A 144,179-nucleotide genomic window follows, 5' to 3' on the forward strand; every position below is an offset into this window, starting at 1 on the left:
ACATTGGAGTATCTAGGTGACATTAGGGTTTCGGTTGATGTGTGTCTTAAGGTGTTATTTTAGTACGAACTCTAGGGCTGTTTGTGACACTTATAGGAATAGCCCAATAGATCGATTAGAAAGAATAACTTTCAGGTGGTTTCGTACCCTACAATAATCTCTTCGTTTGTTCTCCGCTATTAGTAACTTTGGAGTGACTCTTTGTTGCATGTTGAGGGATTGTTATATGATTCAATTATGTTATCATTGTTGAGAGAATTTGCACTAGTGAAAGTATGAGCCCAAGGCCTTATTTGCAAGCATTGCAATACCGTTTTCGCTCACTTTTACCACTTGTTACCTCGGGGCTGAGGGTATGTACCAGTGGCGATGTGTTTTTATATTGCATTTGTATCACTATCTCTTTGCCGAACTAGTGCACCTATATAATTTACCATTATATTGGTGTTTTGGGGACACAAGAGATTCTTTGTTATTTGGTTGCAGGGTTGTTTGAGAGAGACCATCTTCATCCTACGCCTCCCACGGATTGATAAAACTTAGGTCATCCACTTGAGGGAAAATTGATACTGTCCTACAAACCTCTACATTTGAAGGCCCAACAACGTCTACAAAAAGAAGGTTGCGTAGTAGACATCAAGCTCTTTTCTGGCGCCGTTGCTTGGGAGTCTAGGTAAGCGGCACTCACATCCTGTCAACGAATCTCTTTTCTGGCGCCGTTGCCGGAGAGATTAGTGCTTGAAGGTATATCTTTAGATCTTACAATTGAATATTTTAGTTTCTTGTGTTATCACTAGTTTAGTTTAGATGCATTAGGCAACGGCTTGACAACGTTTTCCGTGACAACTCATCATAATTAGCATGTCGGCCGCGTGCAGTTAAGCTTTCATCCATGGTCTGGCTATAGGTCCAATTGGACATGGATGTACTGAGCATAGTCGAGCTTTCTTTGCACCAGTGTTCTGCGGATCCAGCATGCGCAAACGTGTGCTGTATATACTTTCTTATGGATAGCATGTACTTCTTTTTGGGAAGCATATACTTCTTTGAATCGTACAATATACACTTAATGCCGAAGTTTTGAAGTACAAACTCCATAAAAAAACACGTACGTACATGCTCTTAATGTATGTAAATGACGCCTCTAAAAAAATGCCTCATTTTTAGATGCTTGGCACATACTACCACTTAAATAAGAAAGAAGTATACGCGAAGAAAAAGCAGTACATACTACCTATAAGAAATCAGTACATACATACCCTTCATTAAAGATGTAGATACTAATTTGGATGCTTAGGATATATACCATCCAAAAATCAGTATATATTACTTAAAATAGGCAGTATTATATACCGCACATACTACATTAGAAAATAAGTTTATATACTAGTTTGAATATTTGGATGAGTAACTAAAGTAGTGGTGTATACAGGACGAAAAGCAGTATATATATACACTAAAACGTATTATGTCCTAAATAAACAATATCTACAAATGAAAAAAATCTGCATGTGCATACATACTACTAAAATAATTCAGAAGTATATACCACAATTTTGACACCAAGTAGCTGGTTGAAAAAAGACCCAAATGGTATTTACATATACTCATTCCAACATGCTTCCCTTAGTTTCAGTATACATAACTTCTTGCCGTATACTTTTGATGAAGTATACAACTACAGGACGGCGAAACATATACTATTGCTTGGTAAGGGAACATCGTATGGAAGATAAACCTCTGTGCTATACCTTTAAAAGTAGTATATCTCATTTTTTTTATTTTTGTTTTGCATCGAGTAGTATACCTAATTTGAAAAAAGAACCATATACTCCTTTCCAACAATCAGTTATCAGCATATACTGATGAATATTGCATGCATCATACGAATGATACTCCAGTATAAACATATGGTAGTATATACTCGGAAAATAGTAGTATATACCCCATTAAAAAATCAGTATATGTACGTACTCCTTTGAAACAATCAGCATGCAAACGTTTTTACATAACCCACGTCCAGATACCATTAATTTAAACTCCAATTATATGGTTTAATCTAATCTATAGTTAGCTCCGCATGCATGGGGGAGTTCCAGCGGGCTGGTTGTTAGATCTGTTCGGCTACCATTTAAGAAATCGGATATAATGAATGGATAACTCAGTTTTCCAATCTACTGCTAATGGTGGGAGTAATTCTTAAAAAAAAACTAATGGTGGGAGTACATACACCCGGGAGTATAAAAGAGAAGTCCTATATATAAGGTGCTCAAATTCTCTTTTATGTTTCTACCAAGCGAGGCAATATCGTAATATGGACTGAGCATAGAGCATGGATGCATTGTGAGAACAAGAGAACAATTATTTCACAATAAAAAATAAAAAAATCAATGGACAATTAACACCAAGGATTCAAGGACAAACCGTTGTAAACATCTCATAGACTCCTGAATTTTCTAAATACTTAAACATAAGATGGGAGGAAGCCTCCATGAAAATAGTACATTAGAAGGCAAACTATAATTCGTCTAACTATGGATGATTGTGATTTTATCCATTTATTATTTTCCTCGAATCCATCTATGACAATTCATTTTAAAAGAGGGTTTCGAAGGCAATAATATAATATAAACAATTAATGTACATTTTATTGAAAATATGACTAAATGTTAATCTTCATACACTAGTCATGCTAGATGCTAAATTTATATGGTAAGGAGCGTATTACCTTAATATTGAGCAACATCATTATATGAGTCCTTCAAGTGTAATAGCAAAAAAATGTGAAAATAGTACATTAACAGAATAAATTATAAAAATAAAAATAAAAAATGCGATTAATTTTGTTAAACCCAATAACTAAATATACATAATAGTGATGTACATTGACAGAATAAGTTATAAATAAGTATAAAATGTGTTTCATTTTATTAAATTTAGTAAGTAAATATATTATTTTAAAAAATACACTGATGGAATAAATAATGCTAAATTTAATAAAAGAAAATGTTTTTATTTTCTTCAAGACTTAACAAGTGAATTGTTGTGGGTGACAATTTATTTGTCTGTTAAGACGAAGTAGTATGAGCTTGGGTATTTGACCATTATTTTCATATACAATCAATCGTCACCATCACAAAAAATATAATACTAAGCTCAGCCCACACCGGCCTGCCCAATCATCTGCCGAGTCTGGCCTATATAAGGCGTCGCTGCCTACCTTGACCATTTTCAGTTCAAGATACGGAAGCAAACACACACGACAGGAGATTATTCTATTTCCCATTTTAATAAAATACATCAGGGCAATAGATGTGCTTGACAACTATAGAAAATCAAACATGTGTGTAATCTAAAAAAGATCGAACCCAAACTATTAAAGAACTATTCTATCATCAGAGACTATTAACACCTAATGTATATCATTCAATATGGCCGACTTAAATATCTGTAGCACTGATTTAACATGTATCCATCAAAGAAGGATCCCAACAAGTATGCAAAAGATGTTCTCGATCCCGATCGGAAAATCTCGGACCCTCCCATGTCGCTCCCGTGGGCGTTGGGGAGGGCGCTCCTGCCACCATCGCCAGCACACTCCTCTCCCTCACTCCTCCCTCGCCGTCGCCAGAGGACGCAGCCGAGCCTGGCCGGCGGCGCCGGCGGTGGGGCGTTTCGCCTTCTCGCACAGGGCCTCCGGCACAGGGCGGCGCGACTGAGCCGAGACACCACGATGGCGAGGGTCGTGATGGTGTGGTTGTGGATTCCTAGGGCGGCAGCGCTCGGGACCGGCGATGCACAACGGGTTTCAAGCTGGCGGATCGTGTATGTGAGGGGATTGCGGCTGATCAGGGTCCGCCCCGATCTGGCATCCGTCTTCTGCCAGCGACGTAGGCTGTGGGCAGCATGGGCATGTGTCCTCCATCTTGGCGGCTTTGGCATCGGCGGCGGTGTGGTGGCGGTCCTAGTGCTGTTATCCCATCACGACGAAGATATGCATGATCGGTCCTCCTCGATCTGGCTGTCGATGTGTTCTGGAACTACTGCCGGAGATCCTGCCCAAGGGTATCTGGATCGGATAGAATCCGGGTGTGGGCGTCCATATTAGCCTACGTGGCTCCGGGCGCGGCGCGAAACTCTGTTGGTTGTTGGCACCATGGGACATGTCGGTATCTGGATTTTCATGGCGGTAACGGCGGTGGAGAAATTCATGGTGGCTACGATCAGATGATCAGTAAGGTGGAGAGGGTCTTGGAGACGATGGAGTCAGCCAGGTGGTTGATAACTTTCAAAAGTAGCAGTGGCAAGTAGCTAGGGGCGGCAACACTGGAGGATTTCATTTGTGATGGTGCTCCTCGGGTGCCGAGTCGTGACTTTCAGGGTCAAAACCTAAGGTTTGAACTTCATTGGTTGTGCCTGGCAATTGTCTTGCTGAAGGTATGGTTTTGAGACCTCGGACTTCTCCAGGGTGAAGACCTAAGGTCATGGATTGGGCGATAACGGTGCTTGTGCATTGTTTTCTTCTTGAAGACGTTGCTTTTGGAGACCTTTTAATGTTTTCCGGGTGTTGTCTTTGGTGGTGATTTGTGTGCTACTGCTGAGAGGACTTGATCACTGTGGCAATGCCTTTGTTTTTTTTTCGGGCTGTGTGTATCCTAGATGTCTTTGAGACATCGTGTCGGTGCAGAGACAGGGTGTAATTGGTATCTTCGCGGTATTAATATATTCCTTTTTCAAAAGAAAAAAACGATGTTCTTAAGGACAGATGGATGCCAGTACCAACTAAATACTTTTTTTCGAGATTGTTGTTGTGAGAAACTGTGAAAATTCACAAACTAGGATTTCAATATACTGATGCAGGACCTTGTGCTAAGAAAATACAGTTTCTAACTTCAAATTAATATTGCAAAGTCAAATGTCATGCATACACATAAGGTTACATGTGGACGAACATAGAGCAGTCCTAGCAGTCCTTTTTCATGAAATTCAGTTTGCCAAGCTCTTGCACGCCCATACAAGCTTCATTTACAAAGCAGAGTACAAATACAGTGGCAGGGGAAAAAACAAACAGAGAATATACGCAGCGGGTAGAAAACAGACCATGCTATGGTGATTCTGGGCGCCGCAGGAGACAATTCCTGGACTGGCAGCTGTTGGAGTTACAGTAATAGGATCTCATCAATTCCATCGTGAGAACGAAACTGATAGGATTGTCGTCTTGGCAAGGAATGGGAAACCAACATACCAGCGAGTAGGTTCATCCGTAGAAAAGTGCATTTGTTAAAAATTGCATGAACAATTTTTTACATTTCATGGTCACTTTATATAAATAACATTGACTTTTTTAAATGCTTGAATAATTTTGTAAACACGTGAACATTTTTTTGAATGGAAAGAACATTTTTTTAAATGAATATTTTTTAAGACATGAGGAGTATCTAACAAATGCATGCATTGTTTATTAAATGTATGAAGTGTTTGTATGAGAGCATTTTTTGAAAAGACGCATGAATAGTTTCTAACAAAATGAATGTTTTTTTAATTAGGCCATCAACAACTTTCAAAGACATGATGAACATTTTTTTAAATTTGATACATATTTCAATACACTATATGGACCATTTTTATGTAATATGTAAAATAAAAATATTCGTGAGATATATATTTTAGAATAATTCTAATAAATATGAAAAGGAAAAGTGAAAACACAACAAAAACAAAGCTGTAGTGTTTCTTTGACTACAACAAAACGGTATGATTTTTGGACATGTACAAAACCGTACGTGCTTTTTTTAGCGACCTTTTTTTTTTTTGAGGGATGAACATGAATTTATTCATCAGAAACCACAGTTTGTGAGATATATAAAGGATCATGGGGTTGAATGAAGACTTTCATAGACAATCTTGCTGTTGACACTCGCAGCCCTTGCTGTAATTTCCGTGATGATGGATCCATAAGCGCCCCTGCCATTTTGGTTTATATCATCTACCACTTGTTTAACATCCGATGCGATAATTTTTTTGAAATGGTCACCGGGGGGGGGGGGGGGGGGGGGGGGGAGGCTCCCCACCTGAATATATTTCAAAAGGCCATAATGCCATGAGATTGATCCAGTTTATAAGGAAAACCGGATCGAAAACCTGAACAAGTTGACCCCGTTTATGAGGAAAACCGAGTCGAAAACCGTACAAGAGAAGGTAAAACAAGAAGAGAAACAAAAAGAGAGGACGCCCCAGACAAGGCGCGCCTAGCTAGCAGACCAAGGACAACAACACGAGAGGCACAAGTAGCACACGTAGATGAGGGGAGTCGTCAAGGGATCACAATATCAAGACTTTGCAAGCAGCCTAACGCACCGCACCGGTGTGCGTACCGAACACCACGGCGCAACAGAGGAGCATCCACACTCAACGAGTGACAAGCACGAACCTTGACTGGGAGCTCCGCCATGAAAATTCAGGAACGATTAGCAAGTTGGGGAGGCATCTTGCGACATCATTGAGCAAAAAATGAACCGAGATAACACCAAGAGCACGAAGCTCGCCGCACCACAACGGCAGCCATGGGATGTCTTGAGCATGCATAGCAACAGGGACGACACCGAAGAACACCACCATAAACAAGCACATACCACCATCGGCCCATTCGGCCGCACCACCACCACCACCATCCCGCAGCAAGCACCACCGCACGTCACCCAAGCAGACCCCAAGATGATGCCTTCAAGAAGGGTCGCGATGCCAGCTGTGCCGCCATCATCCGCACCAGGAGTACCTGGGCTAGGGGTTTCCCCCGGGATCTCATCTTCCATCTTCATCTGACCAAGCAAGGTGAGCCTTGAACGTTGGCCGTCTGGTCGCCACCCAACAACACCCCGCAAAGGGAAGAGGTGCCGTACAGGAACGAGGTGGTCCAGAGAGGATCACACCCCGCTAACCTGGCTTCGGATGGGAGAATCGGAACCACTCCAAGGAGTGGCCGAGCCAAGATGACGCCACCGTCGACCCCAGCCAGCCGCAAGACCACCATCAACAACCCCGCAGTGAGCAGCCACCAGACGAATCCACCGAGTCGACGCCTTCAAGAAGGAATGCGACGCGAAACGCGCCGCCATCGACCGTTCTGGGCGGACCAAGAACAAGGGCTTCCCCTGGTGCCTCGAAGGTGAAGTCACCATGGCAGCGATGCCTCCAAGGAGGTAAGCGGCACCCGTGGGAGTCACCATCGCTGGCTCCGGCCGGAGCATAGGCTTTCGCCGAAGTGAGCCGACCACCTTCGAGAGGCACTGGTAGACCGTGAATTGCTGCTCCCTGCACCACCACATAACAAGGGCCACTGCAGCCCGCCGCCGCACGTGACCAGATCCGGGCCACCGCAGACCAGACCCGACGGATCCAGCCTGCCCACGCCGCCCTCCTCCGCCAGAATCGTGCCAAGCCGTAGCCGGCAGGCACGTCTATCACCTGTGCGCGCCAGCAGACAGCAGCACCAGCAGACACGCCGCAGGGGAGGTGGAGGGCGAGCACCACCATGCGCGCCTCGCAGAGGCCACCCTCACCGGCAAGATCCAATCTGGCGCGGAGCAGCCCACCCCGACGCCCGCAGCAGGGAGACGGCACCGAAACGAAGGAGGCCACCGGGAGGGAGCTCCGAGCGCATCCTCACCACCGTCCCCAACCACCACCCGCAGAACCGCCGCGCGCCGGAGTCACGCACGCCGGCCGCCGCCACACGGAGCTCCCCCAGCTTGTGAGCGCGTCCCACGGGGAACGAGTGCCCGCCGCCGCCAGATCCGCGCGGGCTTCGCCCGGCGGTGGCTATTGGCGGCGGCGGGGGGAGGGAGTACAATGGGGAGGGTAGGTTTAGCTGGGGGAGGGGGCGCCGCCGCCCGAGCCGTCCTGGGGAGGGAGGACGATGCGGGGAGGGGGGGGGGGGGGGGGGTTATTCTTCCAGTGCAAACGCTTCTCGGCAAGCAATAGCCTCCAGAGTAGGTGCATCATGTACTCCTGAAATCACCAAAGAAGGGCTGCCCAGGCCCAGGTATGCTCCATGGTCATCGCGGCAAACTGCCGCGGCTGCACCTCTTATGTGGTACATTGAGACACCTGCATCCACGTGAACTTTTGCATAGCCCGCCGGCGGAGCCTTGGGCCGTGCGTTACCAATTGGAGCTTGCAGATTCTGCCCTCTCAGTTGCCTAGCTGGTTGCTGATCCTTGATAATTTCCAGCTCCGTCATGTACCTATTAAATATTAATGAAACGCATGAGTTGCTTGAGGGATCTGAAATTCGCCTTCATTTATAGCCTTCCGCGGCGCAGTCCATGTCGCCCACAATGTGATTGCTAGCTTCAGAAAAGCATCATGCGATAAGGCCTGAATCATCGAGAAGAGCCATGGTCTTGCTGCTGTTTCTGATGACGCGCGTAGCTGGTCCGCAAGTTCGCCATCCACTAGAGCCCAAATACAGCGAGACGCAGTGCAATCCAAGAGGGAATGCCTCCGCGAGTCCGGGCTACCGCAGAGTCCACATGAGCTGGTCGTTGACATGTTTCGATGTTCCCTAACATCTTCGGTTGGCAATGAGTATCTCGCAAGTCTCCAGAGAAACATCCGAATTTTTTTTAGCGACTGACAATCGTGTTAGCGGTTACAGGGTGTAATGGGCCGGCCCACCCGGCGCGATAGAGCCGAGCATCCCGTCAGAATCGCTGGAAGCGAGATAGATGCCCTCGGCAGGCGGCAGCGGCGGGGAGTTCGCCGGCGTCCAGTTCCGGCTCATCGGCTTCGACCCCTACGCCGAGGATCAGGTGAACCCGTACTCCCTTCCCTTCCCCCACTGCCAGGACTCCAAACCAAGTCGATACCAGAGCGGGTGGGCTGGGCTGCGATCGGGGGTTAGGATTTGCGACGGCAGCAATCGATTTAGCGCATGTCACTAGGCTGCCGTGCGGAGGCCGCCGAGAAGCCGATCACCTGGTTGGCTCTAGCGGCGCCGTTGCGTACGTGAGTGGCAGCTGTACAACATGGCCATACAGCAGAAATGGTGAATTTGCAATGTAGGGGTACTACTAATATGACCATGTGCTTGCATGGTACTAGTGCACAAGTTAATTTTTCCATCGGGGAAATTGAAATCGCAAAGTTAATACTCCTACCATCTATGCGTAGCCACATAGGATGTTGCATGTGGAAGAAGATAGATCAGTCATATAGCAGGCAGACACGGACGGATGAAATTCAGTTTGCCAACATGCACACCAGCTTTGCATAACCAGTTTCTCCCATAGGATCGTAAAGTTAATATCACCTATTCATACCCACATAGGATGTGATATGTCGAAGATGGAGTAGCTTTTCACCCTCAATGTCCCGTATAAAACTTCCCTTGCAGAGCAGAGTACAGATACAGAGGCAATCCCCGCAACATAAAAGACAAAAGATAGAGTGCTAGAAACAGAGCAAGCTTGTATTCTCATCAGGTTGATTCTATACTACAGGACTGCTCTGCTCCACACTGCCGAAGTCTGAGTAGAAGTGCAGCTTGTTACTACCCTCCATTATACTGAAGCCCCAAGATCAATGCATTCCTCTTCCATTCACAGTGGAGAACTGCCGTGACCCCTCTCAGCTTTACCTTACACCATATCAGAGGCCACAAGCCAGCAGAGAACTTGGAGAGCTGAACGTGATGGCCAATTGCAGCATGACAATATATGCAGCTTTATTGTTGGCAGCTTCTTGTGGGGTGTAGTCCATTGCATTTTCCACGACTTCTCCCCAGCTGAAATGCAATTACAGAGCATGCATTAGCTTTATTTCCTAGGGAATTTTATTATGTGTTCACAAGTTCAAAACAACAAGACAAGTTGCAAGTATATACGAAAAAATGTAACATGATAACTATAAATAAATAACTGACCAGTTATCTGCACGAACACATAGCGGTTCACGTTTCAGAGGCACTCTGACTGTCAAGGCACCGCGAACTAGCTCTCTCCTGGGTTGGAAATGGGATTCAAGCTTCAGATTCACTCGAGATCATTCCTTGGCGGCAGAAGACCACGCCAAAGTTTACAACAAAGTGGATCTTTGTTCACTCCAGGTCGTGGAGCTCTCTGCAACAAAGTGGATTATTAGAAATAAATGCTTAGCGGAAAATCGAATCAGAAGACCACGCCAAAGTTTACAGTGTAAGATAGTACTTACATGTCCAGCAGATAGGTGGAAACGGACGACCGTATCATCACCAGCAACAAGTGCGAACGAGCAACATCTCCTGTTATAAAGAGACAAACATCGTCAGAAACCAAAACTGAATCAACTAATCAAAGCTTCTAGTTAAGGTGCCTGGCGACCTGAGCATAAGGAAGTACATGCCAGCCTGCAGCAAGGGTCAATCGAGGTGAGCAAAGAACCGGATGGAGAAGAGATCGATATTCAAATACAACTAGACACTTGTCCTCAGCGCAGATCATCTTTGCTGTTATAGTAGGCAAGAAAGCAGAAGAGAAGAGAAATGGATTGTAAGAGTATATCAGTTGATAGCTACATGCAGGTGCATATAATGAGCCGAGTAAACATCAGACCAGTTTAAGGATCCATCTTGCATTTGTACGCAGTGGGCTGATTGGGGAATGCAGGTTGCGTTTCTCCATGATTCATGAGTTGATAATGCCATCTTCTAGACCAGGTTGAGAAAGAGGCACATATAAAACAGAGTAGAAGTGGTGACGGCGAGATTCCACGAGAGCACATCAAGTTCCTGTCAAAAATACTTGATAAGCCAAAAAATACTATTTACCAGCATTGTGGATTGAAAGGAACAAGAGGGATGTTTGATCTGTACCGGGAGCTGTAGGGCGGCTTCAATGGAGCTGAAGAAAGAAATGAGCAGCATCAGGGCATGGACCGGTCATCAAGCATCGTCGTCCTTGTCGTCAGAATTGCAGGAGCAGAAATCATCTTCGACTTCTTGTCTGTCACAACAACAGAAGAGCATGAGTATGAGCATGTTAAGTTGTGTTAAGTCTATACAGGATTCCTTTTCACAAAAAAAAAAGTCTATACAGGATATCATTAGTTCAGTTGATAATTAGCTAGTGCTGCTGAATGAAACAACAATTAATCTGATCTGTCGCTCCCTGTCATCATGACCTCCACCTCAGTGTACATGTAAATGTATGTGTTCACAAGCTATAATACATTGTTAGCAACTGTAAATACTCCCTCCGTTCCTAAATATAAATCTTTGTAGAGATTGCACTATAAACCACATACGGATGTATATAGATATGTATTTTAAGTGTAGATTCATTCATTTTGCACCGTATGTAGTCCATCTAGTGGAACCTCTACAAAAACTTATATTTAGGAACGGAGGGAGTACACAACATGTAACAACACAACATCACGAACTCTCTCCTGGGCTGGCTCAGCAAGGCACCTCGCAGCTTACAGTACAAAAAGAATTACTTGTAAAAAACTATTTTCAGGGGTGCAAATAAAATGGAGTCAAAACAGCATGTAAGAAACTATTCCCTCCGTTTCTAAATATAAGACTTTTTAGAAATTTCAATATGGACTATATTCGGATGTATATAGATGTATTTTGGAGTGTAAATTCACTCATTTTGCTCTGTATGTAGTCCGCATTGGAATCTCTAAAAGGGCTTATATTTAGGAATGGAGGGAGTACTTTTGGAGAGAGACAAATGTCGTCAGATACCCAAACGGAACTATCAATGGATCAGAAGGAAGGAAATTCTACCTGTAGGTACCAGTCAAGACGTCGACCTGTGCAGAGATTCAGCAAGAAAGAACGGAGCAGCATCGACCAATCATCAAGCGTCATCGTCGTCGTCGGAATTGCAGGACCAGAAATCATCTTCCACCAAAGCAGAGCCTTGGACCTCCCTTATTTCAGGGTCTTGGCTGCTACACCACCACCAACAACAACAACAAAGGGACGTCATCAGTTCAGTTCATACCTTCCGTGGTCACGACCTGTCGCTCCCCGCCGTCACGACCACCACCTGCTACTACTAGTGAACGAAATAGAAAATGGGTACTAACCTGTCGCTCCCCGTCGTCACGACCACCACCTGCGAGGAGGAGCTCTCCCCCGCTGCTACTTGCTCTGGATGGAGAGGTGATGATTCCTCCCCCTTCGGTGCTTCATCCACATGTACTCCAATAGTGGATCCATGGACAATGCCACCCAGGTCATGCTGGCTCCGTTCCCTTTGCAGTCGCAGCAGGGGATGGTTGGGGTGTGCGTCCACTTCACGTTGCAACATACCAAGCCTGGCCACTTTAACATCCCATTTAAGCCAAATCTCCTTTAGACTTGCAAGGTGCTCGATCCCATTAATCCCTGATTTCAGCCAGCAGTATCCTATTTCTATCTTTCCCAGGTGGGGCGAGGTGCCCTCCTCGAATACCAACTCTCTCATTTGCTCGACATCCCAAATTTGAAGTTTTATGAGATTTGGGAATGCTCCCGTTTTGAACACTAACTTCTCCCGGATATAAGAGCCCCTTTCAAGACGAAGGTGCATGAGGTTGGGAAGTGGCCCTAGTATTTCCATGATCTTTCCTTCTTCCTTTATTACGCTGCCCCTAAAGTAAAACTTGACCAAATGCATCAGACTGCCAACCCAGGCAGGAATCTCTGCTATGCATCCATACAACTTCAGACTCCTCAGCAGGGGAGGAGGAGTGGAAACAGCATGCAACCACTCGAGTGAACCAACCACTTCAATGGAGCGGAGGCAAGTGAGCTTCTGAATGGCTTCACAGAGTACCTTGCATTTCTGCTTGGTGGCCCCTTTTGTTACCACACTCAGTTTTCTCAGCTGCACAAGCTCACCTAGCTCTTTAATTGTTTTACGACTAGTTCGGTTGATGTCCACGGCCTCTAGTATTTGCAACTCTTTTAGGTTGCTGATTCCTTTTGGCACCTTCACACCTACTGAATTTGAGCAACAGCTAGACCAGGCCATATGTAGCTCGGCAACTGCCTTGGCTTGGACACTAGGATCAAACAAAGGGGAAAATATAATGGGCACACAAGCTGTGTCTAGCAAGCATTCTTTAGGTTTATCTATGTCAAAGAATTCGTAGTAGCTTTTTCTAGTACAACGGAGACTATGGAGAGTCTTGATTTTACAAATCTCAGTTGGTAATTCTGTAATATAACTGCCTCTTATGTTCAAAGTACGCAAACCTTGTAATTTTCCGATGGATCTAGGAAGTTTATAGATGTGTGAATATCCATGACGATTAGAAACATTCACATACTTCAAGTGGCACAACGATCCTATGTTGCAGATATCCTTTTGTTTGACTCGATACTGTGCATTCTCTAGATCCAAGGCTCGGAGCATTCTCATATCAGGTGAACAGACTGAAGGTGATGGCCCCAATGGTCTCTCAGCAAACATAGTAAGCGACCGGACGTGGCTCCAATCCATGTCTATCTTTTGGCACATGCTACCATGGTATGCTACATGCCGGAAGGTCTCCTCTACAACACTAGTTACATTATCTCCCACCACATATATGAAGTTTTCATCTCTAGAAATTGAGATCATGACATCCCGCACAATATCATGAACTCGGCAGCTCTTAACAACTCCTTCTATGTTCACCTTTGATGATTGAAGAAGGCTTCGGTTTATTAACTCACTAAAGTAACCTTTTGCGACATCCTCAATGTCCACCCCAGTCCTAGCTCTAATAAGCCCCTCAGCAATCCATCTTTCTATTAGACGCCTCGTCTGGATTTCTAAATCCTCGGGAAAGATGCTTAGGTACAAGAAACATGACTTAAGATGAGATGGCAAGTGGTTGTAACTCAAAGTAACCATCCTCTTCATTGCTTCGAGGCTTGGGTTACTCTCAAGCTCAAAGGGGAGTTGCTTATATATGTGCTCCCACTCTACTTTCTTTTTAGTGGAAAGGATCCCTCCAATTGCGAGTATAGCGAGTGGTAAACAACCACACTTTTTAACTAGTTTTTCAACTATGTTCTTGAAGTTCTCATCTTTGTCCATGTCTTCATCTATTTTCCCACTCTTTTTTAGAAGTAATTTTTTGGCATCGACCGACTCTAATGGTTTAAGGTGGTAGATGAGGGATTCAGGAGTACATTCCTTTGCTAGACCAACATCTCGTGTTGTTACTATTATCCGACTGCCTTTCTTGTTACTACTAGGAAGAATAATATCTTTGATCCACCCCCATGAACCTATGGTCCACAAGTCATCAAGAACAAGAAAGTACCTCTTATCCTTAAGCCTTTGAATGAGATATTCGGCGAGGTCCTCTACTTGCACCACTTTTCCTTCAAGTTTTCTCAATAATTCCTTCAGTGACTCGCCGCCCAGAAGCTGCCTGATCATATCCTTGAGCATCTCTATCCTAGAAAATGACTGCGAGAGTGTGATCCAAGCACAACAAGAAAAATTCTTCACAATATCTTCCTTACTTTCATATGCTTTTCTTGCAAGAGTAGTCTTGCCTAAACCACCCATGCCAACCACCCATATAGCTTGGGCACAACCATCTTTATTGTTGAGGTCCATCAGCTTAATCAAATCCTCCTTAGGCTTTTTAAAGCCCACAAGTTCCGCTTCATCAATGTTGTTTGCCGAGTGATTACGTACATCTTCTATGTAAGAAACCTCCTCATCATTGTTGCTAGAGGCCTTGGTCTTGATTAAGTTGTAGCGTGAGTTCCTACTACTCACTTCTTCAACTCTTGATTTCAAGTTGCGGATTTGGATAGCAATCCTACGACGATCTTTGAGCTTCATCAGCCGTTTTGTTAGGCTTTGGCTCCTCACATGAACCATAAATTCATCAAGACAATCTTCTATATTGTAGGACATGTCCATTACTTGCTCTGCCCACACCTTCAGTAGCATGTCTCTGTTCTTTGATGCTTCAACAGCCGCCAAGAATGCTTGCATTGTCTTCAACTCGTCCTTGATGAACCTGCCAAAAAACTTGAGAGTCAAAACAAACGTAGAACAGTCATTGGTGCTATTCTATGGCTGGTCATTTGTGCGCGACAATGATGAGGAAATTTGCCACATCCGTGAAAAATGAGATCTGAAACATGCGTGTGACAAAACCTATATATTTCCTAGATTTTGTATTACTAAGTGATCTGTGACTTAACCAATTAAAAGAGTCAGCATGTAAATGGATGCATGCGTACATACCAGATATCCTTCTGCACACCCATCACCAAGCTCAGCTCGGCGCCCGCGGCAGAAGCGGCCTTGCTGATGGCGCCCCCCAGCATGGACCTCGCCATGCTTACCACCGTCTCGGCCATCTCCGGCTCTGGCTGGATCCTCGCAGAAGACTTCTTCCTTTTCTTTGTGAAAGACGGTCACAAAGTTGAGCTTACAGCCTCACACTAGGTGGATGTTGAGGACAAAGGACTACTGCGGCAAGAAATGCAAGGTTGCATTGCTGTTTTCGTTGTACCAAACAGGCAAACCACAGTGCTGCTATAGGGAAAGGGGATCGTTGAGTTTGGTCCTAATAGTACTGTAGACCAAACGATAACGTGCATGCGTGTCTTAGCTAGCGCCTCAAGACTCGGCAACTAAAGCGGATCTGATGACATGCTTTAGGCCGGTTCCCCAATAATTGAGATGGTTAATTAGTCGGGGAATGGTCTTAACAACACACGACTAAACTTGAATAAACTTTGACAGCTACGCATCTTCATATAAAAAAGAGTTAATTGCATCTAAGGTACACAAACTTGCATAGTGGGTACAAATTCATACAACAACTTGAAAAATGACACAAATTCATCACACAACTTGTGTTCTAGCTAGTAACATCCAGATACATTTCGGGCCTGCACTCATTTACTATCAACACGTGGGTCCCACCTTTCAGATAGGTGGAGAACTTAATCGTAGCTGTAAAAACAGCTATAACCGGAATCGAACACAAGATCTCACATCGCTCAAGGACGTAACCACTGAAGCACATGCGACTTCTAGTTTTAATTAGACATATTATGTTTATATATCTGAGCGATCGGGTGAAATAAATTGAAACAAAAAATGCAGCTTCTTGTTTAAGTTAGACATATAATATTTATATATCCTTTAGCGGGATAATTAAATTGAAACCAAAAATATTGCGGATGATTTTTTTGGGGGGGATTGGGAGAAATTAATTGAAACAAAAAATGCAGCTTCTAGTTTAAGTTAGACATATAATATTTGTATATCCTTTAGTGGGGTAAATACATTGAAACAAGAAAAATATTGCATATGATTTTTTTTGAGGGATTGGGAGAAATAAATTGAAACATAAAATGCTGCAATGGGCAATCGCACCCCATACCTCACCTCGCACAAGAAGCGTAGGCCTTTTGGCTCCCGGGAGCATTTGCTCCCGAATAAACAGTACTAGTAACTCTTATCAAAAAGAAGTAAAATGTCAAAAAATTCTGATTTTTTTGTGGATGTTCGTGCTAGTGTCGCAAGCATGCTTGAGAATTTTCATGAGGAAACGGAGCAGTAGTGTTTCGCGGATGAAAAAAAAACTCTTGGTGACATTTTGGGGAAACATTTGGTGTTCAATTTGTTTTATTTTTTGCACATGCGAAAATGTTTAACCTTTTTGCCTAAAACTTTGCAGGTACCATTTGGATGTGGCTATGAGTACATAAAAAGTTTGTTAGGATTTTTTTAAATTTCAAAATCCATTTTCGCGTGTAGGAGCACGTGCTCCCTGAAGCCAAATTGGATTTCCGATGGTACATCAGGTTAAAGTTTGACGTTTAAATTTTCTATATACAACAGCAAGAGAAATAAATTGGAACAAGAAAGTTATCTGCGCAGAATTTCAAACTGTACAGCTTGTACGTCCTGTCTAACCTGAATGACCGAGCCAACTTACACACTAGATGGCAATTGTTGAACAAAGGAGAGACACAAATTATTTAACATATCAACTGTTCAATATGCTCGGTTAGCTCTCGTGTGTGGAGAGGCAATGTAGTGCGTGTGCTCGGTTTCGAACTCCCTTGCATCTCACATTTTACTCCATCCTTATTTCTTTCCATCTCAATAAGTATCCATCTCCATGTAATAAACTGCAAGCATCTGTCGGGTTGGTTATCCCCGCGGGGCACCTCAGCCAGCTCGTGAGTTCGAAACCAAGAGCCGCAGAATCCTTTCTCCCTCACTGAAATGTGGGACCCACACAATGAAGGGGCCTTCTGCCACGGTGGTGAGCCACTAGGCAGACTTAATGGCGCATTTGACGGCAAGAACGAAAATGTATCTAACTGTACCTAAAATACAAGTTGTGTGATGAATTTGTATCATTTTTCAAGTTGCTGTATGAATTTGTACCCCTCATGCAAGTTCGTGTACCATACATGTAATTAACTCTATAAAAAATATCGGCGTTGCTTGCAGCTAGGTGGCGCCTCGTTGACATCAAATTAATACACATAAACTATGTCATTTTGTGGTCCAATTATGGGTGACCATTGCCAGCAAGCAATAGCTAGCGACGATTATCAAAACTAACTTCAATTTCTATGGAGAGACCACCAACTGGCCGGCCGGGTCTTGTTTACAATAAAGTGAGCGTATACGGAGGAAAGAGAAGAGAAGCTGGCTTAAAATTCAACCCATCTATCTTTTGTTTGCTAAAAAATAAGCACCAGTTAGAACTCAACCCATCTAGAACTGAGAGGAGAACAGTAATGGCGGCTCCCATCCACCATGTTCTTGGTAACGGTCCACGATCGAGCTGCTCCGTGAGCTTAGACGTTAGCACATCTAAGCACATCCTTCCTATAGATAAACTTATAAGCATCTTACTCGTAACAATTAGTTCGAAACAAGCATTCATCCAGCTTTATACATAAAGCAACACCCAAAAAAGTACAGGGCCGGACGATACAAGATGGTGAGGTAGCCCTCTTACAAAGCCAATCCTGAGATATCTGGCACACATAAAACGCACACGAGTACCCTACCAACATCGAGCACCGGAAGACCTAACCACACCCACGCTACGACCTTGCACACCTAAGCTCCACGACAACGCCCCCAAGAGTGAAAACGGCGCCAAGCGGCATCGTTGCCGAGTCCACACCGGACAAAGGCCTTCACCCGGAGCCGTGACACGGAGAGAAGAACCACCACAACGTCTTCAAGAAGAGCGCGGAACCCATGAGTATCGCCGTCATCGGTGCCAAGGCATGAAGCTTCGCTCAGCAACCACTAGTAGAAAAAGGGTCAAATGTGAAGCACATTAATGCCGGTTTAATTTTGAGCTGGCACTAATGTGTCCATTAGTGCCGGTTCCAACGGCTAGGCGGGCGGAGATCATTAGTACTGGTTCGTGAGCAACCTTTTATACCGGTTCGTGTCACAAACCGGTACTAATGATGCTGCGTCAGGCTGTGGCCCCATGGGCACCTTTAGTACCGGTCCGTGCCATGAACCGGTACTATAGTTTCTTAGTAAGCTGTTTTTTAGTCCCACCTCGCGAAGAGAGAGGCACTAGGACCGGTTTATAAGCCCTGAGTGCAGAGACGATGAAGGAGAGGCGCAATGCTCATCTGCACGTTGCTTAGCTTTAAGCCTTGAGGAATAGTGTAGACTGCACGGAGCTATGTGCAGTGCAGTTTGCACTATTCCGAAAGGCTTGAAGCTAATTAACGAGTATTGTGCCTTTTTTTATCTTTAATAACTTATTACAACTCCGGACTTCTTGTGTTACCGCAAAAACTGGACGCACTTCGTGTACAAACTGGACAATCTCTTTCGAAGTATCAGGGTTTCTGACGAGAACTCATCTGTTACATGGGCACTTCATTTTTTTAAACTTATTACAACTCCAGACTTTTTTGCGTTCCGTAAACACCATTCAAAATGACGTCATCAATTTCCAACACGTTCTGACATCATTTGTTGTTTTTCAGTCATTTGAACTCCAGCCTATTTTTGCATTCAGTATGCATCATTCAAAGCGACGTCATCAATTTCCAACACGTTCTGACATCATTTGCTGTTTTTCAGTCATTTACCGATTTGTTTAGAGAGCTAAATGACGGTGAAATTGAAAATCACTATAAAATGAACTCTGAAAATGTTGGAACTTGGCATGGTATCATCATTTTGCCCGCATAGCATGTGCAAAAGAGTAGAGAGGGTCACGGCGAAAACTGGACGCGCCTCGTGTACAAACTGGACAATCTCTTTCGGATTATCAGGGTTTCGAACGAGAACTCATCTGTTACACGGGCACTTCAATGTTTTTTAAACTTATTTGAACTCCAGCCTATTTTTGCGTTCAGTATGCATCATTCAAAACGACGTCATCAATTTCCAACACGTTCTGACATCATTTGCTGTTTTTCAGTCATTTACCGATTTGTTTAGAGAGCTAAATGACGGTGAAATTGAAAATCACTACAAAACGACCTCTGAAAATGTTGGAACTTGGCATGGTATCATCATTTCGCCCGCATAGCATGTGCAAAAGAGTAGAGAGGGTCACGGCGAAAACTGGACGCACCTCGTGTACAAACTGGACAATCTCTTTCGGAGTATCAGGGTTTCGGACGAGAACTCATCTGTTACACGGGCACTTCAATGTTTTTTAAACTTATTTGAAATCCGGCCTATTTTTGCGTTCAGTATGCATCATTCAAAGCGACGTCATCAATTTCCAACACGTTCTGACATCATTTGCTGTTTTTCAGTCATTTACCGATTTGTTTAGGGAGCTAAATGACGGTGAAATTGAAAATCACTACAAAATGAACTCTGAAAATGTTGGAACTTGGCATGGTATCATCATTTCGCCCGCATAGCATGTGCAAAAGAGTAGAGAGGGTCACGGCGAAAACTGGACGCACCTCGTGTACAAACTGGACAATCTCTTTCGGATTATCTGGGTTTCGGACGAGAACTCATCTGTTACACGAGCACTTCAATGTTTTTTAAACTTATTTGAACTCCAGCCGATTTTTGCGTTCAGTATGTATCATTCAAAGCGACGTCATCAATTTCCAACACGTTCTGATCATTTGCTGTTTTTCAGTCATTTACTGATTTGTTTAGAGAGCTAAATAACGGTGAAATTGAAAAATCACAACAAAATGAACACTGAAAATGTTGGAACTTGGCATGGTATCATCATTTCGCCCGCATAGCATGTGCAAAAGAGTAGAGAGGGTCCCGGCGAAAACTGGACGCACCTCGGGTACAAACTGGACAATCGCTTTTGGAGTATCAGGGTTTCGGACGAGAACTCATCTGTTACACGGGCACTTCAATGTTTTTTAAACTTATTTGAACTCCGGCATATTTTTGCGTTCAGTATGCATCATTCAAAGCGACGTCATTAATTTCCAACACGTTCTGACATCATTTGCTGTTTTTCAGTCATTTACCGATTTGTTTAGGGAGCTAAATGACGGTGAAATTGAAAATCACTACAAAATGAACTCTGAAAATGTTGGAACTTGGCATGGTATCATCATTTCGCCCGCATAGCATGTGCAAAAGAGTAGAGAGGGTCAGGGCAAAAACTGGACGCACCTCGTGTACAAACTGGACAGTCTCTTTCGGAGTATCAGGGTTTCGGACGAGAACTCATCTGTTACACGGGCACTTCAATGTTTTTTAAACTTATTTGAAATCCGGCCTATTTTTGCGTTCAGTATGCATCATTCAAAGCGACGTCATCAATTTCCAACACGTTCTGACATCATTTGCTGTTTTTCAGTCATTTACCGATTTGTTTAGGGAGCTAAATGACGGTGAAATTGAAAATCACTACAAAATGAACTCTGAAAATGTTGGAACTTGGCATGGTATCATCATTTCGCCCGCATAGCATGTGCAAAAGAGTAGAGAGGGTCACGGCGAAAACTGGACGCACCTCGTGTACAAACTGGACAATCTCTTTCGGATTATCTGGGTTTCGGACGAGAACTCATCTGTTACACGAGCACTTCAATGTTTTTTAAACTTATTTGAACTCCAGCCGATTTTTGCGTTCAGTATGTATCATTCAAAGCGACGTCATCAATTTCCAACACGTTCTGATCATTTGCTGTTTTTCAGTCATTTACTGATTTGTTTAGAGAGCTAAATAACGGTGAAATTGAAAAATCACAACAAAATGAACACTGAAAATGTTGGAACTTGGCATGGTATCATCATTTCGCCCGCATAGCATGTGCAAAAGAGTAGAGAGGGTCCCGGCGAAAACTGGACGCACCTCGGGTACAAACTGGACAATCGCTTTTGGAGTATCAGGGTTTCGGACGAGAACTCATCTGTTACACGGGCACTTCAATGTTTTTTAAACTTATTTGAACTCCGGCATATTTTTGCGTTCAGTATGCATCATTCAAAGCGACGTCATTAATTTCCAACACGTTCTGACATCATTTGCTGTTTTTCAGTCATTTACCGATTTGTTTAGGGAGCTAAATGACGGTGAAATTGAAAATCACTACAAAATGAACTCTGAAAATGTTGGAACTTGGCATGGTATCATCATTTCGCCCGCATAGCATGTGCAAAAGAGTAGAGAGGGTCAGGGCAAAAACTGGACGCACCTCGTGTACAAACTGGACAGTCTCTTTCGGAGTATCAGGGTTTCGAACGAGAACTCATCTGTTAAACGGGCACTTCAATGTTTTTTAAACTTATTTGAACTCCAGCCTATTTTTGCGTTCAGTATGCATCATTAAAAGCGACGTCATCAATTTCCAACACGTTCTGATATCATTTGCTGTTTTTCAGTCATTTACCGATTTGTTTAGAGAGCTAAATGACGGTGAAATTGAAAATCACTACAAAATGAACTCTGAAAATGTTGGAACTTGGCATGGTATCATCATTTCGCCCGCATAGCATGTGCAAAAGAGTAGAGAGGGTCACGGCGAAAACTGGACGCACCTCGTGTACAAACTGGACAATCTCTTTCGTATTATCAGGGTTTCGGACGAGAACTCATCTGTTACACGAGCACTTCAATGTTTTTTAAACTTATTTGAACTCCAGCCGATTTTTGCGTTCAGTATGCATCATTCAAAGCGACGTCATCAATTTCCAACACGTTCTGATCATTTGCTGTTTTTCAGTCATTTACCGATTTGTTTAGAGAGCTAAATAACGGTGAAATTGAAAAATCACAACAAAATAAACTCTGAAAATGTTGGAACTTGGCATGGTATCATCATTTCGCCCGCATAGCATGTGCAAAAGAGTAGAGAGGGTCCCGGCGAAAACTGGACGCACCTCGTGTACAAACTGGACAATCTCTTTTGGAGTATCAGGGTTTCGGACGAGAACTCATCTGTTACACGGGCACTTCAATGTTTTTTAAACTTATTTGAACTCCGGCATATTTTTGCGTTCAGTATGCATCATTCAAGGTGACGTCATCAATTTCCAACACGTTCTGACATCATTTGCTGTTTTTCAGTCATTTACCGATTTACTTAGAGAGCTAAATGACGGTGAAATTGAAAATCGCTACAAAATGAACTCTGAAAATGTTGGAACTTGGCATGGTATCATCATTTCACCCGCATAGCATGTGCAAAAGAGTAGAGAGGATCAGGGCGAAAACTGGACGCACCTCGTGTACAAACTGGACAGTCTCTTTCGGAGTATCAGGGTTTCGGACGAGAACTCATCTGTTACACGGGCACTTCAATGTTTTTTAAACTTATTTGAACTCCAGCCTATTTTTGCGTTCAGTATGCATCATTAAAAGCGACGTCATCAATTTCCAACACGTTCTGATATCATTTGCTGTTTTTCAGTCATTTACCGATTTGTTTAGAGAGCTAAATGACGGTGAAATTGAAAATCACTACAAAATGAACTCTGAAAATGTTGGAACTTGGCATGGTATCATCATTTCGCCCGCATAGCATGTGTAGAAGAGTAGAGAGGGTCACGGCGAAAACTGGACGCACCTCGTGTACAAACTGGACAATCTCTTTCGGAGTATCAGGGTTTCGAACGAGAACTCATCTGTTAGACGGGCACTTCAATGTTTTTTAAAATTATTTGAACTCCAGCCTATTTTTGCGTTCAGTATGCATCATTCAAAGCGACGTCATCAATTTTCAACACGTTCTGACATCATTTGCTGTTTTTCAGTCATTTACCGGTTTGTTTAGGGAGCTAAATAACAGTGAAATTGAATATCACTACAAAATGAACTCTGAAAATGTTGGAACTTGGCATGGTATCATCATTTCGCCCGCATAGCATGTGCAAAAGAGTAGAGAAGGACGGCGAAAACTGGACGCACCTCGTGTACAAACTGGACAATCTCTTTCGGAGTATCAGGGTTTCGAACGAGAACTCATCTGTTACACGGGCACTTCAATGTTTTTTAAACTTATTTGAACTCCAGCCTATTTTTCCGTTCAGTATGCATCATTCAAAGCGACGTCATCAATTTCCAACACGTTCTGACATCATTTGCTGTTTTTCAGTCATTTACCGATTTACTTAGAGAGCTAAATGACGGTGAAATTGAAAATCACTACAAATGAACTATGAAAATGTTGGAACTTGGCATGGTATCATCATTTCGCCCGCATAGCATGTGCAGAAGAGTAGAGAGGGTCACGGCGAAAACTGGACGCACCTCGTGTACAAACTGGACAGTCTCTTTCGGAGTATCAGGGTTTCGGACGAGAACTCATCTGTTACACGGGCACTTCAATGTTTTTTAAACTTATTTGAACTCCGGCCTATTTTTGCGTTCAGTATGCATCATTCAAAGCGACGTCATCAATTTCCAACACGTTCTGACATCATTTGCTGTTTTTCAGTCATTTACCGATTTGTTTAGGGGGCTAAATGACGGTGAAATTGAAAATCACTACAAAATGAACTCTGAAAATGTTGGAACTTGGCATGGTATCATCATTTCGCCCGCATAGCATGTGTAGAAGAGTAGAGAGGGTCACGGCGAAAACTGGACGCACCTCGTGTACAAACTGGACAATATCTTTCGGAGTATCAGGGTTTCGAACGAGAACTCATCTGTTACACGGGCACTTCAATGTTTTTTAAAATTATTTGAACTCCAGCCTATTTTTGCGTTCAGTATGCATCATTCAAAGCGACGTCATCAATTTTCAACACGTTCTAACATCATTTGCTGTTTTTCAGTGATTTACCGGTTTGTTTAGGGAGCTAAATAACGGTGAAATTGAATATCACTACAAAATGAACTCTGAAAATGTTGGAACTTGACATGGTATCATCCTTTCGCCCGCATAGCATGTGCAAAAGAGTAGAGAAGGACGGCGAAAACTGGACGCACCTCGTGTACAAACTGGACAATCTCTTTCGGAGTATCAGGGTTTCGGACGAGAACTCATCTGTTACACGGGCACTTCAATGTTTTTTAAACTTATTTGAACTCCAGCCTATTTTTCCGTTCAGTATGCATCATTCAAAGCGACGTCATCAATTTCCAACACGTTCTGACACCATTTGCTGTTTTTCAGTCATTTACCGATTTACTTAGAGAGCTAAATGACGGTGAAATTGAAAATCACTACAAAATGAACTATGAAAATGTTGGAACTTGGCATGGTATCATCATTTCGCCCGCATAGCATATGCAGAAGAGTAGAGAGGGTCACGGCGAAAACTGGACGCACCTCGTGTACAAACTGGACATTCTCTTTCGGAGTATCAGGGTTTCGGACGAGAACTCATCTGTTACACGAGCACTTCAATGTTTTTTAAACTTATTTGAACTCCAGCCGATTTTTGCGTTCAGTATGCATCATTCAAAGCGACGTCATCAATTTCCAACACGTTCTGATCATTTGCTGTTTTTCAGTCATTTACCGATTTGTTTAGAGAGCTAAATAACGGTGAAATTGAAAAATCACAACAAAATAAACTCTGAAAATGTTGGAACTTGGCATGGTATCATCATTTCGCCCGCATAGCATGTGCAAAAGAGTAGAGAGGGTCCCGGCGAAAACTGGACGCACCTCGTGTACAAACTGGACAATCTCTTTTGGAGTATCAGGGTTTCGGACGAGAACTCATCTGTTACACGGGCACTTCAATGTTTTTTAAACTTATTTGAACTCCGGCATATTTTTGCGTTCAGTATGCATCATTCAAGGTGACGTCATCAATTTCCAACACGTTCTGACATCATTTGCTGTTTTTCAGTCATTTACCGATTTACTTAGAGAGCTAAATGACGGTGAAATTGAAAATCGCTACAAAATGAACTCTGAAAATGTTGGAACTTGGCATGGTATCATCATTTCGCCCGCATAGCATGTGCAAAAGAGTAGAGAGGATCAGGGCGAAAACTGGACGCACCTCGTGTACAAACTGGACAGTCTCTTTCGGAGTATCAGGGTTTCGGACGAGAACTCATCTGTTACACGGGCACTTCAATGTTTTTTAAACTTATTTGAACTCCAGCCTATTTTTGCGTTCAGTATGCATCATTAAAAGCGACGTCATCAATTTCCAACACGTTCTGATATCATTTGCTGTTTTTCAGTCATTTACCGATTTGTTTAGAGAGCTAAATGACGGTGAAATTGAAAATCACTACAAAATGAACTCTGAAAATGTTGGAACTTGGCATGGTATCATCATTTCGCCCGCATAGCATGTGTAGAAGAGTAGAGAGGGTCACGGCGAAAACTGGACGCACCTCGTGTACAAACTGGACAATCTCTTTCGGAGTATCAGGGTTTCGAACGAGAACTCATCTGTTAGACGGGCACTTCAATGTTTTTTAAAATTATTTGAACTCCAGCCTATTTTTGCGTTCAGTATGCATCATTCAAAGCGACGTCATCAATTTTCAACACGTTCTGACATCATTTGCTGTTTTTCAGTCATTTACCGGTTTGTTTAGGGAGCTAAATAACAGTGAAATTGAAAATCACTACAAAATGAACTCTGAAAATGTTGGAACTTGGCATGGTATCATCATTTCGCCCGCATAGCATGTGCAAAAGAGTAGAGAGGGTCACGGCGAAAACTGGACGCACCTCGTGTACAAACTGGACAATCTCTTTCGGATTATCAGGGTTTCGGACGAGAACTCATCTGTTACACGAGCACTTCAATGTTTTTTAAACTTATTTGAACTCCAGCCGATTTTTGCGTTCAGTATGCATCATTCAAAGCGACGTCATCAATTTCCAACACGTTCTGATCATTTGTTGTTTTTCAGTCATTTACCGATTTGTTTAGAGAGCTAAATAACGGTGAAATTGAAAAATCACAACAAAATGAACTCTGAAAATGTTGGAACTTGGCATGGTATCATCATTTCGCCCGCATAGCATGTGCAAAAGAGTAGAGAGGGTCCAGGCGAAAACTGGACGCACCTCGGGTACAAACTGGACAATCTCTTTTGGAGTATCAGGGTTTCGGACGAGAACTCATCTGTTACACGGGCACTTCAATGTTTTTTAAACTTATTTGAACTCCGGCATATTTTTGTGTTCAGTATGCATCATTCAAAGCGACGTCATCAATTTCCAACACGTTCTGACATCATTTGCTGTTTTTCAGTCATTTACCGATTTGTTTAGGGAGCTAAATGACGCTGAAATTGAAAATCACTACAAAATGAACTCTGAAAATGTTGGAACTTGGCATGGTATCATCATTTCTCCCGCATAGCATGTGCAAAAGAGTAGAGAGGGTCAGGGCGAAAACTGGACGCACCTCGTGTACAAACTGGACAGTCTCTTTCGGAGTATCAGGGTTTCGGACGAGAACTCATCTGTTACACGGGCACTTCAATGTTTTTTAAACTTATTTGAACTCCAGCCTATTTTTGCGTTCAGTATGCATCATTAAAAGCGACGTCATCAATTTCCAACACGTTCTGATATCATTTGCTGTTTTTCAGTCATTTACCGATTTGTTTAGAGAGCTAAATGACGGTGAAATTGAAAATCACTACAAAATGAACTCTGAAAATGTTGGAACTTGGCATGGTATCATCATTTCGCCCGCATAGCATGTGTAGAAGAGTAGAGAGGGTCACGGCGAAAACTGGACGCACCTCGTGTACAAACTGGACAATCTCTTTCAAAGTATCAGGGTTTCGAACGAGAACTCATCTGTTACACGGGCACTTCAATGTTTTTTAAAATTATTTGAACTCCAGCCTATTTTTGCGTTCAGTATGCATCATTCAAAGCGACGTCATCAATTTTCAACACGTTCTGACATCATTTGCTGTTTTTCAGTCATTTACCGGTTTGTTTAGGGAGCTAAATAACGGCAAAATTGAATATCACTACAAAATGAACTCTGAAAATGTTGGAACTTGGCATGGTATCATCATTTCGCCTGCATAGCATGTGCAAAAGAGTAGAGAAGGACGGCGAAAACTGGACGCACCTCGTGTACAAACTGGACAATCTCTTTCGGAGTATCAGGGTTTCGAACGAGAACTCATCTGTTACACGGGCACTTCAATGTTTTTTAAACTTATTTGAACTCTAGCCTATTTTTCCGTTCAGTATGCATCATTCAAAGCAACGTCATCAATTTCCAACACGTTCTGACATCATTTGCTGTTTTTCAGTCATTTACCGATTTACTTAGAGAGCTAAATGACGGTGAAATTGAAAATCACTACAAAATGAACTATGAAAATGTTGGAACTTGGCATGGTATCATCATTTCGCCCGCATAGCATGTGCAGAAGAGTAGAGAGGGTCACGGCGAAAACTGGACGCACCTCGTGTACAAACTGGACATCCTCTTTCGGAGTATCAGGGTTTTGGACGAGAACTCATCTGTTACACGGGCACTTCAATGTTTTTTAAAATTATTTGAACTCCAGCCTATTTTTGCGTTCAGTATGCATCATTCAAGGCGACGTCATCAATTTCTAACATGTTCTGACCATTTGCTGTTTTTCAGTCATTTGCCGATTTGTTTAGAGAGCTAAATGACGGTGAAATTGAAGAATCACAACAAAATGAACTCTGAAAATGTTGGAACTTGGCATGGTATCATCATTTCGCCCGCATAGCATGTGCAAAAGAGTAGAGAGGGTCACGACGCAAACTGGACGCACCTCGTGTACAAACTGGACAATCTCTTTCGGAGTATCAGGGTTTCGGACGAGAACTCATCTGTTACACGGGCACTTCAATGTTTTTTAAACTTATTTGAACAACGGCCTATTTTTGCGTTCAGTATGCATCATTCAAAGCGACGTCATCAATTTCCAACACGTTCTGACATCATTTGCTGTTTTTCAGTCATTTACCGATTTGTTTAGGGAGCTAAATGACGGTGAAATTGAAAATCACTACAAAATGAACTCTGAAAATGTTGGAACTTGGCATGGTATCATCATTTCGCCCGCATAGCATGTGCAAAAGAGTAGAGAAGGACGGCGAAAACTGGACGCACCTCGGGTACAAACTGGACAATCTCTTTCGAAGTATCAGGGTTTCTGACGAGAACTCATCTGTTACATGGGCACTTCATTTTTTTAAACTTATTACAACTCCAGACTTTTTTGCGTTCCGTAAACACCATTCAAAATGACGTCATCAATTTCCAACACGTTCTGACATCATTTGCTGTTTTTCAGTCATTTGAACTCCAGCCTATTTTTGCATTCAGTATGCATCATTCAAAGCAACGTCATCAATTTCCAACACGTTCTGACATCATTTGCTGTTTTTCAGTCATTTACCGATTTGTTTTGAGAGCTAAATGACGGTGAAATTGAAAATCACTATAAAATGAACTCTGAAAATGTTGGAACTTGGCATGGTATCATCATTTTGCCCGCATAGCATGTGCAAAAGAGTAGAGAGGGTCACGGCGAAAACTGGACGCGCCTCGTGTACAAACTGGACAATCTCTTTCGGATTATCAGGGTTTCGAACGAGAACTCATCTGTTACACGGGCACTTCAATGTTTTTTAAACTTATTTGAACTCCAGCCTATTTTTGCGTTCAATATGCATCATTCAAAACGACGTCATCAATTTCCAACACGTTCTCACATCATTTGCTGTTTTTCAGTCATTTACCGATTTGTTTAGAGAGCTAAATGACGGTGAAATTGAAAATCACTACAAAATGAACTCTGAAAATGTTGGAACTTGGCATGGTATCATCATTTCGCCCGCATAGCATGTGCAAAAGAGTAGAGAGGGTCACGGCGAAAACTGGACGCACCTCGTGTACAAACTGGACAATCTCTTTCGGAGTATCAGGGTTTCGGACGAGAACTCATCTGTTACACGGGCACTTCAATGTTTTTTAAACTTATTTGAACTCCAGCCTGTTTTTGCGTTCAGTATGCATCATTCAAAGCGACGTCATCAATTTCCAACACGTTCTGACATCATTTGCTGTTTTCAGTCATTTACCGATTTGTTTAGAGATCTAAATGACGGTGAAATTGAAAATCAGTATAAAACGACCTCTGAAAATGTTGGAACTTGGCATGGTATCATCATTTGGCCCGCATAGCATGTGCAAAAGAGTAGAGAGGGTCACGGCGAAAACTGGACGCACCTCGTGTACAAACTGGACAATCTCTTTCGGAGTATCAGGGTTTCGGACGAGAACTCATCTGTTACACGGGCACTTCAATGTTTTTTAAACTTATTTGAACTCCGGCCTATTTTTGCGTTCAGTATGCATCATTCAAAGCGACGTCATCAATTTCCAACACGTTCTGACATCATTTGCTATTTTTCAGTCATTTACCGATTTGTTTAGGGAGCTAAATGACGGTGAAATTGAAAATCACTACAAAATGAACTCTGAAAATGTTGGAACTTGGCATGGTATCATCATTTCGCCCGCATAGCATGTGCAAAAGAGTAGAGAGGGTCACGGCGAAAACTGGACGCACCTCGTGTACAAACTGGACAATCTCTTTCGGATTATCAGGGTTTCGGACGAGAACTCATCTGTTACACGAGCACTTCAATGTTTTTTAAACTTATTCGAACTCCAGCCGATTTTTGCGTTCAGTATGTATCATTCAAAGCGACGTCATCAATTTCCAACACGTTCTGATCATTTGCTGTTTTTCAGTCATTTACTGATTTGTTTAGAGAGCTAAATAACGGTGAAATTGAAAAATCACAACAAAATGAACACTGAAAATGTTGGAACTTGGCATGGTATCATCATTTCGCCCGCATAGCATGTGCAAAAGAGTAGAGAGGGTCCCGGCGAAAACTGGACGCACCTCGGGTACAAACTGGACAATCTCTTTTGGAGTATCAGGGTTTCGGACGAGAACTCATCTGTTACACGGGCACTTCAATGTTTTTTAAATTTATTTGAACTCCGGCATATTTTTGCGTTCAGTATGCATCATTCAAAGCGACGTCATTAATTTCCAACACGTTCTGACATCATTTGCTGTTTTTCAGTCATTTACCGATTTGTTTAGGGAGCTAAATGACGGTGAAATTGAAAATCACTACAAAATGAACTCTGAAAATGTTGGAACTTGGCATGGTATCATCATTTCGCCCGCATAGCATGTGCAAAAGAGTAGAGAGGGTCAGGGCAAAAACTGGACGCACCTCGTGTACAAACTGGACAGTCTCTTTCGGAGTATCAGGGTTTCGGACGAGAACTCATCTGTTAAACGGGCACTTCAATGTTTTTTAAACTTATTTGAACTCCAGCCTATTTTTGCGTTCAGTATGCATCATTAAAAGCGACGTCATCAATTTCCAACACGTTCTGATATCATTTGCTGTTTTTCAGTCATTTACCGATTTGTTTAGAGAGCTAAATGACGGTTAAATTGAAAATCACTACAAAATGAACTCTGAAAATGTTGGAACTTGGCATGGTATCATCATTTCGCCCGCATAGCATGTGCAAAAGAGTAGAGAGGGTCAGGGCAAAAACTGGACGCACCTCGTGTACAAACTGGACAATCTCTTTCGGATTATCAGGGTTTCGGACGAGAACTCATCTGTTACACGAGCACTTCAATGTTTTTTAAACTTATTTGAACTCCAGCCGATTTTTGCGTTCATTATGCATCATTCAAAGCGACGTCATCAATTTCCAACACGTTCTGATCATTTGCTGTTTTTCAGTCATTTACCGATTTGTTTAGAGAGCTAAATAACGGTGAAATTGAAAAATCACAACAAAATAAACTCTGAAAATGTTGGAACTTGGCATGGTATCATCATTTCGCCCGCATAGCATGTGCAAAAGAGTAGAGAGGGTCCCGGCGAAAACTGGACGCACCTCGTGTACAAACTGGACAATCTCTTTTGGAGTATCAGGGTTTCGGACGAGAACTCATCTGTTACACGGGCACTTCAATGTTTTTTAAACTTATTTGAACTCCGGCATATTTTTGCGTTCAGTATGCATCATTCAAGGCGACGTCATCAATTTCCAACACGTTCTGACATCATTTGCTGTTTTTCAGTCATTTACCGATTTACTTAGAGAGCTAAATGACGGTGAAATTGAAAATCGCTACAAAATGAACTCTGAAAATGTTGGAACTTGGCATGGTATCATCATTTCGCCCGCATAGCATGTGCAAAAGAGTAGAGAGGATCAGGGCGAAAACTGGACGCACCTCGTGTACAAACTGGACAGTCTCTTTCGGAGTATCAGGGTTTCGGACGAGAACTCATCTGTTACACGGGCACTTCAATGTTTTTTAAACTTATTTGAACTCCAGCCTATTTTTGCGTTCAGTATGCATCATTAAAAGCGACGTCATCAATTTCCAACACGTTCTGATATCATTTGCTGTTTTTCAGTCATTTACCGATTTGTTTAGAGAGCTAAATGACAGTGAAATTGAAAATCACTACAAAATGAACTCTGAAAATGTTGGAACTTGGCATGGTATCATCATTTCGCCCGCATAGCATGTGTAGAAGAGTAGAGAGGGTCACGGCGAAAACTGGACGCACCTCGTGTACAAACTGGACAATCTCTTTCGGAGTATCAGGGTTTCGAACGAGAACTCATCTGTTAGACGGGCACTTCAATGTTTTTTAAAATTATTTGAACTCCAGCCTATTTTTGCGTTCAGTATGCATCATTCAAAGCGACGTCATCAATTTTCAACACGTTCTGACATCATTTGCTGTTTTTCAGTCATTTACCGGTTTGTTTAGGGAGCTAAATAACGGTGAAATTGAATATCACTACAAAATGAACTTCTAAAATGTTGGAACTTGGCATGGTATCATCATTTCGCCCGCATAGCATGTGCAAAAGAGTAGAGAAGGACGGCGAAAACTGGACGCACCTCGTGTACAAACTGGACAATCTCTTTCGGAGTATCAGGGTTTCGAACGAGAACTCATCTGTTACACGGGCACTTCAATGTTTTTTAAACTTATTTGAACTCCAGCCTATTTTTCCGTTCAGTATGCATCATTCAAAGCGACGTCATCAATTTCCAACACGTTCTGACATCATTTGCTGTTTTTCAGTCATTTACCGATTTACTTAGAGAGCTAAATGACGGTGAAATTGAAAATCACTACAAATGAACTATGAAAATGTTGGAACTTGGCATGGTATCATCATTTCGCACGCATAGCATGTGCAGAAGAGTAGAGAGGGTCACGGCGAAAACTGGACGCACCTCGTGTACAAACTGGACACTCTCTTTCGGAGTATCAGGGTTTCGGACGAGAACTCATCTGTTACACGGGCACTTCAATGTTTTTTAAACTTATTTGAACTCCGGCCTATTTTTGCGTTCAGTATGCATCATTCAAAGCGACGTCATCAATTTCCAACACGTTCTGACATCATTTGCTGTTTTTCAGTCATTTACCGATTTGTTTAGGGAGCTAAATGACGGTGAAATTGAAAATCACTACAAAATGAACTCTGAAAACGTTGGAACTTGGCATGGTATCATCATTTCGCCCGCATAGCATGTGTAGAAGAGTAGAGAGGGTCACGGCGAAAACTAGACGCACCTCGTGTACAAACTGGACAATCTCTTTCGGAGTATCAGGGTTTCGAACGAGAACTCATCTGTTACACGGGCACTTCAATGTTTTTTAAAATTATTTGAACTCCAGCCTATTTTTGCGTTCAGTATGCATCATTCAAAGCGACGTCGTCAATTTTCAACACGTTCTGACATCATTTGCTGTTTTTCAGTCATTTACCGGCTTGTTTAGGGAGCTAAATAACGGTGAAATTGAATATCACTACAAAATGAACTCTGAAAATGTTGGAACTTGGCATGGTATCATCATTTCCCCCGCATAGCATGTGCAAAAGAGTAGAGAAGGACGGCGAAAACTGGACGCACCTCGTGTACAAACTGGACAATCTCTTTCGGAGTATCAGGGTTTCGGACGAGAACTCATCTGTTACACGGGCACTTCAATGTTTTTTAAACTTATTTGAACTCCAGCCTATTTTTCCGTTCAGTATGCATCATTCAAAGCGACGTCATCAATTTCCAACACGTTCTGACATCATTTGCTGTTTTTCAGTCATTTACCGATTTACTTAGAGAGCTAAATGACGGTGTAATTGAAAATCACTACAAAATGAACTATGAAAATGTTGGAACTTGGCATGGTATCATCATTTCGCCCGCATAGCATATGCAGAAGAGTAGAGAGGGTCACGGCGAAAACTGGACGCACCTCGTGTACAAACTGGACATTCTCTTTCGGAGTATCAGGGTTTCGGACGAGAACTCATCTGTTACACGGGCACTTCAATGTTTTTTAAATTATTTGAATTCCAGCCTATTTTTGCATTCAGTATGCATCATTCAAAGCGACGTCATCAATTTCTAACATGTTCTGACCATTTGCTGTTTTTCAGTCATTTGCCGATTTGTTTAGAGAGCTAAATGACGGTGAAATTGAAAAATCACAACAAAATGAACTCTGGAAATGTTGGAACTTGGCATGGTATCATCATTTCGCCCGCATAGCATGTGCAAAAGAGTAGAGAGGGTCACGGCGAAAACTGGACGCACCTCGTGTACAAACTGGACAATCTCTTTCATAGTATCAGGGTTTCGGACGAGAACTCATGTGTTACACGGGCACTTCAATGTTTTTTAAACTTATTTAAACTCCAGCATATTTTTGTGTTCAGTATGCATCATTCAAAGCGACGTCATCAATTCCAACACGTTCTGACATCATTTGCTGTTTTTCAGTCATTTACCGATTTGTTTAGAGAGCTAAATGACGGTGAAATTGAAAATCACTACAAAATGAACTCTGAAAATGTTGGAACTTGGCATGGTATCATCATTTCGCTCGCATAGCATGTGCAAAAGAGTAGAGAGGGTCACGGCGAAAACTGGACGCACCTCATGTACAAACTGGACAATCTCTTTCGGAGTATCAGGGTTTCGGACGAGAACTCATCTGTTACACGGGCACTTCAATGTTTTTTAAATTTATTTGAACTCCAGCCTATTTTTGCCTTCAGTATGCATCATTCAAAGCGGCGTCATCAATTTCCAACACGTTGTGACATCATTTGCTGTTTTTCAGTCATTTACCGATTTACTTAGAGAGCTAAATGACGGTGAAATTGAAAATCACTACAAAATGAACTATGAAAATGTTGGAACTTGGAATGGTATCATCTTTTCGCCCGCATAGCATGTGCAGAAGAGTAGAGAGGGTCACGGCGAAAACTGGACGCACCTCGTGTACAAACTGGACAATCTCTTTCGGAGTATCAGGGTTTCGGACGAGAACTCATCTGTTACACGGGCACTTCAATGTTTTTTAAACTTATTTGAACTCCGGACTATTTTTGCGTTCAGTATGCATCATTCAAAGCGACGTCATCAATTTCCAACACGTTCTGACATCATTTGCTGTTTTTCAGTCATTTACCGATTTGTTTAGGGAGCTAAATGACGGTGAAATTGAAAATCACTACAAAATGAACTCTGAAAATGTTGGAACTTGGCATGGTATCATCATTTCGCCCGCATAGCATGTGCAAAAGAGTAGACAGGGTCACGGCGAAAACTGGACGCACCTCATGTACAAACTGGACAATCTCTTTCGGATTATCAGGGTTTCGGACGAGAACTCATCTGTTACACGAGCACTTCAATGTTTTTTAAACTTATTTGAACTCCAGCCGATTTTTGCGTTCGGTATGCATCATTCAAAGCGACGTCATCAATTTCCAACACGTTCTGATCATTTGCTGTTTTTCAGTCATTTACCGATTTGTTTAGAGAGCTAAATAACGGTGAAATTGAAAAATCACAACAAAATCAACTCTGAAAATGTTGGAACTTGGCATGGTATCATCATTTCGCCCGCATAGCATGTGCAAAAGAGTAGAGAGGGTCCCGGCGAAAACTGGACGCACCTCGGGTACAAACTGGACAATCTCTTTTGGAGTATCAGGGTTTCGGACGAGAACTCATCTGTTACACGGGCACTTCAATGTTTTTTAAACTTATTTGAACTCCGGCATATTTTTGTGTTCAGTATGCATCATTCAAAGCGACGTCATCAATTTCCAACACGTTCTGACATCATTTGCTGTTTTTCAGTCATTTACCGATTTGTTTAGGGAGCTAAATGACGGTGAAATTGAAAATCACTACAAAATGAACTCTGAAAATGTTGGAACTTGGCATGGTATCATCATTTCGCCCGCATAGCATGTGCAAAAGAGTAGAGAGGGTCAGGGCGAAAACTGGACGCACCTCGTGTACAAACTGGACAGTCTCTTTCGGAGTATCAGGGTTTCGGACGAGAACTCATCTGTTACACGGGCACTTCAATGTTTTTTAAACTTATTTGAACTCCAGCCTATTTTTGCGTTCAGTATGCATCATTAAAAGCGACGTCATCAATTTCCAACACGTTCTGATATCATTTGCTGTTTTTCAGTCATTTACCGATTTGTTTAGAGAGCTAAATGACGGTGAAATTGAAAATCACTACAAAATGAACTCTGAAAATGTTGGAACTTGGCATGGTATCATCATTTCGTCCGCATAGCATGTGTAGAAGAGTAGAGAGGGTCACGGCGAAAACTGGACGCACCTCGTGTACAAACTGGACAATCTCTTTCGGAGTATCAGGGTTTCGAACGAGAACTCATCTGTTACATGGGCACTTCAATGTTTTTTAAAATTATTTGAACTCCAGCCTATTTTTGCGTTCAGTATGCATCATTCAAAGCGACGTCATCAATTTTCAACACGTTCTGACATCATTTGCTGTTTTTCAGTCATTTACCGGTTTGTTTAGGGAGCTAAATAACGGTGAAATTGAATATCACTACAAAATGAACTCTGAAAATGTTGGAACTTGGCATGGTATCATCATTTCGCCCGCATAGCATGTGCAAAAGAGTAGAGAAGGACGGCGAAAACTGGACGCACCTCGTATACAAACTGGACAATATCTTTCGGAGTATCAGGGTTTCGAACGAGAACTCATCTGTTACACGGGCACTTCAATGTTTTTTAAACTTATTTGAACTCCAGCCTATTTTTCCGTTCAGTATGCATCATTCAAAGCGACGTCATCAATTTCCAACACGTTCTGACATCATTTGCTGTTTTTCAGTCATTTACCGATTTACTTAGAGAGCTAAATGACGGTGAAATTGAAAATCACTACAAAATGAACTATGAAAATGTTGGAACTTGGCATGGTATCATCATTTCGCCCGCATATCATGTGCAGAAGAGTAGAGAGGGTCACGGCGAAAACTGGACGCACCTCGTGTACAAACTGGACATTCTCTTTCGGAGTATCAGGGTTTCGGACGAGAACTCATCTGTTACACGGGCACTTCAATGTTTTTTAAAATTATTTGAACTCCAGCCTATTTTTGCGTTCAGTATGCATCATTCAAAGCGACGTCATCAATTTCTAACATGTTCTGACCATTTACTGTTTTTCAGTCATTTGCCGATTTGTTTAGAGAGCTAAATGACGGTGAAATTGAAAATCACTACAAAATGAACTCTGAAAATGTTGGAACTTGGCATGGTATCATCATTTCGCCCGCATAGCATGTGTAGAAGAGTAGAGAGGGTCACGGCGAAAACTGGACGCACCTCGTGTACAAACTGGACAATCTCTTTCGGAGTATCAGGGTTTCGAACGAGAACTCATCTGTTACATGGGCACTTCAATGTTTTTTAAAATTATTTGAACTCCAGCCTATTTTTGCGTTCAGTATGCATCATTCAAAGCGACGTCATCAATTTTCAACACGTTCTGACATCATTTGCTGTTTTTCAGTCATTTACCGGTTTGTTTAGGGAGCTAAATAACGGTGAAATTGAATATCACTACAAAATGAACTCTGAAAATGTTGGAACTTGGCATGGTATCATCATTTCGCCCGCATAGCATGTGCAAAAGAGTAGAGAAGGACGGCGAAAACTGGACGCACCTCGTGTACAAACTGGACAATATCTTTCGGAGTATCAGGGTTTCGAACGAGAACTCATCTGTTACACGGGCACTTCAATGTTTTTTAAACTTATTTGAACTCCAGCCTATTTTTCCGTTCAGTATGCATCATTCAAAGCGACGTCATCAATTTCCAACACGTTCTGACATCATTTGCTGTTTTTCAGTCATTTACCGATTTACTTAGAGAGCTAAATGACGGTGAAATTGAAAATCACTACAAAATGAACTATGAAAATGTTGGAACTTGGCATGGTATCATCATTTCGCCCGCATATCATGTGCAGAAGAGTAGAGAGGGTCACGGCGAAAACTGGACGCACCTCGTGTACAAACTGGACATTCTCTTTCGGAGTATCAGGGTTTCGGACGAGAACTCATCTGTTACACGGGCACTTCAATGTTTTTTAAAATTATTTGAACTCCAGCCTATTTTTGCGTTCAGTATGCATCATTCAAAGCGACGTCATCAATTTCTAACATGTTCTGACCATTTGCTGTTTTTCAGTCATTTGCCGATTTGTTTAGAGAGCTAAATGACGGTGAAATTGAAGAATCACAACAAAATGAACTCTGAAAATGTTGGAACTTGGCATGGTATCATCATTTCGCCCGCATAGCATGTGCAAAAGAGTAGAGAGGGTCACGGCGCAAACTGGACGCACCTCGTGTACAAACTGGACAATCTCTTTCGGAGTATCAGGGTTTCGAACGAGAACTCATGTGTTACACGGGCACTTCAATGTTTTTTAAACTTATTTGAACTCCAACCTATTTTTCCGTTCAGTATGCATCATTCAAAGCGACGTCATCAATTTCCAACACGTTCTGACATCATTTGTTGTTTTTCAGTCATTTACCGATTTATTTAGAGAGCTAAATGACGGTGAAATTGAAAATCACTACAAAATGAACTCTGAAAATGTTGGAACTTGGCATGGTATCATCATTTCGCTCGCATAGCATGTGCAAAAGAGTAGAGAGGGTCACAGCGAAAACTGGATGCACCTCATGTACAAACTGGACAATCTCTTTCGGAGTATGAGGGTTTCGGACGAGAACTCATCTGTTACACGGGCACTTCAATGTTTTTTAAATTTATTTGAACTCCAGCCTATTTTTGCCTTCAGTATGCATCATTCAAAGCGGCGTCATCAATTTCCAACACGTTCTGACATCATTTGCTGTTTTTCAGTCATTTACCGATTTGTTTATGGATCTAAATGACGGTGAAATTGAAAATCACTACAAAATGAACTCTGAAAATGTTGGAACTTGGCATGGTATCATCATTTCGCCCGCATAGCATGTGTAGAAGAGTAGAGAGGGTCACGGCGAAAACTGGACGCACCTCGTGTACAAACTGGACAATCTCTTTCGGAGTATCAGGGTTTCGGACGAGAACTTATCTGTTACACGGGCACTTCAATGTTTTTTAAAATTATTTGAACTCCAGCCTATTTTTGCGTTCAGTATGCATCATTCAAAGCAACGTCATCAATTTCCAACACGTTCTGACATCATTTGCTGTTTTCAGTCATTTACCGGTTTGTTTAGGGAGCTAAATGACGGTGAAATTGAATATCACTACAAAATGAACTCTGAAAATGTTGGAACTTGGCATGGTATCATCATTTCGCCCGCATAGCATGTGCAAAAGAGTAGAGAAGGTCACGGTGAAAACTGGACGCACCTCGTGTACAAACTGGACAATCTCTTTCGGAGTATCAGGGTTTCGAACGAGAACTCATCTGTTACACGGGCACTTCAATATTTTTTAAACTTATTTGAACTCCAACCTATTTTTCCGTTCAGTATGCATCATTCAAAGCGACGTCATCAATTTCCAACATGTTCTGACATCATTTGCTGTTTTTCAGTCATTTACCGATTTATTTAGAGAGCTAAATGACGGTAAAATTGAAAATCACTACAAAATGAACTATGAAAATGTTGGAACTTGGCATGGTATCATCATTTCGCCCGCATAGCATATGCAGAAGAGTAGAGAGGGTCACGGCGAAAACTGGACGCACCTCGTGTACAAACTGGACAATCTCTTTCGGAGTATCAGGGTTTCGGACGAGAACTCATCTGTTACACGGGCACTTCAATGTTTTTTAAAATTATTTTGAACTCCAGCCTATTTTTGCGTTCAGTATGCATCATTCAAAGCGACGTCATCAATTTCCAACATGTTCTGACCATTTGCTGTTTTTCAGTCATTTGCCGATTTGTTTAGAGAGCTAAATGACGGTGAACTTGAAAAATCACAACAAAATGAACTCTGAAAATGTTGGAACTTGGCATGGTATCATCATTTCGCCCGCATAGCATGTGCAAAAGAGTAGAGAGGGTCACGGCGAAAACTGGACGCACCTCGTGTACAAACTGGACAATCTCTTTCACAGTATCAGGGTTTCGGACGAGAACTCATGTGTTACACGGGCACTTCAATGTTTTTAAACTTATTTGAACTCCCGCATATTTTTGTGTCAGTATGCATCATTCAAAGCGACGTCATCAATTTCCAACACGTTCTGATATCATTTGCTGTTTTTCAGTCATTTACCGATTTGTTTAGGGATCTAAATGATGGTGAAATTGAAAATCACTACAAAATGAACTCTGAAAATGTTGGAACTTGGCATGGTATCATCATTTCGCCCGCATAGCAGGTTCAAAAGAGTAGAGAGGGTCACGGCGAAAACTGGACGCACCTCGTGTACAAACTGGACAATATCTTTCGGAGTATCAGGGTTTCGGACGAGAACTCATCTGTTACACGGGCACTTCAATGTTTTTAAACTTATTTGAACTCCCGCATATTTTTGTGTTCAGTATGCATCATTCAAAGCGACGTCATCAATTTCCAACACGTTCTGATATCATTTGTTGTTTTTCAGTCATTTACCGATTTGTTTAGGGATCTAAATGATGGTGAAATTGAAAATCACTACAAATGAACTCTGAAAATGTTGGAACTTGGCATGGTATCATCATTTCGCCCGCATAGCAGGTTCAAAAGAGTAGAGAGGGTCACGGCGAAAACTGGACGCACCTCGTGTACAAACTGGACAATATCTTTCGGAGTATCAGGGTTTCGGACGAGAACTCATCTGTTACACGGGCACTTCAATGTTTTTTAAACTTATTTGAACTCCAGCCTATTTTTGCGTCCAGTATGCATCATTCAAAGCGGCGTCATCAATTTCCAACACGTTCTGACATCATTTGATGTTTTTCAGTCATTTACCGATTTGTTTAGAGAGCTATATGACAGTGAAATTGAAAATCACTACAAAATGAATAGCAGAAAAAAAATAATGCAGAAAAGAAAAAACTATATAATTTTTTTATATTCACAAAGAAACTAAATGCAGCAAATAAATTACTCGGAAATAAATAGAAGAAAATTATATAAAAAATTGTTGGGGCGCTGCCCGCTGGGCCTGCCAACCCTAGGGTTTGCAAATACAGGCCTAGAAGGGCTAGAAGGCTCAACGGGCAGCGCGTCAAAGTTAGGCGCAGAAGCCTGCTATAGAGAGGAGTTCGAGACAGCAGCCGCGCCGGGGCTTTTAAACTGGTGCGGGCGCCCCTCGGCTAGCGAGGTGGGACTAAACTTGTCCGCACCGCTCCTGCGCCAGCGCACACCTTTAGTACCGGGTCGTGGCTCCAACCGGTACTAAAGGGGGGCCTTTAGTACCGGTTGGAGCCACGAACTGGTACTAAAGGGGCAGTTTCCCGCCCCTTGGCCTGGCGAAAATTGGCCTTTAGTACCGGTTGGTGGCTCCATCCGGTACTAAAGGCCGCTCCTATATATATGACACTTACGAAAAATTCAGTTTCATCGACCACCACTTCTTCTCCAACTACTTCGCGCGACATCGCCGCCGCCCTCGCCGCCCCCGCCGCCCGTCGTCGCCGTCACCGCCGTCGCCCTCACCGCCCGTCGTCGCCGTCACCGCCGTCGCCCTCACCGCCCGTCGTCGCCGTCACCGCCGTCGCCCCCGCCACCCGTCGCCGCCGCCCCGTACCATGTCGCCGTCTCGATCGCGCCGTCGCCCCCGGCCTGCCGCTCGTCGTCGCGCTGTCCCCGTCGCATCGCCGTCTCGCGCCGCCGCCCGTATGCCGCAGCCCCCCACTCGTACACACACACACATACACACACATACACACACACACAGACACACACACATTGTTTTTACTTATTTTCTGTTTTCTGTTGTTTAGATTAATGTTAGATAAATTACGTAGATAAGAATGTTAGAATGTTAATGTTAGATGAATTATATGGAAAAGATGTTAAATATTAATGTCAATTTTAGATGAATTAGCTAGATATTAATTAGGTATATATATATATGAGATTTGAACTAGTTGAATTAATACAACTAGTTATTTTAGTATGAAAATTAATAAAACAAGTTTATTTTTAGTAAGAAAATTTAGGTATATGAGATTATTTAAACTAGTTGAATTAATATAACTAGTTTATTTTTAGTAAATGCTTAGTTTAACTAGTTGAATTAGTAGAACTAGTTTATTTTTAGTAAGAAAATTTAGGTATATGAGATTTGATGATCTAATTAAAATATTACTATATATATAGCTACTTTATATATTTTAGTAAGAAAATTAATAGAACTAGTTTATTTTTAGTAAATTCTTAGTTGAATTAGTTGAATTAATAGAACTAGTTTATTTTTAGTAAGAAAATTTAGATATCTGAGATTTGATGATCTAATTAAAATATTACTATATAGAACTAGCTACTTTATTTTAGTAAGAAAATTAATAGAACACGTTTATTTTTATTAAATGCTTAGTTGAATTAGTCGAATTAATAGAACTAGTTGAACTAATAGAAGTAGTTGAATTAGTTGAATTAATAGAACTAGTAAGTGTTTAATGTTTCACCTATATGAACATAGGAAATGTCGTCTGACGACGAAAAAGATTTCATTAAGTGTGAATTCTGTGAAGACCAGCGCGGCCTGTGCGACAGAAATTTCCTTGTTGATGATAGGCGCTTTAGCATCAAGCTGGATGAGACATTCGAAGTGGATACAGTAAGTCACAATGACAAGTCTTTTTTCGTAATTAAGCATGACTTATATATGCTTCATTTGCTTCAACTTATAATTTTAAATTTTCACTATTCTACTAGCGTATCACCTGCCATGCAAGAATTTTTGTCTTGGATAAGATAGGTTTCAGTGCTATGGAAACTATGGAGGTAAAGAGAGTTTACCTGAAGACCGAGCATGCTGGTTATACTTTCAACGTCAAATTATACAATGCAGACACGTACACCTATTTTGAATGCAAAACTTGGCAAGCACTATGCAAGGCTTTTGCATTTGAGGCTGATATGGTTATCACCTTTGATATTCGTCCGGAGGATGATATTGAAGGTAATAGGGACATCTGGGTCGATGTGTAGACGCCTCCAGTTCTCCCATTATGTGAGTTTCTCAACCATATTTATGTCTTTGATATTGTTTATTGAAAAATAGTTGACAACTAATTTCTATTGACAGCTTATTTCCATTCAAGCAAACATGTCTGGCGCTTGGTAGACAGGACCTACTACTGTCCTGGAGCTGAACTAAACTGCGAGGAGATAAGTCATTATGTTTCATGGCTTGAGGATCCTGATGCTGTTAAGAGAAATCATTTTCCTGAATTTGAAAATCTTAGTACTCAAAACGTGCGACCAATAGTGATCGTATTGAACTACGGTCACATGTATTTAGAAAAGATGATAAGATTTTTACTATTAGTCCTCAGTGCAACTTTTGCATACATTATTTTTCAAGCTAAACTTTCATTGCTAAGTATATTAATTACTATACGATGTTCTTCAACAGGGACTCCCGATGACAGTTGTGCCTCAGTGGATCGAGACTAAAGGTCGCATGTCAAGTGTTAGCTTACGGCCAAGATATCCTACAGTGCACATGAGTGCATTCAGGATTTCTGAAAGCGATGAATGCTTAATAGTGAAAGATTGGAGCAAAATTGTTAACGATCGCAGAGAAGTACTAGGGGGCAGCAATCAGAAGCGCAGCCCACGATTAGGAGACAGGTTCATCTGCATGCTCCAATATGATGAATCAGGAGAGCTATACATGTTCTATGCTATTTTACCTGAGAGAGAGCAGCAGGAGTGATTTAGCTAGTTATCATGCTCTTAGTACTTGTTGTCCTCTCATGCGTGTCCGTGTTCTTCGTCCTGAACTTAATCTCAAAGAGTGATTTGCTTTTGTGGTGTTATGAACGCTTATAATATCATGACCATGTTGAACTCGATGATATCTTTGCTAGCTAGTATATACTGTTGTTGGTGATGATATGATGCAAGAGTTTTTATATTAATATGATGATGATGATGATGATGATGATGATGATGATGAGTTATTATATCATTTATGAAAGAAACCGCATATTAGTTTCAACTGGATGGATCCTAGCTAAGTGATCAAGTATATGCCATATCCATATTACTTAGATCACTTTGATCAAGTATATGCCATATCCATATTACTTAGATCACTAAGTGATCAAGTAATATGGATATGGCATATACTTGATCACTTAGCTAGGATCCACATGCATCCAGTCGAAACTAATCTGTGGTACTTTCACCTAATGAATTAACAACTCATTATAATGTAAAACAATCACTAAATTAAATTGAAAACACAAAACTAAAGGAAAAATTAAAATTAAAACCAAAACACACCCAAACATTTAGTACCGGTTGGTGTTACCAACCGGTACTAATGTCCTACACGCACCCGGGCCTGGCTCGTGCCACGTGGTGGCACGTTAGCTCCGGTTCGTGCCAAACCGGTACTAAAGGGGGGGCCTTTAGTCTCCACTCCATAGTGCCGGTTGCAGAACCGGCACTAAAGGCCCTTACGAATCGGTGATAAAGGCCGGTTCTGCACTAGTGAACTCGCCCGTGCCACCATGAGGCCGCCCAGAGGAACGCGACGATGTCCAATCCCATGATCTGGATCAGGGTGCCGCCCCGCCAAGAGGGAAGACACGCCCGAACTACCCACCGCAACACCTCCCGATGCCCACACAACCCGGCAGGAGCGCCACCACCACTGCAATGATGCCGAACCATGAGGACTGCCATCTGGGGGCGCTGCCCTGGCATCCCTGTCGCGAGATACTGTACGCTGGTCACATCACAATGCACCTCAACCATGGTAGGAAAAGCGATGGGACCCCATCAACTCCTAGGCCGGCATCAGTCCCTGAGTCTGGGTAAGCGCCTCCACCGTAGGAGGCACCCACACTTGCGTCCCCAGCCAATGCCCAGTGAACTGGGGGGACACGACTACGAGACTTCCGACGGTCGTTGGCGAGCCAGCCTCGAGGCCTTAGCCAGACGAGCTCACACGACGCCATGCCTGTGGTCATTGGCGCCGATCCGCACACCAATGCAATGCTAACAAGAGTTGACGGCAGATCCGGGCGGATCCCATGCCGCCGTCGTGACTTGCCCCGTACAGGCCCAACCCCCCGAGGAAAGCCCCGTGCAGCTGCCGCACTGCCACGTGACGACGCCGCTGCCACCCCAATCGCCCACCATCGCGCCATCGAGCCCCGCACGAACTCAGCGGCTCCGTCGGACAGTAGTCCCGCGCCAGCCAAGCATCGAGCGGAGAGGAAGGAGCTGCCACGCCGCCGCCTACGCATTGGGGAGTTTAATCGCTAAGCCCTTTTATGTACTTAACACCTCATCAAAGCACCTATGCACTAGGAGGTTCCAAAAAAATAAAGGCGATATGTGTCAGCATCTACGAAATACTAGTACTATGAAACGGCGGACACTCATTAATTTCAAAACTATATTACGCTGAGTTTTGAAATAGCTATTTCATAAGTAGATTTGACTTTGAAATAGCTATTTGATAAGAAAAAATATATTGCGCATTGGAGAGTTGGCTACAGTGTGCGCCCCTGTCCTTCTAGTACCCATCATTTTATAATAGCGACGAAAAGGGGCGTTCGTCGGTACAATATTAGGGATTGTTCCCATGAATATCCACTCTAGTTGAGCTCTGATAGGAGATAAATGGCACGTCTAGCTACATCTTGTGTATAGGTCTATGACAGTCAAGTTAACTGGTGAGCCAGATTCTTCCCATTCCGTTTTTTTTTTCTTCATATAACCTTATTAACACAGGGCATGTATTTCACTAGAATCCCGAAAACAAAGTTCTGCTTAAAACAAAGTGTTGCTTAAGATTATTTTTTAAAATGTGCTTTATGCATAGAGGGGTTATTCGCACAAATAATAACTTGCCAAAACGAAGGTGGCATGCGAACAAACGATGTTGTTAATATGATTGGGATGAAATAAGTCTTCATATTTTTATCTCATGCCGGTTTTCCACTTCCCTATGGCATATGATTAATTTCACTTTTAACTTGCCTTCACCTATTAAAAAGGGCAGCCCGATGCACGTAGCTCCCGCTTGCGCAGGATGCCTTCACCTATCAGTATATCAAATTTGTTTGGAAACTGGTTAGGTGGGGTTAATACTAAAGTTAAGGCACATATCTAGATGGGAGTTCGTGCTTTGCTTTTGGCTTTATGGAATTGCGAGAGTGACTATTTTTTTCTAACACAGTAAAAAAAATATTGCATGTCATTTTCGAGCTACATCATGAATCTGTATGTGGTCTTTACTTTAGCTTGCAAAGATACGTGTGCTTATGGATACTAGGTGAAACCTGTGAGAGAGAGTCGCATGGGTTACTTGCAACTATTTGTATGACGGTTCAATAATAGGTTACTCGTGTAGTCATATTCCTATTATCAGTTTCTCACCGGTTGGGACTTCCTTGCTTTTACCTTCTTTTAAATATGAAAAAAATATGTAGTGAATCTTGATACTCATCATTTAGTATGAATAAAAAGAAGGTAAAAGATGGTGAGCGAGTATGAACATGCTACCTGTGGATGTATGCATCGTAATGATACAGAGGCCGGGGGTCATCCTCCTTCCTTAAAAATAAAATAAAATTGAAACTATTTTTGAAGAAACATCGTTAGAGGACGGAGAGCTCCCGCATTGCATTAAAAAGAAGAGAATTGATCCAGTTAATAAGGAAAACCGGACCCAAAGATCGTACATGGCACGGTTAATCAAGTAAAACCGGCGAAGACCACACACACCAGACTAGCACTCCACGGACGTCGTCCGAGCCGGATACAAGAGTGCCTAGGCCCAAGACCATCGACAACCCAACATACCCAACCAAATCAACCTCTGCAACCTCAAGAACACGCCTGCAACCAGATGTGCACTCGCGCCTAACCTTCAGAAAAATCATATCACACATTAACCTCCACCAAGCACCAATTGCCTGGATCGCCGTCGATGTGAGCGGTTTCTTGTACATCCGCAAGTAAGAGTTCATCTTCTCTTGCACATTCTCCTCGGTGACATTCTTAGATGTCGTTCCCTTCGGTAGCTCCCCAAAAGCCTCCGCCAACCTATATTCAGCATGCTTGGCAGTCGGGATGTTGCAGCTTTTGTTCTTCTTATCCAAACGTCCACTACGCTTCTTGGAACAAGTAGACGCCCCTTCAATCTGCACATGAATCGGTGCTCGAGCAAGGACGATGGTGCTGTGCAACCGAAACTACTTAGGAACTCATCCAGCAAGGTGGTTGAAGCAGTTACTAAAAGATGTCCCGTGGGCGTTAATTATTTCATAATAGGCATTAGTTTTATCATTTGTAGCTCAATTATTGCTATTGCCAGCAAGCTATAGCTAACATCATGATCATTACAGTCGACCTGAATTTTGAAAGGAAGACTCGATCCATGGAGACACCAGCAGGCCGGCCGGGTCTTGTTTACGTTTTTTACCAACCCACCCCATCTTAATCAGCAATGACTAAGTGAGTTCTCTGCTCAAGTCTTTCTGTTTTATACAGCCAACTGTAACAATTGGTATTATAACCATCATAAATAAAAGGGTAACATCATAAATAAAAGGGTAACTGTACATGATGCATTGCTCAATCCAAACCCCAATAATTGTAGCACTCAATATATTAATACATGATTTAGGTATACAAGTGGTGGGTAAGGCCTGATAGGCCGCTTGTTCCTCACTTGATCTTATCTGACTCGCCCGCTAACAAAACTCTGTAAAGAGTGGTTAAGACTTGGATCTATCTGTTTGGGGCTTGGCATCTTCGTTCTTGTCTTACTGACCTTGGATCCATTTCAACCCATGGATGAAATGGCAAGACTTCACAACACTGACGAAATATACAAGTTCCTTCTTATGTCTCTGTGTTAGCATAGCATTCTCAACTCTGAAATCATGATTTACCAAGTGTGTACCTGAATATCTGGGCTCCCCATCACCTTAATGACAGCCGTTGTCTCTTTGCCAACAGCATCTTCTTAGAAATCCACTTTAACCACTCTGCAAGTTTGCATCGCTGAAGAAGCGTCTCAGAAAGCCAAAGGTACAGCGGAGGAGAACGTGAATTCGTTTGCAGCAACTTTAAATTTGTGCAAGGTCCAAAACTGAATATAGTATGCACTTTTAATTATTAACTGGTCGATCGGTTGCATTAAAAGAAACACGAGATGCGTCGGCATCTAGCTACTGGGAACATATCTGGTGCACCAAGGGAATTGGTGCTACCGGTGCACCGGACCCTGTTGCACATTAAAAAATGTTTAAAAAATCCTGAAAAAAATGAGTTTATACAACATTAATGTATGTTGTCACAAAAATTTGAATCAAAATTGAAAACAATGCTCAAGATACAAAAAAGATAAATTTGACATCAACGTGCTAATGGGCCAAAACTGAAGACCAACTTGTGTTATGTACTATTCAGTGTGCAACGGACGACCGGTGCACCGGTAGCACAAATAGTCCCGGTGCACCAGATACATTCCCTCTAGCTACTAGTACGAAATAGTACGAAACGGCTGGCACAGTGCTGTTTTCGATGTTATCATCCTCTAGGTTTCAATTAGCTATTTTTCCTGATACTTGGCTCCGTCTCGACCGATGAATGAAAGGGCAAGCCTTCAGAGGATGACCAAATATACAAGGTTCTTTCTTTGTGTACGTTTCGGGAGAAGTGATACGTAACTTCCTGATTTTCACCGTCTGATTTTTTTTTCTTTTGCGAAAGATGCTAGTACAAATCAGTCCGTGTTGCAAGTTACTTAGTCCACAGGGCATGAGGTTGCCCTTCGATCACCACTATGTATGAAAGTGAAATGGCTCAGCTGCAATAGCAGATCTGGTCATCTCGAGCACGATGCCAGCATGGTCGCTGGCCTTTCTGGCATGTCAAACACGCTGGCCATTGGGCGTTGCCAGTGACTTTTGTCCCACCTCGGATATAGGAGGGAGCTAGGACCACCTTATAAGGAAGACTGCCACGCCCCCTTCAGGCTAGCCTTTTGGGATGTGATGGGCTCTTTGCTTGTAGTGGTGTGTCTGATGCGCATCGAAAACGTCTGAACATATGCCGGAGGTTGGGAGCTGGGTCTGGGACGCTAACAATTGGTATCAGAGCTGGGCCCCATCCTCCTAAACGGTTAGGATCAAAGAGTGCCGCACCCCCTTCAGGCTAGTCTTTTGGGATGTGATAGGCTCTTTGCTTGTAGTGATGTGTCCGATGCACACCAAAAACGTCCGACCATATGCCGGAGGTTGGGAGATGGGCCTGGGACGCTAACATGGCAACATTGAGATTGATGAAAGATTGGCTGCATTCCCTAGTTAGTCAACTTGCAGCTCGTGGTTCACCTTAATTCATGTGATCACTCCCTTGCAGGTCGCAACAGATACTAGAACTATAAATTAAGATTCTATTTGCTAGAAAAAAATAGTAAATTCATAGCTCTCGGCCATACAAATTGCTAGCTACTCCTTCTGTAAAGAAATATAAAAGTGTTTAGATCACTAGATCTAAACGCTCTTATATTTCTTTACGGAAGGAGTACCATCCACCATGTTCTTGGTAAAGATCCGACACTAACTGCCACGATCCAGCTGCTCCGTGTAACTGTACGTACAACTGCCCCATGACTTAGACGTTGGCACATCTAAGCACCCTTTCATCTAGAAAAACTTATAAGCATCACTCTTTTTTTTGCGAAAAAACTTATAAGCATCTTATACTTTAACAAATATCAAGTGGGCAACCAGACGACTTCTCAACAAGCAATAGATGTCCCAGGGGCATTAATTAATTCCCAATACACATTAATTTTATCATTTGGCAGGTCAATTATTGCCATTGCCAGCAAGCTATAGCTAACATCCTCATGATTATTAAAGGGTGGCTGAATTTGTAAAGGAAGACTCGATCAATACAGCCCGGCCGGGTCTTGTTTAGCAAATGACTAAGTGTGTTCTCTGCTCAAGTCTTTATATTTAATAAAGTCAACTGCTACCATTGGTATTACTTAGTTAATTAACCATTACAAAAAAGGGTGATGGTACATCCATTGCTCAAACCAAACCCCCAATTAACTTGATCATACATGATTTGGATGTACACAGTGGTGGGTAAGGTCAGAAGGTGTCTGATAGGCCGCCTGTTCGCCGCTTGATCTTTTTTTTTTTTTTTGAGGGATTGGCCGCTTGATCTTATCTGACTTACCCGTTAACAAAATGCAGCAAAGAGTGGTTAAGACCTGGATCTATCTTTTTAGCGCTTGACAATTTTATTCTTGTGCTGCTCTGAAGCTGGAATTAATAAGTTTGTAACCATACTTAGACCTTGGATCCATAGCGACCGATGGGTGTAAGGGCAAGACTTCACAACACTCTGACCAAATATAAAAGTGCTTTCTTATGTGTCTGTGTGACACTGTAAACTCTGAAAGTCTGAATTACCTAGAACATCGGGGTTGAGCCGTTTTCTCTTTCCCTAGAACATCTTTCTTATAAATCAACTTTATTCACTCTGTAAGTTTGCATGACCAAAGCTACAGCAGAGGAGAACGTTTAGGCTGCATCTACTTTAAATTCTTGTTTTAGGGGAATCAACTTTAAATTTGTGCAAATCCAAAACTGAACAGTATTGCTTCTTTTCTTGTACTGGGGCAACTTGGGTCTACAGTATGGGCCCAGTTATCGTGGTGGCCTCTTCGGTAGGCTAGCCCATATCAACATGTACAAGGCCCGGTCGACGAGCGCCGCCGCTTTCGCCGACGAACAGACTGGCCGGAGCCACGGGTGCCTACCGGTAGACAGGGCGTGCATCCATAGCCGACAGACGCCAAGCACTCCGCCGCCGGCCGCACCAGCGGGTTCCGGCATGAGGTCTGCACTCTGAATCCAAGCACACAGCAGCTGCCCATGCCTTTAATTTAAACTGAACAATCTAATGTTCATGTTCATGTTCGATCGGTTTGCTCACGTTCTTTTTTTGCGGCTGCCCTGCCACTGATTTCTAAGGAATCAAACTGTATGTCTGTTCAGAAGAATTCTAGAGCATATTGATAGACACAGTAATCACACGTGATGTTGAACACAGTAATTACACATATAAATATTTTTATGGTTAGTATACAGAGAATTGGGATTTTGAGGACAAATTATGGATGGAAAATACTGCTCCTCCCAAAATAAAACTAGGAAAGTTTCAGCTACTGCCACGAGGTCTTTTACTGACTAACTGTAATTTGCAATGTGAAACCAATGAAAATGACATAGTTAATGACATATAGCTGGTGCATTATTTCTTCGACATATTTTTGCACAACATGGATAACAACATATACAACCCTCATTCTTTGTACACGAACAAGCAAAAATATAGTGGCAGCAACAAATGGATAATAGTAAATTATCTCTAAAAAACAGAGGGAGTACTAGTAAACGAAGAGAATGTGTATTCAGAAAAAATCTGCATGTCTCCCGATCAGGTTGATCCATCCTATGCATTCCCTAAGAACCGGTTGTCATCAGGGCCAGCAGTTGCCATTTGTAAACTCCTTCTGAGATCTCAAAATGGCGGCGTACCATGCTTCATGGCCTCGGTTATATTGACTATTGAGCCCCCAAAGAGCAATGCACTCTGACATTCGCAGCGTAGGAATATCAGAGGCTGTATCCCTGCTTCACTTTGCGGCATATAGAGGCCACCACCAGTGGACTCGGTAAGTTGGCGTGATTGCGGCATAACAACATCTTACATCTCCATCTTAGTTTGGTAGCAGCATCCGGTGTGGTGTAGTCCATTGCGTCTTCCACGTCTTCTCCCCAGCTGAAATGCGTAGACAGAACATGCATGAGTTTAATTCAGCATAAGATGTTCTAGGTACACACATAACATGTTTGACTCATCAAGTTCAGGATGATCACCCACGCTTCAGAGGTGCTTGGACTGTCAAGCCATCACGAACTAGCTCTCTCCTGGATCAGAAAAGGATCTAATGAATTCCAACTTCACTCGGCATTATCTTTTTCCTTGGCGGTACAGGATGTACTTCAGGAGGACACCCTCGTCTAGCAGAACTGCTCCATTGCCTCCTAGGTATCAACATTTCTGACATTTTCAAATGCTACCATGCTGACACTGAGCACTGAAGCGGGTGTTTTCCTTTTTAACAAACTAACAGCATGCTCTTTTTTCAGAAAATGTATTATGAAGAGCATGTCACATGATAACTACCAAAAAAAAAAGGAGTTGGTTCTTGTTGAACTTACCAAATATCAGGATAATCAGTTCATGGTTTGCGGTTCAGAGGTTGTTGGACTCTGAGACACCAAAAACACTCTCATGGATCAGAAAAAAGAATCAATGGCTTCCAACTTCAGTCGACATTTGTGTGTCCACTTCAGTCATCAGGTGGACACGCTCCTGTGCTCAAATCTCCTGTTAGAAAGAAACCCAAACTGAGTCGTCGAGTCAAAGTGTACGGAGTAGCACTGCCTGAAATCAGATAAAAGGAAAAAAAAGAAAATTCTAGCTATCCGTACCAGCGGAACATGGAACTCGATCAACACCAGGATCAGTAGAGCGGCAGCATGAATCGATCATCAGGCATCGTCATTGTCTTCGTCAGAATTGCAGGAGGAGAATTCGTCGCCTTCGCCATTGCCGTCCCCTCCGGCGCGGTCTTGGCTGCTACAGCAACAACAAAGGGATAGCATATGAGTATGTTCGGTTGTGCAAAATGTATATAGGGCATCTAGTGTAGTCGATAACTAGGTAGTGCTGACCTGTGGCTTCGGGTCGTCACGGCCACCACCTGTGAGGAGCTCTCTCTCGTCGGCACTGCTGCAGGGCCGGGATGGAGAGATGATTCCTCACCGTCAGTTGCTTCCTCCACTTGCAGCGCAGACGCAGTAGTGGATCCTTGGACGTTGACGCCACCTAGGTCGTGCTCGCTTCGGTCCCACAACAGTCGCAGGGCAGGAGCAAGGCGGTTGGGGTGCGCGTCCAGCTCAATTTGCAGCGCACCAAGCCTCGCCACTTCGCCACCAGGACCAAGTGAAATCTCCATCAGACTTGGAAGCTGCTTGACACCAGTAATCCCGGATTTCAACGAGCAGGCACTGATTTTTATCTTTTCCAACTGGGGAGACGTGCCCACCTCGAACTTCAACTCTCTCAGTTCCTCCACGCCAGCAATAACCAATTTCCTCAGCATTGGGAATGTTCTCGCTTTGAAGGTTAGTCTCTCCCCAACATAAGACCCCCAATCAAGACGAAGGAGCATGAGCTTGGGCAGTGCGCCTAGTAGTTCCATGCTTTTATCTCCATCGGTCAGACTGCTTGACGTCAAGTAAATCTTCACCAAGTGTACCAGACCACCAAACCAGTCAGGCAACTCCCCGAGTTCTCCCGACAAATTCAGAGTCTTCAGGAGAGGAGGGGGGGAGGAAACAGAACTCAACCACTTAAGGTCGCTTCTCCGATAGCTTGCAACCATGCAAAGAGAGAGCAGGGAAGAGAGCTTCTGAAGGGATGTCCAAAGTGTTTTGCTCTTTTGCTTGCTTGCCCCTAGTGTCACACTTAACTTTCTGAGCTTTATAAGCTCCCCAAGCTCTTCAACTGCTTTCCTACTGGTTCTTTCAATGTCCACAACCTTTAGTATCTCTAACTCCTTTAGGTTGCTGATCCCTCTGGGCACCCTCACACCTTCAGAATCGGGCAAACCACCAGTCCAGAACCAGCATGGCAGACACACAATATCCAGATAACAAGGTGAGGGTATGCAACAGTTCCTAGAACACCAGCTTCCTGCTTTGCTACATCGGAGGCTACGAAGGCTCTGTAGTTTAGTGATATCAGTTGGTAATGATGTCACATAACCACCTGTTATGTCCAAACTCAGCAAGCCATGTAGTTTTCCTATGGATCTTGGGAGCTTCTGAATATCCGAACCAGCATAAGAAGACCCAACATTGACATACTTCAAATGAAGTAACGACCCTATAGTGTTGATATCTTTTTGTGTAATTTCAAAGCTGGCATCATACAAATCCAAGACTCTAAGCATCCTAAAGTCCGGCGAACAAACTGAAGGTGCTGGCTTTATGGGTCTCTCACCAAACACAGTCAATGACCGGACATGGCTCCAATCCAAGCCTTTATTTGGGCACCAACTGCCTTCATATGCTACATGGCGGAAGTTATCTCCTGCTACGCCGGTTGCCTTATCCCAAGTTGAGCATACAAAATTTTCATCTCTACAAATTGACAGCATGACATCACGAATGATGTCATGAACTCGACAGCTCTTCACAGTTCCTTCTATGTTCACTTTTACTGATTGAATCAGGCTTCGGTTGATTAGTTCATCAAAGTAACTATTCCCAACCTCCTCAGCACGCGATTTACCCGTGGTGATAATAAACCCCTCGGCTATCCATCTTTCTACCAGACGCCTCCTTTTGATTTTGAAATCCTCGGGAAATATGCTTAAATACAGAAAACATGACTTAAGATGAGAAGGCAAGTGGTTGTAACTCAGTGTAACCATCCTCTTCATCGGTTCAAGGTTTTCGTTGCTGTCTAGCTCTAAGGGGATTTGGTCATAAATCATTTGCCACTGGTCTATCGCTTTGGTGGCAAGCATGCCTCCTACTGTAAGAATAGCAAGGGGTAACCCTCCAGACTTTTTCACTATCTTAGTGACTATTTTCCTCATGCTCTCATCATTTGTCATGTCTTCCTCACTTTTCCTAGTCTTCCTTAATAGCAAATTTATGGCATCATTTGTTTCTAGGGGTTGATGTTGGTATATAAGTGGTATAGAAGAAGGTTCCAAACTACACTTCTTAGCTAAGCCAACATCTCGTGTTGTCACCATTATCCGGCTGCCTTTGTTGTTACTACTAGGAAAAACAATAGTTCTGATCCAGTTCCAATCATTCATGTGCCACAAATCATCAAGAACAACAAAGTACCTCTTCTCAAGTAGCTCTTTTCTGAGGTAGCTGGCGAGATACTCTTCTCGCACCACCTTCACATCAAGTTGCCTCTTGAGTGCTTCATCGCCAAAAAGTTCTCTGATCAAAAGTTTGAGAAGCTCCATCCTGACAAATGACTGCGAGACAGTGATCCAAGCACAACACGAAAAGTTTTTCATACTCTCATAAACCTTCCTTGCAATAGTAGTCTTACCCAGACCACCCATGCCAACCACGCATACTACCTGAGCAGGGTTGTTGTTGGCATTAACATCTATAAGCCTTATTAATTTTTGTTTGGGATTGGATATCCCAACAAGTGCAGCTTCATCAATGTTGCTCGCTGACTGGTTGCGAATATCTTCCATGCAAGAATCCCTCTCAGCAATGGCTCTAGTGATCTGGTTCTTTTGAATCAGGTTGTAGCGTGTGTTCCTGCTGCTCACTTCTTCAACTCTTGATTTGAGATCTCGGATTTGCATGGCGATTCGGTGGCGATCTTTGAGCTTCATCAGCTTCCGCAACCTGCTTGGGCTCGCCACATGCACCATGAATTCACCAAGGCAATCTTCAATATTGTAGGACAGGTCTCTTACTTGCTTCGCCCACACCTTAAGTAGCACGTCTTTCTCCTTCATTGCTTCAGCAGCCACCAAAAATGCTTGCATTGTTTCTAGTTCATCTTTGATGAACCTACCGAATGAAAAAAGCACAAGACACTTAGTACACTTCCGCAGATTTCCAAATTATATCTGCAGCTCCATGCGTGCAGGTTCCAAGCCCACCCTGAATACTTGGTGCCATAATATAAGTCAGAGCTGAATATATAAAACAGTTTTTTTCTCTTTCATGAGAATTAAGATATCCAACCGGTGTCAACCCAACAAAAGGGACTTAAAGTCTTAACAGAAAAAGGGGTATTGGATGCCAGTTCCATGATAGAATGCAGAAGGCTAGATGTGGGAAGTTCATCATGACTCGAACAAAAGACGTGCATATGAACATACCAGATATCCTTGCGCACACCCATGACGAGGCTCATCTTGTTGGTGGCAGCAGAGGCGGCCTTGCCAATGGCGCTGACCAGCAAGGACTCGGCCATGCTCAGCGCCGTGTCCGTGATCACGTCCGGCATGTTTGGATATGACCCTCTCACGAACAGTACTGTTTGCTGGGCCTGGTGGTGTTGACGAGTAGAGGAGCTAAGAAAAGTGAGCTCCGAATGCTAGCTGCGGTGCTGCTTTTATAGGGTAAGCCCGGGGAATTTGATAGAGCAGTGTACACGAGAAGCTGCTTGCAATGTGCACACACGTGAAGTCCATCGGCTAACATGCCAAGGGGCTGGCAATTCGGAGCTTAATTTAATTGATCAGCCTTACTCCGATAAGTACGTGTATACAACTCCTGCCGCATGTTTAGTAGTCATGTGCAAGCAACGAATGTTTGTCGATGTGAGCACAATAGATGTATAATTAATTTATTACACAGCTTATGGTTACCAATGTGTATTACCGTGTTTTGGCTTTGCCTAGTTGTTAATTTGCAGCTCTGGTTGTTCTCCATAATCTTGTTGCAAAGCACCTCACGGATCGCAAAACCATAGGACTGCAGAGATGAAAGCTTAGAGGCAGCAATGAGCTTTGCGCATGCCATGCGATTTTGGTACATCCAGGAAGGAGAAGACTCCTACACTACTAAAAATCTTAATGTAATTTTGAATTTCTTTAGAGACGTATTTGTAAGGTTTTTTGCTACTTAATAGTATATGACATTTGGCCTTTATGCAAAAAAATGTTTTGCAAGAAAATGGAAAATGAGAGGGCCGTAAAGCTTACGTAGGGGGAACATGCAGCTAGTGTACAAAGTAAAACCAACTTTTAGGCTAAACCGTGCTAGTTAGTTAAAGAGATGTACACTCATAATGGGGCCATGATCCTTTGAAGCAGGCTGAAGCGAAGCAAAGTGATCAGTTAAATACTGTATAAATAAAGGTGATCAGCTAAATACTGTAAAAATAAAGGTGATCAGCTAAAAGCGGAGCTACTATTTAGTATAATACCCATGATCGGGCAGCTGGTGCACAAAGAAAGAAAAAACGTATGATCGGCTAAAAACCTAATATGTCACTTTATAAAGTGCACGCACATACTGAACCTGCTTTCTGCTACTCCCTCCGTTTCAAATTACTCGTCGTGGTTTTAGTTCGTAAATTTAAACTAAAACCACGACGAGTAATTTGGAACAGAGGGAGTAGTTGTTTTCCCTTTCCCTTTTCTTTTCTTACTGGTAGAGCATGCATGATCCATTCCCTTTGGATAAAATAGCGTCCCACTAACGCTGTGATATATGCCGTTTCTAATCAAAGTGACACATTAGGTTTAACTAATCCACGGGTGATTAAAGTCGCGTGCTTTTTGAGTAAACTTTGGAGGATAAAGTAAAGATGCTTTGGTGCAAAGGCAAAAGGAGGATTGAAAGAGTGAGTCATCATCCATGCACGCATGCACGCACGTTTTATACGCAAGTCGGTGGCATTATGAAATGCCTTTTTTTTTTCTTCAGAATTTGGTTTGAAATGCCTAGATTCTCTATTCAGACACCTGGCCTGGGCCGCCAAAATTTCGGGGCTCGCCAGTCTCGACCGGGTTGTTTCTTGGTATAAACTCTACCAGGCTTTTCTTATTTGCCGCAGCGGCACAGTATTGAGTGTGGTGCCTGTTTTTTGAATGAAAAGTCTTCATGGCTAGCTTTATTTATTAGGAGACAAAGTTACATTGAAAATACATTTTTGAGCCCGTGCTCAGATGCTTTCGTTATCTAACCCGCCCCTTCACCTTGAGATCTGGCATCCATGGGGTATTTCCTGTGATATATGCGCTCCGAATTGCAGTAATTCATGTCTGGCTCTTTGCAGTTAATGTGAGTAGGTACCATCTTGTCTCTTCCGGTTCAGAAGCACACTGGAGGGCTCAGCCAAGTTCATGGGCCTACAAGTCCATGCGATCCCATGTCCTTGCTAATAAAAAAATCTGCTCCTAATCCTCACATTTTCAGCTGCCCAAAACCGTTCTTTCCTCTGAATCCCCGATCCTTTTTTATGCCGCTCCCAAGTTCCTGGAGATTGTCTACATTTGCTTCCTCTTCGCCATCCCCCGATTCAACCAGAACTGCTTCTCTGCCTCATCCCCTCCTCTTTACCTTACCGTTTGAGTTAATCAGATCGCACCCTCTCCTGTTTTCAGGCAGGATTGTGAGATTTCTTTGTTAGATTGAGCACCCAACAACATGAACACCATCAAATTGTGGCCGCTCCTTGAGTTGTTGTTAACCAATTCGCTGCACAAATCCACGCTGTGCCATCATCCCATACCCTACACAGTCATTGCCCCGGTCAGGAACTAACGTCATCGCACACGTCTCATTTGAATTACTATGCCAAGCTCATTAAATAATTGCTATAATTAAAAATAAATTCTAGTGTCCCACTCAGACGTGTTAGTGGTTTAACTTTAGTCTCACATTGCTAGTGGAGGAGTTATTAAACCCATTAACGGTCGCGGTAAGGGCGAACGCTCAATGGTGCCACGTCGTATCGAAGAGAGCGCGTGGGTTGGGCAGAACCGCAGCTCTTGTTTTGAGTGGGCCACGTGTTGAGCGCTTACTGGGGAAATAATAAGTAGGAAAAAATAGAGGCAGCAGAAGCTTAACGGGCAGGGAGAAGGGCGCTCGGCACTCAGATTCCTTTTCCTCTTCCTCAAGCCCACACGCAACCTTGCGACATCTTCTCTCTCCCCTGTGCTCTCCGCCGCAGCCGCCGCTCTGCCTCACCCCATCTCCTTCCCTTGGCCGGCGCTCCACCCATCCGCTCTCCCCATTTTTATGCGAAACCCGTGATGGCGACGGCCGATTGATGTGGGATTTGTCCGTAGCGACGGGGGCCTCAAGCAGGGATACGAGGAGGAAGGAAGATGGTCGTAGATCCATGAGGAGCACGAGGCGGGGATCCAGAATAGATCCCGGAATCAGCATCATGGCCGCGGAGACGAAGGTCTTCTTCGACTGCAGGCCGACCGCAGCCACGACGTTCCCCTTTGCCTCGGCGAGGTGGGCCAAGCTGGCGCATATGGCAAAGAGCGGCTGCGGCACCGGTGCAGCTGCGGCGGTTGGTGGTGGATGGCCACGAAATCGACTGGTGGCGCCGCCGTTGAAAGCTTCCATGCTCTGCAGCCAGACGGCGAGTCTTCCTCCTCCTCCTGCTGCGTCACAGATTAGTTCAATATACTGCGAGTGAGCGAGTCTTTCTTTTTAGAGAGATGATTATTGGATTTTGTTTAGGTATAATTTCAACAAGTGAACCTGGAATTGTTTGTGTTTGCAACAAATACTTATTTTTTCCGTTGGCTGAAATTATGCCCCTCTGTGATCATGTGAGATATTTGCTACTAGAAGTTTAGTAGAACCCTTCATTTTATTTAAACATGGCAAGACAAATTGTTTAGTTATCTTAAAGTTGCCCCCAAGATGATTATTCAATGCATGCTGGAAAAAGCTTTATCGTGATCTATCAAGAATTATGAACTCATTTGGCTTTTGTTCATGTTTTTTCAGATACTTGGTCAGCCTCATGTCTAATTCCATCAGATGTATCAACTGAATTGAGCACTTCACTAAATATATTGGTGGCCCATGAGGCAGCCATTTTATCTAAAGATACATGTCACTTGTTGTTTGGATGGAGTACATGCTACAATGTCTTCACTTTAGGATCACTCTGTGAGTTCCTAAAGTCACATACTTCCATTATTTTGCCCATGTCAAACTACTCTTTTGGTTAGCCTGATGGATAAAACGTGGTGGGTAATACTTGTGGCAGCAATTATTATGTTCCCATGAAATTAACCCTTTTATTCTTTGTTAGTTATCATCTAGAATACTTGTTCCATATATCTGTTCTGCTGGCTGAAATTGATCATGCTAGATAACTGCCTTTCCTGCATCACAAGTTCTATCCTTCTGATAGATTGTCGAAATATTTCATCGATTTGCATCAAATCCTATTGATCCACCCCGAAACGCATGATCTAAAGCTTATTACTCTATGGGTATCATTTTTTATCAGAATCTACATCTATCTTGCTTCAAATTGACTTCCTTTATGATAATTTGTTCATGCCTGATAGATTAACATTCTTTCTTCTCAGTTGATCTGATAAAAAAGACCCACCTTGTAAGATTGCCTTTATCAGAATTCTATTGATCCACCTTGTAAGACTGGCCCTTCTATGTTAATGTAAACCTATTAGTATCAATAGAACTACTAGGCTGGCTCTGTTTTATGAATGGACACTCTTCCTAATGCAGTTATATTGTCGTGCCTTATATTTTTTACCACCAACATGCAACTGTCGTGCATATGCGTTTGTCTTCTTGCTAAACTAAGCCTAACATGTTAACAAATACATCAGCTTGATTACTACGCACAATCCCGCCTTAAAAGGCACCACAACGATGCGGACGACCGTCAGTTTAAACTGAGATATGTCATATCTGGCCTTTATTTCATGACGTATTCATGTTCTTTCAGCAGAGCTGTTTTCTTAGTTCAGTCTCTGTGAGGTTTATACTTCTGCCATTCTGTAGATTTATGCCTTTTTTAATGCGTGCATCCATAGCCACCATATGCTAATTTGCTTGTATGGAAGCTGTTCTATTTTCCTATGGAACTCGGATGTTGGTCTTTCTTTGAAAATAAATGCATCTTCCATTTTGGATCATTATCAAAGAAGCCACACATCAGAAATACTCTGAAGAAGCAGCAGCAGCATCCAGTAGGCAGTATCTCAGTTCGTTTGTGGTGGATGGATGGAGGGAGGGAGGTAAGGTGAGATGAACTTGGTAGGCTACTGCGTTTGGTTTGTTTGAGTAGAAACATTCTTGACCACTGACTCATAGCTGACTTGTGATTATCTGGCAAGGAGATCTCTCTGACAATTCCAAGATGGAGTTGAAGAAGCAATCGATTGTGATGTTCTTTGTTGTATGCTATACTCGGTACTGCCAGTACTTATCTTGCATCACATTAATTCAGCTCATTGAGTTTTAATCTTTATGTCATTATATGTATTCTCTTTGTGCAAGCAGGTGTCAAAGGATAATTGCAAGACTACCATGACATGATTTGCACTGTAAGATTGATGGACCGCCTATTTTGAGCAAAGTTGGAATTTTTTTAGAGGGATGCCTTTCCATGATTTTATCACTTTGATGTCATGAGCACAACTCCAGCCATGGTACTTTCCTTGTGGACAAAACTTTGCTCAACTAATGTTCGTAACCATTTTATTTAATGATACGGTATGTGGCAATTGCATATAGAAAGGGGGCTTATTCGTTCATGGAACTTGGGGAGATACGATCTTTGATATATGAGCGTCTTAAATTTTTTTCATCTTCTTGTGCTGTACCATTTGAAACTACATTCTTGCATAAAGTCCTTACCATTTAATGGACTTGTGCAGAATCTTGTGTGCCGAAAGAACCTCATCATTGATAAGAGCATTCACAGAGCATATGTCCGGGCAATCAGATCAGCGCCCCATTTCATTTATATTAGAAGTCAGTATTTTCTTGGTTCTTCGCCGGCGCCTCCACCTCCCGCCGAGGGCGCCGGGCTGTCTGAGGCCCGTACGACCAGCTGGAGGTGGCCCGCAAGATCACCGCTGTGGCCGTGGCCGCGCGCACCTCCCGCCTGTAGCACGAGGCCGCGCGCCTCCACCAGAAGCTGGTCGACAAGGACCTCCTCGCCGCCGAGCACGCCGACAGGGCCGACGCGCTTGGCTAGGCCCTCCGCGACGACGACACCCGCCTCCGCGTCATCCTCGAAGACAAAGTACGTGACCTCGGTCGCCTCGCCGCTTTGGTTTTGCTGGTTGCTAGCTGGTGCTGAGATTTTGTGGTTGATCTTCTTCTTGTCGTGTAGGCTAAGCTGGTGAAGGAGAGGGACTCGCTCGTCCAGACGTCCAGGAAGCTAGCTGGCCAGGGACCTCGCCAAGGTGACAACTGACGATCCTCTCATTGGTTATCTGCGATCACACGGCTGTTGTCCTCGCGTTTACTACTAACTTTTCTGCGATCACACTTGCAGCTGGATCCTATGTGATAGTCCTAATTTTACATTTTAGACTAGACCCCATTTGAAATATAGGAACTTCACCAAATCATTCTTTGAAATCTGTATTGTATTTCTGTTGTTTTTGCTCCAGGCATATTTTGTTACCGAGTTATTTTGGTGTTCTTATGCTCTATCTTGTATTTTTTTTTTCAAGTTTTGTTGTAAGCTATGTGACCATACATACAATCGAAACTCATAATTTACTGCAACATGGCCGGTGATGGATGGCATGTCCATTAGCATCGTCGTAACTGTGTTCGTAGTTTAACAATTGTGCTCCTCTGGACCACACATGCACGTTCACAGCTACATCAGCTAGACTGGTAGGCACTGGAACGTATAGGAGGCGCGCCCAGCCACTAGTACCAAGATATAAGGCTTACTCCTTTTGAATTTAAACCGAAGAGTATTGGTCAAATAGGCTGTGCATGCCTATGTTTTCAAAAGAATGCACATGGGGCCTAGCGGTACCGAAATGCTACAGGCTTGTCGAACACGCTACTTCCCGAAGGTAACCATGTGTGCCTTACACAATGGGTTAACTATCATATGTTTTGATGCTAAATTTTTATAAATTCAATTTTTGTTTGGAAAATTTAGAAGAAAAAAATATGGAATTCCCAAGATTTTTTCGAGACCGGATTCTCCGGCCCCTACAGGAAAAAAGCCAGAATAAAAAAACATTGGGGGGAGAGAGTCACAATCAAGTCATAATAATAAGGATGTCGATGCATCGTTCGCCACACCAACCTTTTCTTTAACATAGTACAGACGAAGCGCTTATACATACGCGCATACACTACCCCTATGAACGCGCGCGCACACACCCTACCCCTATGAGTACCTTCGAGAGACTGAGCCAGCATATCATCTTGAGATTTATGAAGTCATCGTAGACGTCTCGACGTCGACGGGAACGTCTCCTCCCACTGAAAGCGCATTGCCGGAAATCCTGAAATAAATTCAGGACTCAATAATGCGAGCACCGGGACTCGAACCCTGGTGGGCTGGGGATACCACTGCCCTCTAACCATCCAACCACAGGTTGGTTTCGCCGCCACACCAACCTTGACGGCATGCCAACCATTGAGTATTGTTGCCCTGTTGTATCTTTCCTCTGTTGAAATTTGCTCATATATCCAACACATCTACCACCTCCAAACACAGCCACCTACATGTAGCCATTCCAATTAATAAAATTTCTTTCTGCACTGAGTGATGCAGAGGCCTGGGGTAATCCACTTTTTCGAAGAAAAAAATGTAATCTTTACACAAATATATATCACATAACATGTTCCAGGCCCCATCAACGACACCAACACTCCTAAACCACTCTTTACTCCGTGAATGGAGGCCAACTCTTTGTTACTACTTGCAGTTCTTAAGAAAGATGAATGGCAAATCTGCATAGGAGGCACATGGTAAAGCAGGGAAAGTATGTACAATGAGTTAAATATAATATATTTTGTCACTAATTTTTTTAATTTCAATTTTCATTTGAAATTTTTTGACGAAAAGAATCGGAATTCCAGAGATTTATTGGAAACCGAATTTACCGTCGTGTACCAGAAAGACCCGGAATCAAGAAAAAAAACATTGGAGGACAAGGTCACAATCAATTCCTGTCTCGATGCATCGTGCGCCATACGAACCTTACCGAATGCGAACCATGGAGTACTGTTGCCCTATTGAATTTTTCCTAGGTTCAAATTTGCTCAGATATCCAACACATGTACCACCTCCAAACACAGCCTCATACATATAATCCTTCCACAAATCTCACAAGACGTGTTCCAGGACCAATTGGTGACACCAACACCCCTATACCACTCTTAATTCTGTGAGTAGATGGCTGGCTTAGGTGAGCTCTCTGTTACTACTTGCAGTTCGTAAGAAATATGAATGACAAATCTGCATAGCCAGCACATGGTAAAGCAGGGAAAATAGGTACGGTGGTCGTGACTACTTGATCGTATGTTAGCTGAATTATTGGCTCATATCCATCTTATCCAAACCGACCAAATGAAAGCCTGTGTTATAATCCTACAAAAATGTCGCCCCAACACCAACGTGTTCCATGCTGTGAATGCGACCCTGCCAATTACAACAAGCCCCTCTTTTGTCACTTAATTTCTTTAAAGCTCACGGTCATGGTCATAGAAGCATGTGTCCATCGATGGATGCACAGGCCGGGGATTTCCCTTTTTCTCAGAAAAAAGAACTCACGGTCTCACACACTGTACTGTAGGATTGATGTAGTTTTCCCCTTCCTATTTAACAAGCTAGCGACACCACACTCTTTGCATAGCACTGCACCTCAGGAAGCACCAAGAAGTAGAAATGGCAATGGCTACGAACATGTTCCTGCTCGCCGCCATGGCTCTTCTTGTTGCTTCGAGCGACGGAAGAGAGATTAACATCCGCATGCCAACGTCAGTTGCTACAGCCACTGCCATGGACGAGACCATGGCACCGACGAACCATGCGCTGCGGTCGCTGCTGGGTAGTATGCATGTACATTTATTTGGCTCCCCCAGACAAAAATACATATATGATGGATTAGTTATCCGAGTCTAGATTCCATGAAAGTGCCTTAGCCCTATCACTGATTTCATTACTTTCCATTTCTCCCTTTTTCTCACAATTACTTTTGCACACTTCAAATTTCATAACCACACTCTTGCAATATTTCACTTCTACAACCGCTTTTACTTTGGACCATGTTCTAAACTCTCTGTTCGACCGATGCTCTTACTTTCAAAACGCTACAGCTCAACTCTATGCACTTGTAGGACATTAAGGATATGTCACTTAGGCGGTGGCATCTTGAGGTAAAGTTTTCAAACTATGTGTTTCCCAAATCCGTAGAACTTGATTTTTGTCGCTTCACCTTTTTGTACATGGATAGACCTCATATCGACGGATCCAGCTTAGTGGAGTTGGGCTGTTCGGAATGATGCCGTGAGTAGCGCGCGCGCGCGCCCACACACACACACACACCTACTCCACCGCCAGTCTCTTCATGCGTCGCGTGCGTGTCGTGTTTGATGAACAACCCTAGCCGGTCTTATACCCACACCAATTGTTGGCCCTACATTTTTCACATCTAGGGAGGCGCATACACCACTCGCACTTGACTGCTCACTGCTTTTCCTAGTCCACAATCATTGACTAATTCAACCTTGTGGCTCCAAGTCCAATGACCACAATGGCTTGATTCTAAAATGAGGTAAGACAAATGGTTGATCATCAGCAATTTAACCATCTGGTTATTACTATTTGTCTTTTGAGCTCTATGATTTTTAACAAATATACATTCTAGACTCTAAGCCTTCTGCAATTGAATAGAAATGATTGCAATGGCTTGATTGGAAAATGTGGAAAGTCAAAGGGATGAACTGCAATGTCCTGTTAAGACAGAGTGCTAAAGTGATAATGACATGGAATCGTACATGAATATGGTTAGTCAGAAGGACAAAAACGGAAAAATCCCAAAGGGATAAGATTTCTTGTCCTGTATTTTGTGCGGTACCAAATCAATTTGTTAACTTTGATTGATTTGGAGGCATAAGCTAGACTAACAAAAGAGCCTGTGCATTGCAACCGGGAGAAAGAGATGCCACATGCTCGTAACCCAAATAATCATGAGTAAAGAAACCAATAGGTCCATGTTATTTATTTCAACATGACATCCCATCTTGTTGCCATTTGTCTGTCGTCGCATTCTTGCATACGATGATCATAGTGCTTACATAACCGCAACACGCTTGCATGTGGTCAATCTTAAGCCGATCCCGTGGCATAAGATGAGGTTTTTGTCTTGCTACATTAATTTTGTCACCAATTTGTGTGTGCGCTATTTATCCAGGTTGCACCTAAATAGCATTTTAAAATTGGTTAAAAGGTAAAAATAACATCATATTCGGATTCTACACATTTTTCTAATCAAATTTCATATAAAACATGTTAAAATTGGAGTTATGGTTTAAAAGATATGGATGTTAAAAGAATGGTTGTACGTAGACTGTGGGTTAATTAGCATAAAAGACATGGTGTTTTCTAAGAAAATGCATAAAAAGATTCAATTTGTCACTTAAAAGGGAACTGCGGGTTGATTACTAGAATGTGTCTGCGCCTGTGTGTTGGGGGCGGGGGGAGGTTACGTAAAATCTGAAAAAGGTTTGGCCACTTAAACTAGGACTGCGGGTTGAATTTAAATAATACAGGGACTTTTCTGCAAAAATGCCGATGACGTATGACCAGAAGCGATCGCCGCTTGCCGCTTTATTATTAGATACAGAGCTGGATGACATAAATTTAAGAAAATATTTCTTGGTATTAATTCTGTTTTTAATACAAGTTAGAAAAGATATATGGATAATGATGACCTAAAATTACGTAGTGATCTAGAGACTGAGTGGGACAAAAGCACAATGAATTGGTAATATTGGGAAGTCGATGCATCATGCGCCACACCAACCATATCGAAATATGTGCTTAGCTGGGTAGCTAGCTAGCTAGATGTTAAACTGACACTTGTGATAGAAAACATCAAAACAAATCTAAGAAAATCAATGTAGAAATATAGGAAAATTATATGAGGAAAAATGATCACTGATCATGAAATTGTCTTTCCGGTGCCGAGCTCAAATGAGTTTGGGTGAACAGTAAAATCAAAAAAACATTAAAAAAACCTGATTTTTTCCGTGACAAACATTGACAAAAGTTTTAAGAGCTCCCAAAATTTCGTCAAGTAATCACATTCCTGGAAGGCGTGGCAAAAAAATAAAAATAAAATCAGTGCTCCAAAATGGTTTTGAAAGTAGCATTTTCATAGTATCGATTTTATTTTGCCACGGCTTTCAGGAATGTGATTCCTTGATGAATTGTTTTATTTATTTTCGATTTTACTGTTCACCCGAGCTCATTTGAGCTCGGGAGCAGAAACTCCGCGTCCCACTGATCACGGCATATGTAGTACGTCGATTACTTGAGTACCGGCTGGGAACTCTACATCAAGACTGAATGACACATCTCTTTTTTTAGAGAAAAGGCATCGGCCATGCCCGAGAAAAGGCTCTGACCTGTCCCGAATCTGAATTGACAAAGTCATCAACCGGCTAGGATTACAGTGAAGCAAGGTACAAAATAAAGAAACAAGAAACGGCAAAGATACAGAGAGTTGTAGCAGCTTACAACCTAGCAGTGATACATGCAAACACAAGAAAGAAAAAGGTACAAAAGGAGCCTAGCCTAAATCCGCAAGGAAGCCCCAACACCACTCTAGTATGACAGGACCAGATCCACACCATAACTACAAGGCAAAAGAAGGGGGCCTGTGGTACTCAAAAGGGACAGGCCTACCAGAAACCAACCTAGTGAACTCCCAAGACACCAAATCCTGGAGCTCGGGAGCGGGAGCAGCAATCCCGCCGGCCAGTCAGAGAGCAACGGCCGACATGAACCCATATGTGAGGCGGGTAGGAACCGGGCGGCCAAGCGGGAGTAGAAACCCGGGCGTCTCCGGAGCACGACAAGGACGACGACCAACATGGCCGACGCCACAACAACCGGATCCAGGAGTCGCGCGCCTCTACCGGGTGAGGTTGACGGGAAGGAGGGTCGTCAACAGGAGCTGAGGACAAGGGGTGCGACCTAGACAAGGGAGAATGCAAGGACGCCCCGCCGTCGCCGCCAACCACCCAGGCAAAGGCCGCGGCGGCCGCCGGCGAGGGCGGGCGAAGAAGGGAGGAGGTGGGCATGGTCTAAGCCGGATCTAGGAGTTCGGCCCCAGAGTTGCCCAGTAGCGGATGACGCGGGTTGGGGGGGGGCATCGCACACATCTCATTTGAATTATTGTGTCAAGCTCATTAAGTAATTACAATAATTCAAAATAAATTATAGTAGCCCACTCACATGTGTCAAGTGGTTTAACTCTAGTCTAACATTGCTATTGGAGGAGGAGTTATACCAAAATACAAAATCTTGGTCTTTTTAACTTAAACCATATAATAATGGTCAAATAGGCTGCACATGCATATGTTTTCACAAGCATACACTTGGCCTAGAGGTACCAAAATGCTACCGGCCGCTCGCTAATTCCTGATGGTAAGAGCATCTGCAACCACAGTTGGCGTATCTAAGCCCCTTTGCACGTTCGACGTGCCCGCTGGAAGTGACCGCACAGTTCACTTATATCTATGTCCACAATCGTAGTATCCAAATGCCCGCACCCAAATCCATATAATGCATGGAGCAACGTAACACGTAGATCAACATCACAAATGAGTTCACGGGACAAAAAATATAGATAGATTGAGGCATAGATTGTTCATGCACAGACTCAATCACAAAGTTTACTGGATTAAACTAGATACTAATTAAAAAAGACATTGTAGAGGACGGGACCACCACTTCTTGGTCGTGCCCTTTCCCTAGCGGTTGGCGGCACAGCCGTCCATCTCCTTCATGCACGCGTCCGTGGAGGGAGGATCATCGTCGTCGTTCGTGGTGGTGCGTCTCTCCCATGCCGAGCAGATGTAGTCGGAGAGGCGGCGGATGGTGCGAGCCTGCTCATAGGCATGGAGGCCGCCTTGGCCATGCCTTGTTTTTCTCCCTTGCAAGGCACTCCAAAGATTTGAGCCCGAGCCGGAGCGCCTTCATATTTTTGTACTAGAACCGTTTGGCGTCCGTCTTCGTCATGGTCAGCGACCGGCGCACGATCGCGCAGAGGAATGCCTCTTCCAAGCCGAGAGTGATGGAGTCGGCGCGTTGGCTGGAAGTGTCGGGCTCCGCCACAGCCACGGCATGTTTCCCCTCATGGTTGGCAACCTTGGCCTCTGACTCCGTCAAGCACATCCACGGGAGCCGCCGGCAAGAGCACCCAACACTACCCAGGCGGTACTGGCGCCGGAGGGGAAGGGGAGGGGGCGCCCTCCTGCATATCTGGAGCGGTGCCGATTTGTACAGGCGACCATGGGATAGGACAGGTGAGATAGCCCTTACTGCGTCGGCAGGACTCGAAGGAGCTGGCAGCAGACGTGATGGAGCTTGACCTCCCGCTGGTGTCTAACCATGACTGCTAGATGGCAATGCGGAGCGCCACACTCTTCGTCGTCCGACGCATCACTGCCAGAGCTGGAGTCCTCCTTCACTAGGCCATCCCAGTCCATCAGATCGGTCTCACTGCCGGAGTCGTGGCCGGCCATGGCGGAAGGGGGACCGAGAGACTAGGAGAGGAGGGGGAGGAGACGCAAAAATTCTCGGCGCCGAGAGAAAGACGAGATTCAGTAAGTAATTCAGTGAGTGCTTTCTTTAGCGAAGTGGTCGAGAGGACTTAGTGTGGAGTGGGGTTTGACACTTTGATTAGTGTTCCTTAGCCGGATAGAGTTTTTGTGGGGAATGGTGGTGAGGGCAGCGTGTGCCATAGCAGGCCGATCCGACGTGGCGGCGACCCGGGCGCGTCCGGCCCTCCCCATATCAGCCCTACATATGGGCTGGATATGGGGGTTGCCGGAGCGTTTGTGCTGGTTGTGGGGAACACGGTTGGGTGCGGTTTTCTCATCCAGGCAGTGACCGGGCAACCAGCCCGTGCATTTGGGGTGGGTATGGGTGTTTTCGGTTGTAGATGCTCTAGCCGCGTGTGTTGTACACAACGGGTTTAATGTCATATATTTTGACATTAATTTTTTAAATTCAACATTTGATTGGAAAATTCAAAAGAAAATCCGGAATTCCTGAGATTTTTTGGAAGCCAGGTTTTCCGCCCCCTGCTGGAAAAAGCCAAAAACAACGAAAAATATTGGGGCGGGGGGGGGGGGGGGGGGGTGGACAGAGACACAATCAAGTCATAATAATGAGGATGTTGATGCATCGTGCGCCACTCCAACCGTGATGGGAATGGGGGGAGGGGGAGGTTGCAGATGCTCTAACCATGCATGTTGTACACAATGGGTTAAATATCATATATTTTGACGCATTGTTTTAAAATAAAAAATTTGTTTGGAAAATTCAGAAGAAAAAATTCCGGAGTTCCTGTGATTTTTTGGAAACCGCCCCCTGCCGGAAAAGGCAGACAAAAGAAAAAACCTTTTTTTTGGGGGGGGGGGGGGGGGGGAGGGCGCATAGTCGCAATCAAGTCATAATATTCAGGATGTCGATGCATCGTGCGCCACTCCAACCGTGACGTGTAGGGGGGTGGTAGGTTATAGATGCTCTAACCATGCATGTTGTACACAATGGGTTAAATATCATATATTTTGATGTAATTCTTTATTCAAAATTCATTTGGAAAATCCGGAATTCATGAGATTTTTTTGGAACCCAGGTTTTCCAGCCCCTACCTCAAAAAAAGATGAAAACAAAAAAATCATTGGAGGGGGGGGGGGGGGGGGGGGGGAGGGACAAAGTCACAATCAATTCATGGAGCACCACTCCAACCGTGACCACATGCCAACCTTTGAGTATTGTTACCATGTTGAATGTTTCGTAGGTTAAAAAATTTCTCATATATCCAACACATCTAGCACCTCCCAACACAGCCACATACATATAATCCTACCACGAATATCACATCACATAATGTGTCCCCGGCCCCATCAAAATTGACATCAACACACCCTATACCACTCTTAATTTTGTGAATGGATGGGTGGCTTAGTCGAGCTCTCTGTTACAACTTGCTGTTCATAAGAAATATGAATGGCAAATTTGCGTTACCAGCACACGGTGAAGCACGGAAACTATGTACAATGGGTTAAATATAATATATTTTCACGCTAAATTTTTTTAAACTCAAAATTCTTCTGGATAACTCAGATGTAAAAATCTGTAATTCTCCGAGATTTTTTGGAAACTGGATTTTCCGCCCGTACCGGAAAAAGCCGGAATAAAAAAATTGGGGGACAGTAGGATATTGATGCATCATGCACCAGTCCAACCATGACCGCATGCCAACCATTGAGTATTGTTGCCATGTTGAATCTTTCCTATGTTAAAATTTGCTCATATATATTCAACACATCTACCACCTCCAAGCACAGCCACATACATGTAATCCTACCACAAATATCACATCACATAACGTGTTCCAGGCCCCATCAACAATGACATCAACAACCCCTATACCACTCTTAATTCTGTGAATGGATGGTGATCAGCTCTCTGTTTACTACTTGCAGTTCATAAGAAATATGAATTGAAAATTTATAAAGCGAGGACACGGTGAAGCACAGAAAATATGTACAATGGGTTAAATATAATATATTTTGATGCTAAATTTTTTTAAATTCAAAATTCGTTTTGATAACTCAGACGTAAAAAAATCTGAAATTCTCCGAGATTTTTGCAAACGGGATTTTCTGCCCCTTAGAAATAACCATTGGGGGGACAGAGTCACAATCAATTCATAATAATTAGGATGGCGATGTATCGTGCGTCACACCAACCTGACCGCAAGCCAACCATTGAGTATCGTTGCCCTGTTGAATCTTTTCTAGGTTGAAATTTGCTCACATATCCAACACATCTACCACCTCCAAACATAGCCACATACATGTAATCCTTCAACAAATATCACATAACGTGTTCTAGGCCCCATCAATGACACCAACCGACCAATCAAAAGCGTTTGTTGAATGATTGGATCGTATCCATCAATGACACAAACCACATACTTGACCGTATGTTAATATTGGCTCATATACATCTTATCCCATGTTCCCAACAGACCAATCGAAATTGTGTGTTGTAATCCTACGAAAAAATGTCTCCTCAACACCAACGTGTTCCATGCTATGAATGCGACCGCGCCAGCGACACCAACCACCTCTTTTGTCACTTAATTTCTTTCAAGATCACGGTCATTGTCATTGATGGCTATGTACATCGATAGATGCGGAGGCCGGGGTTTTTTTCCTCCTGAAAAAAAAAAACTCAGCGTCACACACACTGTACTGTAGGACTGATGTAGCTTTAAACTTCCTATATAACAAGCTAGACACTCCACACACTCTGCATAGCACTGCACCTCAGGAAGCACCAACAAGTACAAATGGCAATGGCTACGAAGATGCTGCTCCTGCTCGCCGCCGTGGCTCTTCTTGTGGCCTCCAGCGGCGCATGGGAGATTAACATCCACATGCCGACGTCAGTTGCCACAGTCACCGCCATGGAAGAGGCCATGGCGCCGATCATCCATGCGCTGCGGCCCATGCTGGGCTCGGGCGGGCAGCTGGGGAGCCGCGCCGGCGTGGCATGTGACAGTTGGCGGCTGGGTGTGGAGGCGCACAACGTGCGTGACTGGAAGACGGTCCCTGCCAGCTGCGAGGGCTACGTCGGGCACTACATGCTTGGCGGTCACTACCGCCGCGATTCCAAGCTCGTCATCGACCAGGCCATCTCCTACGTCGACAGCCTCAAGCTCGCCGGCAACGGCAAGGAGGTGTGGGTCTTCGACGTCGACGAGACCACGCTCTCCAACCTCCCCTACTACGCCACTCACGGCTTCGGGTACGTGCAGTATACACATATATTATATACTCCCTCCGTCCGAAAATACTTGTCAGAGAAATGCATAAAAATGAATGTATCTAGAACTAAAATACATCTAGATACATGCATTCCTCCGACGAGTATTTCCGGACGGAGGGAGTAGATGCGTACATACGTGCACATTATACTTGCGTTATTGCAGGTGGATTTGAGCAGAGACTTGCATTAATCTTGTCGTTCAGATGAAGTAGAAATCTGACTAGAACTTGTTAAAACCATCAACTCACTGGGTAGCTAGAAACCACCGGTAAAACCTTAACTGGCACATAACATCTTCCAATGAATACAACTGAAAAAAAAAACAAATGAGACCAGAAGTGGATATAAAAACTTAATTATTGGACGTGTTTTTTTTGTGAAATAATTATTGGACGTGTTGGATATTGTTGCTGGTCACGGGTCACCTCCAATCATAGTCATGGAGACGGCCAGAAGGACCATATACATGCATGCCCTGTGAGTGACGAGCTAAACAAGAGGACTGCACGGAGATAGTGATGTGATAGCTACTTTATCAATGGATTTATTTCGTAATCGTCCTTATGAAAACATTTGTGACATGCATGGTTGACAGGGCTACGCCATATAACTGGACGAGCTTCCAAGAGTACGCGCGGCAGGCGAGCGCACCTGCCCTGCCCGAGACGAAGCGGCTGTTCGACAAGTTGCTCTCGGTCGGCATCAAGCCTGTGATCCTCACCGGCCGGAGAGAGGTCCAGAGGACCGCCACCGTCACAAACCTCCGTCGGCAGGGGTTCTCTGGGTGGATGACGGTGCTGCTGAAGCCAGCGGAGTTCAAGGGCTCCGGGGTGACCTTCAAGTCCGGTGAGAGACAGAAGCTGTTGGACGCCGGGTATGTCATTGTTGGCAACATCGGTGACCAGTGGAGCGACATCCTCGGCACGCCAGAGGGCGCCCGCACCTTTAAGCTGCCCGACCCCATGTACTACATCGGCTAGGGCTAGGCCGCCTCCGGATCTGACGTGTCGTCCTCGATTGCTTGAATAAGTTACATGCAATGCATGCTTCGCCAATAATCCCTCCCTTGTCGCTGCTTGCTTCATTTCCATATATATAGTTGATCACTTGTTGTATTAATAAGATGTATTATGAAGAAGTTGCATCTATCTATGTATCTATCTTCGATTATATCGGCAATTCAGAGATGAGCCTAGGCTCATCTACTCTCATTGAATAGTAAATTCCAGAAAAATCATAAAAAAATATAAAAAACTGAAATTCTTAGGGCATTCAAGTGCAAATTTTGGTGGCCATATGAGATATGAGGAGCTCATGGCAGAAGAACAAAATTGGGTCTGCATAATGCTTTCTTTCAAATTTTCTTTTATAGTCAATTTTTTTGTTTTTATTGCCACGGTCTCCTCGGATGTCATTTGACCACGAAAATTTGCATGCACCTAGCACCTGAGCATCTTAGAGGCATTAAAATTATATTTGTTTGATTTTTCACTATTTTTCTAATTTACTATTCAAGGGCAGGTGTAGATGAGCCTGCTTCTATACTAATTATATACTTCCTACGAACTCTCACGTTAATCCAGTGTTGACATATATTTTCCACCTCTCCATTAGTTTGTTGAGGGAGTCCTGGATTAAGGGGTCCTCGGGCGTCCGGCCTATGTGACGTGGGCCGGACTAATGGGCCATGAAGATACAAGATAGAAGACTTCCTCCCGTGTCCGGATGGGACTCTCCTTTGCGTGGATGGCAAACTTGGCGTTCGGATATGAAGATTGCTTCCTTTGCAAACCGACTCTGTACAACCCTAGGCCCCTCCGGTGTCTATATAAACCGGAGGGTTTAGTCCGTAGAGTCATATATAATCATACAGGCTAGACATCTAGGGTTTAGCTATTACGATCTCGTGGTAGATCAACTCTTGTAATCCTCATATTCATCAAGATCAATCAAGCAGGAAGTAGGGTATTACCTCCATCAAGAGGGTCCGAACCTGGGTAAACATCGTGTCCCCCGTCTCCTGTTACCATCGACCTTAGACGCACAGTTCGGGACCCCCTACCCGAGATCCGCCGGTTTTGACACCGACATTGGTGCTTTCATTGAGAGTTCCGCTGTGTCGTCACCAGAAGGTTCAATGGCTCCGTCAATCATCTACAACGATGCTGCCCTGAGGGAGATCTTTCTCCCCGGCCAGATCTTTGTATTCGGCGGCTTCGCACTGCGGGCCAACTCGCTTGGCCGTGTAGAGCAGATCGACAGCTACGCCCCAGGTCACCAGATTAGTTTTGGAAATCTGGATTATGTCGCTGACATCCGAGGAGACTTGATCTTCCAAGGGTTCGCGACCCCAACCCCCGCTCTGGCCCTAGATTCGGAGCGCATCACCGGGCCCGAAGATGGGATTCTTGAGCCCGCCGGACTATCTGCGGCCACTAAACCCAGTACGGGAGAGCCGGAGGAAGTAGTGTCGCTGGCAACCATCATGCGGCCGGACTCTTCTCCGGACACTGGCTCCAAACCCTCGGAGTCAGCATCGTGTGAGCTCGGCCAAGGAGTCTCCTTCCCGCCGTACTCCACGGACACTCTTCTCCCTGACCAAACCTCGCCTTTAAGCGAGGCTCTGGACTTGATGCGATCCCTCATCATTACAGAGGAGCAACGTCCGAACTACGCCCAGCCCGGACTAGGGGCTGAGAGCCGGGAATTTCACGTCCCACCCACCACCCACTTCATAACCACTGTCGAGGACTTAACTGACATGCTCGATTACGGCTCCGAAGACATCGACGGTATGGACGACGATGCCGGAGAAGAGCAGGCCTAGAACCCGCCGTTTACCGGACGCTGGACGGCCACCTCTTCATATGACGTGTACATGGTGCATACACCCAAAGAGGATAGCGGCGATAACGAGAAAAACCCAGTTGAGGATATACCTCCTGAGACACAACCAAAACACCGACGTCAGCGGCACCGGTCTAAATCACGTCGTGGAAAAGACAACAGTACCGGCACGCGAGACAACGATACCCCGGACGACGTCGAAGACCAAGAAAACCCCATTGAGCCAGCCTCCGAAAAGGACGATCAGGAAGATGGGCAACTTAGCCCTGATGAACATGCCTTAAACGAAGACTCGGAGGATAGTAATTATCTTCCACTCTCCGAGGAGGAGGCGAGCCTCAGCGACGAAGACTTTATCGTGCCTGAGGAACCCCTCGAGCAGGAGCGCTTTAAGCGCCGGCTAATAGCCACTGCAAGGAGCCTGAAAAAGAAGCAGCAGCTGCTGCAAGCTGATCAAGATCTACTCAATGACAGGTGGACTAATGTCCTGGCAGCCGAGGAATATGGCCTCGAGCGCCCAACCAAAAGTTACCCGAGTCGTAAACTGCTACCTCAATTCGACGACGAGGCACCTAAGCCCGTACCATTAGCACGTAACGCGGTTGACCGACCACCACGTGGCCGGGAAAAAACGGCAACTCAAGCCGAACACTAGCCCATTTTACCTCGCCGTAAAGGTCGAGACACAACAGCTCGGGGATATACATATGACCTGCGGTAGGACTTGGAAAATAGAGCAGGTCAAACCAGATCAATCTACGGATCGCGGGGACGTACCCCGGCGCGCGACGACGGCCATTTAGCCGGACGTGACAAGCATAACCACGTTCGGGCCGAAAACCGCAGATGGTCTCCATCCGAGCTACGTCGCGACTTGGCCCAATATAGAGGCGCTGCACACCCCCTCTGTTTCACTGATGAAGTAATGGAGCATGAATTCCCAGAAGGGTTTAAACCCGTGAATATCGAATCATATGATGGAACAACAGATCCCGCGGTATGGATTGAGGATTTTCTTCTCCATATTCATATGGCCCGCGGTGATGATCTTCATGCCATCAAATACCTCCCGCTAAAACTCAAGGGACCGGCTCGGCACTGGTTAAACAGCCTGCCTGAAAACTCTATTGGCAGCTGGGAGGACTTGCAAGACGCCTTCCGCACAACTTCCAAGGCACATATGTCCGACCTCCGGATGCCGATGACTTAAGTCACATAGTTCAACAACCCGGAGAGTCAGCCAGGAAATTCTGGACTAGGTTCCTAACTAAAAAGAACCAGATCGTCGACTGCCCGGATGCTGAAGCCCTAGCGGCCTTTAAGCATAGCATCCGCGACGAATACCTCGGCCGACACCTCGGACAAGAAAAGCCGAAGTCCATGGCCGCCTCATGGCACTTATGAACCGCTTTTGCACAAGCGAAGATAGCTTGCTAGGCCGTAGCAATAATAATGCAAGCGAACCTGGCACCTCGGAAGCCAAAAATAGCAACGGCAAGCCCCGACGCAACAGGCACAAGCGTCAAAACAACGGTGACAATACCGATGACACGGCGGTCAACGCCGGATTCAGTGGCTCCAAGTCCGGTCAGCGGAAGAAGCCATTTAAAAGAAACAATCCGGGCTCATCCAGCTTGGACCGAATTCTCGATCGACCATGCCAAATCCACGACACCCCCGATAAACCAGCCAATCATACCAACAGAAGCTATTGGGTCTTTAAACAGGCCGGTAAGTTAAATGCCGATAACAAGGAGAGGGGGTCGCCAAGTGAGGATGACGACGAGGAGCACCGTCCACCGAACACAGGAGGACAGTAGAAATTTCCTCCCCAAGTCAAAACGGTGAACATGATATACGCTACTCATATCCCCAAAAGGGAGCGCAAACGCGCGCTCAGGGACGTCTATGCGATAGAGCCAGTCGCCCCAAAATTCACCCGATGGTCGTCCTGCCCGATCACTTTCGATCGCGGGGACCATCCAACCAGTATCCGTCACGGTAGTTCTGCAGCACTGGTCCTTGACCCAATTATTGACGGATTCCACCTCACACGAGTCCTTATGGATGGTGGCAGCAGCCTTAACCTGCTTTATCAGGACACAGTCCGGAAGATGGGCATCGACCCATCAAGGATCAAGCCCACAAAAACTACCTTTAAAGGAGTAATACCAAGTGTAGAGGCCCGCTGCACGGGCTCAATCACATGGAAGTCGTCTTCGGATCCCCGAATAACTTCCGAATCGAAGACTTAATCTTCGATATCGTCCCCTTCCGCAGTGGCTATCACGCACTGCTCGAATGAACTGCATTTGCTCGATTCAATGCGGTGCCACACTATGCTTATCTCAAACTCAAGATGCCCGGACCACGCGGTGTCATAACAGTCAATGGAAACACGGAGCGCTCCCTCCGTATCGAGGAGCACACCGCGGCCCTGGCAGCGGAAGTACAGAGCGGCCTTATCAAGCAGAATATTAATTCAGCGGCCAAGCTTCCGGACACTGCCAAACGAGTCCGGACTACTCCGCATCATGACAGTCCAGCCCATCAGGAGTTCCACTAGCAATTCGGCCTCCATCTCAGTCCCGACCAAATAGCGGTGTTCGTACCGCGCGTACATACCTACGCCCTCAAAATACCATGGGCAAAGGCGGAGGCATAACTCGATTGTGGTCCACAATACGGCTCGACCTTACCTGGGCACACACACTTTCCCTTTTCTTTTTTATCCTTTTTAGGTTTCTTTTCCACAGGCCCTTCACGATGGCCTGATCAGCGATCCTTTCGAAGGATGGCTATACCAAGGCGGCAAGAAGCGCAAACGTGTCGTGGAATATCTAGGTGGTCTTCTTGACGATCACTCTACCTGTCTTCAGGACCCGCACGCAGCTCCTCCTTGGTCTCGGCATGTTAAATAGCCCTGATGCTTATTGCACTATTTATACAAATACGCTTTGACGTATTAATCAAATTATAATGGAAACTGTTTGCGGCCCAATTTATGTGGCACTGTCTTACTACTTCATTTCATTTTGCTATTCTTATCGATTGCAATCGTACACTTTGGTACGACTTAATTCGCCAGGGGCTTCATTGAGCTCCACACGATGGCAACAAGTCCGAACACTTTCTACAAGTATAGTTCGGTGCCCCGAATATAGCCTTATATGCATCGGCTCTGAATCATGTCTTTGGTCAATAGTTGGGTTGCCCGGCTCCTGTGCTTGCTACATTACGTTCCGTACTATCGGCTAGGGTAGTAAAGGGAGAACTACTGCGATTGTGTTTCTGGTTCATCCGGATAAACTCCTCAGTAGAGAAAGCCGAAAACTGACTGTCATGATGCGGCGAGAGCTGGTCAGCTATTCGGAGGCTAAAAATCTCTTGCAATTTTTCCCGCATTATACGACGGATCGGCCTCCACCCGATCAGGCGTCTACAACACCCTAGTCCGAATTAACAAATACTAACTAGGGGCTGCGCCTACATTTCTATTGTCAAATTCCTATGGCTAAGTGAGGGTGATAAAGCCACATAGTCCGATTGCCTGGTTCATCACGCTAAACACCTCCTTAAAGGACCAAATTCTTGGATCAAGAGTGTTTAGGTTCCAACCCGAACACCCCGTACTACCTACGTGGGGGCTGAAGCCGACGACTGGCCAACTCTCAGACTTAATAAAACGGCCGCACAGGAGGTAAAATTTTAAACAAACAACAAGCATTATATTACATATCGGCCTTGTTTCATAATACAGGACGGGATAATACAAATGTATTCATTCAAAGATAATGTCTTTCGCACACTGGCCCTCCACAATACGGGATCCCTCTAGAACATCATCAAAATACCGCTCGGGCGTGCAGTGCCCCTTGCTACCTCTTGAGCATGCGTTGGTTTTCCCTTGAAGAGGAAAGGGTGATGCAGCAAAGTAGCGTAAGTATTTCCCTCAGTTTTTGAGAACCAAGGTATCAATCCAGTAGGAGGCTACACGCAAATCCCTCGTACCTGCACAAATAAATAAGAACCTTGCAACCAATGCGATAAAGGGGTTGTCAATCCCTTCACGGCCACTTGCGAAAGTGAGATTTGATAGAGATAATAAGATAAATTTTTTTGGTATTCTGTTGTATAGATTGGAAAGTAAAGATTGCAAAATAAAATAGATCGGAAACTTATATGATGGAAAATAGACCCGGGGCCCACGAGGGTGGGGGCACGCCTCCCTACCTCGTGGCCGCCTTGTTGCTTCCTTGACGTCCACTCCAAGTCTCCTAGATTGCATTTGTTCCAAAAATAACTCTCCCGAAGGTTTCATTCCGTTTGGACTCCGTTTGATATTCCTTTTCTGCGAAACACTGAAATAGGCAAAAAACAGCAATTTGCACTAGGCCTCCGGTTAGTAGGTTAGTCCCAAAAATAATATAAAAGTGTATAATAAAGCCCATTAAACATCCAAAACAGATAATATAATAGCATGGAACAAAATTATAGATACGTTGGAGACGTATCAAGCATCCTCAAGCTTAATTCCTGCTCGTCCTCGAGTAGGTAAATGATAAAAACAAAAATTTTGATGTGGAATGCTACCTAGCATATTTCTCAATGTAATTTCCTTTATTGTGGCATGAATATTCATATCCGAAAGATTCAAGATAAAAGTTTAATATTGACATAAAAATAGTAATACTTCAAGCATACTAACTAAGCAATCATGTCTTCTCAAAATAACATGGCCAAAGAAAGTTATCCCTACAAAATCATATAGTCTGGCTATGCTCTATCTTCATCACACAAAGTATTAAAATCATGCACAGCCCCGGTTTCAGCCAAGCAATTGCTTCATACTTTAGTATTCTCAAACTTATTCAACTTTCACGCAATACATGAGCGTGAGCCATGGACATAGCACTATAGGTGGAATAGAATGGTGGTTGCGGAGAAGACAAAAAGGAGAAGATAGTCTTCACATCAACTAGGCGTATCAACGGGCTACGAAGATGCCCATCAATAGATATCAATGTGAGTGAGTAGGGATTGCCATGCAACGGATGCACTAGAGCTATAAGTGTATGAAAGCTCAAAAGGAAACTAAGTGGGTGTGCATCCAACTTGCTTGCTCCCGAAGACCTAGGGCACTTTGAGGAAGCCCATCATTGGAATATACAAGCCAAGTTCTATAATGAAAAATTCCCACCGGTATATGAAAGTGACAAAATAAGAGACTCTCTATCATGAAAATCATGGTGCTACTTTGAAGCACAAGTGTGGTAAAAGGATAGTAACATTGTCCCTTCTCTCTTTTTCTCTCATTTTTTTTTGTTTGGGCCTTTTCTCTCTTCTTTTTATGGCCTATTTTTTCCTTTTTCTTCTTTTTCGTCCAGAGTCTCATCCCGACTTGTGGGAAAATCATAGTCTCCATCATCCTTTCCTCACTTGGGACAATGCTCTAATAATGATGATCATCACACTTCTATTTACTTACAACTCAAGAATTACAACTCGATACTTAAAACAAATTATGACTCTATGTGTATGCCTCCGGCGGTGTACTGGGATATGCAATGAATCAAGAGTGACATGTATGAAAGAATTATGAATGGTGGCCTTGCCACAAATACGATTTCAACTACATGATCATGAAAAGCAATATGACAATGATGGAGCGTGTCATAATAAACGGAATGGTGGAAAGTTGCATGGCAATATATCTCGGAATGGCTATGGAAATGCCATAATAGGTAGGTATGGTGGCTGTTTTGAGGAAGTTATATGGTGGGTGTATGATACCCGCGAAAGGTGCGCGGTATTAGAGAGGCTAGCAATGGTGGAAGGGTGAGAGGCGTATAATCGATGGGCTCAACATTAGTCATAAAGAACTCACATACTTATTGCAAAAATCTACAAGTCATCAAAACAAAGTACTACACTCAAGCTCCTAGGGGAAGGGTTGGTAGGAGTTAACCATCGCGCGATCCCGACCTCCACACATAAGGAAGACAATCAATAAATAAATCATGCTCCAACTTCATCACATAACGGTTCACCATACGTGCATGCTACAGGAATCACAAACTTCAACACAAGTATTTCTCAAATTCACAACTACTCAACTAGCATGTCTCTAATATCACCATCTTCATATCTCAAAACAATCATAAAGCATCAAACTTCTCATAGTATTCAATGCACTTTTTAATGATAGTTTTTATTATACCTATCTTGGATGCTCATCCCTTTAGGACTAAAATTTTAACCGAAGCAAATTACCATGCTGTTCTAAAAGACTCTCAAAATAATATAAGTGAAGCATGAGAGATCAATAATTTCTATAAAATGAAACCACCACCGTGCTCTAAAAGATATAAGTGAAGCACTAGAGCAAAATTATCTAGCTCAAAAGATATAAGTGAAGCACATAGAGTATTCTAATAAATTCCGGTTCATGTGTGTCTCTCCCAAAAGGTGTGTACAGCAAGGATGATTGTGGTAAACTAAAAAGCAAAGACTCAAATCATACAAGACGCTCCAAACAAAACACATATCATGTGGTGAATAAAAATATAGCATCAAGTAAAGTTACCGATAGACGAAGACGAAAGAGGGGATGCCTTCCGGGGCATCCCCAAGCTTAGGCTTTTGGTTGTCCTCGAATTTTACCTTGGGGTGCCTTGGGCATCCCCAATCTTAGGCTCTTTCCACTCCTTATTCGATAATCCATCAAATCTTTACCCCAAACTTGAAAACTTCACAACACAAAACTCAACAGAAAATCTCATGAGCTCCGTTAGCGAAATAAAACAAACCACCACTTTAAGGTACTGTAATGAAATCATTCCTTATTTATATTCGTGTTAACCTACTGTATTCCAACTTCTCTATGGTTCATACCCCCCGATACTAGCCACAGACTCATCAAAATAAGCAAACAACACATGAAAAACAGAATCTGTCAAAAAACATAACAGTCTGCAGCAATCTGTATCGAACGCAAACTTCTAGAACTTAAAAAATTCTAATCAATTAGGAAGTCCTAGATAGTTTGTTCACTAATCTTCTCCAAAAAGAATCAACTGAAAAGCACGTTTCTGTGATTTATGAAAATTAATCTCGTGCGCGCAAAAGTTTCTGTTTTTCAGCAAGATCAAATTAACTATCACCTTAGGTTATCCTAAAGGTTTTACTTGGCACAGACACTAATTAAAACACAAAACCACATCTAACCATAGGCTAGATGAATTATTTATTACTAAACAGGAACAAAAAGCAAGGAACAAAAATAAAATTGGGTTGCCTCCCAACAAGCGCTATCGTTTAACGCCCCTAGCTAGGCATTGAGATTTCGATGATGCTCACATGAAAGACAAGAATTGACGCGCAAAGAGAGCATTATGAAACACGTGACAAACACATCTAAGTCTCACATACTTCCTATGCATAGGCATCTTATAGGCAAACAAATTATCATAGCAAGCAAAAACTAGCATATGCAAGGAAGCGGAAAGAAACAATAGCAATCTCAACATAACGAGAGGCAATTTATTATCATGAAAATTTCTACAACCATATTTTTCTCTCTCATAATAATTACATGTGGGATCATAAGCAAATTCAACAAAATAGCTATCACATAAAATATTTTCAACACGATCCACATGCATGCAAAGTTGACACTCTTCCAAAATAGTGGGATTACCATTAACTAAAGTCATGACCTCTCCAAACCCACTTTTATCAAGAATTTCATAAGATTGAACCTTATTTGAATATGTGGGATCTAAAGTTGAAACTCTTCCAAACCCACTTTCAATATTATTGCAAACACTATTATCAATCTCATATCCATCATGGGGCTTAAATAAATTTTCAAGATCATAAGAAGAATCACCCCAATCATGATCATTGCAACAAGTAGTGGACATAGAAAAACTAGCATCCCCAAGCTTAGGGTTTTGCATATCATTAACACAATCGACATTAATAGGATTTATGATAACATCATTGCAATCATGCTTTTTATTCAAAGATCTATTGTGAATCACTTCATAAAGCACTTCATCATAATTTTCAGATTCACGGATTTCAAGCAAAACCTCATAAAGATAGTCTAGTGCACTCAAGAAACTAGCAATAGGTTCATCGTAATTGGATCTCTTAAAAAGATTAGCAAGCGGATGAGGATCCATAAAATTTTAGCAAGCTAAGATGCTAGCAAAAAGAAGGCACATGGTAACACAAGATCGAACGGAAAGAGGGCGAAGAAAACGGCAACGGTGAAGTGGGGGAGAGGAAAACGAGGGGCAAATGGCAAATAATCTAATGCGAGGGATAAGAGTTTGTGATGGGTACTTGGTATGTCTTGACTTGTGCGTAGACTCCCCGGCAACGGCGCCAGAAATCGGCGAGTTGACGGGAGATCAAATCTTGACTTGACTTGGCGTAAGCCTCCCCGGCAACGGCACCAGAAATCCTTCTTGCAAACTCTTGAGCATGCGTTAGTTTTCCCTTGAAGAGGAAAGGGTGATGCAGCAAAGTAGCGTAAGTATTTCCCTCAGTTTTGAGAACCAAGGTATCAATCCAGTAGGAGGCTACACGCAAATCCCTCGTACGTACCTGCACAAACAAATAAGAACCTTGCAACCAACGCGATAAAGGGGTTGTCAATACCTTCACGGCCACTTGCAAAAGTGAGATCTGGTAGAGATAATAAGATAAATATTTTTGGTATTTTTGTTGTATAGATTGGAAAGTAAAGATTGCAAAATAAAATAGATCGGAAACTTATATGATGGAAAATAGACCCGGGGGCCAAAGGTTTCACTAGTGGCTTCTCTCAAGATAGCATAAATATTATGGTAGGTGAACAAATTACTGTCGAGCAATTGATAGAAAAGTGCATAGTTATGAGAATATCTAGGCATGATCATGCATATAGGCATCACGTCCGCGACAAGTAGACCGAAACGATTCTGCATCTACTACTTTTACTCCACACATCGACCGCTATCCAGCATGCATCTAGAGTATTAAGTTCATAAGAACAGAGTAACGCATTAGGCAAGATGACATGATGTAGAGGGATAAACTCAAGCTATATGATATAAACCCCATCCTTTTATCCTCGATGGCAACAATACAATACGTGCCTTGCTGCCCCTACTGTCACTGGGAAAGGACACCGCAAGATTGAACCCAAAGCTAAGCACTTCTCCCATTGCAAGAAAGATCAATCTAGTAGGCCAAACCAAACTGATAATTCGAAGAGACTTGCAAATATAACAAATCATACATAAAAGAATTCAGAGGAGATTCAAATATTGTTCATAGATAATCTTGATCATAAACCCACAATTCATCGGATCTCCACAAACACACCACAAAAAGAATTACATCAAATAGATCTCCAATTAGATCAAGGGGAACTTTGTATTGAGAATCAATGAGAGAGAAGAAGCCATCTAGCTAAAAACTATGGACCCGAAGGTCTGAGGTAAACTATTCACACATCATCGGAGAGGCTATGGTGTTGATGTAGAAGCCCTCTGTGATCGATTCCCCCTCTGGCGGAGCGCCGGAAAAGGCTCCAAGATGGGATCTCACGGGTACAGAAGGTTGTGGCGGTGGAAATAGCGTTTCGTGGTGCTCTCGGATGTTTTCGGGGTATATGAGTATATATAGGCGAAAGAAGTCGGTTGGGGGAGCCACGAGGGGCCCACGAGGGTGGGGGCGCTCCTACTCCCCTGGGCGCGCCTCCCTACCTCGTGGCCGCCTCATTGCTTCCTTGACGTCCACTCCAAGTCTACTGGATTGGTTTGTTCCAAAAATAACTCTCCCGAAGGTTTCATTCCGTTTGGACTCCGTTTGATATTCCTTTTCTGTGAAACACTGAAATAGGCAAAAAACAACAATTTGCACTGGGCCCCCGGTTAGTAGGTTAGTCCCAAAAATAATATAAAAGTGTATAATAAAGCCCATTAAACTTCCAAAACAGATAATATAATAGCATGGAACAATCAAAAATTATAGATACGTTGGAGACGTATCACTCCATGCCCGCGGGCGGTCCCTCGGTCGCGAGCTTGACGGCGTTCATCTTCGCCCACTGCACCTTGACACGGGCGAAGGCCATCCGCGCACCTTCGATGCAGACCGACAGCTTGATGGCATCAAGTCAAGGGCAGGCATTGACCAGCCATTTCATGAGCCCGAAGCAGTTGCTGGGTATGGCTTCAGCAGGCCATAGATGGATTATCACATCCTTCATGGCCAATTCGGCCACCCCATGCAGTTCGGTCAGCTGTTTCAGCTGATCGCTAAAGGGCACCGGATGCTCTGGCGCAAGGTATTGCGACCAGAACATCTTTTCCGTTGAGCTCCCCTCTTCGTCTCGGAAGAACTCCGCAGCATCAGCAGCACTGCGCGGCAGATCCGCAAACGCTCCTGGAGAACTCCCAATCCGGGTCAGTAAGAGGTACCTTTTCTTCACAAATTTGCTCTGCATAATAAAGGCCTTACCCGCCATGATTTTCCTGGCCTCCTGGATCTCCTGGAGGGCACCCTGGGCTTCAACCCGGGCTTCTTGTGCGCTTTGACGGGCCTTAGCAAGTTCGGACTCTTGGTCCGTAATCTTGCGCTCCAAGGACTCGCAATTCTTTACGGCGTCCTGGAGCTCCTGCTGGACCTCCCTGACCCTGGCCTCGTGTTTTTCGTGGGCGGCTTGTTCCTCTGCCGCTCTCTTCTGGGCCTCGGCCAGCGCGTTCTAGAGGGACTCCACCTCAGTCGCAGCTCCTACAAAATATCATGATAACATGATCAACACGAACAATTTATATCTTTCTAGATCTGAATAGGCCATGGCATACCTTGCTTGTCCTCTAGTTGTTTTTTCACAAGGCCGAGCTCTTCCTCGGCCCGCTCCAGACTCTGCTTCAGTTTGGAGACTTCGGCAGAATGGGAGGTCGCAGCCAGCATCGACGCCTGCTTATTCACATGGACATGTATGGTTAGTCTCCTTCAAAATTTATTTGATCCTCTGTCCGGCTTTTCTTTTCGAACAGCGGACAGAGTCTCAGGGGCTACTATCTACACTATGGCATTCTATTTGTATAATTATGTCACATACCTCAAAGCCTGTTAGAAGGCTGGCGCAGGCTTTGGTCAGTCCGCTCTTGGCAGACTGCACCCTCTCAATCACCGTACCCATAAGGATACGGTGTTCCTTGATGTCTACTACGCAACCTTCTCCTTGTAGACGTTGTTGGGCCTCCAAGTGCAGAGTTTTGTAGGACAGTAGCAAATTTACCTCAAGTGGATGACCTAAGGTTTATCAATCCATGGGAGGTGTAGGATGAAGATGGTCTCTCTCAATCAACCCTGCAACGAAATAACAAAGAGTCTCTTGTGTCCCCAACACACCCAATACAATGGTAGATTGTATAGGTGCACTAGTTCGGCGAAGAGATGGTGATACAAGTGCAATATGGATGGTAGATATAGGTTTTTGTAATTTAAAATATAAAAACAGCAAGGTAACAAGTGGTAAAAGTGAGCGTAAACGGTATTGCAATGCTAGGAAACAAGGCCTAGGGTTCATACTTTCACTAGTGCAAGTTCTCTCAACAATAATAACATAATTGGGTCATATAACTATCCCTTAACATGCAACAAAGAGTCACTCCAAAGTCACTAATACGGAGAACAAACAAAGATATTATTGTAGGGTATGAAACCACCTAAAAGTTATTCTTTCTGATCGATCTATTCAACAGTCCGTAGTAAAATAACACGAAGCTATTCTTTCCGTTCAATCTATCCTAGAGTTCGTACTAGAATAACACCTTAAGACACAAATCAACCAAAACCCTAATGTCACCTAGATACTCCAATGTCACCTCAAGTATCCGTGGGTATGATTATACGATATGCATCACACAATCTCAGATTCATCTATTCAACCAACACAAAGAACTTCAAAGAGTGCCCCAAAGTTTCTACCGTAGAGTCAAGACAAAAACGTGTGCCAACCCCTATGCATAAGTTCACAAGGTCACTGAACCCGCAAGTTGATCACCAAAACATACATCAAGTAGATGACGTGAATATCCCATTGTCACCACAGATAAGCACATGCAAGATATACATCAAGTGTTCTCAAATCCTTAAAGACTCAATCCGATAAGATAACTTCAAAGGGAAAACTCAATCCATTACAAGAGAGTCGAGGGGGAGAAACATCATAAGATCCAACTATAATGGCAAAGCTCGCGGTACATCAAGATCGTGCCAAATCAAGAACACGAGAGAGAGAGAGGGAGAGAGAGATCAAACACATAGCTACTGGTACATACCCTCGGCCCCGAGTGTCAACTACTCCCTCCTCGTCATGGAGAGCGCCGGGATGATAAGATGGCCACCGGTGAGGGATCCCCCCCTCCGGCAGGGTGCCAGAACAGGGTCCCGATTGGTTTTTCGTGGCTCTGGAGGTTTTCGGCGGCGGAACTCCCGATCTAGGTTATTTTATGGAGGTTTCAGTATTTATAGGAATTTTTGGCGTCGGGAACAAGTCAGGGAGGTGCCCGAGTCGTCCACGAGATAGGGCGCCGCGCCCCGGGGGGGGGGGGGGGGCGCCCCCCACCCTCGTGGACGGCCCGGGACTCTTCTGGCCCAACTCTTTTACTCCGGGGTCTTCTTTTGGTCCATAAAAAATCGTCAAAAAATGGCACGTTCATTGGACTCCGTTTGGTATTCCTTTTCTGCAAAACTCAAAAACAGGGAAAAAACAGAAACTGGCACTGGGCTCTATGTTAATAGGTTAGTCCCAAAAATCATATGAAATAGCATATGAATGCATATAAAACATCCTAGATGTATAATATAATAGCATGGAACAATCAAAAATTATAGATACGTTGGAGACGTATCAAGCATCCCCAAGCTTAATTCCTGCTCGTCCGCGAGTAGGTAAATGATAAAAACAGAATTTTTGATATGGAATGCTACCTAACATATTTATCAATGTAATCTTCTTTATTGTGGCATGAATGTTCAGATCCGAAAGATTCAAGACAAAAGTTTAATATTGACATAAGAATAAGAATACTTCAAGCATACTAACAAAGCAATTATGTCTTCTCAAAATAACATAGCCAAAGAAAGTTCATCCCTACAAAATCATATAGTTTGGTTATGCTCCAACTTCATCACACAACATACTCAAATCATGCACAACCCCAGTTCCAGCCAAGCAATTGTTTCATACTTTATTTTTTTCAAACTTTTTCAACTTTCACGCAATACATGAGCGTGAGCCATGGACATAGCACTATGGGTGGAATAGAATATAATGATGAGGGTTGTGTGGAGAAGAGAAAAAAAGGAGAAAGTCTCACATTGACGCGGCTAATCAACGGGCTAGGGAGATGCCCATCAATTGATGTCAATGCAAGGAGTAGGGATTGCAATGCAACGGATGCACTAGAGCTATAAATGTCTGAAAGCTCAACAAAAGAAACTAAGTGGGTGTGCATCCAACTTGCTTGCTCACGAAGACCTAGGGCATTTTGAGGAAGCCCATCATTGGAATATACAATCCAAGTTCTATAATGAAAAATTCCCACTAGTATATGAAAGTGATAACATAGGAGACTCTCTATCATAAAGATCATGGTGCTACTTTGAAGCACAAGTGTGGTAAAAGGATAGTAACATTGTCCCTTCTCTCTTTTTCTCTCATTTTTTATTCTTTTTTTTATTTGGGCCTTTCTTTCCTTTTTTTATGGCCTCTTTTCTTTCTCTTTTTTTTAGTTCGGAGTCTCATCCCGACTTGTGGGGGAATCATAGTCTCAATCATCCTTTCCTCACTTGGGACAATGCTCTAATAATGATGATCATCACACTTCTATTTACTTACAACTCAAGAATTACAACTCAATACTTAGAACAAAATATGACTCTATGTGTATGCCTACGGCGGTGTACCGGGATGTGCAATGAATCAAGAGTGACATGTATGAAAGAATTATGAATGGTGGCTTTGCCACAAATATGATGTCAACTACATGATCATGCAAAGCAATATGACAATGATGGAGCGTGTCATAATAAACGGAACGGTGGAAGGTTGCATGCCAATATATCTCGGAATGGCTATGGAAATGCCATAATAGGTAGGTATGGTGGCTGTTTTGAGGAACATATAAGGAGGCTTATGTGTGATAGAGTGTATCATATCACGGGGTTTGGATGCACCGGCGAAATTTGCACCAACTCTCAAGGTGAGAAAGGGCAATGCACGGTACTGAAGAGGCTAGCAATGATGGAAGGGTGAGAGTGCGTATAATCCATGGACTCAACATTAGTCATAATGAACTCACATACTTATTGCAAAAATCTACAAGTCCTCAAAACCAAGTACTACACGCATGCTCCTAGGGGAAGGGTTGGTACGAGTTAACCATCGCGCAATCCCGACCTCCACACAAAGGATGACAATCAAAGAAATACCTCATGCTTCAAATTTGTTACACAACGGTTACCATACGTGCATGCTACGGGACTTGCAAACTTCAACACAAGTATTTCTCAAATTCACAATTACTCAACTAGCACGACTCTAATATTACCATCTTCATATCTCAAAACAATTATCAAGTATCAAACTTCGCATAGTATTCAATGCACTTTAAATGACAGTTTTTATTATACCCCTCTTGGATGCCCATCATATTAGGACTAAATTCATAACCAAAGAAAATTACCATGTTGTTCTAAAGACTCTCAAAATAATATAAGTGAAGCATGAGTGTCCATCTATTTCTTCAAAATAAAACCACCGCCGTGCTCTAAAAAGATATAAGTGAAGCACTAGAGCAAATGACAAACTACTCCGAAAGATATAAGTGAAGATCAATGAGTAGTCGAATAATTATGCAACTATGTGAAGACTCTCTAACATTTAAGAAATTCAGATCTTGAGATATTATTCAAACAGCAAGCAAAACAAAACAAAATGACATTTCAAGGATAACACACATCATGTGAAGAAGCGAAAATATAAAAACAGCTAGGTAACAATATCATGTGAAGTGCAATATGGATGGTAGATATAGGTTTTTGTAATCTGAAAATATAAAAACAGCTAGGTAACAAGTGGTAAAAGTGAGAGTAAATGGTATTGCAATGCTAGGAAACAAGGCCTAGGGTTCATACTTTCACTAGTGCAAGTTCTCTCGACAATAATAACATAATTGGATCATATAACTATCCCTCAACATGCAACAAAGAGTCACTCCAAAGTCACTAATAGCGGAGAACAAACAAAGAGATTATTGTAGGGTACGAAACCACCTCAAAGTTATTCTTTCTGATCGATCTATTCAAGAGTCCGTAGTAAAATAACACGAAGCTATTCTTTCCGTTAAATCTATCCTAGAGTTCGTACTAGAATAACACCTTAAGACACAAATCAACCAAAACCCTAATGTCACCTAGATACTCCAATGTCACCTCAAGTATCCGTGGGTATGATTATACGATATGCATCACACAATCTCAGATTCATCTATTCAACCAACACAAAGAACTTCAAAGAGTGCCCCAAAGTTTCTACCGAAGATTCAAGACGAAAACGTGTGCCAACCCCTATGAATAAGTTCACAAGGTCACTGAACCCACAAATTGATCACCAAAACATACATCAAGTAGATCACGTGAATATCCCATTGTCACCACAGATAAGCACATGCAAGACATACATCAAGTGTTCTCAGATCCTTAAAGACTCAATCTGATAAGATAACTTCAAAGGGAAAACTCAATCCATTACAAGAGAGTAGAGGGGGAGAAACATCATAAGATCCAACTATAATAGCAAAGCTCGCGGTACATCAAGATCGTGCCAAATCAAGAACACGAGAAAGAGAGAGATCAAACACATAGCTATTGGTACATACCCTCAGCCCCAAGGGTGAACTACTCCCCCCTTATCATGGAGAGCGCCAGGATGATGAAGATGGCCACCGGTGAGGGATCCTCCCTCCGGCAGTGTGCCGGAAAAGGGTCCCGATTGGTTTTTCGTGGCTCTGGAGGTTTTCGGCGGCGGAACTCCCGATCTAGGTTATTTTCTGGAGGTTTTAGTATTTATAGGAATTTTTGGCGTCGGGAACAAGTCAGGGAGGTGCCCGAGTCGTCCACGAGATAGGGCGGCGCACCCGGCGGGTGGGCGCGCCCCCACCCTCGTGGACGGCCCGGGACTCTTCTGGCCCAACTCTTTTACTCCGGGGTCTTCTTTTGGTCCATAAAAAATCGTCAAAAAATGGCACGTACATTGGACTCCGTTTGGTATTCCTTTCTGCAAAACTCAAAAACAAGGAAAAAACAGAAACTAGCACTGGGCTCTAGGTTAATAGGTTAGTCCCAAAAATCATATAAAATAGCATATAAATGCATATAAAACATCCTAGATGGATAATATAATAGCATGGAACAATCAAAAATTGTAGATACGTTGGAGACGTATCATTCCACCACAATGGAAGCACCTCGCAGCACTTCCAGTAGAGTATCCGGCGCCTCTGGATGGATAGAGGTCATCGGCGGAATAGGCGCACCTCCTTCTTTCAAAGGAGGCTGCTTACCTAGTTCCGGAGACGTATGGGTCTTCGGAATAGTATTCGGCTGGGGGACAAATTGGATGTGGCCCCCATCACCAGTTGCCATGGGGATCTGCTCCCCCATGTGTCCCGTGCCTGAGGTATCACCCTCAGGCGTCACCGTGATGGTCTCCTGTGCCTCTCCCCGACTTGGGACGGTCCTTCGGGACAACACTTCGGTGTCGTCCGTAGCCTTGGGGGAGAAGGCCGGCAGAGGCGACCCGCTGTCCATCACATTGGGATCCAGCGAATTCCCCAAAGATGAGGATCGCTGGGGGTGGGCGCGAGCCGGACTGCAGCGCATGGTTTGACATGTTAAATACCACGAAGTAAAGGAGTTGGATATATGTATGTGTGTGAGTGCTTTTGAATACTTACGATTCGGCCAGGGGCTTCGGCCTGGGACGCCACTCAGAGCTACTATCGGTGTCTAGGGCGGAATTATCCGCAGTAGACACCTTCTTCCCTCTCTTGGACGCCTCTGCCTCCAGGTTTGTGGAGGCTGCCCTTTTCTTCCTTCCCCCCTCAAGGGGAGAATGGCTTTCCTCCTCCTCCTCCTCGTCGTTCTCGGTGGGTGAGGAGTGGGTTTTGGTTTCTTCGGACGATCCGGCCAAAGTACCTTTACGATGGAGGCCACTTCTGGTCTCCTTGGCCTTCTTCTCCGGCGCCTTGTAGGGTGCCGGAACCAGCATCTTCGTTAGGAGAGGGATCACTGGGTCTTCTGGCAGCGGAGCCGGACGCTGGAACCGCTCTGCCTTCTTTGTCCAGCCCTGAAAAGACAAACGGGGAAGCTTAGACATCTTCCTCGAATATACAGGTGGAGGATACACCTCGCAATATGGAGAACTCACCGAACTGGCTGGATGAGTCAGGGCGTGACCGCGGTCCTCGGTCGTCTCCGGCCACGTCTGATTTGCCTTGAATAGCACCTTCTAGATATCTTCGTGCGTGCTGCCGAAGAATCGTTGCAAGGTCGGGTGCTTGGACGGATCGAACTCCCATAAATGGCAAGTCTGGTGTTGGCAAGGAAGGATCCGACGAGCAAGCATCACCTGGATCACGTTGATGAGCTTGATTTTCTTGTCCATCATGCTCTTAATGCGCGTCTACAGCGGTGTCAGCTCATCTGACGAAGCCCAGTCCAGGCCCTTCTCTAGCCAGGAGGTGAGCCGCATCAGGGGCCTGGACTTAAATTCGGGAGCCGCGGCCCAGGTGGTGTCACGGGGCTCTGTGATGTAGAACCACTGTTGTTGCCACCCTTTGACGGTCTCCACGAAGGTTCCTGTGGGCCATGTGATGTTGGACAACTTGCTCACCATAGTGCCTCCGCACTCTGCGTGTTGACCACCCACCACCTTCGGCTTCACATTGAAGGTCTTCAGCCACAATCCAAAGTGGGGTGGGATGCAGAGGAAGGCCTCGCACACGACAATAAATGTCGAGATGTTGAGGAAGGAGTTTGGGGCCAGATCATGGAAGTCTAGCCCGTAGTAGAACATGAGTCCGCGGACGAAAGGATGAAGGGGAAATCCTAACCCGCAGACGAAGTGAGAGATGAATACCACCCTCTCGTTGGGCTCCGGGGTGGGGATGGTCTGCCCCTTGGCCGGAAGCCGGTGGGCGATTTCCTTGGCCAAGTACCCCACCTCCCGGAGCTTCATAATGTCCTTCTCCTTGACGGAGGAGGCCATCCAATTGCCCCGCGCTCCAGATCCGGAGATGGTCGGATTGCTTTTTTGAGGCGGAAAGGATGGAAGCTTGGGCGTTGGAGCTCGAGAGCGGATGGGCGGAGAAGAAGAGGGCGTGGGTGAAAGAATGGATCCTTATCCTCTTATAAAGGCAGCGAATATCAAGCGCCTTCCCACTCGCCTTAAAACTCGCCTATTCCCCAAGGGCCGTGCAGACGGTGCGGTTGGGTTACCCACGCCCGTATTAATGAGAATCCCGTAATAAGGGGACACGATCTCTACTTAGACAAGACGCGCCAATAGAAACCGCATCTGGAAACGTGGAGCGGGAGGCTAAAAAACGGTTCGAAATAATAACCGTGCAGAGACGCGGCGTCTCACTACAAGAGATGTCAGTAGATGGGACTTGTTAATATTATACTCTTTGCGGCTATATGTGGAGCCTGTTTTGCAGAGTCGGACACGTTTTCTGTGTTCGAAGATTACTTTGAAGTATTCGGAGGAGGAACCCGCCTTGCAATGCCGAAGACAATCTGCACGCCGGACACATCGTCATTGAAGCCTGGTTCAGGGGCTACTGAGGGTGTCCTGGATTAAGGGGTCCTCGGGCGTCCGGCCTATGTGACATGGGCCGGACTAATGGGCCATGAAGATACAAGATAGAAGACTTCATCCCGTGTCCGGATGGGACTCTCCTTTGCATGGATGGCAAGCTTGACGTTCGGATATGAAGATTCCTTCATTTGCAAAACGACTCTGTACAACCCTAGGCCCCTCCGGTGTCTATATAAACCGGAGGGTTTAGTCCGTAGAGCAATATATAATCATACAGGCTAGACATCTAGGGTTTAGCTATTACGATCTCATGGTAGATCAACTCTTATAATCCTCATATTCATCAAGATCAATCAAGCAGCAAGTAGGGTATTACCTCCATCAAGAGGGCCCGAACCTGGGTAAATATCGTGTCCCCCGTCTCCTGTTACCATCGACCTTAGACGCACAGTTCGGGACACCCTACCCCGAGATCCGCCGTTTTCACCTACATTTGTACTTTTGGAGCTACTAGGTGTGGAGCATAAATTTAATACACTAATCAGAGTAAATCTGCCATATCTCATCTAGCTTTCCAATCTACCTTCAATGTGGTCTTCATCATCTGCAGCGCCTGCCGAGGAACTTACCAGAGAAAACTTCCTGCTATGGAAGGCTCAAATTCATCTCCGGATTCGTAGGCCTGGACTTTATGGCTACCTTGTTGGCATCCTTCCTGTGCTCGAGAAAACGAACACATCCACAGGCAAAGAAGGCAAGCGAGTGACCACACCAAATCCCCTTTACATGCCTGGATGCGTACAAAACGGATTGGTGTATCCTTTCCTATCTCTTCAATTCTCTTTTCAAAGAAATCCTCATTCATGTCCTACATCTCGAGGCATCTCAAGTCGTAAGGAGTGCCCTCACCAACATGTTCGCATCCGACTTTCGCTCCCGCGTCAATAATTTCCTATTTTCTAGAATGGTAACCAATATGTTCCGGCCTATTTTCTCGAATGAAGGGCCTCGCTGATGAACTTGCAGGCGCCGCGAAGCCTCTCACTGAAGATGAGCTCGTATCCTAAATCCTTTCTGCCCCCCAGTATGGACTACAAACCTCTGGTATATTACGTAGATGCTCAGACCGAACCTGTCTCACTTGATGTAGTAGCGAGTTGAGCTCTTTTGGAACACGAGGTGCGGATTCAAGTCCTCGGCAAACGCGGCATCACTTGGATGTGGTGGATATCGTGGGCTTGGTGCTCCACGTGGATGTGCCCACCTCAATATGGAACCATGCATATGAATTTTTTTACCTCAATATGGGATATTCCATTTTATTATGACATTCATACTTAATAAATAGTATAAAATTATATTCATGTTCCATCCAACCATATCTCACTAAAGTATATTGCAAAACATTCTGCAGCAACGTTCGTAGTATCATCTAATTTATATAGTTTCGCTGCTTTGCAGCTGAAGATATCTATGTGAGGAGTGAGAATTCGAGAGGCTCTTCAATAGCTCTCAAAGTTGACTTCTTATTCACCCAATAAAGGCATCCAAATGCTGAGTCATTTTGGACTCCTTTCACGCTTAGTTAAGGATGGTGGTCCCTGGATTTAAAGGCGCATCTTCCCCACCCTTTTATAATACCTTTTGTTAAACCATTCATCTAGCTAGAAGGTTATGCAGTAAGATTGCAAGAGATTCTTACCACCATTCCTCTTGTGAGTTTATCTGGATTCAAGATAAGGAGCCTCTAGTTCCCCTAATTTGTGATCTACTGTTATGGCCATTTTGTGTGGGTTGCTCCTAATTTGTGCTTCTGTGATTGTTTGTGGTCAGTAACCCAATACCAACAGGATTGCAATAGGAAACACTTGTGCCTCAAGGCGAATGAAGCACACTTTTTCTTCATTTCGTTACACATAAGAAGAAGCAACACAAAGCGAATCCTACATCCATGCATAAAGTACATCCAGGATTGCAACAGCGAAAAATGAAATAAACTGAAAGCGACACAAAGATGGAACTGCCGGGAGGTAAACCCTCACAGGTCACATGTATAACTTAGAGACGAGAGAAAGATGAAGCTCCTCTTGCTGCCATGAGATCATCGACCATACGGTGCAAATCGTTGTGCGAGGAGCCTCCTTCTGCCATGGTTGCACGAGACTTAGAGGCGAGGTCCTTTACCCTCCTCCTCGCTACATTCCCCGATCCTCCAGGATGCATGAACATGATCAATGCCCGCGCCACATCATCTGCCGGTATTACCTCATGTTTCCTGTAGTTCTCGCTCCGTAAACCGGCACCATGCGGCCACATACGCTCCCCAATCCTCAGTACCTCCGTCACCAGCCTCTCGGTGATGAACTGCTCATACACCTTTGGCCATGTGAGCATAGGCACGCCCGCAACCACTGCCTCTAGGACGGAGTTCCACCCACACTGCGTCACGAATGCACCCACTGCAGAGTGTGATAGTATTGCCGTCTGTGGAGCCCAGGATCTGATGATGATCCCCCGGTCCTCGACACGCTTCTCCCACCCTTCCGGTGGAGTCCAGTTCTCGGCCGCCCTGACCACCCACATGAACGACTTGCCTGAGGCCTCCAGGCCAAGAGCAAGCTTGTCCAGCTGAGCATCCGAGACATGGGCCAAGCTGCCGAAGGCCAAGTACACCACCGAATGGTTCGGCTTTGTGTCAAGCCAACTAATGTACCGTGAAGCCGTGATGGTCTGCGATGGTTGGTGTTGCAGCGAGAGAGGACCTAGAAAGTATGCACGCTTCACGTACCCTTGGCGCACATATATCTCGCAGTAATGCCGCTCCAGGTCCGCAAATGTATTGATGGCGAGACCGAAGCAGCCAGCCTGCATCGAATGAACCTGGTTGCTGGCGCCGTAGTCTCGCCGCCTCAAGAAGTCCGGCAGCTCGGTCCTGGGGATCCGTATACGTGGGGCCGGAAAGCGAGGGACTGTCGCGGCGCCATCGTGGTCGATGGCAACGTCTCCCATGACGAGGTGGCGCACGGCGAGCATCGGGAAGGCACCCATGACATTGAACGCGACACATGGCACGCCCAACTTGTCGGCGATGTCGGTGCTCCAGGTGAAGTGCAGGTCGGTGAAGATCGCGTCGGGGGACTGCGCCCGGATGAGCGCCTCCTGTGCGGGGCGCATCATCGTCTCGCTTAGGGCAGCGAGGTTGATACGAGCTAAATCGGTCGGGGTGGCCGCCTTTCCGAGGTTCTCGACGCCCTTCGGGAGGCCGTCCACCGTAGGGAACGGATACGTAACTATCTTGACAGCAGCTGCTGCATTATGACCGTCTCGTCGCCGTCGCTCCAGCAAGGACTGGACGATCGAGGCGTTTGCCGGCGTGACCGCCACAGTTGCTTCGACGGCGGCGTTCGGCCTAGACGCGGCGAGGCGAATGGCAAGCTCGGTGAAAGGCTCGATGTGGCTAGTCGCGAAGAAGGGGATGAGCAGGACACGCAGCTTCTTGCTGGTGCGCCTGGTGGTGGTGGTGGTGGTGTTGGTGGTAGAGGTGGTGGAGGGCACCATTTTTGTCTCTGCTGCTAGCACAAGGCTGGGCTGTGTTGTGGTTAGTCAGGACGGGCGTCTGGGCTATTTGACAAGATGCTCAACGGATTTGCACTAGTACTACTACGTAACTTGCAATATCACATGCCTCGCTAGTCGTTACGATCGGATCGTATCACGTGTAATCACAGATTACGACTGACACGAATACAACTCTTAATGCATCCAAGTGGCGTCGAATCACTCCGTCTCTACCCAGACTGAGATCCCCAAAGCGCGCTGCTCAAATGCATGGGGGGTCGGGCCGTAGACGAATCTTTTAGGCCAGGAGTGCAGCGCCTGCACCATGCACAATTAGGTATTGTCTGACTCTGGACAGATTTTTACGCAAGGAACATCACTTCTTCAATCTTCCGAAAAGAATCCTCAAAAATCACAGCGATGTCAATAGTCATTTGAAATGGATTATGGGTGGCGGCGGATCTGGCTGCGGCAGTTGCTCCCGGCCTTGCCGGCGGTTGCTGCTCCCTTCCTAGGCGGCGTGCGGCAGAGCCTGGCCAGCATGGCCTGCTGGCGGCGCTGCAGCGAATGCCTGTGTGGCGGCCACGAGCAGCAGATCTGGTGGTAGCTTGCTCGTCAGCGCGACAGGACGTTTAGCGCGGTTGAACAGTGCCGGCGCACGAGGGATTCAGACCCTAGTGCCCAGACCTGACGGTCGCCACGGCGGCTGCCATTTGTGTGGCCAACGACAGCGGCCGGTGCACCGTGCTCACTTGTAGCGCCTAGAATCGGGGTGGCGACCCCTCTTCTTCGACAACAGGGCCTCCATGGTTGTGGGGCGACTCAGAAGCTAGATCTAGAGGTGGTGACGGCCTTTGGGAGGTTGGCGGTTGTATGTGACATCCTCTCCATTAATAGATCTGGTTCGATGCAGCTCGACAACTGACACATGGGTCTCTTCTGGATGCACCAGGTCGTGCCCGTCGTCGGCCGGTGAAGCCGCCGACGGATGTGTCACCGGCAGATGCTAGGCCCAACGGCTTATGCGGAGCCGTCAGGTCATCCCAGTTGCCGGCAGGTGTTGCATGTTGGCTCTGGGCAGATGTGTCATGTCTAGCTTGTCGCTGCTGTATCAATGGTGGTGGGACAGTAACGGGAGGCGAGGTGGTATTGGACGTCTTTGTCTTCTGGCATCTTCTCTAGAGGTATCCAGTTGTCTAGGTGTCGGTAGCTGGACAAAGGATGATGGTAGAGGCACCTTCAACTACGAGTTTTGCACTCCAGCTGGAACACAAGATCTCTGATTAGGATGTGTCAACTCACACTTGCTTCTTTTCAACTTTCGTTTTGATCTTGCCTTTTATCCACCACCATCTCTGATCAGGCTCTGTCTACCCCACTCGAGGCACCTTCGATGCGGAGGCTGGGGGTTATCCTTCTTTTCAACTTTCGTTTTGAAATGGATATTTACGAAATGTTTCTTCTTTTGGATTTTAAAAATGTAACAAGAACGCGTAGTGTTTTCCAAAAGAATTATTTATGTAAGGGCCGGAGCTAATGTTGCACGTACGCAAATCTGCACTCAGTTAATTAGGAGGCACAGACATGTTCGTTGTCAAAAATAAAAATATCCAAACCATAACAAAATTATAAGAAAGTTATAGATGATTTCTCCAAGCAGGAACAATATTGAATATGTTTATAATTCATAAGTATTTCGAGATAATGCTAGTTGGTGTAGGTGCGCAGTTCTGTCCGTAGTTATATAAACCAAATGTGCTGCGGCCTGAAATTCGGACGACAATGCCGGAAGAGAAACTAAATACGGAGTTCGGTAGGCTAGGTGGGGTAGACATTTTTCAGCTCAGGCTAATAGAAGTATAATACTCCTCCGTTTCTAAATATAAGTCCTTTTAGAGATTTCAATATAAACTACATATGAATGTGTATAGACATATTTTAGAGTATAGATTCACTCATTTTGCTACGTATGTAGTCCATATTGAAATCTTTAAAAAGACTTATATTTAGAAACAAAGTGAGTAGAATTTTCATCTTGCAACTGCGTGCATATTTGCATGATGAAATGACATGTGCGGTGAATACTTTTTGGTGTTGATAAAAGATTTACTCCCTCGGTCCTTTGAGCGACAACCATGGAGGAAGTATTTGATATACTATTTGCAAATGTTTAATTGAGATTTTTTAGGAAATCTTGGTTTTACTGATTTTTCTTAATTTTACTGTGTTCGTGAGAGCATATACGCCCAATTTGAATTTTCTTGGCGGAGTGCCGCAATCCATGGCCAGTATATTGCACATGATGCACCGACGAATGTCATCTCTCCCACCATTCTCTTCAATTAACAAAGAGCTTCTTATTTGACTTGTTTTACTAACATAAGGAACTTCTTGTTTGACTTTGTTTGACTTGTTTTACTAGTATAAACTCTCTGTCCCATGAGTCCGTCGGTGGCTAAACAGATATTCGTTCGTGGACGGCTGGGCCTTAATCACTTCACTTGTTGTGTTGTGGACTTATGGAGGAGGAGGTCAGTTCATGTTGCTGTTATATTTTTCTGATAAAGAACATATTCATTCAATCGATATATCAAAGTGATAAAACTGAATTGACAGAACCGGCTGTGCATGTCATGATGCACACAACCACCACGTCCAACACAATTGAAAATAAAATATTGTTTTACAGCAGAAAATTAAAAGACCACCCTATGGTATGGTAGATCATATTCGAATACTACACCATCATCCGTGATGGATGAAGACCTCCATGACCGTATGCTCAAGCCAAGTAGACTTCATTATAAAAACATCTATGTTATCTGGCTCTGTAGGATAGACTAAGTTCATCGAATTTGGAAAAAGTTCATCAACATAGAAAAGGAAGTTCATCGAATTTAAAAAAATCATCAATTTAAAGAAACATCAATTTTCAAAAAAAGTTCATCGAATTTGAAAGCAATTTCATCGATTTTGGAAAAGTTCATCTAATTTGAAAAAATATCATGGAATTTGGAAAAAAAGTTCATCGGTTTTCAAAAAAGTTCGCCGAATTTGAAAAAAAATCATCGATTTTAAAGTAAAGTTCATCGTATTTGAAAAACAAGTTCATAAAATTGACAAAAAATCATCAATTTTAGAAAAACTTCGACGGTTTAAAAAAACTAGTGAGCTTGAAAAAGAAAAAAAAAAGAAAAAAGAAAAAAGAACAACTGGGGGAAGAAGATGTACATAATTACAGAAGGTGAATTGTCTGGGTTGGTCGGCGCGTGTTACACTGAACCCCACGGCATGGGTTCAAATCCCACCTCATGCGCTTCTTTGAAGCACTTTAGAAAACGAAAAACATGAAAATGGGTCCGCCAATAGCGGAGGGAGGGTGTGCCCCCATTTGCTAGAACTGAAGAGATGGGCCCTGAGGACGCCGTATAGGATTTGCCCATTACGTCATTGCCTGCACTAGTGCAGAATCGGCCTTTATCATCGGTTCGTAAGGGCCTTTAGTGCCGGTTCTGCAACCGGCACTATGGAGTGGAGACTAAAGCCCCCCCTTAGTACCGGTTTGGCACGAACCGGCGCTAACGTGCCACCACGTGGCACGAGCCAGACCCGGGTGCGTATAGGACATTAGTACCGATTGGTAACACCAACCGGTACTAAATGTTTGGGTGTGTTTTGGTTTTAATTTTTATTTTTCCTTTAGTTTTGTGTTTTTAATTTAATTTAGTGATTGTTTTACATTATAGTGAGTTGTTAAATCATTAGGTGAAAGTACCGCAGATTAGTTTCGACTGGATGCATGTGGATCCTAGCTAAGTGATCAAGTATATGCCATATCCATATTACTTAGATCACTGTGATCTAAGTAATATGGATATGGCATATACTTGATCACTTAGCTAGGATCCATCTAGTTGAAACTAATATGCGGTTTCTTTCATAAATGATATAATAACTCATCATCATCATCATATTATAAGCGTTCATAACACCACAAAAGCAAACCACTCTTTGAGATTAAGTTCAGGACGAAGAACACGGACACGCATGAGAGGACAACAAGTACTAAGAGCATGATAACTAGCTAAATCACTCCTGCTGCTCTCTCTCAGGTAAAATAGCATAGAACATGTATAGCTCTCCTGATTCATCATATTGGACCATGCAGATGAACCTGTCTCCTAATCGTGGGCTGCGCTTCTGATTGCTGCCCCCTAGTACTTCTCTGCGATCGTTAACAATTTTGCTCCAATCTTTCACTATTAAGCATTCATCGCTTTCAGAAATCCTGAATGCACTCATGTGCGCTGTAGGATATCTTGGCCGTAAGCTAACAATTGACATGCGACCTTTAGTCTCGATCCACTGAGGCACAACTGTCATCGGGAGTCCCTGTTGAAGAACATCGTATAGTAATTAATATACTTAGCAATGAAAGTTTAGCTTAAAAAATAATGTATGCAAAAGATGCACTGAGGACTAATAGTAAAAATCTTACCATCTTTCCTAAATACATGTGACCGTAGTTCAATACGATCACTATTGGTCGCACGTTTTGAGTGCTAAGATTTTCAAATTCAGGAAAATGATTTCTCTTAACAGCATCAAGATCCTCAAGCCATGAAACATAATGACTTATCTCCTCGCAGTTTAGTTCAGCACTGGGACAGTAGTAGGTCCTGTCTACCAAGCGCCGGACATGTTTGCTTGAATGGAAATAAGCTGTCAATAGAAATTAGTTGTCAACTATTTTTGAATAAACAGTATCAAAGACATAAATATGGTTGAGAAACTCACATAATGGTAGAACTGGAGGCGTCTGCACATCGACCCAGATGTCTCTATTACCTTCAATATCATCTTCCGGACGAATATCAAAGGTGATAACCATATCAGGCTCAAATGCATAAGCCTTGCATAGTGCTTGCCAAGTTTTGCATTCAAAATAGGTATACGTATCTGCATTGTATAATTTGACGTTGAAAGTATAACCAGCATGCTCGGTCTTCAGGTAAACTCTCTTTACCTCCATAGTTTCCATAGCACTGAAACATATCTTATCAAAGACAAAAATTCTTGCATGGCAGGGGATGCGCTAGTAGAATAGTGAAAATTTAAAATTATAAGTTGAAGCAAATGAAGCATATATAAGTCAAGCTTAATTACGAAAAAATACTTGTCGTTGTGACTTACGGTATCCACTTCGAAGGTCTTATCCAGCTTGATTCTGAAGCGCCTATCATCAACAAGGAAATTTCTGTCGCACAAGCCGCGCTGGTCTTCACAGAATTCGCACTTAATGAAATCTTTTTCGTCGTCAGACGACATTTCCTATGTTCATATAGGTGAAACATTAAACACTTACTAGTTCTATTAATTCAACTAATTCAACTACTTCTATTAGTTCAACTAGTTCTATTAATTCAACTAAGCATTTAATAAAAATAAACGTGTTCTATTAATTTTCTTACTAAAATAAAGTAGCTAGTTCCATATAATAATATTTTAATTAGATCATCAAATCTCAGATATCTAAATTTTCTTACTAAAAATAAACTAGTTCTATTAATTCAACTAATTCAACTAAGAATTTACTAAAAATAAACTAGTTCTATTAATTTTCTTACTAAAATATATAATGTAGCTATATATATAGTAATATTTTAATTAGATCATCAAATCTTATATACCTAAATTTTCTTACTAAAAATGAACTAGTTCTACTAATTCAACTAGTTCAACTAAGCATTTACTAAAAATAAACTAGTTACATTAATTCAACTAGTTTAAATAATCTCATATACCTAAATTTTCTTACTAAAAATAAACTTGTTCTATTAATTTTCATACTAAAAATAAACTAGTTATATTAATTCAACTAGTTTAAATCTCATATATATACCTAATTAATATCTAGCTAATTCATCTAAAATTGACATTAATATTTAACATCTTTTTCATATAATTCATCTAACATTAACATTCTAACATTCTTATCTACGTAATTTATCTAACATTAATCTAAACAACAGAGAACAGAAAATAAGTAAAAACAATGTGTGTGTGTATGTGTGTGTCTGTGTGTGTGTATGTGTGTGTGTGTACGAGCGGGGGGCGGCGGCATACGGGCGGCGGCGCGAGACGGCGATGCGACGGGGACGGCGCGACGACGAGCGGCAGGCCGGGGGCGACGGCGCGATCGAGACAGCGACGTGGTACGGGGCGGCGGCGATGGGCGGCGGGGGCGACAGCGGTGACGGCGACGACAGGCGGAGAGGGCGACGGCGGTGACGGCGACGACGGGCGGTGAGGGCGACGACGGGCGGCGGGGGCGGCGAGGGCGGCGGCGATGCCGCGCGAAGTAGTTGGAGAAGAAGTGGTGGTCGATGAAACTGAATTTTTCGTAAGTGCCATATATATCGGAGGGGCCTTTAGTACCGGTTGGAGCCACCATCCGGTACTAAAGGCCAATATTCGCCAGGCCAAGGGGCGGGAAACTACCCCTTTAGTACCGGTTCGTGGCTCCAACCGGTACTAAAGGCCCCCCATTAGTACCGGTTGGAGCCACGACCCGGTACTAAAGGTGTGCGCAGGCGCAGGAGCGGTGCGGGCAAGTTTAGTACCACCTCGCTAGCCGAGAGGCGCCCGCACCAGTTTAAAAGCCCCGGCGCGGCTGCTGTCTCGAACTCCTCTCTATAGCAGGCTTCTGGGCCTAACTTTGGCGCGCTGCCCGTTGAGCCTGCTGGCCCTTCTGGGCCTGTATTTGCAAACCCTAGGGTTGGCAGGCCCAGCGGGCAGCGCCCCAACAATTTTTTATATAATTTTCTTCTATTTATTTCCGAGTAATTTTTTTGCTGTATTTAGTTTCTTTGTGAATATAAAAAAAATTATATAGTTTTTTTTCTTTTCTGCATTATTTATTTTCTGCTATTCATTTTGTAATGATTTTCAATTTCACCGTCATTTAGCTCTCTAAACAAATCGGTAAATGACTGAAAAACTGCAAATGATGTCAGAACGTGCTGGAAATTGATGACGTCGCTTTGAATGATGCATACTGAACGCAAAAATAGGCTGGAGTTCAAATAAGTTTAAAAAACATTGAAGTGCCCGTGTAACAGATGAGTTCTCGTCCGAAACCCTGATACTCCGAAAAAGATTGTCAAGTTTGTACACGAGGTGCGTCCAGTTTTCGCCATGACCCTCTCTACTCTTTTGCACATACTATGCGGGCGAAATTATGATACCATGCCAAGTTCCAACATTTTCAGAGTTCATTTTGTAGTGATTTTCAATTTCACCGTCATTTAGCTCCCTAAACAAATCGGTAATTGACTGAAAAACAGCAAATGATGTCAGAACGTGTTGGAAATTGATGACGTCGCTTTGAATGATGCATACTGAACGCAAAAATAGGCTGGAGTTCAAATAAGTTAAAAAACATTGAAATGCCCGTGTAACAGATGAGTTCTCGTCCGAAACCCTGATACTCCGAAAAGATTGTCCAGTTTGTACACGAGGTGCGTCCAGTTTTCGCCGTGACCCTCTCTACTCTTTTGCACATACTATGCGGGCGAAATGATGATACCATGCCAAGTTCGAAAATTTTCAGAGTTCCTTTTGTAGTGATTTTCAATTTCACCGTCATTTATCTCCCTAAACAAATCGGTAATTGACTGAAAAACAGCAAATGATGTCAGAACGTGTTGGAAATTGATGACGTCGCTTTGAATGATGCATACTGAACGCAAAAATAGGCTGGAGTTCAAATAAGTTTAAAAAACATTGAAGTGCCCGTGTAACAGATGAGTTCTCATCCGTAACCCTGATACTCTGAAAAAGATTGTCCAGTTTGTACACGAGGTGCGTCCAGTTTTCGCCGTGACCCTCTCTACTCTTTTGCACATGCTATGCGGGCGAAATGATGATACCATGCCAAGTTCCAACATTTTCAGAGTTCATTTTGTAGTGATTTTCAATTTCACCGTCATTTAGCTCGTTAAACAAATCGGTAAATGACTGAAAAACAACAAATGATGTCAGAACGTGTTGGAAATTGATGACGTCGCTTTGAATGATGCATACTGAACGCAAAAATAGGCTGGAGTTCAAATAAGTTTAAAAAGTATTGAAGTGCCCGTGTAACAGATGAGTTCTCGTCCGTAACCCTGATACTCCGAAAGAGATTGTCCAGTTTGTACACGAGGTGCGTCCATTTTTCGCCGTGACCCTCTCTACTCTTTTGCACATACTATGCGGGCGAAATGATGATACCATGCCAAGTTCCAACATTTTCAGAGTTCATTTTGTAGTGATTTTCAATTTCACCGTCATTTAGCTCGTTAAACAAATCGGTAAATGACTGAAAAACAACAAATGATGTCAGAACGTGTTGGAAATTGATGACGTCGCTTTGAATGATGCATACTGAACGCAAAAATAGGCTGGAGTTCAAATAAGTTTAAAAAGTATTGAAGTGCCCGTGTAACAGATGAGTTCTCGTCCGAAACCCTGATACTCCGAAAGAGATTGTCCAGTTTGTACACGAGGTGCGTCCATTTTTCGCCGTGACCCTCTCTACTCTTTTGCACATACTATGCGGGCGAAATGATGATACCATGCCAAGTTCCAACATTTTCAGAGTTCATTTTGTAGTGATTTTCAATTTCACCGTCATTTAGCTCCCTAAACAAATCGGTAATTGACTGAAAAACAGCAAATGATGTCAGAACGTGTTGGAAATTGACGACGTCGCTTTGAATGATGCATACTGAACGCAAAAATAGGCTGGAGTTCAAATAAGTTTAAAAAACATTGGAGTGCCCGTGTAACAGATGAGTTCTCGTCCGAAACCCTGATACTCCGAAAGAGATTGTCCAGTTTGTACACGAGGTGCGTCCAGTTTTCGCCGTGACCCTCTCTACTCTTTTGCACATGCTATGCGGGCGAAATGATGATACCATGCCAAGTTCCAACATTTTTAGAGTTCATTTTGTAGTGATTTTCAATTTCACCGTCATTTAGCTCTCTAAACAAATCGGTAAATGACTGAAAAACAACAAATGATGTCAGAACGTGTTGGAAATTGATGACGTCGCTTTGAATGATGCATACTGAACGCAAAAATAGGCTGGACTTCAAATAAGTTTAAAAAACATTGGAGTGCCCGTGTAACAGATGAGTTCTCGTCCGAAACCCGGATACTCCGAAAGAGATTGTCCAGTTTGTACACGAGGTGCGTCCAGTTTTCGCCGTGACCCTCTCTACTCTTTTGCACATCCTATGCGGGCGAAATGATGATACCATGCCAAGTTCCAACATTTTCAGAGTTCATTTTGTAGTGATTTTCAATTTCACCGTCATTTAGCTCCCTAAACAAATCGGTAAATGACTGAAAAACAACAAATGATGTCAGAACGTGTTGGAAATTGATGACGTCGCTTTGAATGATGCATACTGAACGCAAAAATAGGCTGGAGTTCAAATAAGTTTAAAAAGCATTGAAGTGCCCGTGTAACAGATGAGTTGTCGTCCGAAACCCTGATACTCCGAAATAGATTGTCCAGTTTGTACACGAGGTGCGTCCAATTTTCGCCGTGACCCTCTCTACTCTTTTGCACATACTATGCGGGCGAAATGATGATACCATGCCAAGTTCCAACATTTTTAGAGTTCATTTTGTAGTGATTTTCAATTAAACCGTCATTTAGCTCCCTAAACAAATCGGTAATTGACTGAAAAACAGAAAATGATGTCAGAACGTGTTGGAAATTGATGACGTCGCTTTGAATGATGCATACTGAACGCAAAAATAGGCTGGAGTTCAAATAAGTTTAAAAAACATTGTAGTGCCCGTGTAACAGATGAGTTCTCGTCCGAAACCCTGATACTTCGAAAGAGATTGTCCAGTTTGTACACGAGGTGCATACAGTTTTCGCCGTGACCCTCTCTACTCTTTTGCACATACTATGCGGGAGAAATGATGATACCATGCCAAGTTCCAACATTTTCAGAGTTCATTTTGTAGTGATTTTCATTTTCACCGTCATTTAGCTCCCTAAACAAATCGGTAAATGACTGAATAACAGAAAATAATGTCAGAACGTGTTGGAAATTGATGACGTCACTTTGAATGATGCATACAGAATGCAAAAATAGGCTGGAGTTCAAATAAGTTTACAAAACATTGAAGTGCCCGTGTAACAGATGAGTTCTCGTCCGAAACCCTGATACTCCGAAAGAGATTGTCCAGTTTGTACACGAGGTGCGTCCAGTTTTCGCCGTGACCCTCTCTACTCTTTTGCACATGCTATGGGGGCGAAATGATGATACCATGCTAAGTTCCAACATTTTCAGAGTTCTTTTTGTAGTGATTTTCAATTTCACCGTCATTTAGCTCCCTAAACAAATCGGTAAATGACTGAAAACAGCAAATGATGTCAGAACGTGTTGGAAATTGATGACGTCGCTTTGAATGATGCGTAGTGACGCAAAAATAGGCTGGAGTTCAAATAAGTTTAAAAAGCATTGAAGTGCCCGTGTAACAGATGAGTTCTCGTCCGAAACCCTGATACTCCGAAAGAGATTGTCCAGTTTGTACACAAGGTGCGTCCAGTTTTCGCCGTGACCCTCTCTACTCGTTTGCCCATGCTATGCGGGCGAAATGATGATACCATGCCAATTTCCAACATTTTCAGAGTTCATTTTGTAGTGATTTTTAATTTCACCGTCATTTAGCTCCCTAAACAAATCGGTAAATGACTGAAAAACAGCAAATGATGTCAGAACGTGTTGGAAATTGATGACGTCGCTTTGAATGATGCATACTAACGCAAAAATAGGCTGGAGTTCAAATAAGTTTAAAAGACATTGAAGTGCCCGTGTAACAGATGAATTCTCGTCCGAAACCCTGATACTCCGAAAGAGATTGTCCAGTTTGTACACGAGGTGCGTCCAGTTTTCGCCGTGACCCTCTCTACTCTTTTGCACATGCTATGCGGGCGAAATGATGATACCATGCAAAAAAGTCCGGAGTTGTAATAAGTTTAAAAAAATGAAGTGCCCATGTAACAGATGAGTTTTCGTCAGAAACCCTGATATTTTGAAAGAGATTGTCCAGTTTGTACACGAAGTGCGTCAAGTTTTTGCCGTAACACAAGAAGTCCGGAGTTGTAATAAGTTATTAAAGATAAAAAAGAGGCACAATGCTCGTTAATTAGCTTCAAGTCTTTCGGAATAGTGCAAACTGCACTGCACATAGCTCCGTGCAGTCTACACTATTCCTCAAGGCTTAAAGCTAAGCAACGTGCAGATAAGCATTGCGCCTCTCCTTCATCGTCTCTGCACTCAGCGCTTATAAACCGCTCCTAGTGCCTCTCTCTTCGCGAGGTGGGACTAAAAAACAGCTTACTAAGAAACTATAGTACCGGTTCATGCCACGAACCAGTACTAAAGGTGCCCGTGGGGCCCCAGCCTGACCACAGCCTGACGCAGCATCATTAGTACCGGTTCGTGACACGAACCGGTACAAAAGGTTGCTCACGAACCGGTACTAATGATCTCCGCCCGCCTAGCCGTTGGAACCGGCACTAATGGACACATTAGTGCCGGCTCAAAATCAAACCGGCACTAATGTGCTTCACATTTGACCCTTTTTCTACTAATGCTGTGCCGAGATTACGACTTCGTCGCCGCGATGCCTGAGTGCATCTTTCTCCTCTGCCCGGTGCTCCCTTCCTCCGTGCTTTCATTGCTGCACGCCGGTGTGCCGGCGGGCGGCCGCCCGCTCTGGCCACCTTGCGGTGTGCAAGTGAGGAGAGCGATCAAAACCACCTAAAATCAAGACCGAAGCCACTTTCGGGTCATTTGTCCGGTTTTGCACATTTGAGGAGCCTAAAAAACCTGTTTTGGAGTTGGTGGGAGGGGTGTATTTGATGCCACAGGCCACATTTAATTAGTTGGAGAGGGGGGAGGTGGGATAAACACTTTTCGTTGGGTTCAGGTGAGCCAAATTAGTATCTACTAGCAAAAAGGCCCGTGCGTTGCAACGGGAGAAAAAAAATCCGGCAATTTTATTTTTTGCCAGCTCTCCGGACCTGGGCCATAGTGCGCCGCCAGGTGGGCTTCTTCCGTTGGGCCAAAACGGATGGCAAGTAATGAAACCAAATAGCATACGTGAAATTAATTGAGGGGGACCAAAGAAAGCGGGATGAAACCAAGAATATTATCTTCCTTTAATAATAGGTATAGATATAGATACATGCATGCACGTACGAGGCAAATTCCGTTGGGTTCACTTGAAGTCAACGCTTAACGTTGGCTCTGCCGTGCAACTAAAGGAGGTGCTAAGCAAACAAGGGACATTGTCCTACAGCAGTGAAGATTGCTTTGGTGAATTCATGTTGCATGTGGCGAGTCAAATGTGATCCGCGACAGATGATGAAGCTGAAGACTGACATAGAATAGCCATGCAGATCCGTGATCAAGACATAAATAACTGAGGAGCAGGAACGCACGCTACCACTCTGACTGAGAAGAATCAAATCACCAGAAGCATTAATGAGAGGGATTCTTGGATGGAAGTTTACTTGCAACGTGTCAGATAGCAACATCAATGAAGTTGAATTTGCAGGGTTCGGCATATCAAAACAAAAGTTGATAAAGCTTAGGCAAACATATCTAGTGGACAACATAAATTAAACCCTACACAAATACCCAACACATTAATCATGTCTCTGCATATCTAGGCTGTTGAGGATCATGGGAAGACCAAACTTGGGCCGCAGCGTGATCACATCCATCGGGGCATGGACGTACTTTGGGGATAGGGAGCAGGAGAACCTCTGAATAATCATGACGATCACAATCTTGGCCTCGATCATCGCAAAGTTCTTCCCGATGCATGACCTTGGCCCACTGGAGAAAGACAAGAATGCGTTGGGATGCTTTGATGCCCTCGTTACTCCATTCTCGAACCTAAGTGGCTTGAATTCATTGGCATCCTCTCCCCAGACTTCCTTGTCACGATGTATCGTTGCGATGGGAATTGTCAAGACCGTGCCTTGCGGCACTTTGATGCCACCGATCTCGAGATCTGAACCTGCCTTCCTTTGAATGACCGATACAGGATTGTATAACCTAAGAGTTTCTAGTAGGAACATGTTGAGCAACTTCAGTTTGTTGAGCATGTCAGCGGTGGGAACTGCACTGCCACACTCTCTCATCACTTCCTCCCTGAGCTTCTGCTGCCATTCTGGATGTATGCTTAGCAAGAACGTGGTCCATGTAAGCATGTGCGAGCTAGTGTCATGCCCTGCGAAGAAGAAGGTCTTGCACTCATCTATTATCTCATCCATGCTAAGAAGCGGGTCATGGCCGTGTTCCTGAGGCATGCACGCCTCCAACATTAGCCCGAGCAGGTCGCATCCATAGCTCTTGGTGTCATTGGTTGTGAGCCGACTTTTGATGATGTCGGCGAGTATGCCCCTCACCTCCTTGTCGAGCTTCCGTATCTTGAGGTTCTTTTCAGTTGGTAGGTACCTGGATAGAATTTGGTCATAAACCTGGACATGCACGCTCTCTCAGAAACTATATAGATTGAGTTTTACTCCACTCTGTGAAACTATACACTGTTGATTTTTCATTGATTGTAAGGAAGCGATGAAATGAAAAATGAAGTAATTAATTAAACAGTTGTGGTTACCCCAATGCCGGGATTTGGACGACGTTGTAAACAGCGGAGAAGGCAAGAAACTGGAGGTCCCTCTGCGCCAGACAGACTTGTTTGCCCTCTTTATGGCTGCCTCCGAATGCAGTGCGAGATATAACATCCGCAGTTAGCTCCTCGAACTGGCTGCTCAGCTCAATCTCGGCCTCCCCTTCTCCCTTGTCCGCCTTTGCTTTCCACTCCGACATGATCGACCCGGCAGAGTCTGATATGGTCTCCGTCATCATCTGTCACTCATACCAGTAACTAACATGTTAGCGCTGGATTTTCAAAAAAAAAAAAACATGTTAGCGCTGGATGTTCGTGCGAAGTTACTTAGTAGTGCATAGTACATACCTTGAGCTTGTCCATGTCGAAGGCGGGGTGGACGACCTTGCGATGGCGCTTCCACTCGTCGCCGTTGGTGAGCACGAGGCCATTGCCGAGCAGCCGAGCGATGTGCGGGATCACGGTGTTCTTTGGGTATAGCCCGTTGCGGTCGGAAAGCACCTGCTGTACCATGTTGACGTCGGCCACGCAGAGGGTGGGCCTCGCTCCGAACCAGTAGAGGAACGTGCGTCCTGCAGGTCGAGCAGAGTTAGAAGAGAACCAAAGTACTCCTAAGTAAGAAGAGGAAGAAGCCTCACGTACCATGGAGGGGGATCCATTTGTGCAAATGCGGCTGCACAATGGGGACCAAGTCGTGGGAGCCGATGGCCAACACGGCGTCGGCGCTGGCGGCGCGGAGCTGCTTGATCTCGCCGAGGTTCCCGGCCAAGAACTTGTAGCCCGGCCCGCCCACGCCCTGCGCGCCGAGCTCCCTGGTGATGGCGCGCGGCCTCCACACCAGCTCGCTCGACGCCCACGAGGCAAGCACCGCCGCCACGGCCGCGGGCGCCACCCACGCGACATCCATCCGGATTGCTCAGCCCGACCGGGGGACTCGATCTGCAGTTTGCACCTACCGCTAGTGTCTCGCTATCTTTTGCGACCTGCAAATATTTGTGCTGCAACGGGAGTGCTTGCTCCCACGTCCGGTCGACGACTCGATCGGGCTCAAAGTCTCGGGCTCGTATAAAAATAATTCTCCTCTGCAGCACACGCAGTGCTTGCTCCCCACGTGAGGTCGACCCGGGTTCAAAGTCTAGGTCTTGCATAAAATGTTTCTCCTCTGCAGCAAGCGCAGCGGTTGCTTCCCCACGTGAGTAGATTCGAGTTCAAAGTCCAGGCCTCACACACAAATCAAATCGGTGCGCTTGGAGCTCAGTCGACTAATGTCATCAATGTACAGACACTACGGGAATAAGGTTGTACATCTAGTGCATCAGGTGTTTGCCGAGTGTATATTCACGGGGCAAAAAAGGCCTTTACCGGAAGCCCGGAATAAAACACTCGGCAAACAAAAGACGCTCGGTAAACCAACTCTTCACCGAGTGCCACGTGTCAGGGCACACGGCAAAACCTTGCGCAAGGTACTCCACAAAGACAAGGCACTGGGCAATGCCAGGGCCACGTGTCACTTCCAGTAGCAAGTAACGGCGCTGTAATGACCGGACCAAGTTTGCAGCAAACTAGAGGCATACGCGCGCTTTGCCGCCACGTTTTCTCCTTCTATCATTGTGTATGATTCTTTTTTTATGTTTGATACATTATATTTATTCGAATATATTAAATATGCCAATAACATGAAATATACCGATGACTATGCTATCTAATGAAATCGTGTCAATTTGCTATGATCAAGTTCATACTAATCATAAGGGGTGACTACTATATTTCTTTCCACCCTAACATGGCTTACCCGACCCTATTAATATCTCATTACTAACAAAATCAATTTTAGTTATCCATAAGAACATTTTCCAATCAATTATGAACGAATTATTTTATGGACTCATTTTCTTGGTACACATAAAAACATAGAATAAATTCTCAAAACACGATGTAACTATGCATGCGCACGCGCGCGCGCACACACACACACATTAATCAGATTGGGTTAGCTGAATAAAAATTACACACTGTTCTGATATATCAGTTACATCATTTTACACCCAGCTGAAATCTACTGATACATGTTAAACGATTCGGCACTTACCATACAATCCTAATATATGTTGTACCAGATATGAAATGACTCAAATGAGTCTTCTATCTAAATGCAAAATGTGTGTTGAATATTCACATAGCACAGTGCATGATAGTCTGCAACAAATCCCGAAAGCGTCATACGGTAATGTCTTTGCCAGCTCAACTTTTCTGGAAGTACATCAAAAGTTCAAAGAGGCAAAGATTAGAAGATTTAGTACTATAATGAAAACACAGGGCCGGCTGATATTATAGGCATGTTCTGATCATCAAAGTGATCCTGATTCTAGTCGTGCCTCTCGGAATAAAAGGAAAAAATAATACATTTTATTTTTTTTCTTCTGCAAGAGGAACATATTTGCTTCTCGTAGAGGCACAAATTTGCTTCTGCGTGCTGCCTCTTCGGAAAGGGAAAAAATGAGCACCGGTTTGATTTTTTCGTGAAAAAAAGTTTGTCGAAACCTATCAACATGGGATCTAGTTTTGAAAATATCGACACGAGGAATCCAACTGTGAGAACGGTTCGAGATTGTGACGCATGTTTTAAGAGATAATATTTTTTAATAAATACATTTACGAAAAAAAGGAAAAGATCATAGGTTATGATGCAATGCGCCACTTGTCGCAAGCTGGAGAGATGGGAGGAACCTTTGCAAAGATTACTCCTTGATTAGTTTTATCTTTTAAGAAACACTCCTTGATTAGTGATTCAGTAGGCACCTTGCGGCGATGGCGAAGGAGCCCCGTGTGGTGAGTCTTTTCTGCTCTAAAACTCCAACGGTACAAAAGCCCATGAACTGGGTCTGAACAGAAAAAAAAAAAAACAAGCCCAAATGAGGAGTTCAGCTCGCACTGCTCCCGTGAAACCTATTTGGCGCTTATGCTCCAACTACTTCAATAACGGTTCATAGAGCCCGCGCGAGTTTCCTATGGGTCGGCCCATATAAGCTTGTTCATAATCGGTATTCAGAAGCTTTCTTGTTTTTTGTGGGTAGGTTTTCAGATGCTTTCAGCCTGGTTTTCTCTGCCCCAGTCCAAGCCTCAAGAAGATTCTAGCCTGGTTTCAGTTGGTATTTTTCCTATGGTTTCTGGGCTGCTTTTCTTCATTTCTTTCCTTTTTCTCTTTATCCTTTTCTAAATTTCATGAACTTTCTATATCTGTTAACGATTTTTCAAATTCAGGAATAATTTTCAAGTTTGCGAAAAAACTGAACCCTTCAATAATTCTTGAATTCATTAATATATTTTCAGTTTCAATTACTTTTCTGAATACATCTTTTCTAAAATTCATAAACCCTTTTCGAATTCGTGAACATTTTTTCAAATTCACGTATGTTCTAATTTATGATTTTTTAATTCATGATTATTTTTAATCTATCAACATTTTTTAAATATGTGATTCTTTATTTCAGCACCTATTTCAAAACCAAAAAAAACGGTAGTCGATTTTCCTTAACTGGGTAGTCAGGGTCGAGCAAGCTGAGTTGATGAGAAAAAAAACCGAGTAGCGTGTGAGGGGAATGGATGGAAGAGCTCGATTGGCTGGCCCATACTAGCACCTTCAGCGCACGCTATCCTAGTGAACCAGCGCCATGAGCGCCGTTTAGGAGGACCTTTCAGCTGCTCGGGCAAGAGGACCATATTTAGTAGCAGCAACTCATATTGAATCCATCCTAATAGCCTGCTAAATTACAAGTGACCTAATCAAGCAACGAAATGGTGTGAAAGCAATGATGGAGAGCTCTCATACTGTAGTATGCAACTGTATCTTGTACCCAAGGAAATGAAAAGCAGCGAGAAAATGGTAAGGAATCAGTCCACTCATTATGGGCTTGTTTTGTTGCCTGGGTGGCTCTAGCTTGCATCGCATGGGGGATCCTGGGTGTGCCTTGCATGGTTGAGCTAATGCAAAAGATGAGCTAAGATCACTAGTGGAAAAAATTGCTAGCCACAACTTTTGTTGGTGGCGCGCCATTTTTTACAACCAATGCCACCACTATTTTTTTTCAAATAGTTGTGGTGTTGGCTTATTTGGTACGACATTAGTAGGGGCATAGTGGTGGTGTTGGAAAACAGGGTAGCGTCAGAAGTATATGGGATCAACAATTTGTACCAGGCGTAATATAGTGTTGTCGTGGAATAGCGTGGAACGCCAGTACTATTATATTTAGTTGTGGCGTGCTGTTGGTTCCGATGCCAGTATTATTATTTTGTCAATGCCAAAATTTTTGCATATTTTTTATAGTATATTATAGTTTACTGTTATTAAATTTCTATTATTTTAAATAGAAATAATGACATTTTTTAAAATATGTAATTTGGGACTTCAAATTACTTTTTTTGTTTTTAGTTTAAGACTTGAAATATATAATTGTGAGCCATCAAATATGTAGTTTGACACTATCAATTATTTTTTCTTTTTAGTTTTTTATGTACTAGTGATCTTTTTTATAGTATATTATAGTTTACTTTTATTAAATTTATATTATTTTAAAATGGAAATAATGATATATTTTAAAATATGTATTTGAGACTTTAAATTTACTTTTTTTCTTTTTAGTTTAAAACTTGAAATATATAGTTTTGAGCCTTCAAATGTGTGTTTTGACACTTCCAATTTTTTTTTATGTGGTGATCTTTTTTATAGTATATTATAGTTTATTTTTATTAAATTTCTATTATTTTTTAATGGAAATAATGACATTTTTAAAAATATGTACTTTGAGACTCTAAATTTACTTTTTTTCCTTTTTAGTTTAAGACTTGAAATATATAGTTTTGAGCCTTCAGATATGTGCTTTGACACTTCCAATTTTTTCTTTTTAGTCTTTTATGTGGCGATCTTTTTTATAGCATTGGGCCAAGCCCAAGTATTAGGACGCCGTGGGGGTCAAAACCAGGGCAACGACACACTCACCCCACTCCCTCTCTCTCGTTCCCCTTCCTCCCCCTCTCTCTCCGCTCGTCATTGCCGCTCTCCCTCTCTCGCCGGTGGTTAGGTAACCTTTCGCTCTCTCCCCCTCTTTCCCTCTCTCGTCGCTCGTTGCCATCCAATTTGATTGGAGTTCATTTCGTTTTGAGCTAGGGTTTCTTCGACGGAGGCGGTGGAGGAGACAACGGCTGTGGAAGCGACGGCGACGGCGGAAGTGACAGACTGCTAGGGTTTATCGCCTCCATCTTCGTCCCTCGGTGAGTTCATCGTCTCCATCTTCGCCTCCTGTAGTGTTTCTAATTAATGTAGTGTTCCTAATACTAAATTGTAGTGTTAAATTGTAGTGTTCCTAATGCTAAATTGTAGGGTCTTTGGTAAAGGAAGAGCGTAAAACAAACTGAAAGGTAGGTTCCTAATGCTGAAAGGACTTGCTAGTTATCACTGCCAGTATTTGTAGTATATACAATTTCTTTGCTTGTTTATCACTTTCTTAGGTTTCTACAACATACTCCCTCCGTTCCAGAATATAAGGTGTACTGGTTTTCGTGCAAGTCAACCATTTGAAAGTTTGACCAAGATTATAGAACAAAATAGAAATATCCACAATACCTAATAGATAAGATATAAAACTACCTTTCATGATCGATCAAATGATATAAATTTCATATTGTGGATATTGATATATTTTTCTAAAAATTTGGTCAAACTTGCACTCGTTTAACTTTTGAAAAAATAAATACACCTTATATAAAGGAACGAAGGGAGTAACTAAAATGAAACAGAACTAAGGATAAATGAAGATAGCAGGAGGTATCATTATCGAGGCCTTTTAGTTGTATGGTAACATGAATGAACATATGACAGTGGCAGTGGCATTTTTTATCTGCTTTTTGCATCAATGATCATCATGTGGATGTCTAGATCAGGGTTCCATTGTTTACTCCCATAAAAGAACATAATTTCCTTTGTTTACTTGACAAGTTGACATGCCTCTGTATAGATCAGTTAGGTTGTAGAATTTGTGTAAGGATATTAGATCACTTGTCATACTTTGATTGGTATTATTATCAACTTGTTATTATTGTTATGATTGGCATTAGATCACTTGCCATACTTTGATTGACATTATTATCAACTTATTTGTTATTCTTGTTTGATCAGCAAGGCAATATTATCAACTTACAAATCATTTTCCAACTTGCAACACATAGCAAATATGGGCATGGATGCAACTTACTTGTAACTTACTTGTTATTCTTGTTTAACATGTGTGTTTGGTTCTTGTCAGAACTAAGGAATTTTTTTGTTAGCACTAAGGAAATTCTTGTTTGATATATATATATGTGTGTGTGTGTGTGTGTGTGTGTGTGTGTGTGTGTGTGTGTGTGTGTGTGTGTGTGTGTGTGTGAGTGTAGTGATTGGCATTTCATCACTTGCCATGTGTGTTTGGTTCTTGTCATAATAACCTATACTTGTCATTATTTTGAAGTTCCAGCCATGACTAGCTGGAATAGCCACTACTAGTCCTCGTGCAACATCACGGTCTATGATGAAGTTGACAAAGGCGAAACGAGCACCAACCAGGTAAGATTACAAAAACATCCATGAGCATTGCAAACACATGCATATATACATACATCATCTAACCATTCTTTATTGATGATTTCAAATATTTGACTTGCCAGGCGTATGTACAAGACCCATCTCTAAAACCGGTCTAGCAGCGGCTACCGGTACGTGACGTGGGCATGCTCAGCCGTGAGCTTGTCGCGTCAAAGGAGAGTAAAATGAAGGCACTTAAGGAGTTGAATGACTCCCTGAAGAAAGAGAAGGGCGATATGAGCGACGAGATCTCCGATCTCTGCGATAAGAAATTGAAGCTCATGCCAGAAGCAGCTACTGGTCACCGAGATCGAGTCTATGAAGAAGGAGACACGGCTCCTGAAGGCCGAGGGGAGGAGCTGAAGACCTGCAAAGTCTATTTCAGAAAGGAGGGAGAGAGCAACGGGAACAAGTTGCGTGAGATGAGGATCATTCTTCATCGTACCTAGTTAGCGCGTGGATAGCAAGTTGTGTGAGATCGATGACGATTCTTTTGCTTGTATAGAGCTAGCCACCGGATAACTTTTGCTTGTAGGCAGTAGCAACCTAGTTACTGAAAACTGTAGTAATAGCTGGGTATGTTTTGTGGATTTGAGACTTACCACTAGAAGTTTAAATGGCTGCACATATACTAATCGTTGGGTATATTTTTTTATTGCTGAAAAATACAAATTGCAGGCGTTGCTCACAATAAACGCCATAGATAACACAATATATTGCTGGCATTAGCCAGGTGGCACGCCATCAGTATTAAAATACTACTGACGTGTCTGGCAACGTCACCACTAAACTGTTTTCACTGGCGCCATATTGGTGGCATTGGGTCTCTATGCCAGCACGACACTTTTTGCCATGCCATAGCTAGACTTTTTTCACTAGTGGATGTGTGTTTGGTGCACTGTATGATATGAGTGCCCGAGACATGTTGTATAGGACAAATATTGTTTGGTAGGTTGTATCAGTGCATTATTATTTTAACTCTTTCCTTCCAATTTCAATCAATCCAGTTGGATCTCAACTATTCCATGGACAAAGAAAACAGGTAAAACAATTATAAATTGAAATTTGAACCAAAATTGTATCAGAAATTCCAGAAACCATAGACGATCTGTTGGAGGGAGTGCAGTGGGGAACACTAACTTAGGGGAGATGTCAAATGGGGCTATGGGGAGGAGATGGTCGTTGTTGAGATGGGCTGCCGGAAGGACATACCGGCAACAGAGATTTGATTGCAGCAGCAGGATTGGCGGTAGTGGCGCGGTTCAAGGGGAGAGATGGGGGGGGGGGGGGGGCAAATGCAAAGCCAGTTGCCGCTCGGGGTGCACTAGTGCTCCCCCCTCCCCCTAGCATGGAAGAGCGGCGGCGGTGGTCTCCGGAGACTGCTGCGGTGTCGTCGGGAAGACGATGGGGTGCAATGTCCGGGCAGCTAGCCCGTGCGTTTGGGGCAGGTACGGATGGTTCGGCTGTAAATGCTCTAACCGTGCATGTTGTAAACAACGGGTTAAATATCCTATAGTTTGACATTAAATTTTTTTAAATTCAAAATTAGTTTGGAAAATACAGAAGAAAAAATCCAGAATTTCTGAGATATTTTGGAAACCAGGTTTTCTGTCCCCTGTCGGAAAAAAGCCGAAACCAAAGAAAAACATTTGGGGGGGGGGGGGGGGGGGGAGAGGGGCAGTGTCACAATCAAGTCATAATAAGGATGTCGATGCATCGTCCACCCCTCCAACCATGACGGGTAGGGGGGTGTAGGTTATAGATGCTCTAAACGTGTTGTACACAATGGGTTAAATATCATATATTTTGACACAAAATAATTTAATTCAAAATTCTTTCGGAAAATTGAAAGGAAAAAATTCTGGAATTCCTGAGTATATTTCTAGAACCCAGGTTTTTCGGCCACTACCAGAAAAAAGACGAAAATTAAAAGGACGTTGGGGGGGGGGGGGGGGGGGGGCAGAGTTACAATCACGTCATAGTAATTAGGATGTCGGTGCATCGTGCACCACTCCAACCGTGACTACATGCCATGAGTATTGTTGCCATGTTGAATCTTTCCTAGGTTAAAAGTTTCTCATATATCCAACACATCTAGCACCTCCGAACACAGCCACATACATGTAATCCTACCACAAATATCACATCACATAACGTATTCCCGGCCCCATCAAAATTGACATCAACACGCCCTATACCACTCTTAATTCCGTGAATGGACGGGTGGCTTAGGCGAGCTCTCTATTACTACTTACGACATACTTGCCGACCATATGTTGAAAGCATATGTTGAATGATTGGATCATATCCATCAATGACACCAACGACATACTTCATGGTATGTTAGCTGAATTATTATTGGCTCATATCCATCTTATCCCAAGTTTCGAACCGACCAATCGAAATTGTCTGTTGTAATCCTACAAAAAATGTCTCCTCAAGACCAACGTGTTCCATGCTGTGAATGCGACCGTGCCAGTGACACCGACCACCTCTTTTGTCACTTAATTTCTTTCAAGCTCACAGTCATTGTCATTGATGGCTATGTGCATCCATATAGACGTGGAGGCCGGGTTTTTTCTCCTCTTTCTCAAAAAAAAAAAACTCACGGTCACACACACTGTACTGTATGATTGATGTACCTTTTCCCTTCCTATATAACGAGCTAGCCACCCCACACTCTGCATAGCACCGCACCTCAGGAAGTAGAAATGGCAATGGCTACGAAGATGTTTCTGCTCGCTGCCGTGGCTCTTCTTGTGGCTTCGAGTGGCGCATGGGAGACTAACATCCGCATGCCGACGTCAGTTGCCACAGTCACCGCCATGGATGAGGCCGTGGCACCCCTGATCCATGCGCTGCGGCCGCTGCTGGGCTCGGGCGGACAGCTGGGGAGCCTCGGCGGCTTGGCATGCGACAGCTGGCGGCTGGGTGTGGAAGCGCACAACGTGCGTGACTGGAAGACGGTCCCCGCCAGCTGCGAGGGCCACGTCGGGCACTACATGCTCGGCGGTCACTACCGCCGCGATTCCAAGCTCGTCATCGACCAGGCCATCTCCTACGTCGATAGCCTCAAGCTCGCCGGCAACGGCAAGGAGGTGTGGGTCTTCGACGTCGATGAGACCACGCTCTCCAACCTCCCCTACTACGCCACTCACGGCTTCGGGTACCTGCCTGCCTATATATATATATAGTATGCATATATATGCTATAGATGCGTACGTACATGCACATTATACTTGCGATTTATTGCAGGTCGATATATCTGAGCAGAAACTTGTTGGACGCATCTTGTCGTTCAGACAAAGTAGAAATCTGACTAGAACCTGTTAAAACCATCAACTCACTAGCTAGCTAGAAACCACCGGTAAAACCTTAACTGGCACATAACATCTTCCAATGAATACTAGTGAAAAAAACAAATGAGACCAGAAGTGGAAATAAAATCTTAATTATTGGACGTGTTTTTTTTTTTGCGAAATAATTATTGGACGTGTCGGACCTTATTGCTGGTCCCGGAGACGGCCAGAAGGACCATAAACAAGAGGACTGCGCGGAGATAGTGATGCGATAGCTACTTTATCAATGGATTTATTTCGTAACCGTCCTTATGAAAAGATGATCTAGCTGACTCGCATGGTTGACAACAGGGCTACGCCGTACAACTGGACGAGCTTCCAAGAGTACGCGCGGCAGGCGAGCGCACCTGCCCTGCCAGAGACGAAGCGGCTGTACAACAAGTTGCTCTCGGTCGGCATCAAGCCTGTGATCCTCACCGGCCGGAGAGAGGCCCAGAGGACCGCCACTATCACAAACCTCCGCCGGCAGGGGTTCTCTGGGTCAATGGCGGTGCTGCTGAAGCCAGCGGAGTTCAAGGGCTCCTCGGTGACCTTCAAGTCCGGTGAGAGACAGAAGCTGTTGGACGCCGGGTATGTCATCGTCGGCAACATCGGTGACCAGTGGAGCGACATCCTTGGCACGCCAGAGGGCGCCCGCACCTTTAAGCTGCCCGACCCCATGTACTACATCGGCTAGGGCTCGGCCGCCTCCGGATCTCACGCGTCGTCGTCGATTGCTTGAATAAGTTACATGCATGCTTTCCGTTACATGCAATGCATGCTTGGTCGATTGCTCGAATAAGTTACATGCATGCTCTCCGTTACATGCAATGCATGCTTGGTCAATAATCCCTCCCTTGTCGCTGCTTGCTTCATTTCCATATATATAATTGATCACTTGTTGTATTAATAAGATGTATTATGAAGAAGTTGCATCTATCTATCTATCTTCGATTATATCTGCAATTCAGAGATGGGCCTAGGCTCATCTACTCTCATTGAATAGTAAATTCAAGAAAAACCGTAAAAAAACTGAAATTCTTAGGGCATTCAAGATTCTTGGGTGCGCTAGGACTGTGCCAATTTTCATGGTCAAATGACATCGTAGGAGCTCATGGCAGAAGAACAAAATTGGGCCTGCATAGTGTTTTCTTTCAAATTTTCTTTTACAGTCAAAATTTTGATATTATTTTGCCAAGAGCTCCTCGGATGTGATTTGACCACGAATACTTTCATGCACCCAGCGCACCTGAGTATCTTAGAGACATTAAAATTTCAGATTTCTTTGGATTTTTTACTATTTTTTAATTTACTATTTATCGGCAGCTGTAGATGAGCATGGGCTCTGAAATTGCTGTTCTCCGATTGTATGCGCTATAGTAATTATAGACTTCCTATGAACTTACACGTTAATTCATTGTTGAAATATACTTTTGGAGCAACTAATTGGAGCATAAATTCAATACAGTAATCAGAGTCAATCTGCCATATCTCATCTAGCTTTCCAATCTACCTTCAATCTCGTCTTCATCATCTACGGCGCCTGCCCTCTTCTTCAACCAAATTTCTGAGGAACTTACGAGAGAAAACTTCCTCCTATGGAAATGAAAGGCTCAAATTCTTCTCCAGATTCATGGGCCTTGACTTTATGGCTACCTAGTTGGCAACCTTCCTGCGATCGAGAAAACCATGACATCCACAGACAAAGAAGGCAAGCGAGTGAACACTCCCAATCCCCTTTACACGCCTGGATGATTACGGATCGGCATATCCTTTCCTATCTCCTTAACTCTCTTTCCAAAGACACTAGTAGAAAACAGGGCTTTGGTTCGGCCAGAAAAGAGCATTAATCCTGGTTGCATTACGAACCGGGACTAATGTGAGCATTACTCCTAGTTCGAGCGGCTAGGGCACCGTATAGGCATTAGTCCCGGTTCAAATGGGACCTTTAGTCCCGATTGGTGCCACGAACCGGGACTAAAGGGTGCGATGCCCATTAGTACCGGTTCGAGCCACCAACCGGTACTAATGGGGTTTCAGGCATTAGTACCGGTTCATGGCACGAACCGGTACTAAAGGTCCCATTTTCAAACTCTACCCCCCGTGGATCGCCTTTTCAGTTTTGTAAAAAGCAAAAGAAAATGATAAAAACTTCAAAAATTAAAATCCTTCCAGATGTAGTTATGTTACTACATGTACTACTTAGGAAAATTTTAAAACTTAAATTTGGACATGTTTTGCAAAAAATGTAGGGAAAATGTAAAACGGCTATAACTTTTGCATACGATGTCAGAAAAAAAGTATAATATATCAAAATGTTCAGCACGAAAATCCGCATCCGATTTTGACAGCGTATGGCCTGTTTGCAAATTTTTAGAATCCTCAAACTCTAAAAGGAAAAAAAGTTATGCTCAAATTTCTGTTTTTTTTTGAATTTTTGTTAAATCTGGTAAAACTATGGTCAAACTACTTATTCAAGAAGTATTAGTGTTACTAAATAGTTATTCAAGAATATTAGTGTTACTAAATAATTATTTCAGTTTTTTTGAATTTTGGTCAAATCTGATCAAACTATGGTCAAACAATGGTCAAACTAATTATTCAAGAAATATTAGTGTTACTAAATAATTATTTCAGTTTTTTTGGAATTTTGGTCAAATCTGGTCAAACTGTGGTCAAACTATGGTCAAACTACTTATTCAAGAAATATTAGTGTTACTAAATAATTATTGTTTTTTAGAATAATAGTTTCAAACTCAAACAGTGAAATGTGTGACTTCATGCTCAAGCTAAATTCCTGAGCGTTAATAGGATTGACATCTTACTATTGTCAGGAAAACAACAAGTGCAGACTTGGAAACGAGGGAGAATAGAACCCGGAAGTTAATCGTGCTCAGGCTGGAGTAGTGAGAGGATGGGTGACCGTCCGGGAAGTTAGATGATTTGGAATGATGAGGGGTGATTAGAGATTAGAGGTTAAAAAATTCAAAAAATTGAAAATAAAAAAATTTAAAAAAAATTCAAAAAAAATTATAAAATTTTTTTTAGTACCGGTTGGTGTTACCAACCGGGACTAAAAGTGAACCTCCAGGCAGCGGCCACATGGAGGACCTTTAGTCCCGGTTCGTGCTTTAGTAACGACCCTTTAGTCCCAGTTCCAGAATCAGGACTAAAGGCCCTTTTTCTACTAATGAGAAATCCTCGTCCATGTCCTACATCTTGAGGCATCTCAAGTCGTAAGGAGTGCCATCACCAACATGTTCGCATCCGACTTTTGCTCCTGCATCAATAATTTCCGTATCCCTCTCACCAATGCCCAGAAGGGTAACAAGTATGTTTCGGCGTATTTTTCTCGAATGAAGGGCCTCGCTAAACTACTTGCAGGCGCCGTGAAGCCTCTCGCTAAAGAAGAGCCCGTATCCTACATCCTTGCTGGCCTCAACATGGATTACAACCCTGTGGTATATTCCCTAGATACAAAAATCGAACATCTCTCACTTGATGCACTGGCGAACTGAGCACCTTCAGAACAACCGGGGCGGATTCAAGTCCTCAGTAAACGCAGCATCACGTAGAAATGGCGGATACCATGGACGCGGTGCTCCATGTGGACGTGGTGGATGCCGCGGTGGCCGAAACAATTGAGACAACAGCGGTGGTGCTCATCCCTCCTACAACACACACTAGGGATGGGCGTGACCAAAAACGCTATACACAATACTAGCAAAGGAGAAAGCGCAAGACACAAGAAAAAGAGATGGCTCAAGCACTCACATTCGGAAGCCTGCTCAAGCCGGCGACACAATTCCTGCGCCCGTTGGAGCTCTGTGGCAGATCTTTGTCAGCCGCGTGAGTTGAGCCTCAAGTTTTTTCTGGCCCTCCTCATGAGCGCATAGGGCCGTTGACAGGGTGCCAACGGCGGATCCTACATGGCGCGTGGGCGCTGCCTAGCGCCGTAGCGCACACCCCCAAGCTCCCCTTGCGCGCCTTCTGGGTCGGCCGATGTGGGGTGCAAGGTCCCCTATTTTTTCTTTTTTCTTTGATGTTTCTTTTTCTGTTTTCTTTATTTCTTTTTCTATTTTCAATTTCTTCTTCATCTCCATTTTTTCTTCATTGTTTTTCTTTTTTCTCATTATTGTGATTTTTTTAGATCCTGAACATTTTTTTCACTGCATTCAAAATATGTTCATGAAATTAAAAAAATCACCAGAATTTTAAAATAAAAATTCATCAAATACAAAAAATGTTCATCCAGTTTTCAAAAGTTCATTCGATTTTCAAAAAAGTGTTCTTGAATTGAGTTTTTATTCATCAAGTTCAAGAAATGGAAAATGTACATCTAATTCAAAAAAATGTTCATCGTATTCCAAATTTATTCACTGTAATTTCTAAAATAAATATCTAACTCAAAAAATGTTCAACCATTTTTCAAAAATTTCATCAGATTTTTTCAGAAAATGTTCTTGAATTGAGAATTTGTTTATCAAGTTCAAAAAATGTTCATAAAATTAAAAATTTGTTCATCTAATAAATAAATCTTCATCAATATCCAAATTCACAACCATTTTTTAAATCATAAACTTTTTTCAAATTTATGAAAATTATTCGAAGTCAGAGGACATTTTTGGCTCCACAAACTTTTTTGAAATTCGCATTTTTTAATTTTGGAAAGCTTTTGAAATCCCGAATTATTTAAAAAAGGAAAACAAAACAAAAAAACGAGACAAGAAAATAGGGGGCTCCCCGCTGCCGCTCATGGGCCGGCCCAAAATGGGCACGCGGGGGGTGCGCGTGAGTCCGCTCCCTGGGGCGTGTTGCGCCATATAGGAGCTCTCAGTGCCAACCTCATGTTTTAAGAGTTCTTGCACGTCTTTGTTTTCTTCAACAGAAGCCCTCACGACGGCGGTCGACATCAATGGCGGCCTTCATTTGCTCCACGGTTTCCTGCAGAACTCGGGCTTTATCGCCGGCATCCTGGGGCGCCAAGTCTGAGCCATCCCGCTCCTTGTGCGCCCCAGCGACTAGCTGTTGAAGCCAGTTGTTTTCTTATGATGTTGCTCATCAACAAAATACACAGACTTCGCCAAATTAAAGTGGTCAGTGTATGAATGGCAAAGCACGAGTATGTACAGTGCAAGTCGCTTACACATGGCGCTGGCCCGGGATTTCTCCAGGGTTTCTTTGGCCCGACGCTGCTCAGCTAGCTGTTCGCACAGCGCAGCAACTTCCGCAGCCAAGCCCCACGTTTCATCTGCTAAGTTTTCTGAACAACAAAAAGCAAGGATTGTCAATGAAATGCCACGCCGAATGATTTCCGTCCATCACCGGATGCAAGTGAGCAAGGACCTGAGCGCGGTCAGGACGAGCTGTCCTCAGGCCCGGAGACTGCTACCTAAAGAAGGCCATTTGCAGGCATGTTTATAGGTAAAACTTCGTTTCAGTGCAAACCTACAAAGTATCTTCTAGGACGCCAGATTGTAGATGGACCGACTCGATATCAGCTGGTATTCTAATCATTCCACTGAAACAAGTTTTACCAAAGCTACCATATGCATGTGATACTTCTAGCAACCGATCCCTCGTCCTCTTTACAGGCCACGGCTTTTTTTCTTTCCAGGAAGACGATGGAGCAATATAACCTACCCGTGAGGGAGAAACTACACCCTAGAAAATATAAATTGTACAATAGCCATGTAGGCTTTCTGCTCCAACAACACTCACACGACCACATGGAGGAACTCAGCATTGCCGACTAACCAAGAACCAAGAAAATTATCAAACAAGGATTCACACATGTGCAGCAGCCTCCTAAATCTGGAGATTCAGATCCAGAGGGCCTGACCCTCGACTTGCCAACAACAACGAAGCGTGCACCATAGTGACGGGCGAGGAGTCAGAATAGAGAGGTCATTGACGCCTCGACGCCTAGACCTGAAGGATGGACACAATGGAGCTTCGTCGGCCACCTCTCGCTCGCCAAGCAATAGAGAGTCCACCAAACATAGGAGAGACACAAGATGGTTTCATGAAATATGTTCAAGTGATTACAGGAATATCGTACCTTTCACCTCACCCATCGATTCGCAGTCGGATAGCTCCGATTGAAAATTTTCAGGTTTGCACTGAAATACGGGTTTTCACCTGATATGTTGCCTATAATTCAACTAGCATAGTGGCCCGCTCTTCGCGCGGCCTAGTATTTAATATAGTTTGGTTACAATAAGTTAATATGTACCAGTTCTTTGGGCTGGTCGTGAAGTGGTGATTTTAAGGATATAAGAGTTACCCCTTTAATGTTTCGGGGAAATATCTGGAGGCTATGTTGTTGCTGAACTTTCCTAGTGGTACGTGCTCGAATCCACGGGTTTGTCTAATGCGGCTGTAGTGATGTGTACATGGTTTGTTGCTGGCTTGACAATCCTGTTGTGGTGTATTAATTAAAGTTTCCTATTTTTAGTATATAATATTTTCCCGAGAAGTATCATATGCATAACATTTGAGTTAATATGGGTGATTTTGTAACGATTATATTTTTTGTTCATATTCCCATTAATTATATGTTAGCATGGATTTATTTTTAAAAAAGTTTGCATCACAAAAAATTACATAATTTACGCTAAAAATACGTATATGCACTATACTTTTTTCCCTAGATGATGTACATTAATCATAGGTGTTGTTATGTTTCATAGCTGATTATTTGTGCTGTTTGTAGTAAAAAAAATCACTTGAATGGTTAGTTGGGCTTTTAACTCAAGATGCACACGTATATGCACACAGCGTTCAGGCATTTGTCACACTCCACATCTTCACACAGAGGTTGGTCTTGCCTGATCCCTGTTGTCCCATTTCTCCTTTCCTTTCTTTCTGCGTTGACTTCCGAGTTGCTACCAGTGGTTGATGTCCAGCTACTCATAGAGCAAAGACACCCTCCGTTTCTCCATTGACTCCCAAATTGATGTCGTCGGCTGGTGTCTAGCTACACAAAGAGCAACGTCGGTGCTATTGCTGATTCATTGTGGGCATGGATCTCATCTCCTGTAGCCAACCTGGATCTGGACTGAGTTCATCCTCCAGAAGACACATCCATATTAGTCAATCAAGGCCAGCCGACACGTCGTTTTCGTCCTCCATAGCGGCTGCTATCTTCCGCCTACAGTTCGAACTTTTTTCCGTATCCTGTTCATGTCACATTTCGCCCTTCTTCTTATCCTTTTCCTATGTTTGTACCGTAGAACTGATGTAATTAAGGTAATGAAAATATTATTTTGTTTATGCCTATCATCTTTATTAGTGCTTGGGATCGACATTGGCGCAGTTGCTCCCGTACCCCTATTCATATTCATGCTCTCAACTACGTAATGATCCTCAAATATCAGATAATATTGAGCGGCGATGTTAGGTATGAATGAGTTGTTTCCATCAAATGCTGATGCACGTTTCCATTACTTGTGCATATCAGTAGACCATATCCATCCTGCCATATCATGTTAGCATTGATATGTTAGCTACTACTTAAAGGGACATGTAGAAATATACAAGGTGTGCACGTATGTTTTTTTTTAACAGCATGTACATGCTAAGGATTATTTAAAGGGGCATGTAAAAATATATAAGGTGTGTACGTTTTTCTTTAAACAACACGTACAGGCTAAGGATAGCGGTATTTTTTTAGATGGAGCGCTCTTAGATATAATCCATTAATTATGTCTTTTAAGTTATGGGTCCACGAAATCAACGATCAGATGTTTCTAATTATTGTGGTAATTTCTAGCTTATTTATCTTTTTCTGATTAACCCATCAAGCACTTTTTATATTTAATAGATTTTCCTTCAAAAAACTAATTTTTATTTTATTTTTTATTTTTTAGTATATAAGTTTTTGTTTGCCAGGAAAAAGAAAAAGCAAGCGTTGCAGAAAAAAATCAGTCACATGTTAACGATTGGCCACTATTTGGCCTAGCTAGTGCTTGCCCTTGTAGTTAGCGGTCGGCGTTTTCCAATTGATTGTTCTGGTTAGTAGCCAATTGATGGGTACGTAGGACATAAAAATCACTTTTATAGTATATATCTGATGGGCAAGTCAGCGGTCAGGGGTTTTCCATTTGATGATTTTTGTTAGCTGAAAATTGACGAGACGATGCTGGTGCCCGGTAGGGTACAGTTTTAATTAAACACTTATCTCATGTTGAAACGTCACGTCACTGTTTGTTCCCAGGCAGGGTGCCGTCTCATTAAACTCTGATGTTGAAAAAAATGTATTGACATGGACCGTTGGCTGCTTTTTAGGGAACTACAGAAAAAAATGGGGAGAGGAAATGTTGAACCCTGTTTGCTGAAGGTGGTATGACACAAGGCGCCAAGTGGTTACCAATATTTAGATGGTACGTTTATATATTTCTGAGTCAGACTACATAATGGCAATTGTCGGTCTAGTGGTTAACATTACTAGCTGTACATTTTTAAAAGGAACATTGAGAAAAATTAATTTGTTAATCTTCCAAGTTGCACGTTGTCACAAGTGCAGGTGCACAATTTTTGTTCTTTTATGCCCCCTCTGTCCCACAATGTAAGACGTTTTTGTAAGCTAACTTTAAGGGTAGAAGTAAGCACATAGAAGTGATGGTGCAGTCAAGGGAGAAGATTCTGAGCATGACAACCTTCTTCCGCTAGTTTGTGATGATTGATTGTGTAGAATAGTTCCCCATTTCTCTCAATGCCTATGTGTGCCACATCCCCTCTTTTTGTTGTCATGGGTGACTGTCTTGTTTCTTTTACATTTTGTTCGGATGGTATTAAACGATCGTTGGTATCCTCAAGTCCTGCATGGCACGTGCCCTTAAATCTAAGCCATAGTCTTGCACTCCTCTAATGAATGAGACAGTGCAATAGTACACATATCCGATTCCAAATTAATGCAACAATAGTCGTTGGGTGGTGACATGTGAGCAACGAGGAATTTTTTCTCTTTCTAAGGCCCTGTGTGAAAAGTAAATAAACATAACTCAAGCAAATAAATACAATATGAATATATATTGAAAGATATGTCTAGTGCTATTGATTTGGTGTTGTATATGTTGATATTGTTTTTATGAAATTGGTCGATCTAAAAGAATGACTTAAGAATATCTATAACTTACGAAAACTCGATGACTTATGTCGACGGCAATAGGTTAGCGACCAAGATTTTTTTCTCCTTTGATCCCAAATTTTCTTACTCATGTGTTATAATCGATCTTGTTTCCATCCATATGTACTTCTTGTGCCCAAGAAAAAACAAGAAATAATCCTGGTAAGTAAATACACGAACATTTTCGAAATTCATGAACCATTTTGAATTCATGAAAATATTTTGAAATTCAAAAACTTTTTTTTAATTCTTGAACTTATTTGAGTTTATTAAACCTTTTTTGAATCCATGAACCTTTTTGATATCATGAACTTTTTTTGAATTCGCAATTCTTTTTAATTCATGAACATTTTTTAAGTTTGTGTTTTTTTATTTAACCACCTTTTCCAAAACTAAAAAAACATGTAGTTGGTTTTACATAACTGAGCAGTCAAGGTCCAAGTGATCTGTACGTATCAAGTTAGATGGAAAAAAACTGAGTAGTGAGTGAGAGAAACAGAGAGAAGAGTTGATGTACCGGATCATACTGCCGCCTTTAGCAGCCATCACAGCGAACCGGTGCCATGAAACAGCCTGTCTCGTGGAAGAGCCACCACTAACGATCTTTGGAGTACTCAAGTTCCATCAAAGCTTCGGGTATTTCTATGGCGTCTCGCTCGGCAGTCCCTTATGACTCATTATTTTCTTGAAAATAGAAATATGGCTACCATAATTGCTCTCTATGTAGAAGTGAAGACTCATGGCCTCATGCACTTAAAGGTTACTCAATGTAAAGATGTGTATGGGCTCTTTCAAAAGAGGAAGTCGTGGAACACATGATAGAAACTAAAGAATGCAGCACCAAGCAATGGTTAATTACACTAATGGGCTTGTTATCACATGCAGACTTTACTCTAGCCCCAGTGACACTATTGAAAATTTGGACGGCACGTCGAAAATTGATACAAGATAATATCTTCAAGCCCATGTATACTCACATGTTTCTGAAAATCTTCATCAGTGATCTTGATCAAGTTCCAAATCGGAGATGAGACCTATTGCCACTATTGGTGAATTTGGTGTTTGCCATGGTCTCCCCTGCATCACTGTTTCTTCAAAAATGATGTAGATGGTGCAGTCAACATGCAAGGTGGACAAGGAGAGGTGGCTGTGGTATGCTGTGATCGTGATGGAAAATATATGGGTTCATCTTCTATCACAGACAATGGAGTCATTGATGTTGCAGTTCTTGAGGCTATGGCATGCCGTGAAGCTCGTTCTTTAGCTTCTAATCTAATGGTGACCCACATTCTAATTTGTTCTGACAGCAACTCCGTTATCAAGGATATTGAAGCCAACACGGGAGGAGCTCATGCACCGGTGATAAGGAGTTGATTGTCAAAAAGAATGATTTGAAGAATGCTAGTTTTCTATGAGTGAAGATGTTGAAACTTTGAATCCATCCTAAAAGCCTGATAAATCACAAGTGACCCAATCAAGCCACGAAAATGGCGTCAAAGCAATGGCAGAGTACAGTCATACATGGAAATGAAAAACAGCGAGGAGATGGTCTAGGAACCAATCCACTCATTATCTTTCGCTATCCTTCATTTTATTAGAGGTGGCCTATTTGCAGTTTTTTTTATTAGAGATGGCCATCCATGCGTGCATGCCCCCGCTCAATACGTTCTGCATTTAGGGTCATGTTCGGTTACCCAAGGTATATTTGCGTTTTTTGGAACCTTAACCCAACGGAGGCTAGCTGGAGAACTATGTTGTGCACTGTGCTTGGTTGACCACAAAGGTCTATGTTTCATGTACGTAAAAACACAAGAATGGTGTTTGGTTGCATGTATGTGCTCTCTATATGCAATGTTCGGCTGTTTGGTTACCGGTGCGCCGAGAGAGCCACCACGTGCACTCCCTTGTGGTTGCTCGGGCCTAGCTAGCTCGGATGAACACTCGAGGCAGGAGAGTGCTTTGAGCTTCGTGCCATGCAGCCCAGCCTTACTCGTGGGCACAAAACAGGCCGGTTTTCTATTGCCCCGAACCACGTGTATGAAACTTTGTGGGAAACCAAACACGTCTGAAAACTAGCTATTAAAGTAACTTTGTATATCTAACCAAACACGTCTGAAAACTAGCTATTAAAGTAACTTTGTATATCTTGTTTGTGTCTAGACATTATGTCAAGACAAATTTTGAAACCTAACTTTTGTGACTTCTTCACCTATGGTTGCAATATCCAACTTCTTTAAATCATATTCATACTTGCTTATAATTTTTCTACAGGGAAATAGTCCTTTGTTGTCGGGCTGTTCGTACTTCCAACATCTCCTGTAACCTATAGGAGATTGGTTTACCGATCAAGTCGCAGTATCATCGTATGTCGAGCCACCAAAGTCATCTGAACCTGAATCACCGGCGTGTTTCAGATGGAAACATCAGGACACCCAAGGTGCTATCACCATGAGTGCTACTCTTTACGTTTCATCATTCGTAAACCAGAATGGACTAGGTGATACAACGCGAAGCTTTGAAAGGAAGTCGAGAGTTGTAAACACTACAGGCAGACTGCTCTTAGTGTTGTATAGATTCGTAACTATTCACTGCCATACTCATTTAGAGTTCCTACGTGGAAACAGTTTGCAAATATATCTCTGAAATTCAAGAGGTACGTGTTGATCGAGTGACATGTTAAGACTTTTGAAAGTGTTGTTGCCGGGGTCCCACCAATTGCAAGAAAGAATGTTGTGCCTCTTGGTTCTTCCAAAGCCAAAGAAGAAGAAGAGCACAGAAAGAGGAAATAGAAGACCAGAATCGCCGCCGCCACCTTTGAGCTAAAACGGAACGCTGGATGACAAACACAGCCATCGTGGACTCATAAACTTAACATCCAATAAACTCAAGCTTATTCTACAAGCATTGATGCCAGTTTCGACCTTCTCCGGTCAGATGCAATCTAGTCGTTGTCAGCACATGCAAGAACACGATGAGAGAAAATATTTTGGTGCCACGATAACTTGCGGCTTTTCAGGATATTTTCCATAGCTTTATATTAGACCGACACTGACACCCAAGATGACACAAGACAATAGGATGCCATCCGGAATACAACTCCAACCCCGATTTACAAAACTAAGTAATTACAACTAATTAAGGTTTCTCACGACATCTCACGTGATTATTTAGGCGATTGTGTTGGTTTTTGCACTTATTATGTAGTACTCCCACCATCCCAAAATATAGTGCATATTACAATTTTGAAAGTCAAACTTTGTAAACTTTGACCAAGTTTATTAAAAAAATATCAACATCTATGATACCAAATCAATTTCACTAGATTCATGCAATATATTTTTATTTAATATCGTACATATTTGGTAGTAGACAGAGATAATTTTCTCCATAAACTTGGTCACAATTCATGAATTTGACTTATTTTAGCACGTCGGGAATGTCCACCGGATACCTGTGGATAGACGTGGTCCATGGCCCATCGGTGTCGCGGGCAGCTGGTTGGATGCACTCCCACACCACGCTGTTGCACTTGAACCCTGAGCCGAAGCCGATCATCCAAACGCGGTCGCCCTTGCGCATCCGGCCTTTGGCCTCGACGTAGGCGAGCTCGTACCACAGCGAGCTACTCGACGTGTTTCCGAACCGGTGCAGTGTCATCCGCGACGCCTCCACCTGCTGGTCGGTGAGGCGGAGCTTTTTCTGCAACTGGTCTATGACGGCACGGCCGCCGGCGTGAATGCACATGTGCTCGAACGCCGTGGAGAAGTCCGGGATGTAGGGCTTGATGCGCGCGCCAAGCACCTTGCGTGCGATGAAGGAGAGGACGAAGAGAAGCTGCTCGGATGCCGGCAGGACGAGCGGCCCGATCTCAGTGATGTTGGCCTGGAGCGAGCTCCCTGCGACGACCATTAGGTTCTTGCTAAGGTTGATCCCGACGTTCCCTTGGTCGTCCTCCTCCTGGAACACGCACCGGTAGGCACCGTCGTCGTTCGCGCCCGTGAAGGTGCGCACAACGTGCTTTAGGCGGAACCGGGCATTCATGGGGGACGTCGACAGCAGCGCGGCCACTCCGCCGACGCGGAATAGGCAGTTGGGCAGGAGCATGGCGCGCTCGTTGCCGACGTAGTAGTTCGGCGTGATGGTCTCCGTGGAGACGACCAGCGCGCAGGCGCCTCGGGGAAGAACCTGCAGGAGGGTCCTGGCAAGCCCCGCGGCGATCAGCCCCGCACTGCGATGATTTTAAATTTTTAGTTTCAACAATATTTTAGCAGTTGCGGAAATCACTAAATTTCACTGAAATCCAGTATTTTGGTTTTCATTTGGGCCAAAGGATTGGAATTTTCAATTGAAATTCACTAGGATCCAACAAATTATTTGAAAAAATATTATATATATATATATATATATATAGGTAAATTGTTTGGGGCACCTAGGTGCCCAGGCACCTAGGCGCGTTATGGCAAGTACTATTCATTAGTACATGGTGTATACTTGACAAGATAATGACTTTCCATCTTTTGTTTGCATGTACTAGTATCCTAAATAGTCATGATTGTTTTCCATAACAAAAATAGTCTGAACACTTATACTTGGTACGTATATATGTACATGTACGCGAAATACCAATGTGTATATGTTATTAGACCGAAATACTAGTTAATGGGTATTATACCTAACGCAAATTTGTATGCACTAACGTTATAACCAATGAAAATAATCAATTACAATTTAATATCGTGAAGAGAAATAATGACACGTATCAATTACGTAACCTTTATTACTTTCCATAGAAGCACCTTCATGCAAACGAATAGGAAAGTAATAATGCGGGTATGCATGCAAAGTCTATACCTATTTTAAGAGCGAGATCAAGTATGATCCAACGGCATCTAGGTAAGGAGCCTGGGCACCTAGGTGTCCCAGTCCTATATATATATATATAGAATTTGTGTGTACTGCTGAAATTGTTGAAATATTTTGACCGAAACACAATTATTATGTATGTACCAAAATTTCAACGAAATTGCACTGAAAGTGAGAACCTGCAACCCATGCCGGAGAGGTTGATGCTGCGGATGTCGCTGCGCAGGTTGTACTTGTTAACGATGATGTCGACCAAGGACGGCGTGGGGCAGAAGAGGCTGCAGTTGAGGACGAGTGTGCCGATGGTGTCTGGGGCGACGCCGGTCTTGGCGAGCAGGTCGTCGATGGCCGAGAAGACGACGAGCTCGAACTCGTCGCGTGCGTTCTCGAGGGTGCAGTACTCGTGCGTGGGGACGTAGTTGTGCGCCGCCGGCAGGCATGTCTCCTCCCCGAGCCCGGAGCGCTGCAGCAGCCGCGACATGAACCGGACGCTGCGGTCGTCGATGGTGGGCGTATGCTTGGTGTGCTCGACGAAGGAGGCCATGGGGATGCGGGCGAGCGGGCGGTTGGAGGAGGAGTGGAAGCAGGCGTAGTCGATGAGGTACACCGCACGCGGGCGAAGCATGAGGTACATGGTGGCCGCTGCGGCCGGGACGAACCCCGCCAAGAAGAGGTGCGCTGGCTGAAGCTGGAGCTCACGGAGCCAGCTGATGAGCTCTGCTGGTCCGAGCCGCACCAGGGCGACGAGAGAGTAACTGGAGATGGCGGCGGTGACAACGGCGAGGAAGTTGTCCACGATGCGCTGGTACACGGCCTTGAGGCGCATGCTGCTATTTTTTGGAACGTTGAGGCTCATGCTGCTTGGTTACGTACGTGTGGTTGTTTGTGCTTTTCTTGTATGAGGGGTTACTTACGTGTGGGTGTCTTTGGTGTGTTTAGAGCTTGCACTTATATAGTGAGGTTGTGGCTCCGGTGCTGCAGATCATGCCCGGGCTATAGACGATGTGTGAGGAGCCCGCTTCGCCTCTGTCGATGGTACATGTGGACTCACTTGTGACCTCGACGGTGGTTATATATGGCGCCACCCACACCACCACCGTCGAAGCCCAGCGTGGACGATTGGCCGTTTGGGCGCAGGTGTCTTCCACCTGCCTGAGCTCATCAACCAGATGGTTCCCACATGTGACTAGGTTGCGGCATCCGGTGAGTTGGCACTTGGGCTCTCTTCACTAAAAAGCTTTGTGGATTCATCGCCAGCTCGGAGGTTGCTAGACCTACATCTGCCAAGATGATAGCAATCGGGGACAAGAGAAAGAGGGTGTGCGCTAGCCATCGTTCCGGCATCCTAAGGACAAATCATTCCAGAGCAAAAGTAAGAAGAGTGGCACTATTGGGAAGGTGTTCATGTTGTAATGTTTTTTGCCCGGTCTTCCGTCAATTAATGGGTAATTCACTTCTGCTTAATTAATGAACAAGGCAAATACATTGCCTCGGTCGAAAAAAAAATAGTCCGCTTTTGCTATTATCTAGACCACAGATTTTTTAATTTTCTTCCTTAAAAAATCTTTTAAATTCTTTTAATATTATATATGTTTCTGTTTGCAGGGAAAAGGAAAAAAACAACACATAACAAAAAATCAGTCACATTATAAACAATTGGGCACTATTTAGCCTAGTGCTTGCACTTGTAGTCAGCGGTAGGCGTTTTCCAATTGATGATTCTGGTTAGCAGCGAATTGATGGGTAAGTCAAGCAATTCACTTATAGTATATCGGATGGGTAAGTCAGTGGTCAGGCGTTTTCCGTTTGATGATTTTGGTTAGCAGCGAATTGATGAGACGATGTTGTTGGTGCCCTGTAGGGTACGGTTTTAATTAAATACTGATCTGATGTGGAAAATGCCGAATAATACATCTCACGTCAAGTCACTGTTTTCATTAAAATCTGATGTTGAAAAAAAATGTCGACACCAACCGTTGGCTGATTTTCTTAAAGAACTAAAGAAAAATTGCGCCCAGGAAATGTTGAATCGTAAACAGGGTACCATTTTCGTTAAACTCTGATGTTGAAATAATGTATTGACACGAACGATTGGCTGATTTTTTTTAAAAGTAACTAAAGAAAAAACGCGTCCACGAAATGTTGAACCCTGTTTGCTATAGGTGGCTTCGTGGTACGGCCCCAAGTAATCGTGACATGACACAAAAGGACACCACTTTTCACTTTCTTTTCAGAAAAAATTACCAATACATAGTCGATACGTCCATATATTTCTGAGTCAGACTACGTGATGGTAATTATCGATCTAATGGTTAACATTACTAGTTGTACATTTCAAAAAGGGTGACTGAGAGGTATCAATTTCTTTATCAGCCATGTTGCACATTTCCATCATGTACACGTGCACATTTTTTTAGAAATATACAAAAGTCGGGTCGCACATACCTACACAAGAAAATGCACATAATTTGAAAACATGTAACCACCATATTTTCTTGCATAACGATCCACATTCGTTGAATGATACTAATAAATAAGCGCATTAACAAATAGACCCTCTTTAATAATATGTGCAACTTTATTTATAGAGGAGTATAAAACTTGGTAATATCACATTTCCAGCAATGACTTATTTTATATTTGTGGACTTGATATGATGCAAAGAGTTAAATGGCACAAAGCTATATATACAAAACTATAGATTTTGTGGCTGCAGTTTTGCAGCATGCCCAAATAGCGTGGTCGATGGGAAAACCGTAGGTTTTGTCCTCATCTTTTACATCCTATCCAAATCTCACAGTTGAAGCATTTTATCAACAAAAATGACAATCTGGCCCCACCTGACAATGCATCCTTGCTACTTTGTTTTCATGCCCTCCCCTGATATGTACTCCTCATCCTCCTCTTCTCCTGTCTCTCCAGCATCGGATCTATGATTGCAGTAATTTTTTTAGGGTGAGGAATATCGACATTTGTAGTTGTACGATCCCTATTCGCACTGATTGCCGTTCAACTGATTTCATGTTCACTACACGGGGTCACTTTATGGGACCTATCAAGATCTCCCATTCGGGCAATTACAATTTTTATGCATGTGTGTGTCTGCACCTCCATCGGTCGCCTCTTGGGGGGGGGGGGGGGGGATTTATGTCATGAATATTACTTGAGGATAGTAGACGGCTACTGGAGGCACAAGACCCTGATGAACCATTGATATGCCATTAGTTCCATCGCTTCCATCACCCAACTGGATCCATTTTTTCCGATTTCCAATTGGCATATGGCTAATATTCTGAGAAAAATCTCCAACTTATTAATGTTTGGGTGAACATCTCTGGACAATAGGGATATTGTAAACCATACGTTTTGGTCGCTTGTACATGCCTTCTTAATGGGATTCAAAGTGAAACTGACTTGCATGGGGTCACTGGGTACCTTCACTTTCCTTGGTTTATCATTTAGTTAAACACTGATGTGATGATAAAAATGCTAGCCGGACATATCACATCAAGTCACTATTTGCTCATGACAATGATGTTTTTGAAGGAAATATGCCCTAGAGGCAATAATAAAGTTGTTATTTTATATTTCCTTATATCATGATAAATGTTTATTATTCATGCTAGAATTGTATTAACCGGAAACTTGATACATGTGTGGATACATAGACAAAACACCATGTCCCTAGTAAGCCTCTACTAGACTAGCTCGTTAATCAAAGATGGTCAAGTTTCCTAACCATAGACATGTGTTGTCATTTGATGAATGAAATCACATCATTAGGAGAATGATGTGATGGACAAGACCCATCCGTTAGCTTAGCATAATGATCGCTAAGTTTTATTGCTATTGCTTTCTTCATGACTTATACATATTCCTCTGACTATGAGATTATGCAACTCCCGAATACCGGAGGAACACCTTGTGTGCTATCAAACGTCACAACGTAACTGGGTGATTATAAAGATGCTCTACAGGTGTCTCCGAAGGTGTTTGTTGGGTTGGCATAGATCGAGATAAGGATTTTTCACTCCGAGTATCGGAGAGGTATCTCTGGGCCCTCTCGGTAATGCACATCACTATAAGCCTTGCAAGCAATGTGACTAATGAGTTAGTTATGGGATGATGCATTACGGAACGAGTAAACATACTTGCCGGTAATGAGATTGAACTAGGTATGATGATACCGACGATCGAATCTCGGGCAAGTAACATACCGATGACAAAGGGAATGACGTATGTTGTTATGCGGTTTGACCGATAAAGATCTTCGTAGAATATGTAGGAACCAATATGAGCATCCAGGTTCCGCTATTGGTTATTGACCGGAGATGTTTCTCGGTCATGTCAACATAGTTCTCGAACCCGTAGGGTCCGCACGCCTTAACGTTCCATGACGATTTGTATTATGAGTTATGTGTTTTGGTGACCGAAGTTTGTTCGGAGTCCCGGATGAGATCACGGACATGACGAGGAGTCTCAAAATGGTCGAGAGGTAAAGATTCATATATTGGAAGGTAGATTCGGACAACGGAAGGGTTCCGGAGTGTATCGGATACATACTGGAGTACCGGAGCGGTTACCGGAACCCCCCGGTGGAAGATATGGGCCATATGGGCCATATGAGGGAGGCTAACCAGCCCACAAGGGGCTGGTGTGCCCCCCACAAGGGAGGAGGCCGAATTGGTTTAGGGAAGGGGGCGCCACTCCCCTTTCCTTCTCCTACTCCCTCTCCTTCCCCCTTCCACCTCCAAGAGAAGGAGGGGGGGCCGAATCCTACTAGGACTAGGAGTCCTAGTAGGACTCCCCCATTGGCGCGCCCCCTTTAGGCCGGCCGCCTCCTCCTCCCCTCCTTTATATATGGGGTGGGGGCACCCCAAAGGCACAATAGTTGTTTCTTAACCGTGTGCGGTGCCCCCCTCCATAGTTTACCAACTCGGTCATATTGCCGTAGTGCTTAGGCGAAGCCCTGTGCGGATCACATCACCAACACCGTCACCACGCAGTCGTGCTGACGGAACTCTCCCTCGACCCCCTACTGGATCAAGAGCTCGAGGGACGTCATCGTGCTGAATGTGTGCTGAACACGGAGGTGCTGTACGTTCGGTACTTGGATCGGTTAGATCGTGAAGACGTTTGACTACATCAAACGCGTTACTAAACGCTTACGCTTTCGGTCTATGAGGGTACGTGGACACACTCTCCTGTCTCGTTGCTATGCATCTCCTAGATAGATCTTGCGTGATCGTAGAAATTTTTTTGAATTACTACGTTCCCCAACAGTGGCATCCGAGCAAGGTCTATGCGTAGATAATATATGCACGAGTATAACACAAAGAGTTGTGGGCGATAATAGTCATACTGCTTACCATCAACATCTTACTTTGATTAGGTGGTATTGTTGGATGAAGTGGCCCGGACCGACATTACATGACCACGTTCATGAGACTAGTTCTACTGACATGCTTCGCACACAGGTGGCTAGCGGGTGTCTATTTCTCCAACTTTAGTTGAATCGAGTTTGACTACAGCCGGTCCTTGTTGAAGGTTAAAACAGCACACTTGACGAAAAATCGTTGTGGTTTTGATGCGTAGGTAAGAACGGTTCTTGCTAAAAGCCCGTAGCAGCCACGTAAAACTTGCAACAACAAAGTAGTGGACATCTAACTTGTTTTGCAGGGCATGTTGTGATGTGATATGGTCAAGACGTGATGAGATATAAATTGTTGCATGAGATGATCATGTTTTGTAGTAGTTATCGGCAACTGGCAGGATCCTTATGGTTGTCGCTTTATTGTATGAAATTCAATCGCCACGCAATTGCTTTACTTTATCACTAAGCGGTAGCGATAGTCGTAAAAATAATAATTGGCGAGACAACAACGATGCTACGATGGAGATCAAGGTGTCAACCCGTTGACGATGGAGATCATGACGGTACTTTGGAGATGGAGATCAAAGGCACAAGATGATGATGGCCATATCATGTCACATATTTTGATTGCATGTGATGCTTATCTTTTATGCATCTTATTTTGCTTAGTATGGCGGTAGCATTATAAGATGATCCCCCACTAAATTTCAAGGTATAAGTGTTCTCCCTGATTATGCACCGTTGCTACAGTTAGTCGTGCCGAGACACCACGTGATGATCGGGTGTGATAAGCTCTACGTTCATATACAACGGGTGCAAGCCAGTTTTGCATGTGCAGAATACTCGGCTTAAACTTGACGAGCCTAGCATATGCAGATATGGCCTCGGAACACTGAGACCGAAAGGTCGAACGTGAATCATATAGAAGATATGACCAACATAGAGATGTTCACCATTGGAAACTACTCCATCTCACGTGATGATCGGACATGGTTTAGTTGATATGGATCACGTGATCATTTAGATGACTAGAGGGATGTCTATCTAAGTGGGAGTTCTTAAGTAATATGATTAATTGAACTTTAATTTATCATGAACTTAGTACCTGATTGTTTTTGCTTATCTATGTTGTAGATCAATAGCTCGCATATATCTCCCTGTTTTATTTTTGATATGTTCCTAGAGTAAACTAAGTTGAAAGATGATAGTAGCAATGATGTGGACTGGATCCGTGATCTGAGGATTATCCTCGTTGCTGCACAGAAGAATTATGTCCTTGATGCACCGCTAGGTGACAGACCTATTGTAGGAGCAGATGCAGACGTTACGAACGTTTGACAAGCTCGGTATGATGACTACTTGATAGTTTAGTGCACCATGCTTTGTGGCTTAGAACCAGGACTTCAAAAACCGTTTTGAACGCCACAGAGCATATGAGATGTTCCCAGAGCTGAAATTGGTATTTCAGACTCATGCCCGTGTCGAGAGGTATGAGACCTCTGACAAGTACTTTGCCTACAAGATGAAGGAGAATAGCTCAGCTAGTGAGCATGTGCTCAGAATGTCTGGGTACTACAATCAGTTGAATCAACTGGGAGTTAATCTTCCAGATAAGGTAGTGATTGACAGTGTTCTCTAATCACTATCACCAAGTTACTAGAACTTCGTGATGAACTATAATAAGCAAGGGATGACGAAAACGATTCCCAAGTTCTTCGCGATGCTGAAATCAACGAAGGTAGAAATCAAGAAAGAGCATCAAGTGTTGATTGTTAACAAGACCACTAGTTTCAAGAAAAGAGAGCACGGGAAAGATAGGGAACTTCAATAAGAATGGCAAGCAAGTTTCCACTCCCGTGAAGAAGCCCAAAGCTGGACCTAAGCCTGAAACTGAGTGCTTCTACTGCAAAGGGAATGGTCACTGGAAACGGAACTGCCCCAAATGCTTGGCGGATAAGAAGGATGGCAAAGTGAACAAAGGTATATTTGATATACATGTTATTAATGTGTACTTTACTAGTGTTCATAGTAGCCCGGCCCTGGGTATTTGATACCGGTTCAATTGCTAAGATTAGTAACTCGAAGCAGGAGTTACAAAATGAACAGAGACTAGTTGAGGGCGAGGTGACGATGTGTGCTGGAAGTGATTCCAAGGTTGATAAGATCACCATCGCATACTCCCTCTACCTTCGGGATTAGTATTGGACCTAAATAAATGTTATTTGGTGTTTGCGTTGAGCATGAATATGATTGGATCATGTTTATTGCGATACAGTTATTCATTTAAGTCAAGAATAATTGTTGTTCTGTTTACATGAATAAAACCTTCTATGGTCTTACATCCAATGTAAATGGTTTACTGAATCTCGATCGCAGTGATACACATATTCATAATATTGACGCCGAAAGATACAAAGTTAATAATGATAGTGCAACATATTTGTGGCACTGCCGTTTAGGTCATATTGGTGTAAAGCGCATGAAGAAACTCCATGCGGATGGACTTTTGGAATCACTTGATTATGAATAATTTGATGATTGCGAACCATGTCTCATGGGCAAGATGACTAAAACTCCGTTCTCCGGAACAATGGAGCGAGCCACTGACTTATTGGAAATAATACATACCGATGTATGCGGTCCGATGAGTGTTGAGGCTCGCGACAGTTATCATTATTTTATGACCTTTACAGATGATTAAGCAGATATGGGTATATCTACTTACTGAACACAAGTCTAAAACATTTGAAAAGTTCAAAGAATTTAAGAGTGAAGTTGAGAATCATCGTAACAAGAAAATAAAGTTTCTATGATCTGATCGCGGAGGCGAATATTTGAGTTACGAGTTTGGCCTTCATTTAAAACAATGTGGAATGGTTTCACAACTCACGCCACATGGAACACCACAGTGTAATGGTGTGTCCGAACATCGTAACCGTACTTTATTAGATATGGTGAGATCTATGATGTCTCTTACCGATTTACCACTATCGTTTTGGGGTTATGCATTAGAGACAGCTGCATTCACATTAAATAGGGCACCATCTAAATCCATTGAGACGACACCGTATGAACTATGGTTTGGCAAGAAACCTAAGCTGTTGTCTCTTAAAGTTTGGGGCTGCGATGCTTATGTGAAAAAGCTTCAACCTGAAGCTCGAACCCAAATCAGAGAAATGCGTCTTCATAGGATACCCAAAGGA

At 43.5% G+C, this 144,179-nt stretch overlaps 8 protein-coding genes and 1 long non-coding RNA gene across 17 annotated transcripts; 3 read left to right on the top strand and 6 right to left on the bottom strand.

Annotated features, from left to right (window-relative positions):
* Positions 1-11,784: 11,784 nt before the first annotated feature.
* Positions 11,785-15,951, bottom strand: LOC109734012 (putative disease resistance RPP13-like protein 3). The gene is made up of 3 exons (XM_073503337.1): positions 15,231-15,951; positions 12,076-15,000; positions 11,785-11,937 (listed from the first exon to the last, which is right to left on the bottom strand). Exons 1-3 carry the CDS (start codon positions 15,344-15,346, stop codon positions 11,844-11,846), a joined length of 3,135 nt encoding a protein of 1,044 aa, XP_073359438.1. The 5' UTR covers positions 15,347-15,951; the 3' UTR covers positions 11,785-11,843.
* Positions 15,952-50,897: 34,946 nt separating this feature from the next.
* LOC109733834 (uncharacterized) lies at positions 50,898-52,648 on the bottom strand. The gene is made up of 3 exons (XR_006666151.2): positions 52,505-52,648; positions 51,891-52,400; positions 50,898-51,788 (listed from the first exon to the last, which is right to left on the bottom strand). It is a non-coding gene; the product is annotated as an uncharacterized lncRNA (long non-coding RNA).
* Positions 52,649-52,716: 68 nt separating this feature from the next.
* LOC123493393 (putative disease resistance RPP13-like protein 3) lies at positions 52,717-56,121 on the bottom strand. The gene is made up of 2 exons (XM_073503510.1): positions 55,951-56,121; positions 52,717-55,636 (listed from the first exon to the last, which is right to left on the bottom strand). Exons 1-2 carry the CDS (start codon positions 56,076-56,078, stop codon positions 52,717-52,719), a joined length of 3,048 nt encoding a protein of 1,015 aa, XP_073359611.1. The 5' UTR covers positions 56,079-56,121.
* A 2,543-nt stretch (positions 56,122-58,664) lies between these two features.
* Positions 58,665-62,226, top strand: LOC141027118 (uncharacterized). Of its 9 annotated transcripts, none has more exons than XR_012189124.1 (7): positions 58,665-59,177; positions 59,552-59,716; positions 60,730-60,824; positions 60,922-60,994; positions 61,085-61,233; positions 61,462-61,832; positions 61,923-62,226. XR_012189124.1 is itself a non-coding variant. In XM_073504052.1 (7 exons), the coding sequence occupies exons 1-5, from the start codon at positions 59,117-59,119 to the stop codon at positions 61,113-61,115; spliced, it is 423 nt and encodes a 140-aa protein (XP_073360153.1). In that variant the 5' UTR covers positions 58,665-59,116; the 3' UTR covers positions 61,116-61,233; positions 61,462-61,832; positions 61,923-62,226. The 9 variants fall into 9 exon arrangements, 3 of the variants coding, with proteins under 3 accessions (XP_073360153.1, XP_073360154.1, XP_073360155.1); XM_073504052.1 differs by having other exon boundaries at positions 60,730-60,819; positions 60,919-60,994; XM_073504053.1 differs by having other exon boundaries at positions 60,730-60,819; positions 60,919-60,994; positions 61,085-61,128.
* A 9,886-nt stretch (positions 62,227-72,112) lies between these two features.
* Positions 72,113-73,823, top strand: LOC109733866 (acid phosphatase 1). Its single transcript, XM_020293079.4, has 2 exons — positions 72,113-72,623; positions 73,240-73,823. Exons 1-2 carry the CDS (start codon positions 72,166-72,168, stop codon positions 73,622-73,624), a joined length of 843 nt encoding a protein of 280 aa, XP_020148668.1. The 5' UTR covers positions 72,113-72,165; the 3' UTR covers positions 73,625-73,823.
* A 22,412-nt stretch (positions 73,824-96,235) lies between these two features.
* Positions 96,236-97,957, bottom strand: LOC120969459 (UDP-glucose flavonoid 3-O-glucosyltransferase 7-like). Its single transcript, XM_040396691.2, has one exon. It carries the CDS (start codon positions 97,942-97,944, stop codon positions 96,445-96,447), a length of 1,500 nt encoding a protein of 499 aa, XP_040252625.1. The 5' UTR covers positions 97,945-97,957; the 3' UTR covers positions 96,236-96,444.
* Positions 97,958-110,595: 12,638 nt separating this feature from the next.
* Positions 110,596-112,635, bottom strand: LOC109776294 (cytochrome P450 709B2-like). The gene is made up of 4 exons (XM_020334939.3): positions 112,301-112,635; positions 112,007-112,230; positions 111,647-111,897; positions 110,596-111,483 (listed from the first exon to the last, which is right to left on the bottom strand). The coding sequence occupies exons 1-4, from the start codon at positions 112,563-112,565 to the stop codon at positions 110,667-110,669; spliced, it is 1,557 nt and encodes a 518-aa protein (XP_020190528.1). The 5' UTR covers positions 112,566-112,635; the 3' UTR covers positions 110,596-110,666.
* Positions 112,636-120,950: 8,315 nt separating this feature from the next.
* Positions 120,951-122,563, top strand: LOC120961826 (acid phosphatase 1). Its single transcript, XM_020293093.4, has 2 exons — positions 120,951-121,437; positions 121,922-122,563. Exons 1-2 carry the CDS (start codon positions 120,983-120,985, stop codon positions 122,304-122,306), a joined length of 840 nt encoding a protein of 279 aa, XP_020148682.1. The 5' UTR covers positions 120,951-120,982; the 3' UTR covers positions 122,307-122,563.
* An 11,489-nt stretch (positions 122,564-134,052) lies between these two features.
* Positions 134,053-137,004, bottom strand: LOC109733887 (3-ketoacyl-CoA synthase 5). Its single transcript, XM_020293102.4, has 2 exons — positions 135,782-137,004; positions 134,053-134,967 (listed from the first exon to the last, which is right to left on the bottom strand). The coding sequence occupies exons 1-2, from the start codon at positions 136,456-136,458 to the stop codon at positions 134,157-134,159; spliced, it is 1,488 nt and encodes a 495-aa protein (XP_020148691.1). The 5' UTR covers positions 136,459-137,004; the 3' UTR covers positions 134,053-134,156.
* Positions 137,005-144,179: the final 7,175 nt, after the last annotated feature.

The sequence above is a fragment of the Aegilops tauschii genome, chromosome 7 (genome assembly GCF_002575655.3).
Source record: "Aegilops tauschii subsp. strangulata cultivar AL8/78 chromosome 7, Aet v6.0, whole genome shotgun sequence".
Classification (NCBI taxonomy): domain Eukaryota; kingdom Viridiplantae; phylum Streptophyta; class Magnoliopsida; order Poales; family Poaceae; genus Aegilops; species Aegilops tauschii.

Bases quoted from the DNA above. Each gene is read 5' to 3' on its own strand.
- LOC123493393 (XM_073503510.1), bottom strand. From the start codon at position 56,078: ATGCCGGACGTGATCACGGACACGGCGCTGAGCATGGCCGAGTCCTTG. The intron at 55,637-55,950 runs GTATGTTCATAT...TTCATTCGGTAG, and splicing joins GGTGTGCGCAAGGATATCTG to GTTCATCAAAGATGAACTAG.
- LOC109733866 (XM_020293079.4), top strand. From the start codon at position 72,166: ATGGCAATGGCTACGAAGATGCTGCTCCTGCTCGCCGCCGTGGCTCTT. The intron at 72,624-73,239 runs GTACGTGCAGTA...CATGGTTGACAG, and splicing joins TACGCCACTCACGGCTTCGG to GGCTACGCCATATAACTGGA.
- LOC109776294 (XM_020334939.3), bottom strand. From the start codon at position 112,565: ATGGATGTCGCGTGGGTGGCGCCCGCGGCCGTGGCGGCGGTGCTTGCC. The intron at 112,231-112,300 runs GTACGTGAGGCT...CTCGACCTGCAG, and splicing joins CAAATGGATCCCCCTCCATG to GACGCACGTTCCTCTACTGG. The intron at 111,898-112,006 runs GTATGTACTATG...TATGAGTGACAG, and splicing joins TCGACATGGACAAGCTCAAG to ATGATGACGGAGACCATATC.
- LOC120969459 (XM_040396691.2), bottom strand. From the start codon at position 97,944: ATGGTGCCCTCCACCACCTCTACCACCAACACCACCACCACCACCACC.
- LOC120961826 (XM_020293093.4), top strand. From the start codon at position 120,983: ATGGCAATGGCTACGAAGATGTTTCTGCTCGCTGCCGTGGCTCTTCTT. The intron at 121,438-121,921 runs GTACCTGCCTGC...GGTTGACAACAG, and splicing joins TACGCCACTCACGGCTTCGG to GGCTACGCCGTACAACTGGA.
- LOC141027118 (XM_073504052.1), top strand. From the start codon at position 59,117: ATGGCCACGAAATCGACTGGTGGCGCCGCCGTTGAAAGCTTCCATGCT. The intron at 59,717-60,729 runs GTGAGTTCCTAA...TTATCAAAGAAG, and splicing joins CTTCACTTTAGGATCACTCT to CCACACATCAGAAATACTCT. The intron at 60,995-61,084 runs GTACTGCCAGTA...TTGTGCAAGCAG, and splicing joins TTTGTTGTATGCTATACTCG to GTGTCAAAGGATAATTGCAA.
- LOC109733887 (XM_020293102.4), bottom strand. From the start codon at position 136,458: ATGAGCCTCAACGTTCCAAAAAATAGCAGCATGCGCCTCAAGGCCGTG. The intron at 134,968-135,781 runs GTTCTCACTTTC...AAATCATCGCAG, and splicing joins CTCTCCGGCATGGGTTGCAG to TGCGGGGCTGATCGCCGCGG.
- LOC109734012 (XM_073503337.1), bottom strand. From the start codon at position 15,346: ATGGCCGAGACGGTGGTAAGCATGGCGAGGTCCATGCTGGGGGGCGCC. The intron at 15,001-15,230 runs GTATGTACGCAT...GTTTTTTGGCAG, and splicing joins GGTGTGCAGAAGGATATCTG to GTTCATCAAGGACGAGTTGA. The intron at 11,938-12,075 runs GTTAGTACCCAT...GTGGTGGTGTAG, and splicing joins GTGACGACGGGGAGCGACAG to CAGCCAAGACCCTGAAATAA.